The sequence below is a fragment of the Mesoplodon mirus genome (genome assembly GCF_964341445.2).
Source record: "Mesoplodon mirus genome assembly, chromosome: 7".
NCBI classification, from domain to species: Eukaryota; Metazoa; Chordata; class Mammalia; order Artiodactyla; family Ziphiidae; genus Mesoplodon; species Mesoplodon mirus.
In genome coordinates, this window is record NC_138983.1 from 34,937,875 (window position 1) to 35,082,053 (window position 144,179).

At 37.3% G+C, this 144,179-nt stretch overlaps 2 protein-coding genes and 1 pseudogene across 11 annotated transcripts in view; all 3 read right to left on the reverse strand.

Moving 5' to 3' along the window:
- Window positions 1-61,429: 61,429 nt before the first annotated feature.
- On the reverse strand, window positions 61,430-98,275 carry SLC17A6 (solute carrier family 17 member 6; the record flags this gene model as incomplete). The annotated part of the gene is made up of 12 exons (XM_082627784.1): window positions 61,430-61,765; window positions 62,488-62,615; window positions 63,302-63,412; window positions 63,833-63,965; window positions 67,090-67,239; window positions 70,976-71,118; window positions 74,336-74,422; window positions 74,959-75,046; window positions 76,144-76,258; window positions 93,518-93,636; window positions 95,229-95,481; window positions 98,190-98,275. 12 exons carry the CDS (start codon window positions 98,273-98,275, stop codon window positions 61,430-61,432), a joined length of 1,749 nt encoding a protein of 582 aa, XP_082483910.1.
- A 12,385-nt stretch (window positions 98,276-110,660) lies between these two features.
- Window positions 110,661-111,212, reverse strand: LOC309808772 (small ribosomal subunit protein uS2-like; annotated as a pseudogene). The gene has a single exon. The product of its transcript is annotated as a small ribosomal subunit protein uS2-like (transcript).
- A 20,692-nt stretch (window positions 111,213-131,904) lies between these two features.
- The window catches only part of ANO5 (anoctamin 5), a 102,099-nt gene continuing 89,824 nt past the window's right edge, over window positions 131,905-144,179 (reverse strand). For all 9 annotated transcript variants that reach the window (XM_082629103.1, XM_082629102.1, XM_082629098.1 and 6 more), the window contains 5 exons: window positions 142,733-142,863; window positions 139,482-139,687; window positions 137,661-137,839; window positions 136,187-136,292; window positions 131,905-133,476 (listed from right to left, as the gene is read on the reverse strand). In XM_082629103.1, the coding sequence (XP_082485229.1) occupies window positions 133,255-133,476; window positions 136,187-136,292; window positions 137,661-137,839; window positions 139,482-139,687; window positions 142,733-142,863 (844 nt within the window). In that variant the 3' untranslated portion in view covers window positions 131,905-133,254. The remainder of the gene's footprint in view (window positions 133,477-136,186; window positions 136,293-137,660; window positions 137,840-139,481; window positions 139,688-142,732; window positions 142,864-144,179) is intronic.

A 144,179-nucleotide genomic window follows, 5' to 3' on the forward strand; every position in this document is an offset into this window, starting at 1 on the left:
CACTTGCACAACTATTTCCACAGCTGAAAATTGGTTTGAAAGCCAATGAATGCTCTCAATGTTGGTGTTTGTCAAGGTGCAATCCTTGGCCTGTTTCTCTTTACACTGTATCCACTCTCCCTAGGAAATCATGCCTATGTCCATATTGATAATTACCTCCCTCTATTCTTACTGTTTCCAAATGTATATTCCTAGACATACCTCAAACTTAACTTCCCCATGGTATTCATATCCCTTGGATAATCCCATCCTCTTGAGGTAGACTGGTGGACTGGCCCTACTGAGTTATTTCTAGTAAACAGACCTAACTTCTGCAATTAGGCTATAAGAGGACTGTGGTTTCCACCTTGAAAGGGTTCTCCCTTGCCCTCTCTTGGATTGTTCAACATGAATTAGCCAACTGCTATATGGAAAGGCCCATGTGATGAGTGACAGAGGCCTCAAAACCCAGGTGAGTGAGCTTGAAAGAAGATACTCTGCCGTCAAACCTTCAGATGAGACCACAGGCATGGCCAGCAAAACCAGACTGTAACCTGAAAAACACTGGACTGGAGGAACCCAGCTAAGCCTCACCCAGATTCCTGACCCACAGCAAGTGTGAGATAATAAATACTTGTTGTTTTAAACTGCTACATTTCTGGGGGATTTGTTATGCAGCAATAGGTAACTAATATAGGAATCCTAACTGTTAGGCTTCACCACTCACACACTGCTCCCTGCCCCCACCAATCCAGTCCCTGCCTGCAGCCCCCTTTCTCCACCACTGCCAGAACCATTCAACCAGACAGTTTGGTTTTGATCTTTCCTATAAATTGATTTTCCTTCTACAAATTTTATTTGCACAACTATTTCCACTGCTTAAAATTGGTTTGAAAGCCAAAGAATGCTCTAATTGTTGGTGTTTGTCAAAGTTCCATCCTTGGCTTGTTTCTCTTTTCACTGTACCCGGTCTCCCTGGGAAATCATGCCTGGGTCCATATTGATAATTACCTCCCCCTATTCTTACAGTTCTAAGTGCACATTCCTAGACTTACCTCAAAATTTAACTGGTCATTGGCCATCTCCACTTGAATGTCCCACAGGCACCTGAAAGTGAAAATGACCAAAACTAAACTTGTAAACATCCTTGCAAAATATATTTCTCCTATATTTCCCACTTTAATAATTGGTGCTACGATGACCCAGATCATCCTTAATTTCTCCCTCTCATTCCTCACTGTTCTTTCAATAATCACTTAAAATCCCATAAAATCCACTTCCTTACTATGCCTTGTGTAATATGGGGATAATAATAGGAATCAATACATAAAATTACTGTAATGCTAGCATATACTGAATGCTAGCCAAACGTTTTCTATTGTTATGTATTGTGCCACTTTCAAACCCATTCATTACCTTGCAAAAGTGATATTTCTAAACCTCATGACATTGCCCTGCTTAAAGCTCTTCGATGGTCCACTTATTACCCTTTAGCACAGCATCCTACAACCTTCATAACCTGGCAAACCTCTCAAGTTTTATCTCTCTCCATTCTTCCCTACTGAACCTTAAACCCCAATCTGACTAAGCTACTTGACCTTCTTCAAGGGCCGTGTTTTCACATGCCTCTCTGTGGTTGCAAATGTTGTCCCTTCTACTGTAAATACCCTTTCTACCCTCCTGACCTGACTAACATCCACCCATCCTTTCAAAATTTGACTGATGTCATCAAATATTCCAGACAACTTCCCTAACCACCACACACATACACACACGCTAACACACCCATGCATGCAGGTGGACCCTCCCATGAAAATCCATGAGTCTCTTTGCACACCTCTATACCTAACATCTAAGGAATTGTAACTAACTGTGTACATCTCTGTCTTTCTCCACTAGACATGAGCAGTGTACTCCAGCAATGAGCAGGAACATTGTAGGCACTCAATAAATTTTTAATCAAGGAATAAATGAGGGCTCCAATCTAACATTTCTTCTTTTCTTTGAGAGAGTTATGAACTTTCTGTATTTTGTTGCTACAGTTGACTTTTTTTTTTTTTTTTTTTTTTTGCGGTACTCGGGCCTCTCACTGTTGTGGCCTCTCCCGTTGTGGAGCACAGGCTCGGGACGCGCAGGCTCAGCGGCCATGGCTCACGGGCCCAGCCGCTCTGCGGCATGTGGGATCTTCCCGACCGGGGCATGAACCCGTGTCCCCTGCATCGGCAGGCGGACTCTCAACCACTGTGCCACCAGGGAAGCCCTACAGTTGACTTTTTTAGTGCTGGCTTGTTATAGTGCGGCAACAACTAGAGGGATTCTTAGTAAAGATGAACCAAGGACATCGTTTCTGGACAATGAAGAAGCCTGGGAAGCTCCAGAGACTTTGGACCCATCTGTCCAACCTGAACCAAGTGAATGAAGTCATAACAATCTCTGCAAGCCTGCCTATTCCATAGCTTCAGGCAGACACCTGGCTAGAGTCTACTATTTTTAATTCCCCACTCCCACAAAATTCTGTAACAATTATTATAAAATTGAAAGGTTTTGAATACTTCAAGCAAAAGCTTCAAACCAGCAATGCCAGCGAGGTAGGTTTTATGTCTCATCTTTCAACAGCTATCTAAGTAGTCAGGTGCCTTAGATTGGCACACCATTAGCCAGTGTATTGATTTCCAATTGGTGGGAGGAGCAAGGTCTGTATCACTTCAGTAAATGTCAAAAAGACAAGTAAAGAGACCAAAGAGTTTCCTGTCTTTTTAGATATAATCAAGGAACTGCTAAGTCCCTGGTTCTCAAAATATGTAAGAATGAGGAAGTTACACTTTTTTTCTTCCTGTATAATTTTCTATTTTGGTTTAACCTGAAGAAGTAAAATAACTGTTAAGAAATTTCATGTACTACTGGTAGAAATGGGAGAGACTGTCTCAAGGTCTCAACAACAACAGCAAAAATGAGCATGTCTGTATTACTAATGAGACCTTTTACTAAACCCATTCATTTCATAAAGGTTCTAAGTATGTGAGACCAGAAAGGACAGTTTCTCAAACAGAACCTTTTTCTGTTGCTAGGAAAAAGAAATTAAGGGAAAAGTATACCTATAAAATTGATCAAGAGTGTAAAGAAAAAACTCTCTTTATATTTCCAGCACAGAGAAATGGAATTATTCTTTAAGAACGTATTTTCGTCACTAGAGTAAGACGACAATGATCAGAGTAAGACTGAAAGAGATCAGAGTAAGACTGTAGTGTTTACATATTGGAATATTTTTTATTTTCTTTGGCACAAGTAATTTTCCGAGAGATGTTGGCTGGAAGTTTCTATGCTGCTGCAAAAATAGGAAATAGAAGCAATAAACAAGGGACAAGAATATTTTATGTGAGAAAATACAACTCAGAAAAAGTGATGGCAAATAACAGACTGAAGTGTTGACCCCACTAAGAAAAGATGTCAGTTTCAGTTAATAACTGAGAAATGATGTGTTCTGCAAATGTGGGCCCAATAAGGTGTATACAGGGTTACACAGTGTAATTCACCTCACCCTGCACCATAAAACAACTCTAGAATTCAGAGGGAAAGGAGATAATGTTTTCAAAAGATGCTTTGCAATCTTACCTTTGAATCTATGATATATCCATCTTAGAAAACTCCTTGCAGAAGAGAGTGACTTTATCAGCACCCAGAAGATGTACTAATGAAAGCTCATCTTACCTGGGAGAAGATATTCTCAAGATACATATATGGCAAGGGCCTGATATCAAGAATGATAGAAAGAACAGTGGAGGAGTGGACAGGGGCTTTGAACAGATACATCACAAGGAAGGATGTATGAATGGACAATAGGCACATGAAGGAATTGTTCATTAGGGAATGTAAACTAACCAACAATGAGATACCATTACGCACCCACAAGAATGGCCAAAATCTACAGGACTAACTATACCAAGTGTTGGTGAGCATGTGGAGCAACTAGAATGCTCATGCATTGTGATGGGAATATAAAATGATTCAGTAACTTTGGGGAAAGGGTCTGATCGCTTCTTATAAAATTTAACGTACATTTATTCTATGACCCCTTAATTCTACCCCAAGAATCACACAACATAAATAGAAACATATTCACAAAATGCCTTGCCATAGATTGTTTATAGCAGGTTTATTCATAATTAGCCAAAACCCAGAAATATTCCAGGAGTCCATCAATAGGAAAATGAATAAACAAACCATTGTGTATTCATACAGTGGAATACTACTCAACAATATATGTGCAACAACATAGATGAATCTCAAAAATATCATGGTGAGTGAAAAAATCTATATCAATCAGGAATCTCCAAAAAAACAGAACAGAACAAGATCAATATGTATACACACACATAAAAGGGTTATAAGAACTGGCTTATACATTTGTTGGGGTGGGCAAGGACAGACTGGCAAGCTGGCAACGTATGCTGCAGTCTTGAGGCAGAATTTGTTCTTCTTCAATAAACCTCAGTTTTTGCTCCTCAGGCCTCCAACTGATTGGACAAGGCCTATGCACATTATCAAGGGAAATCTCCTTTACTGAAAGGTAATTGATTGTGGATGTTAACCACATTTCCAAAATGCCTTCAAAGCAACACGTAGATTGGTGTTTGATTACATAACTGGTACTATAGCCTAGCCAATTTGACACATAAAATTAACCATCACAGAAGCCTTACAAAAAAAGACTGTACTCCCTGATTTCATTTATATGAAATCCTAGAACAGGGAAAACTAATATAAAGAGGTATAAAATCAGAAAGGAGTTTGCCTCTTGGGGTTGGTAGTGAAGAGGCAGGAGAGAACTTTCTAGGGAGATGGTAACATTCTACATACTAACAGGGGTTTGAATAACACAAGCGTGTGCATTTGTCAACAGTCAGGGAATATAGATTTGGGATTTGTGCTTTTTATATAAGGAAACTGTATTTCAAAGGAAAAAATCTGTAAGTGAATAGTGAACTCTATTCAATAATATGTATGCTGAGTATTGAGGGAAGTTTTAAATGCTTTGAAAAGTAGGATTGATGGATGGATATTTAGAAGGGTAGATATGTTGATATATATGTGATAAGGTGAGTTTGGGAGTGTTTTTTTTTTTTTTTTTTTTGCGTTATGCGGGCCTCTCACTGTGTGGCCTCTCCCGTTGCGGAGCACAGGCTCCGGACGCGCAGGCTCAGCGGCCATGGCTCACGGGCCCAGCCACTCCACGGCACGTGGGATCTTCCCAGACCGGGGCACGAACCCATGTCCCCTGCATCGGCAGGCGGACTCTCAACCACTGCGCCACCAGGGAAGCCTGAGTTTGGGAATGTTAACGTCAGAATGAAGATGAGGTATACACAAAAGTTCACTGTAAAATGCTTTTGGCTTTACTGTATTTTTAAAAATTATCATAACAAAATGTTGGGAAAACAAATCATTCTCTCAAAATAAGTTACAGGTTTGTTTCCATCAACCAACTGCAATCAAGTGTCAGCCCGAGTGCTGTATCAAACTACTCTCACTAAGACCACCAACCTCTATGTTGCTAAATCTCGTGGCACTCTTCTAGACCTAGCATATTTTAAATTTCAGAGAAGGTGGCCCTGAACTTAAGAGCTCATTAAATACTCTTGAAAAAGGAGTATTGCCCCAACTTTAAGTACTGGCATGCTTTTCTTTACAACCACTGGTTCCTCCTCCTTTTCGTAAGCAGAAAACTATCAATATCAACCTTTTTGAATTTTCTGTGTCTTAGAACCTTGCTACTCAAAGTGTGAATCAGTAGCACTTGTGTTACCTGGGAACTTGTTAGAAATGCAGAATCTTAGGTCCCACCTCTGAATTACTCAATGAGAATCTGCATTTTAACTAGAAGATGATTCATATGTATATTAAAGAATGGGAAGCACTGGTTTCTAGCTTAGCTGTCCAAGCTCTTTATTGGTCTGAGACACCAACGTTTCCTGATTGACTGTCTATGTCTCTGGATCCTCCTTCACAGGCTTCTTTTCTTCTCTCCTCCAAGTATAAATTAGAGTTCTGTCCAGATGTTCTGATGCTCTTCTTCCCTTATCCCAGTTTTGTCCATCTGTTAGCCTAAATGCTGAAGACTCCCAAACATCTATCTCTATCCACTCCCTTGAGGTCCTGGCCTATATATCCAATCGCGTGTTGACAATTTCTCTTTGAATGTCCCAGAGACACCTCAGACTTGTATCAGAAATTAAGTTCAACTTTTCTTCTACTATACATCCTTCTCCTCCTCCCCACGCTGCATGTCTTAGTTAATGGTGCCAATATCCAAGAGGGGAGTCATGCTAGATGCACATCGCCTCCACTCTGTGCCATAACCAGGTACTGTTCTACTGTTCGCCCAGCTTTCTAAATATCTCTGAGATAGGTCCCTATCTCTCCCTTCCCATTGCCACTGATAAGCTTTTCCTTCACACTTAGGCTATTTCATAATTGATTTTCCTGCCTTTGGTAAAGCACTTCTCCATTCAACTGCTTCCAGAGTGGTTTACCTAAAACTAAACTTTCATCATGTCTCTTTTATGCTTTTAAAATCTTTCAACAATAAGCCTTACTTTCAGTATAAATTTCAAACATCTTGGGCTATATTTATACCTCACACCCTAAACAAAAGGGACAGATTTACAGTAAGTGAAATGCTTTGTCACATCCTAGTATCTCTATGCATGCTACTTCTTCTTCCTGGAAAGCAGATTTTAAGAATGGTGAAGATCATGTGATCTATAATTAAGTGACCAGGTTTCAAATCCCAGCTCTGCAGCTATACCAGTTATGTAACCTTGATTATGTTATTCAGGGTCCCTAGGACCCAGTTCACTCAGTCATGAAATGGGAGATGCAAATGGGATTTCTGTGTGTATGTGTACATATGTGTGTGAATAACATATTTAGTGAGGCATATCCTAAATATTTAATGTGGCATGGTTATCACTATATTACATGGAATTCCTGTAACTGCCTTTACTCATACTCTTCTTGGTAATCAACATGACTGTAACCTTCCCCTCAGCTTGAACTTTAGACCACCTTCTTCCTGACTTTAAGCCTTTTTTTTTCTTTTTTTTTTTTTTTAAGAGCATTCACCTTTGAAAACTTATAATTGTAAATCCTTTCTCTTCTCCTTTGAGATGTAAATCTTCTATCAGTCTCTGGCTAGTTTACAACTCAGAAGTATCTTTCTCAAGGACCTGGAAACCATCTCTTGAAAATGTAATCATCAAAGAAGACAGTGCCCTTATCTCCCAGTTCCTATGGGAGGGTAGGTGTCTAACTTTGGTGCACACCTTATTGCAAGTTGCAAAACTACATCCTGCCATCAAAACTGGGTAAGCCAATTAGCAAACACAGATGGCCTGTGACTTTTCTCTAATGTCCTGTAGTGTTTTTCCACTAAATTACCCTGGCACTTAAAAACTCGGCCACTCTTTGTTTCGGTGGAGTTGAGTTCAGCCTGAAATCTGGCCTCTATCATTGACTGTAAGAGCCTTGAATAAAGTCATCACTGCCTGTTTAACTTTGGTATAATTTTTGCTTTGTCATTGGGTAATTGTTACTCATCCTTTCAAAAGTCAGTTTAAATGTCACTTTTTTTAGGAAGACTTCCTTAATGACCTCCAGGCTACCTTCCTACACAAAGATTTGGTCATCTTTCTTCTAAACTTCTGCAACACTTGGTACACACCTCATATAAAATATGTTTTTTTTAATTTATCTGTCTCATCTCCCAGAATGGCAGTTCCTTGATATACATATATGTCTTGCATCTCTGTATTGTTCACTTCTACAGCAACTTTTAGTCCATGATGGACATCAATTAATGGTGGTTGAATGAATTAATAATCACATGGACAAAGACATCAAATCCAGATCTTGTCATAACATGATGCTGAGCAAAGCATGACCATCAAGCTACATTCTGCTTATTTAATGTCTGAAGGATCTGTGGTAATCATGAAGAACACATTATCTGTTGAGTGCAACACACACAGAATCTATGCTGAGTGAGTAAGAAGAGAATATCCCTCTTCCTCCTGGAATACATATAATTTTATGCCCTCTACTAGTTTCTAGCATTTTGGGATCTCAAATGTTTCTACACTTACTAAGTGAACATTTAATTTGAGAAACATATATATGTTAAACAATTTTTTTTAAACTTTTGAATAAGAAATAATCTTATTCCTCAGCTCAGTTGTTTAAGCTGTAAATTTGGTAAACTGAATGTTACAATACTGTGAGTTTCATGTGTGCCTTGACAATGTTTTCCTAAATAGGAAGACAATAACCTCACTCTTATGCCTCAAGGCTTGTACATACTAGAGAAAAACAGATTTCAAGGTTTATGGAGCACATCAACTTTACCACATTCTTGAGGAACACAACCTACTATTTATTGGGTGCTAATTAGGGGAAACACATTGAGCTAAGCACTTTATAAGCATCATTTTATTTAAATACCAATTCTGTGATTTACATATTCTAATTATTTTAACTGACCAAGCTCATCTTGTTGAAATCTTCCTTTGCTTACTTTTCCCCAGCCACGTGACCTTTCTAGTCCTTGAATTTCCCATCTCAGAGCTTCTGGAATTAGCTGTTTCCTCCATCTGCACTCATTTCCCTGAGAGTCTTTGTTTGGCTGATTCCTTCTCATCCTTCAGGTGTCAGCTTAAGTTTCACCTTCTCAGAGAAGCTTTTCTTGACTACCTAAGTTAAAGTTGCTGCTTACCCCTCCCAAGTCACTCTCTACTTCTTCCTCCTGATTTAACTTCTTTATAGCAGAGGTTCTCAAAATGTCCTCTGCAGTCCTGTGGGGATCTCTGAGACCCCTTTAGGGGCGTCCATGAAGAGAACAATATTTTCATAATAATACTGAGGTGTTATTTGCCTTTTTCACTGTATTGACATTTGTACTAACAGTGCAAAAGCAGTGGCAGGTACAATCCTTGATACCTTAGTATGAATCAAGTCACTGGCACCAACTGTACTAGTGGTCATTGTATTCCTCAGTGCCACGCAATCACAGGATACAAAAATAAAAAGTAAATACAAAAAACCAAAAAGTAGCTTAAGAATATCCTTGATGAAGCAGTAAAATGTATTAATTTTATGAAACCTCTACTCTTGAGTGTACACTTTTTCAATATTCTGTGTGATGAAATGGGGAGTACATATAAAATACTTTTGATGCACTCCAAAGTATGATTATCTCAAAGAAAAACACTAGTATGATTGAATTGAGAATAGATTATCTTTTTTTTTTCTCATGGAACAGCATTTCTATTCAAAAGCACAACCTAGAAACTTGGGTATTTGGCAGACATTTTCTAAAAAGTAAACAACATGAATCTGTCACTGCAAGGAAAACAACTGACAATATTTGTTGCCAGTAATAAAATTTGATTTTTCCAGAAAAAAATCAGAATTTTGAAAATTTGTACGTGCCACCATGAGCTTGAAAGCTTTCAGATACTTAAGATTTTTCTAAGAACTGTGGTAATATTAACAAATGTGATTTTTTTATGTTGCATATGTGTATAACTCAGTGAACCAATATTTTCCAAATGACCAATACATGATGTTATGAAAACATGAATGGATAAAAGAGCCATTGAAACTGTAAGACAGACCCATAGGTTATTATTGTAACAGAATATGAAAAGTTTATTGATATGATTTTGGACTCTACATTGCAATTAACATTTAAGAAGCTACCACTTGTCAAGTTTTATCACCAGCTTGCATTCTATTCTACATTGGTAATTATTGTTATTGTCTATCTCCACCCATTGATTGTTAGCCATAAGAAGAGAGTCTACATCTGTCTTATTCATTGATATCTCCTGTGCCTAAGAGAGTGCCTGGCACATACTAGGTGTTTGATAAATATTTGGTTGCATGAATAAATTCTCACTTTAAAGATGAAGAACTTTAGTCTTAAAGACATAATGTTATGTACCCAAGGTCACAGATCTACTAAGTGGCTGAGGAGGAATTCAAATTCAGTTCTGTCCAGCTTCAAAGCTCATGCTCTTAATTAAGTTACTCAACCAAATTGCCTCTCCAGTGAAGATTTGGAGGTGGTCTTGTCACATAGATACCTAGCTTTAATATCAACAAACCTTGAGCTTTTGTGAACTTTTATAGCTTCTCATGTTTGATACGAACTTATTTTAGAACTACAGGAAAACAGGGTATGTAGTCCAACTTCTCATAGACTGACCCAGGGTCACAGAGTTAGTTCTTCTGAAAAACAGCCCGGGCTTCCATCCACTCCCATTAGGGGTGGGTAGGTGTGGAACCAAGGCCATGGAAATCACAGGAAGCAGCTTTCATTTCTCCTGCCTCATCCCCAGCTCTTTCTTTTCTAAAACCCCAGATGACGAGGAAAGGCACAGAAGAAATGGGGCCTGGCATGCTAAGTTGAGGGCTTTAACTTTCTAACCACAGCAGATATCTTTCCATAGCTGACAACTAAGTCACACATCTTTCAGAGGTGTGCTTTGATAAATGACACCCAGCTACACCAAACAGACCCCACCATTCAGAGACTGGAGCCACTGAAATGGAATCGCTTTCTGGCAATTCCAGTGCTTGGCAGAAGCACAGAGCGCAAGTCTTGAGAGAACAAGACCCTTTGGAAAGGCTCTTGCCAGGTCTCTCTTGAAATTTAATTACTTTCCCTTTATAGATGACACTTAAAACAAACCAACAACAAAAAATACTTTATTGCTAAATTATTTCAAATGCTCCATGGCAGCGACCAAAGCAAATGTGACTCCAGCTGTCACTAAAGAAGATTTCATGTGTGTGTTCACAGGCAACATAGCTGGGAAGCTGGAGAATAGAATGAAAAGGGACCTTATGGGCCCCTACCCTCTGCTCTCATGATGCTCAGGGCAATACTTATCGGACACCACTTCCAGTGCTCAAGGAAATACCCTTGATCAATGTTGGCCTTAAACACTGAGTGGCTACTTAGCATGGTAAGCTCACCAGCTTCTAGCACAGAGCAGATAATCAATAAATGATCATTAAATGACTAATTTTCCATAACGCCAGTAGATATTTCACACATTCACCATGAGTATGTCTCCTCTAATCTGGAAACACTACGGGTGTACTGAAGACCAAACAAATCCTGCTGTCTGTAGCACAGAAGGTTAAATTCGTAAATCATAGCGGTTTATATACTTTTGCTGGTAAAGATGATAATATTTTACCTTTAGAGAGATCTTATATCCAGATCACAGCTGTCAGATGAAAATATTGACTCAGCCTACAGCCCTACTACAAAATATAAAATAGTAACATCTACCTCTTCTAGAGGAAATTCAACCACACTATCATTTGGGGCAGAGGTAGGGGAGGATATTAAAGGAACCAGATATTTAAATTAATTGAGTTAATAATAGAAGGTTTAAAATGATCCTAATTAATACATTTGCTAATTATTTTTCCCTAACCTGGATATTATTTGTTTTATTTCTAGATGTCAATGTATGTTATATCCAGATACAAGCACAAAATAAGTGCTTAATAAATTTTTGTCAAACTAATTTGATACAGTAGTTCTCTAAGTATGGTCTGAGGACCCCTGGAGATTGTGGTGTGCTGAAGCAGCTTCTATCATCTCATAAGCACCAACTATCACATTTTTGAGAATTTTATGAGCCAGTTATTAAATATGACAGTTATTAAAAATTAACTTATAACAACTTACAATTAAGATATAAAAATAAAGGTAATAAATGTTCAAAACCCATCACTTACTAAATATTTTACTACATTTCACTATTTCTAGGTTCTTGAGGTTATTAAATCTATTGTATTTTTATATAGAAATATGTAATTGTGTGCTACTGTGCATTTCTTCCCAACTCTGCATTATCAGCCATGTTGGGAATATTTACACCAGAAAAACTGGCAAATGCTACCAAATGGGCTTTTATTTCCTCCTTGATGAGCTGGTTATTGTAATATTTACTAGCACACCACTTCCTGAGAGTTCGCAAGACTCTTTCAGGTGGTCTACCAAGTCCTCCCTCTTAATGTGAGAGACCAGGTTTTCTACATACATGTTAACCAAAACAATGATTAAAACAGATTGAATGCAGAAACAGATATAAGACTCCAACTGTAAGCTAGATATTAAAGTAATTTTCAAGAAACGTAAAACTATGCCATTCTTCTCACTAAATTTTTTTCATAAAAAAGTGTTATTTGTGTTATGTTAAAGACAAGATAATAAGCCCAAAATGGAATTGCTTATGCTAAGCTCCACTTCACCAAGTCAAGACCTAACTACAGTTTCAGTTCTCCCAAAAATGAAATCTTAAACCAGCCAATCAGGAATCTCCTGATTAGCATTAGTTAGGTAATCTGCCTGATAAACCTCTGCCATCTCCTATAGGGAAAGTAACCTTGCAATAATCAACTTACTTTTTTTTTTTTTTTTTTTTTTTCTTTTTGCGGTATGCGGGCCTCTCACTGTTGTGGCCTCTCCCGTTGCGGAGCACAGGCTCCGGATGCGCAGGCCCAGCGGCCGTGGCTCACGGGCCCAGCCGCTCTGCGGCATATGGGATCCTCCCAGACCGGGGCACGAACCTGTGTCCCCTGCATCGGCAGGCGGACTCTCAACCACTGCGCCACCAGGGAGGCCCCAATCAACTTACTTTTTTGCCTAGTTACAACCTCCTTATTCCTGCTCACTTCCACCTATAAAATCTCTGCCTTGTATAGCTCATCAGAGATCCTTCCTATCTGCTAGACTGGATGCTGGCTGATTCATGAATCACTGATTAAAGCCAGTAAGATCTTTATAATTTGCTCAGTTGATTTTTTTGTTTTTTAATAGTTAATGTAATAATGTAATCTTTTCATTTATATACTACATGGATTCATTTATACTTAGTTTTAAATTCTGTTATGATAAATATTGACAGATATGTCAGAAAAGCAAAAGCTCTTTGGGGTCTTCAAGAACGTTTAAAAAAAAATTTTTAAGAGTGTGAAGGGGTCTCCATCAAAAGTTTGAGAATCACTGATTTAATAGTGTAGTAAATCCCATATAGTGTTTTTTGACTTAGTGTAGTCAAACCAGAAAAGCAGGTCTATATTCCTAGGTTTTTGTGACCTTGCGAAATTAATGACTGACCTTTTCAAATCTTTATTTCTCCATTTGCGAAAAGACAGTGCTAGACAAGATGATCTCAAATGAACCTTTTTTTTAGCTCTTAGATTCTGTAACTAGGAGAATTATAAACGAGCTTTGTTCCTAGTTTGAAGGCAGTGGAAATGTTTTTGCTTTGTCATCTTTTTTATATGTCTAACCCACATCATTACTGTCTTTAACAATCTTTTCCGCCTAAGCTCCTGCCCCTCAAAGGATTTAACATTAGATTACATCACTATAATTACAGAAATCAGTACTTCCAGTGTCAAAAACTCTGACCAGTCCTGGACTAAATTATATGTCATATAGCAGCCATAAAAACGCAGTGCAGACCAACAAAATGCCACGGTTTAGTGTCACTCCATCCATCAGGTGGAAAATGAAATTGCTAAAGCAGGCACTGTGACCGAATTTAATAAAGCAAACTATCACCCAGGACCTGCTTTGCATTTCCCACAGCAGCGGAGTGACATGTGATGCCCCGAGTATTTTCTCTTTTCTGTGCAAGCACCATAAATTAGTATCTGTTTGACATCCTTAAAAGTGTGTGAGTTATCCCTCTTAATTCCAGGCAAGTCTGCGGCGGCTTTGCCTTCCGAAATCGCTGCGGCAAAATGCAAATGAAGTATGTAATAAAAGGCCCTTGCCAAGTGCGCCAAGACTGCAGCCTTCACTTTCATATCACATCTGCGTCTCCTTTCCTCTCGCGCACCCGCAGCCAGAGCGAGATGTGAAATCGCATCTCAGTCTTCTGGGAATTCAATTTTCAGATCCCCTCACGACACCAAACGAACAAGCAGAAAAAGCAAGCCTGCGCGGGGGCGAAGCTGCGCGGAGATGAGAAAGGTCAAGGGAGCGCGTGGGTGAGCAGCTCTGCTGGGCGTCCGCCTCAAATCTCGGGTCAAGGGCGGATCTGGGCTCCACTGAGCCCCGGCCCGTAAGGGGCCCAGGAATCAAAGCAGCGCTAAAATGGCTGCCGGCATCACCGCTGCCGGGAAGACGGCTGCTCAATGCCAAGGGCAGGCTGCCCTCCCAAAGCGGCCCAAAGCGCCCCCGGGCCCGCGCCGCCAAGGAGCGTCCCCCTCCCAGCAGCAAGCGAGACGCGGTCAAGGTGCCCCGCATTTGGGGCGCCTCCCAAGGCCAAGGTGAGGCGACCCCCGCCTTCATTTAACTCTGCAGAAGGTCACCCCCTCACCACCCTCCTCTGCGCGACACGTGCGGCGAGGCATTGCCATGGCAACCTCCTTTTCTCCCCCTCTCTCATTATGGAACAGCTGAGACACCGAGCGTCCCTGAACTTGTTACTGCGCAAGTTAATGCAGTCCTCCGAGGGCTTAGTTTCCTAACTATTGTTCTTTGCGCAACTGATTGCTTCCTGAAGCTGGAGAAACCTACCCGTATGTTTCAGATGTTCTCCCCACCACTCCTGGGCCAAACATGTCAGTGAATCTCATCATTCTCCTCCAAGGAAGCGCAGCAGAATTACTAGAAGGAGCAGAATTCAACTTGAACCCCACTTTACTGACACTAATCTTGGAACCATTTTAACGTTTGGAGGCCTCAGTTTCAAGAGATCTAAATCATTGCTACTTATAATAAATTATATTGTATATATTATCAATTGATAATTATGGGAAAACCTCTCTCTCTCCCACCTATTATTAATGTTTGAAAGTACAATATTCTTTCTAGCTACGGCCTATCAGAATGCCCAGTGAAGTAAATTGATAAACAAGTGTTTCTTTTAATTGTAAGTAATTGAAAATAATGACCCCAGAGGACACAACTGTGTGCTCAATAATCAAAGAAATGCACATTAAAATAGCTATTTAGTAAAATGTGCTATTTAGTAAGGATTTTTTGTTTGTTTGATTTTAGTAATAGCCAGTGTTGACAAGGGGTGGCAAAACTCATATATGGCTAGTGATAGAGTAAATTGATACAATCTTCCTAGAGGCAATTTTTTCAAGAAATTATTAGACCTGTGAACAAAATATAGCTACAGATGCTCATAGAACAAATGTTTATAATGTATCTTTTTAATCCAGCTAAATGTACACAGAGGATTGGATAAAGAAATCAATACAGCGTGATATTGTGTATCTTTTAAAAATGAAATGAGAGAATACATAATTCCTTGAAAGATTTTTAAAGATTGATAGCTAAATGAAAAGTAGGTTTTAAACAGTAATTAATTTGATCTTATTTTTGTTTTACTTAAATGTATTTAACAATGAAAACGTAAACAATGCTTATCTCTGTGTGGTGTAATTACAGATGATTTTATCTTGTTCCTTACTCTTTGACAGTGACAAGCATTATTTTATATTGTTATATATAACAATAAAAAGCCCCAAAACATGTTTTGTCCAATGTTTCATAAATAAATAAATATAAACATTTATAATAATATAATTATAACCTATTTACACCTAGGTCATAATTAAATATGTTTTCCTCAAAGGAAAGTAAAGATTTTAATAGAGAAAAGAGATCTGGATCACTCTAATCATTTGTTTCTCCCCCATCAGATATCCGAGTACTTGCATTTGGTTTGGAAAGGAGATATTTCTTTAATTCTTTAGGCTCTACCAAAGGAAACAAAAATGAGTTTCCATTGAGAGCATAAAGATATTACGGAATACTCAGAAACATTTTAGCATCATACATCTTCATCAAGGATTAAGACTTTCATTTTGTTCTGTTCTCTGGCTATAGAATTGCAAATCGAAAAGCAGTTGTGGGTTTAAAGTGGAAATTCATGAGTGATGATGAGAGGTCTGGCTCCAGTGCCAGATAGTGCACAAAGTAGAATCCTTCAAAACAGCCTTCTCTGTGGTCCTTGTACCCAGGCCCCAGAACAGCAGGGAATGGCCTGTCATCCCATTCACACACGACTACTACTTGATCTTCTAGGGAAACTGCTCTCTTCTCACCCTGGGGAGAGTAAATCTGACGTTTGTTAAGTAGCTTGTGAGAAGCCCCGCAGAAGTACACTCGAGGCACCAAATTTCTAAGGAAAAACCCAGGCCTGACCAATGGTTGCAATGAAACTGGGCCCTTTTAAGGCTTGAGAACTGCTCCTCATGAATTATCCTGAAGAAAATAAATCATAGACCTGGGCAAAGATATAGCTACAAGAATGTTTATTTTCATACTGTTTTATAACGGTAAAACGTTAGAATCCACATAAATGTCCGAGAGTTAAAGAAATCACATTGTAGCTGGATGATAAAACTGTATGTTGCCATTAAGACTAAAGATAGAGAAGAATATCCAATGAAGCAGGAAAGTGCTCACAGAGCAGTGTTATGTGAAAAGAAAGGCATGTTAAATATAGAACGTACTATGAGACCACATTTTTATAAAATATTTCATATGATATGCAATATTTAATGTATTACATACATAACTGAAAATGGAAGCTCCAAAATTATGGATTGCCAGTTATTTTTATTTTAACATCTTTAATAAATCCATTAATAATAAGCCTTTCATGGTTAAGAAATTATTAATAAGGTATTATGGGAGAAAGTATGTTTTTATTAGAAGCCAGGGAAAGTATTAGAGGCTCTGATGACTTTTCAGATATGCATTTGCAGGCACCTGGAAACACTTTCAAAGCATACATTTTATTAGCTCAGCAATTAGAGGATGATACACTGCCCGGGTCACATTGCCCACCTCACATATCCATTTCTCTGGACTAGAGTTCTTGGACCCTGTCTTTCTCTCCAACCTAATTGTTAGAACAGATAAGACACCACTCAACTAAGGACATCTGTTTACAACATTGAAAAATTGAAGTCAAGCTAAAGGTTGCCTAATAAGCACATTCTATGCATTCTCAGAGTGCATGTGTTCTCTGGATTCTGGTCTGATTTTCCATAAACCTCTCATTTATAAACGGAGAACACACATATGACTCTCTAATTGGAAGTCCATAAGTTTACACCCTCAGGGTACAGGGCCAAGCATTTCAGGCTTGAAAAGTCTTTTTTGCCTGGTCCCTGACAACCAGTGGAGCACCAGATCCCGACCCTACCTTTCCCACCTCCTGAGCTCAGCCATAGTGAGACAACAGCAGCTAACACAAATTGAGTCTCATTACATCCTGGACATTGTTCTAGTTCTCCCAGCAAACCTATGGGGTAAATATTACTCTAAAAGTATTCTTCCCATTTTACTGATGAAGAAACTAACACACAAAGTGGGTAACCAATGTCATCATCCACAGTTAATAAGCATTAGCAGATAAACCCAGGGAGCTTGCCTCCAGCTCTTAACTGTTATACCACCACCCAAATAACATATATAGCTTGACAAGTAAGTCATTAGCTTCAGTGACTCTCTGCCTTAGTCTCAGTTCTTCTCACTGTGTAGAAGACCCTTCCACTTAGCCAAACTCGAACTCTTCTTTCAAAACACAGATGTAATGTATCACCTCTGAAAACTCTTCCTCAATCAGATTTAAGGGTTTTCGTCTCTGCTCCCATATGTACCTCAGTTATGGTACTAATCACACTGCTGTAAGGCATATTTATTTACCTGCTTCCACAATTAATCTTTGAGCTCTTCAAAGCCAGGAATCAATATCTGTTACTCTTTATACTGCCAGTGTCTCCCATAGTATCTGACATATAGAAAGTTCTTAATAATTCCTCTATATGAATGATTATAAAGAATACCATAGAGTTCTGCTTGCCCAAATATATGGTCTTCTATGTCCCACCATGACAACCACTGTTGCTCTGTTAGAGCAGGGGCTGTGTAGATGAACACTGTACTAGCAGCCACAAGACCAGTGCAATGTCAGCTTTACTCCTAAAATACAATCTTAGCCTTGCTGGGTTCTTAAATGTTCATTGTGGACCTATCCTTAGGGAGGGAAGGGAAAATGTTAGGAGGACTTATTAAGACATTATCAGATATTTATTTTGACAATTTTCAGCTAGTCTGTTAGGGAAAAGAGCCCCAAAAGGGTGGGACAGAGGATGACTAAGTGATAAAGAGTTTAATGTTCAGCAAGTGGCCAAAAAGGAGTTCACCGTGATGAGGCTCTGTAGTGGGCAGTCTGTAAACATTACCGGATCTTTCTCCTTTGGGAAGTTCACATTTCCCTTCCTCACAAGCTGCACCAAGACAGGCATGAAACTCATGGTCTGTTGGTGTCAGTGTTCTTGAACATGGAAAGATTATTCTTGCCGATTGCAGTGAGACCACTAGTGGGACTGCTTGAAGCAGTAGAAAGTAATATTTATGGTAAATATTTATGGTAAATATTTAAGGTAATATTTAAGGTAATATTAATATTTATGCATTAAAATTGATATATTGGACAGGAATAAAGACCCAGACATAGAGAATGGACTTGAGGATACAGGGAGGGGGAAGGGTAAGCTGGGACGAAGTGAGAGAGTGGCATGGACATATATACATGACCAAATGTAAAATAGATAGCTAGTGGGAAGCAGCTGCATAGCACAGGGAGATCAGCTAGGTGCTTTGTGGCCACCTAGAGGGGTGGGATAGGGAGGGTGGGAGGGAGACACAAGAGGGAGGGGATATGGGGATATATGTATACATATAGCTGATTCACTTTTTCATACAGCAGAAACTAACACACCATCGTAAAGCAATTATACTCCAACAAAGATGTTAAAAAAATTAATCAAAAAAATAAAATGCTTAAAAAATTGATACATAATGAAAATTTAACATGTTTCTGTTTGCATCATTACCATTTGCTTCATCTTACTGCTGTGCCTGCATTTTTATTAAGCTATCCTAAATCTCTTTTGGAACAAACCTGGGAATAAATAAATACAAAAGATGAAAATAAACACGTTTGATTCACTTTGAGGTTCTGGTTTGAACTTTGCTTTGGGCTTTTAGGTTTACTTGTGACCACATTTCTCAGAGAATGTAGTGTATCCTCACAGCTATCCTCACGGAACTCAGAAGAAATTCTTTGAAAGAATCAAAATCCCAGGAGTGAAATAAGATTAATTCCACCCCTAAATATTTCCTACATTCTGATTGTACATACTGAGGCTTGGCTACTTAGAGGCTCATTTGACCATCAAGGAAAACTCTAGCTTGTGTTAAGGGCTCTTGCATTTTTAACTAAGCGTTCTGTTTTGAAGTTTTGCAAAGTTCTCATAGATATCTAGTGACTCCTTGTGGAGTTTTCTTTCTATGTGTAACAATTCACTACAAAATTAGGAAATCATAGAATCTCAGAATTGAAGGGGCCATACAAATATTTAATGCTAACTTCCACCCAATTGGGAATCTATTTTGCAATAACTGTGAAAGAAGTTTGAAAATATCTGGTGACAAATAGGTGTCTTTTGGATTACTACCTCCTCTCTCCTTCGCTAGTGTTGAAATAGATTCATAAGCTATGTTACACAGAAGTAACCATTTCAACAGGGATCAGAATGAAAGCAAAAAAAAAAAAAAGAGAGAGAGAGAGAGAAGGGAATTTCATATTAGCAAAGTCTATGACGTCCACTGTGATTCTGTGGGGGAACTAGGTCCTCAAGATAGTTGGTTCTAGTTGGTGGTCCAGTAATAAATGTTCCAAGCACAATGAAGTTTCTCTAAAAGCCTCCACTCCAAAATCTCCCCAAATAGTCCTCTTATTCTGAAATATCATCATTATGGTATGTTTTTGATATTTTATTAATATCTAAAAATATTGGTTGAGGCATTTGTCAGTTGGGTCTCAGAACCTAGTCTTCTGTCCAGTAGCACTCTATTTGTCTTTTGTGGAACAACTTCCTGCCACATTATGTATAGGCTATGTGGGGTGGTAAAATTTGTCACCGAATTCCTACCCTTGAAGACTCAGTGCAGTCAGGTGGTTATCACAGCCAATTAGACAGTTTCTCCAGGACACTGATTTTTAGCTAAGTATTTAAGAACCCAAGAAGTCCACTTGAGGTTGTCATTGCAGCAGTGGTACCCTACCATACTCTTCCAGCTATGAAACCATCTCCACACCCTAGAGAGCTATCTTGGATCTGGGCTAGTTCCAAGCCAGTTCCATCGTTTCATGGCATTCTCAATATTTTTCTAATATGGTTTCCTTTAAAAAACAAAACAAAACAGTAAGCCAGATTCTAAAATTGATTGTGGTGAATGGTTGCACAGATCTGTGAATATACCAAAAAACATTGAATCATGCACTCTCAGTGGGTAAATTATTTTGTACATGACTTGTATTCCAATAAAGCTCTTCCCATAAAAAAGTCAGCCAGAGTTGGTTTCTACTGCTTGATACATAACAGGATGTAACTGTTATAATCTTCCTGTCAGGATGAAAATATCTAATCTGTAAAGGATTGCGCATTCTCAAGTCTCTTTAATAGTGAGTTCACCAAGAAAAAGGAATAGGGCACTAGTTTTTAATGGGGGTTGAACAAGTCTGGCAAATACAGTGCTATTCTGAGGGCAGGCAACAAGGAGGTACCACATAGGTGAGATTTTAGATGTTCAGACTGGCCCAAGGGCAGTGAATGATGGAGATGTTGGAGTCACAGGTATAGACACACGTTGTGGTAGTCTGTAAGGGGGGGGGTAAGTTTTACTGTCAGTAGTCCTAACTCCATATTTATCTGAAGTCATATACTTAGTGCCAAGTTGATTACTCCTCTTCTGCAAATCATTTATTATCCAGCCCATTATTCTAATAACAAATGTAGTATCTGAAGATAAAGAATGTACATGTAAAAAACACATAATTAACAATTAATGCACATTGCAAACCCTAAGGTAAAATCTTCCTGTGTTTTATTTTATTAACAATTCATGACAACTCTGTACTTCTACGGACAAAAATTTAGCAGTTTTTCTCAAGGTTACAGAGCCAAGAGGTAAAGGAGATGAAATTCAAACTCAGATTCATCTGATTCCAAAGGTCATGGTTTCTCTTCATGTTTCTTGTCATGCTTGCTCTCTCAGTTTTCTGAGATGAAATCTCTCAATCATAACTGAGGGCAAGAAGAACTAGGTAATTATACATATATAAATCCTGACCAATAAAATATTAATTTTCAATTAAATCAACATGGTGAGGGATATTTTGTACTTTTTCATACACACATGCACACACACAAACATACACATATACACACACCCCAAACTCACCACATTTTCTAGGAATATACATTCATTTAACCCACCCCTTGCTTTTACCTCTTGGCTTTATTTCTTCTTCCCTGCACCCCATACACTCCATACACCATGAATTATTTACATGCCATGTTTACTGAAGTTTACATATACTTTTCTCCCTACTCAAAATACTCTTCCTCAGCTGCCCCCATTTTTGCTTAATCATTTCAAGGGAAATGATTCAGTTCAACCTTCCCTTTTCTAGACTCTCATAGTGAATGAACTCAACACTCCCTACCTTCTACAGACTTCTGAAGTACCCTGTGTCCACCTCTAACACAGGAAATTTCAGTCTGTATTATGTTGGTGGTTCACTTCTTCCTGCCACTAAAGGGCAAATTACTTGAGTCTAGAAACTGCATCTATTTGTCTTTAAACTTCAGTCCCTGGCCAGTGCCTGGAATGTATTAAGTACCCAATAAATGCCTGTTGATGAATTAAACAATCAATCACTTAGCAGTCTGGAAAACTAAAACTCATTTTCTAAAGTGTAATAAAAGTTCAGTGTATGATAGGATGTTTTGGTTAAACAAATAATCTGTTTAAGAGATTATGCCATAAATGTTAGCAAAGAACTATCATATCACGAAATACATGAAAACTCCACTAAACATAATTTTCCTTGATGAAATAATTTTGGATATTTTGATGGTTGGGGACATTGTAGGTCCCCATTGGTTGTCATTGAGTAGGTATGCTTCAACATCATTTAATAAAGAGACCTGGTTAGCAGGGTGTCAAATGCTAGGAAACGTATTACACAGTGTTGTCACTGCTGTTATCCCAAGTACTGAACCAACCTGGGGGGAAACTGCTTATTTTAGAAGAAACTGTAGAGATTATATTCAGTGATTTTCTGGATATCAATCTTTTGATAATGTCACCGTGATGCACTGACTTTAACAAATGTTTCACAATATTTAGGTTAATCTAGGCAAAGATCATGATTGGAGGCAAAACCAATGATCTCCTGCTTATGTTTTCCCAATTTACTTGTTCTATTTTTATCAACCAAGTCCCAACTCTTGTTTTGAGATCCTGACTTGATATCATATTTTGGCCCCTCCCATTTTATAACATTTCAGAATCTGTCCCTGGCATTGAGGACCTCAGTAATCAGCAAGGGTTTGGGCTGCAGTCCCTCCTTAACTTCTAACATTCCCTGTTGCCTAGGGGGGGACTGTACTTCAGCTGAGAGAGTCTTTCTTTGCCTAGACCACCCCTCAGCTTCTTCCAGGGAGAGTGGAAGGATAGATGGATTAGACAGGCAAAGTTCTGACAAGTTTGTTATTCCTTTTTGCCATCATAAATATAGGATCAGTCTTTTATCACAGGAACCCAGTTGACTCTTATCCAACTTTGAATGACAGGCAATTAACAATGAACTTTGCATGGGGAACATCTGTGTTCTCAGCATTTCCTGAATTCTAATCCTTATTTTGAATATTTGTGTGTGTGCAAAAACAAGCCAGTTATCTTTTGTGTCTTAATGTCACTATCTGTAAAATTGATTATAAGAACAACTATCTCCTAAAAAAACCAAATACCTAGATTAACTTGTTTATAAAGAGTTATAACAGAATTTAAAAGGCCTCTATATACTAAAATGACAGTTCATCCCTATTTCATTTGGGGGAACACCAAGAAGTCTTGCTGGGATTTTAGTGTGTCATGTGCATATGTGTGTAATGTCGTGAAATATTTTTACAGTAAGTTAGTCACATGAACTAGACATAAGTTTTAGCAAAAATTATGACTCTATTATAGGTGTGTCATAAAGTCATGACCATGGGTGTCCTAGGTTTGGGAGAGGGAAAGGCAAGCAGCCAAAGCAAGTGTTAATTTCCGTTTCTCAGTTTTCCCACATGCTTGTTCCTCAATCATTCCTGTTTTTAAAGACAAGCTGTCGAAAGTATCAAATATCGAGAAATATATATATAGAAGAAATTTAAAAATTTGAGCCAATATTTTTCTCAGAAAATCATTGCTCACTTTGGAAGCAGAATGCTGTAGTTTAGTTCACTGAGCTCCTAATTTCCATACCAGCGTAATTTCAGAACCACTGTGCTCATATCCCAAAACCAGCCTCTAAAGCAACTGTTCTTCCTACTTTTTTCCTTTAAATGATCTGCAAGTTAAAATAAGATGGTTTTACTCAGGTGGGGATTGAGATGCTAATATTTCCAAAGAGAATAAATCCAGAGTTTAGCATAAATACATAAAAGGTACATTTCTTATTTTTAATAGTCTTTTAAATGTTGACATAGAACATTCAAACTGCACTCATTCATGGAATCGGTGCCTAATTTGAACCATATTTTCCATTGGAGAGATGATTTTATATGGAAAAGGAAATAACTCTCTTAGTCCCTCTGTGTATATTGAAAGAGAAATCTGGAGCCATTATACAGTTTATGCTTAAATTTTGATTAAAAGATACCATGGAAATCCCATGAGAGCTCAGCCCAAGGTAGAGGATTTGATTTGAGCATATTGAAAAAAGATTGGGTGCCCAAATACCAGTTTTAAGTATTTTTTCTTACCTAACTATATAATAAACCATCCACACGAATGTAAAAGCCAGCAACTTCCTGAATAGTGGCCACATCTGTTTTCCAGTCAAACTTAAATCCCCTATCTCTAAATTTAGTGAATAATTTACTTTAGAGCTGGAAGAGAATTTAGCCCAATTCCCTCATATTACAGATGAGGAAATTGAGGCACAGAGAGACTTCTCGTTAATAACATTACTAATCCCTCCTGTCTCAACCTAAGAGTAACTTCTTGGGGAAACCTCTGATTCCTGCCACCACCAAAAAGTTAGGTCCCCCTATTTTATGCTCACAAATTCCTCTGCATTTTTCTTCACAACACTTAATGTAACTTGTAATTATACAATTGCTTGTCATGATGTTTTGGTTTAGGGTCTGTTACAAGTGAAAATTCCATGCAGCTCCATAACTGCTCACTGACCATCACATGTCAGGACCATAGATCATGCCCAGTAAATGTCTAATAAATCAATGTTCAACCAACATGCAATGACATAAATATAAGTATTACTTCATTTATAAATGAGAGGTTAGACTAGAAGACCTTTAAACTAAGAAAACTTTATGAATGCTCAGTTAAGTCTGATGTTCTCAGAAAAAGTGGAGAAATAAAGAAATGGGCAAATGCATCTACTTCTCAAGACGGATGAGTTCAACTTATAGTAAACACATTCCATTCAAATAGTGGAAAGTACGTTGAGAGGTTGAGAGGGGAGGGTTGGCCCAAATATGTGTGAAGAGTTTGCCTTAGTTTCAGTCGCTAGTGAGACTTCACACTCCAGAGACCTCAGGGTGAGCTGGTGTCTGATCTGTGTAAATTACAAGTCAGATACACAGCACTCACAAGGTGGGGGTGAGAAGTCTTGTCTGATAACACTGAGGGAACAGATGTAATTGGCATTTTGATAAGAATACACATGTTCCCAGGAAGAACCATTGTGAAGCAAGCTACTGAGTAGAGATTGAAACTGAGATGCAAATAAAAGTGCAAAGATGAACTTTCATCTTTGACTTCCAGAGAAGCTTCATTTATTAAGAGCGTAAGGAAATGGAATGACTTGATTCCTGGTGTTAGCATAGGCACTGAAGTAGAGTTATGGAAGAATAGGAAAGTGAATTTGTTTTAATCCATTTTGCCTTATCCCTCTACAGGCAAGCCTGCAGGCTTCCCCTGCACAAGAGAGAAGTGTTTATTGAATTTTAGGACATAATTCTTTGGCCTGCCACCTCCTACTCTGTGACTCTCTTGTGAAGAATGAGCACCCTTTTGAATTAAGAAACAGGCCAGAGTGAGGAAAAGGTGAAAATTGGACTAACATTTTTGAACATGAGGAAGAGTCAGAAAGAAAAAATACGGATATGTGACCGAATCCTGCCTTGTACTGTGGACAATTCAGATTGGAACGAAAATATTTATGATCTTTAAGTCCAGCTGCACTTATCAACAATCAGGGAACAGTGATTAAGAAGGAATAAATGTTGGATATGTCAAGTCTATTCTGGCCTGAGCAAGTAAAGTAGTTATACAAAGATTATAACATTTACCATTCATTCCTCAGACTTTAAACTTTACTTCATAACCATGTGTTAGGACCCGAACTTGTGAACAAGCACAAAAATACAGGATATGCACCAGACTCCATTCCTCATTATCTGTTGTGCCATCCAGCCAAACTCATTGGACTTGACTATGCTAGCCATTTTGAAGGGTCTATATATCAGTTGTTTGCTAACAACAACATTTTTATTCTTTTATTCAATCATTCTTGCATTTCTTGATATATTTGTTTTCTCAAAAGGTTTTTTTGAGAACGTTTCAAATTCCAGGTAGTGTTCTAGAAACCTAGGCTAAAAGAAGGTGAAGAAGAAGAAGGAGGAGGAGGAGGAGGAAGGGAAGGAGAGGAGAAGGGGGAAGAGAAGGAGAAGAAGAAGAAGAAGGAGGAAGAAGAAGAAGAAGAAGAAGAAGAAGAAGAAGAAGAAGAAGAAGGAGAAGAAGAAGAAGTGGCAGAAGAGGAAGAAGGAGAAGAAGAAGGAGGAGGAGGAAGAGGAGGAGGAAGAGGAAGGGGAGGAGGAAGAGAAGGAGAAGGAGAGGAAGGGGAAGGGTAAGAAGAGGAAAAATTAATTAGGACCTTGCAGAGCACTTTGTTTTATTGAACACTCACTCTGTTTAGTAGTTCAATTTATGTGTCAACTTGGCTAGTCTATGGTGCCCAGTTGCTTGGCCAAACAGTAGTCTGGATGTTGCTATGAAGGTATGCTGTAGCTATAATTTAATATTTAAAATTAGTTGACTTCAAGTAAAGGAGAGTACCCTTGATTATGCAAGTGGGTCTCATCCAATTAGCTGAAGGCCCTAAGAGCAAAAACTGAGGTTCACCAGGAAAGAAGGAATTCTGCATCAGGACCATAACATGGAAGTCCTGCCTGAATTTCCTGTGTGCCAGCCAGATTTCATACTGAAGATTACAGCATCAATATTTTTTCCTGAGTTTCCAGCTTGCTGTTCTACCCTACAAATTTTGAATTTACCAGCCTCCAGTCATGTAAGCCAATTCCTTAAAACCTCTCTCTCTCTCTCCTCTATATAAGATACATTCTTATAAAGTTCCTATTTACTTAATATCTCATTTAATCTTTATAACCAGAGGAAAATTCAGATATTATGCAGCTTGCAGGTAGTCAAATTAGGAGGCCCATCTTAAGAAAAACAATACAAAATTACAAATACAAAATCAGATACTCAATTTGGAGAAAATCTGCATAAATGATGACTTGATAGTTTATCATGTGCCATGGTAAATCCACTTCTTTTTACAACAACCTATGAGAATAGTACTATTATTTTTTTGCCAACTGATATGTGAGAGAAATGAGATTTAGAAGAGTGACTTGCCCCATGTCTTGGAGCTCAGGGTGGTAAGTATACCAGATAACATTTCAAACAGGAAGTTTCTATTTTTGGTTGAAGAGAGGCAATTCTGAGAGGTCTGCACCTTCCAATTTGATGTGCTTTTTTAATTTCTAGAGCCAAAATGTACCATCACCACCCCTGACCAAACACAGAACACAGAGAAACAATGCATAATGTACACAAAGGCATGAAGCCCACATGGTGTGGGCACATTAGGGTTTATGGGCATAAAATGATAATTGAACATTAAAAAATACTGAAGCAAAATGGAGTGGTTTTAGTATTTATGGGAATGAAAACACATTTCCTTTTCTCTTTCCTTTTCATTCCCAACCAAATGTTATATGTTAAAATTAAGATACTTGGCTTTAAAACAAATGCCTATGTACCTTTGAACAAGCTTTGAACAAATCTTAATATTTTGCCATATTTGCTTCAAAATTTTTCAATAAAATATTATAAATAAAAGTTAAGCCACTATTGTATTCCCTCTGCAAGCACATTTCTCTCTACCTCAATGACTATTAGTTGAATAAATGAATAAATGAATGAATACACCTACAATATCTTCCCCCTTCCCTTCTCAACCAAGCCATAAGTGTTTCCATCCTTTGCTCATCTAAAACACCAATAAATGAACACACCCTGCAGATTTAAGTGAAGAAACTTGAGGTGGATGTTCTGATCCACCCAGAATGTCAAAGAACTTCATTGGGAAATACATTGTTATTGGAAAACCCTATTGGAAAACCTTGAATCAACTCACACTTGGTCCATTCCTTAATCTATGATCAACTTGCAGGCACTGGATACCTCTGGCTTTTAAAAATCACAATCAAATGAATCTCCCCACATCTATTTTTAGAATCATAGAATGATGTTTCTTTAATTTCTAGTGAGATCTATAGGTTTAGGTGATGACTAACACCACCAAAGTTTATGAAAAGTCAGCATCCATATGTGAAAGTCACTTTTAGCATGAAAGGTGTGATATTTTATACTCTGTTGGAAAGAAGAAGATGATATAGACATTGGTAACAAAATCACATCAAAGTTGTGTGACCTACAACATCTAAAGAACTCCCGTCTTTGAGTTCTGCTTCGGCTTTCATGTTCATGGAAGAATTCCTTGCAATTTCTGGTTCTTCTTGAACACTGGAGAGATAGAGAAATGAGCTGTTCCCTACCTCACCAGGGTTCAGAATTCTTCTGCTCAGAGAAGGGAAGTAGAATTCTGTTCTGAAGCTGAAAAGAAATTTAATTAAACTAAATCTCCATAATAGTCAATAGCTCAAACACCAAGCCAGGAAAGTTTGGTTTGGAATCCTGACTTTTCACCTTACTAGCTGTATGAAGCCTGAACAAGTGACCCCTTCACTGTAACTTAGTTTCTTCCTCTGTGCTATGAAGATAATAGTAGTAACTACCTCACTGTGTTAACAGTTAATTAGATAGTTCATCTAAAGTTTGTTGTGTTGTGCATATCACATAGTAAATGCTCACCAAAGGTATTTTATTATGAGTATTCATATAATTAGTATTTTTAAGAGCCAGGAACTTCACAGCCTCTTTAACTCCCTTCCTCTTCTGGAAACTCTTCTACCATCAAAGTCATTTCAGGAGTCACCATGTGAATATATTTTGACCTCGCTCCCTGGCCACTGTTGATGATATAGGGGTGGGCATCTGATCAGTCCTTTTCTAAGAATTTTGTAGCTAGAACTGAGAGAATTAAACTCTCTTTGTGTCACTTCTGCCAAAGATAAAAAAACTCAGAAACTGGCTTCTTGGAAGGCCATGATCATCTACTCTGAATAAAAACCTGGTGTTCAGTGGGAGGGAGGTATAACATCCACATGCAAATGGAAATAAATATGAGAAGAAATAATGTCTTAATGACATTTGAATTTCTGATTGTAGTTGGTTCTGAAATATAGCCACATCCATGCATTTCATAAGGTCTTCATGGTCTATGGAATATCCTAATAATGTTCCAATATGTTGCCCATTATACTTAAACTGGCTGAAGCTGAGTTTCTATCCCTTGCTAATAATGGCAGCATTATATATATACATTATCTCATTTACTTTTCAGTAATGCTGAGATAAATGCTATTATCCACATTTCACAGATAAGAAAACTGAGGTTCAAAGAAGATAAGCAGTTGTCCAAGGTCAAACCACTAATAAATGGTGGAACCACAGTGGGATGTGATCCCTCTGCCTCAAACCCTTTTTTATTCCTGCTTCTCCCTTCCATCCATCATTTTCTTGCCCTTTCTTTCTATACTCTTCTTTTCCTTCATCTAACGTCTCTTGGTCCTTCAGATGCCCACCTATCATTTCTTCAGGAAGCTTCCCTTAACTCCAAGGTAAATATTTCCATTCTATGATCCATAGCCTCTATGCTTTCCCTCATCATAACATGTATCACCTTGTACGTTGATTCTCTCTCTTCCTTTCTGTATGCTCCACTGTACTGTAAACTGTCTAAAGGTAGGAGAGGACTCTTTTCCATCTTTGTATCTCATATCAGGCACAAGCCCTGGAAAAAAGCATACATGTATTTTGAATTGAATGAATTAAAGATATATTTAGAAGAGGAAGAAGGGGAGATTTCCACGTCTCCAAAATCACACAACTGTGGAAACCACACATTTTCTCATACAGAAGATCAGCCCAGTAGTTAGAACCTTCTTTTCTTGGGCTGGATGCTCCTGTCTAATAAAATAATAAAAGTCATCCTTTTGCTCTTCCATCCCCTGCCCAACTCCCTGCAGCTTTGCAGTTCTGCTCTAATTGAGAAATGTGAGTGAAAATAACAAATAAAGACAATTTAAACACTCTGAGCCATCTCACGGCAGATCTACAGCTTGGAAAAATGTGTCTTGGGCTAATAATGTTCACAAAATTTCTGGCTTTAAATTCAGTCATACTGTCCTTGAAATCTTCAAGAACAGAGCTATTATTTCTCATTTTTATTTCAGAATATTAAAAATACCTGGTTTCCAAGGAAACATATGTATAAACATAGCACACATACACACGTGTGCACGCACACACACACACTGAAAGAGAGAATGTATATTTCAAATAATTACAATATTATCAAAGATTTTTCAAAATTAAATCAACCATAAAAAAGGAGAAAGAACAATATTTAAGAAGATACTCTTTTAATGAGCATGGTCTGAACCTACACTTTTCTCCTCAGAAATGTTCACAAGCAAAGGAAAAAGCATTAAAATGGATTGCTAAAATAAGTTTTCAGATATGAGGGTTTTTTTTTGTTGTTGTTGTTGTTGTGGTATTTGACTTGGCAAATCTCACTTCTCAGCTTGATAGAGAAGACAGGGAGTCTTTTTGTAAGAGACAATACTGAAATGATTTTGAATTATTAGGACTTTTGGTAAAATGTGCCTATTTTGGACAGGTGAACTGTTCTGAAGCTCTGAGTCTGTCACCATCCTCATTAAATAAAATCCTAAAAGATCAAATCTTCATGCAAGTTGAGAGCAGGAGTTTTCAAACAGCTGCTGAGCAGTGAGGTGCATACTCTGTGGCCAACAGCCGTCCAAGTTGTTCTTTGAAAGCATTGTCTCCCAAGCAAATGGAAGGAAGGTAACAAGAGCTCTGCAGCACTACAGAGGACACAGCAAACAAAGAGATGTGTAGTGTGAGTGCTTTCAGTGTGGGGTAGCTTATCTGGACCACATGAGATGCTGTCTTTCTTCTGGCAGAATGGGGGATAGGGGAATGAAAGAAGCCACAGACACACAGAGGGTCTACATAATTAAACCAAAGCTATCATAACATGGAGAATCGAGTTTTAGTGAAGAAACATATTCCTCAATCACTGTCAAAACTATTTTCCACAGGAAGTTTTTGGTTCTCAAGTCCATAAGACTTATTGTATTTAAAAACTTCCACATTAATCTTTCTTTTTACTGAAAGTTGCTATTTCTAAATTTTGGTGTGAAGGAAGAATCTGTTCAACTGTAACTCTTCATTTGCTGATTATGATAAGTAAAGGGTTAGTTGTTTTACAAATACAATTTATCATGAAAGGTGCTAACTCAAAGAGATAAATTAAATTGATGTTTGTATTTATTGCCATGAAGATGAAAAGAGTTACTTGGAAATAAGCTGCAAAACTGCTCCAATCAGAATGCAAGTGGAAATCAATAATTCATTCTCATACATCTTCCTGTACTTTGCTGGCAATTGCAGACAAAATTAATGGCAACCCTGACAGCCAAAAAGAATGACTCTACCATATTTCCCCAGGAGGGCTGCACTGTTTCAGTCTCAGTGGCATAGTCTCTACATTTTTCACACTCTTAGCTTTGGGAACTTATGAGTCAGATATTTCCTGTGGCTTAGCTTTATCTATAGTCTGGGCAATTATTATTTTTACCTAGCCAAAAATAATGTTTCCATTTGCAAGAAACAGTCATTCCTTGAGTTTAACAGAAGCAAAATTCAGTTAAACTCGAATCAGTCAAGACCATTTAGGAGCTGTAGGAAGAGGCATCAATAAATATTTCACAAGGTCTGTGGGCTATGGTAAAGGAGGGGTCATCAGGTGCATAAGCAGAGATCACTTGATTGTCAAGAACAGAAACCCATTAAAGTTAATCTAGGTAGAATAGAGTTCAGAACGAGGAAAAAATAAGCAGTCTCATGAGCACCTAAGGACAAGAAAATGTCCTAGAGTGGCTAAAATGTTGTCAGAAACTGCTCTCTTTCTTTTTCTTTTGAGTTCATGTCACAGAAACAGAGTAGACCCCCTGTTTACAATTTAGTTTTAATGTTGAGATGATAATATCACATACACACACACCAGGAGACTATGAAAAGATTTATTTTTCACATAATAATGCTATCCGGGGAGAACAGGGCAGGGTTTCAGGAAGTTCCAAAAATGGCTTGAGAAAGCAAGATGGGCAAATGCCTTTAGAGTTTATTATACTTGGGGGCGGGGCTGGAGTGAGGGTTCTCAAACTGGGCCTTGCCTGGTTTGGACTTTCTACCAGTTCCAAAGGAGGGAGCACCAGGTCTTCCTTATCAGCTTGCTTAGGTGTGGAGCAGAAGAGAAAGGAGGGGGATGCTCAAAAGCTGTCAGCAGTCAAACATTAAAAATGTGAGCCCAGTCTTTTTTTTTTTTTTTTTTTTTCTGTACGCGGGCCTCTCACTGCTGTGGCCTCTCCCGTTGCGGAGCACAGGCTCCGGACACACAGGCTCCGCGGCCATGGCTCGCGGGCCCAGCCGCTCCGCGGCATGTGGGATCTTCCGGGATCGGGGCACAAACCCGTGTCCCCTGCATCGGCAGGCGGACTCTCAACCACTGCGCCACCAGGGAAGCCCCAGCCCAGTCTTTATTATGCTCTCCCTTTCCCACTGGGCCCCAATACTCTGGGATCTCAGCTTCTCTCTGCATGTGTTCCTTTATCTTCTTTGAAGATCTACTCCTGTAAGTCTCTTGTTTTCTGTGTGTCTCTGGGGGCTGTGTTAGCGATGGAAAAACTGTGGCCATAACTCTCAGTGACCTGTTAATGTTAACATCTATCACACTGTAAATAGCTAAATCTCTGTATCTAAATTCAGGAATAAGAGAAAGAAAGGGAGACAGGAAATTAAAGAGACAGAGGTATAGAGAATGAAACCTATGTTTGGATTTCCCCTGGGCAAGGTATCAACTCTGGCCCATTCCTTTCTGTCCAATGAGGTCAAGTCATGTGGTCCAACTATGGCCACCCAAGTGCCCTGTTTCTAAAGGTCCTGTGGTTCAGGTCAATTTTAATAAAGGGAATGCTGACAAGAAGAACATATGGCATCTTGAATACACTAAGTCTACACCAAAAATTGCACTGCAAGATAAAATTGGAGGACCATTATATTCACGCTGATCACAAAAGATGGGAGAACTAAAAGAGATATGGTCGACTAAGGACATGATAATTCAGTACACAGCATGGTATGCTGTACAAATTAGGCACAGAGGTAACTGATTGATTATTGATTGAATGAGGTCAGAAATAAACAAAAGGTTGGTCATATTAGTAAAGAGAGACAGGTAGATCCATCATTCAATAAATGCTTATTGAGAACCAACCATGTTTTAAGGATTGTTCTAAGCACTAGGGATATATATCAGTAATCTAAATGGAATGTGAAGCTGTGGTCAGGAAAGGGAGATAGTTAATAAACAAATAAATAAATAATTCATAATATAATGTGATACATTACATATAGTGATAAGAATATTTTTATGAAACATAAACAACAGAGTTCTATGTGGGGGAATTGGTTGGCTCAAGTCAGTAAACTTCAAAGCCAAATGGTATAATCCAGACTGGGAACCAAACTCTGTGTTGCTCAGAATCTCCTTTTTTGTACTCTTTCTTGAGAGAGACTCTTAAAATCATTGAACCTGGGTAAATGAATTATGGTTAAATTGGAAAAAGATGGACTCATTAAAAGTACCCAGATTTCTTTGCAATTTGGGAGAACAGATTTATAACCACATTTATTTAGGACTCTAAACAAATGGGTAGGGTTGACCATCATCACATGGACCCCCCAGCAAACACACACACGATACTATTCAGAACTTCATTGCCTGCTCCATAGAAATTTTCCTTTCCTATAATTGATTCTTTACAGATTCCTCACCTGGTGAGCTGACAGTGTTAAGAGAAGACACAGAGTACTTCCATTTCTGTCTTTTTTCTACACAGAACAACTAAATAAAATACAAAACCACATTTCTCTGAAGGCAAAAGTGAGCTGCTAGGGCTCACTCTTGTTAGAATTTGAAATACTAAGATCTTGGAAAGATGTGAAGTTCATTGAGATGAGTCTAACATAATTTCTCCAGTTAAAATATGATTTGTAGTCCTTTCCAAATTCAGGCCTTCACATTAAGGCCTTCGCATTCAGGCATTCACATTATCATTCACATTTATTAAGATAAAATACAAGTGAATGTTGATGTTTGTCCTCAGGGATTTCATCATCTGGTAACATTTGTTTTCTTTCCTGAGCCCTTCATAAGCCATGATATCCAGGCCCAAGGTAATCATTTATAGGCCCTAATTTGGACTAGAGCTTCTGAGATGCCTTGGCCCCAGGGATACTGCTGAGTTTTGGGTGTACCCCACAATGTCTACCTAAAATACATCAAGTTTCAAAGAGCAAACAGATTTTTTAAATCCCTATGCTGTGTATTTATGATAATCTAAAACAGGAGACTAAAACAAGGAACACAGGATATCACAGGGCAACACTTATCTTCTGATGAAATCAGCTATTCTCCAGGGTTTCCATCTCAGTGACTGAACCCTCTATCCAACTAGTTACTTATGCCAGAAACTTGGAAGTAATCTTTGATATCTCCTCAACACTCAGCTCTATCATTACAAATCCCTGTCAGCTACACAACAAAAATATATCTAATTTTAATAGAGTCCAATTAACAATGTTTTCTTTTATGATGAGTACTTTTTGTATCCTGTTTAAGAAATACTTGCTTAATTCTCCTATATTGTTTTTCTAGAAAATTTATTGTTTAAACTTTGATATTTTCCATTCAGATAGTCAATTTGCCCATTTTGCTTACTGAAATAAAAAACAATCTTTTCTTTATTAAATTGAAAGTGGCAGGACTTCCCTGGTGATGCAGTGGTTAAGAATCTGCCTGCCAATGCAGGGGACACAGTTTCGATCCCTGATCCATGAAGATCCCACATGCCGCAGAGCAACTAAACCTGTGCACCACAACTACTGAAGCCTGCGTGCCTAGAGCCCATGTTCCGCAGCAAGAGAAGCCACTGCAATGAGAAGGATGTGCACCCCAAAGAAGAGTAGCCCCTGCTCGCCACAACTAGAGAAAGCCCACACAGCAATGAAGACCCAATGCAACCAAAAATAGATAAATAAATTTATTTTTTAAAAAAATGAGGGCTTCCCTGGTGGCGCAGTGGTTGAGAGTCCACCTGCCGATGCAGGGGACACGCGGGTTCGTGCCCCGGTCTGGGAAGATCCCACATGCCGCGGAGCAGCTGGGCCCGTGAGCCATGGCCGTTGAGCCTGCGTGTCCAGAGCCTGTGCTCCGCAGCGGGAGAGGCCACAACAGTGAGAGGCCCGCGTGCCGCAAAAAAAAAAAAAAAAAAAAAAATTGTAAGTGGCAAATTTGTAGTAAAACAGATGACTATATATGTGTGACTATGTTTCTAGGCAATATGCTCTATTCCACTGATTAATTTGTCCATTTGTATCTGACTTTTTTATGTGAGATTCATTCACATTATTGAATTTAGTAATATTTATCCTTTTTGTTGCTGTAGTATTCCACTGAATGGTTATACTATATTTTACTTATTCAGTCTACTACTTGTGAATATTTTTTTGCTTCTACTTTTAGCTATTATGAATAATACTGCTATGAATGTTCTTGTAAGTGTCTTCAGGTAGACAAAAGCACTCATTTCTGTTGGGTATATACTCTGGAGTAGAATTGCTAGGTCATATGATATCCTTGCTTACCTGTAGTAGATACTCTTAAGTGGTTTTCTAAAGTGATTGTACAGATTTATATTCAAATCATCAAAGAAATAGGTCCAGTTCCTTCACATACTCACCAGTATTTGGCATTACTAGACATTTTACTTTTAGCTGCCCTGGTGGGAAGTAGTGATATCACACTGTAGTTTAGATTTGCATTTCCCTGATGACTAATGATGACCCTGAGTTCACATCCTCTCAGGAGCATGCCAAAATCACACCTATCTGCAGAACAACTAGCGATGTAAAAGGCTGGAAGCTAGCAGAAAAGATATTCTATAAATAAAGACATAAAGATGGAACCACAACGAGACAGATAGGAGGGGCAGACTCATAATATAATCAAATTTCATACCCCCTAGGTGGGTGACCCACAAACTGGAGAATAATTATATTGCAGAGATTTTCTCACAGGAATGTGAGTTCTGAGCCAGACGTCAGGCTCCCTGGCCTGGGGTTCCGGTAACAGAAAGATGATACTGCAGAGCATTTGGCTTTGAAGGCCAGTGGGGCTTAGTTGCAGGAGTCCCACAGAACTGGGAGAAATACAGAGTTCATTCTTAAAGGGCACACACAAAAAGTCACACATACCTAGACTTACAGCAAAAGCAATAATTTGATAGGACCCTGGGCCAGACCTACCTACTGGTTTGGAGACTCTCCTGGAGAGGCGAGGGGTGGCTGTGGCTCACCCTGGGTACATAGGCATGGATGTCAGATACACTGGGGAATATTTAACCATGTGAACACAGCGGCTGACTGCCATCTTGGCTCATTAATGCCAAGACCTGGCCTCACCCAACAGCCTGTAGGCTCCAGCACTGGGACACCACAGGCCAAACAACTGAGTGTGGACACAGCCTCACCCATCTGCAGACAGGCTGCCTAATGACTAAAGAACCCACAGTTGCCTCTAGACACACACCTGGACATGGGCCAGCCCACCAGAGAACCAAGACACAGCTCCACGCAGGAGTGGGCAGGCATTAGCCCCTCCCACCAGGAAGCCTGCACAGCCTCTAGACCAGCCTCACCAACCAGGGGGCACAGACACCAGTAGCAAGTAAACTTCAATCCAGCAACACAGGCCAGACTTTACCCTAGAACCAGCTGGGCTCTGGTCCTGTCCACTAGCAGGCCAACACAATCTTTGGGACACCCTGGACCCCATACCCAATACCCAACTGTGTCAAGAACTGGTGCCCACCCACTGACAACCTGAAACAAGCTCTGGGATCTCTGGGCCCTGAAGCCAGACTCCAAGAATTAGCTCTGCCTGCAAGTAGTCTAGTACTAACCCCAGGATCTGGCTTCATCTGCTACTGGGTGGGCAATAGTCCCAGAGTCTTTGAGACCCTGACTCAGTCCACCAGTGAGCCAGCACTAGCCTTGGGGTCCCCTAGGATTCTGTAGCCACCTTGTGACTAGGCCCTGTTAAACAGCCAGCAGCATCCACACAGGGCAGGAGGACCTGGCAACCAACAAATTAGGGGCCAACCAAGCCTACCAGACCACCCACATAGTCAGCCCACCACAACAGAATGACCCATGCACCCCTCTTAGGGGGGAATCCCTAAGAGCATGTAGCTTAGGTGACAAAAGGGGAGTGCACTGCTGGGACACATAGGTTGCCTCTTATAGGGGACCACTTCTCCAAGGTTGAGAAATGTAACTAACCTACCACATACATAAAAATACAAGTAGCAAAGTGATTCAGTTATACATATACATGTATCTATTCTTTTTCAACACTTTTCTGTACATCTGAAACTAACACAACATTGTTAACCAACTATACTCCAATATCAAATAGAAAGTTAAAAAAATACAAATAGCAACTCAGACAAAATGAGGCAGCAGTCGAGTATGTTACAGATGAAAAAACAAGATAAAACCCCAGAAGAAGAACTAAGTAAAGTGGAGATGGGCCATCTACCTGAGAAAGAGTTCAGAGTAATGATCGTAAAGATGATAAAAGAACTCTCAGGAGGAAAATGGATACACAGAGTGGAAGTTAGAAGTTTTTAACAAAAAGTTAGAAAATATAAAGAACGACCAAACAGATGAAAAATACAATAACTGAAATGAAAAACACACTAGAAGGAATCAATAGTAGACTAAATGATTCAGAAAAAGATATATATATATACATATATAATCTCCACTATTTTCCAGCCACAGTGCCATTTGAACACTGCAGATGTTCTATAATAATTAATTCCTGTCCCTCCCTCCAATCCAGTAGCCACATTGATAATTTTAAAATGTCGATCTCTTACTTTACCCTGTGCTTAAAATCCTTCAATGGCTCCAATTGAATTTAGGATAACATCCAACATTTTAATTTGAAACACAGGCTTTACCTAATTTTTCACCTGGCCCATAGTAGCTCTAGAAATTCTATAGAGGAAGGGATTTCATGTAAGGTTCACAATTTGTCTTGATCTGCTTACATAAGACTTACATAGATTTGATAAAATGTCAAGAACAAGATATAGCTAATGAAGATTGTAAGGTGTGGTAGATTGAATTATTGGCTGTCATTCTTCACCTTGTCCTGTATTTGTGTCCTTTGCCATGTAACTGTGGAGTTCCTACCACAGATGTTGGAGTACCCCCTTCCCTATCTTTGGCCTCAGCTACCTGACTTGCTTTAGCCAATGAGATGTTTGCAGATGTGATGGGTTTTAAATGTGTGTGGGCAGTCAGGCTTTCCCTCTGGCACTTCTGCCAGCACCATGAGCTTGCTGTTCTCAGAAGAAGGATAAAAGACACCAGGAGCAGATCAGCCTCAGTTCATTCATAGACTCATGAGCCAGATATAAATGTTTACTTTTGTATCCCACTGAGAATATATAGTTGTTTGTTAAGCAGAATTATTGTTGTGACATTGACATGAGACCTAAACCCACCCTAACCACTCTTTTTATTGCCATTGTCTTTGCTCATCTGGCCACTTTTTTTTACATCAATAGTTCCTTAGATCTATGTTTCAACCATACTAACCTCCTTTCAGCTCATAACATTTGCAAAGTTGTATTTGACCCAAAGTCCATATAATATGCTATCTTTCTGTTTGAACTGATTAATGCTAGATATTGATAGAGCAATTAAGTTTAAATATCATTGTCATATTTTAACAATATTCATTAGAAAATAGACATAAAATAGATGAAGGAATTTTCCATTTAAACTTAATCATAACAAAGGCAGGCAATAAAAGAAACAAAGTGAAAAGAAACAATATGAAAGCACGATGGGTAGAAAACAAAAATACAGTATTAGTATTTTGTTTTTAATGCCAGAAAACTGATTCTAGTATGAATTACAATACGTGTGTGTGTGGGGGTGCATTACACACCAGTCAAGTCAGTCTCCAACACCAGATGACTGTCCTACAATTCACTCAATTCTAATACAATCTCCCTGGAGATAACATCAGATCCCATAGGTTAAGGGTTCAGTCACATAAGACTGCCTCCACCCACTTCAGATTCCAATCACAAGTCCAGGTTGTCACCTGTGCTTCTGACACATTGGCTGTGTTAAGCAGAGGTTCCCATGTCCTCCTCCTTGGGTTCAATTACTTTGCTACAGCAGCCCACAAAACTCACAAAAATTTACATACATTTACCAGTTTATTATAAAAGGGTAAGATAAAGGATACAGATAAACATCCAAACAGAAAACATGCATAGAGCAAGCCATATGGAAAGGGGTGAGGAGCTTCCATGTCCTCTCCAAGCCTGCCATTCTCCCCAAATTTTCATGTGTTCACCAACACAAAAGCTCTCTGAATCTTGTCCTTTTTTTGTGTTTTTATGGAGGTTTCATTACATAGGCATGATTGATTAAATCATTGGCAGTTGGCAATTGATTCAAACTCCAGCTTTGCCCCTTCCCCAGAAATCAGAAGTTGGAACTGAAAGTTCCAAGCCTCTATTCGTGGTTGGTTCCCATGGCCACCAGCCCCATCCTTAGGCACTTTCCAAAAGTCACTTCATAAACATAAACCCAATTGTGGTGGAAAGACATTTGTTATGAATAACAACACACCTATTTTATCTTTATGGCTCTGAATCAATTTCAGGAACTGAGGACAAGAGACCAAATATTATGGCAAAAGATGTTCCATTTACTCTTATCACTCAGGAAATTCAAAAGTGAACCAAGAACAGTGGATGAAGACCAAATAAATTTTTTTTGAATTATAAATCAGGATATCACAACCAGGAATAATAATTTTGAATGGGTTAGATTCTCACAATTAAACTCAAAGAGTCAAATCTTGTGTTAAAAACCCAGGCACATATCTAGGAAAGGCATCAAACAAAAATAAAACAAAATTTGGAAATAAAGAATAGAAAAAAATTATATAAGTCATTGTTAACAAAGAGAAAATAGAACAGGCAATATTGATAATGCAAAAATACAATTCAAAGAAGGAAATATTAAACAAGCCATTCTTTTCCAAAAGTACAATTCAACTTCTTGGTATGACTTCTATGGACTACTTCACTGTATTCCCCTGTCCTTTGGCATCTGGCTGGGTTTGGCCAAAGGAAGATCTAGGAGGATAGAGGGTGGAAAGGGAGTAAATAAGGTATTATACTCCTTCACTTCCTCTCTGCAAGGGCCAAAGTGGATTAGCCATGTCCCTCTTCCAAGGTTGTAGTTGCAGACGGGTAACACTTCTCACTGCGTCTTCTCCTACAGCTGCATCTACAGTAACTCTCTCCAGGTCAGTTAAATGCTGCTTTATTTTGCCCCTTTGAGTCTAAGGCTGATAATGCCTCCCTGCCTCCCAGAGGTTGCTAACTCAAGAGGGCTTCACCATCTTTTGGTGGTTTCCTTTAACCAAGTTCATGCTTTGTAAGAAATAAATAATAAATAATAAAATTCTGTAATAAAATTCTTTTCATTTACCTTGCTTGAGTGTGCTGCTTCCTGATGCAAACCTGGATTTGTATATAAACACATAAATATATATTTTATATATGCAGTCTTTGCTTTATTATGCTTGACAGATATTACTTTTTTTTTTTTTTTTTTTTTTTTTTTACAAATTGAAGGTTTGTGGCAACCCTGCATCAAGCAAGTATATCAGCGCCATTTTTCAACAGCATTTCCTCACTATGTGTATCTGTGCCTCATTTTGGTAATTCTTGAAATGTTTCACACCCTTCATCAGCAAAAAGATAACAACTGGCTGAAGGCTCAGGTGATGGTTAACATTTTTTAGCAATGAAGTATTATTTAATTAAGGTATGAACTTTTTTAGACACTATTTAGACACTATTCTGTAGTCTATTAAGTGTGCAATAGCATTGTTTTTTAGACAATGCTATTGTACACTTAATAGACTACAGAATAGTGTAAACATAACTTTCATATATACTGGGAAACCAGAACAATTGTGTGACTCAATTTATTGTGATATTCATTTTATTGCTATGGTTTGGAACCAAACCCACAATATATCTGAGGTGTGCATGTATACATATATTTAAAGCAATGAATAGAAGCATCTGGAAATTATTGCTTAAATAAATGCAGACGTTAATTTGACTTTCTACATTGTAAGGAATAAGCTCAAAATTTAAAACTGATTATTCAGCTGTCAAGAAATACTTTCAATTAGTAAAGAAGTCAAATAGTAAGCCTCTCTGTAGTTAGTCCTGACATTTTAAGAGATTAAGTGCTAGGTTATAAGGTACACATCATTGTGTTAATCAGAAAGACTGTTCTGAACATTAAAAATGCTCAAGTTCTTAAATATTTATATTGCCATGTGTATATTGCCATGTGTAGAATATATGATTTATAGAATTGCTGTTTTTTAAATTAAGTACTTTTCCCCAAAATTCAAAAAATAGCCATATTGTTGAATTTCATTATTTCTGACACTGTCTGCACACCTAGAATTTTACAGACGAACAGGGAAAGGAAAAGACAAGAAAACAAGAAATTCTCTGTCATATCCAGGCCAGATATGGCCCTCAGAAACATTGTGAATTAGACAAGTTCTTCTCAGTTCAGATTTAAACACCTTCCTATCACATGCCTAACATCCTGTTTTTCTCTCAAAGCCTATTCTCAATCCTTTGCTTTTCATTCATATTTCATTTACTGATAAAACTTGAAATTGAAATTCCATCTTAATTTATTTCAGTATTCTTCCCTATGTCCTTGAATCCTCTTAATACTGGCACATCAAAGACTCCCAAAGCTTAGAATCTTGTCACTTATCACTGAATCTCCAAGTCATAGCACCATTTTATACCAATAGCCCTCATTTATTGTGTACCTACTATATGCCAGGCTCTGCCCTAAATCCTTCATGCATTCTCTCCCATTTAATCTTCACAACTGCTATCATGTAGATACTCTGACTATCCCTGCTTCATAAATGAAGTTTCTGAGACACCAAAGAGGTTTTCTTCTCAAGTTACACAACTTTTAAACCGCTGAGATAGTAAAGGAGGTCTATTTAACATGAGAGACAGTGCACTTAAATTCTGTGTTGTCCTGTGATCTTAAGAAGGTGTCCAATGCACAGTTGTTTAATACATAAATTCTAATATCAATTCAATTCATCCTAATGAGAAATTTGTGGAAACTCTTAGCTAGAAAATGGTCTCTGTTCCAATAGGACCTGGATTTCTCTTATTTATTCCAGTTGTTTTTGCAAACAAAAGAGACAAAATACCTTGTAAATCAAAGGACTAATTGTGAAATTTTCTTGATCATGATTTTATAGGCAGTATCATTCAGATCAACTGGGTTTGAAAAATGGCTGAACTTTAAACTGTCTTAATCAAACCTTTCTTTTAAATATATGCTCTGCTTTAGTATTTAAAGAGCACATATTGCTGCGGTTCTTAAGCTTATCAGAAGGTCACACCAAGATAAATTACAAGTGGAAGAGGTGAGAAATGGCAAGGGAAAGGAGTGGGGATTTGTGGCAGAAGGAAATAGTAGACCCAGCGGGAAGACATTTGGATCAATGGGGGACAGTCAGGGTTGATGAATGTAAGGAGGAAAGTAATCTAATTCTTATCACTGTCCATATTTGTAGGGCTGAAAAGGGCAGGTCCAAAGCATAGTCCCTTCAAAGAAGGTTTTCTTAGTGTCTAGGGAAAGATCCTGCCAGAAGAGTCTGAATCCTTCTCTAAGTCCTATCTGTCACTTACTAGACAATGTCTTTCCTTGGGGGAATTGCATCTTACCAGGATGAGGAGCTTTGTATAAAGGCTGCAAATGCTGGTTAGCAGTAGTATTGGCATCAAGGTCTTTTCCTTCGTTTACCTGTTTTGGCTACCAAAAGGTATTTTGGGTATACCAAAAAGTATTTCTTTGTTTCTCTGAATCTCCTAGCTAATGACTTCTCTCTCAGACTCTTCAACCGCTGCTACATCAGCTCCTGAGTCCCCCCAAAGTTCTGTTTACCTAATAAGTGACATGCCTAAAATTCATGACAAAAGTCAATATAGGGCTTCCCTGGTGGCGCAGTGGTTGAGAGTCCGCCTGCCGATGCAGGGGACACGGGTTCGTGCCCCAGTCCGGGAGGATCCCACATGCCGCGGAGCGGCTGGGCCCATGAGCCATGGCCGCTGAGCCTGCACGTCCGGAGCCTGTGCTCTGCAACGGGAGAGGCCACAACAGTGAGAGGCCCACGTACCGCAAAAAAAAAAAAAAAAAAAAAAAAGTCAATATAGTCCAACAACTCCATTTATCAATGTATTATGAATATTTCCTTCACTTATCTAGGACTTGAAAGTCATAAAATCCACCTAAGAACTTTTTTTAAACAAGAAAGATAATTTTAACACAACTATATGCAATGAACTATAAATAATACACAGTGTAGATTTAATTTTAAATCATCTTCCTTCTCCACTACTGTTAGTTCTGGTTTTATCTGATTCTTTCTTGTTCTTTCTCTTCCCTGATTGACCAGGATCTTTCTCTGTGCATATACTGCATAATGGTAGTTAACTGCTAATACCCATTCTTCCTTATTTTTTTTTAATAAGAGAAATTTTAGCTGTGTATGTGGTCACCCAGATAAAGTCTACATTTTCCAGCCTCCCTTGCAGATATGTATGGCCATGTGACTAGGGTTTGGCCAATGGAATTTGTCAAGGCAATATGTTTAACTTCTGGAACATGCCTTTTCCTGCAGACTGTCCTGTGGAAGTGAAGGAGAGCCATCTGTGAACGTGCAGACAAGGCAATACCTTCAAGAGAGAAGAGCAATAGAGTGAGTGGGTCTCGGTCCTAAATACGGTCAAAGTCACCCTACCAGCCTTGGACATGACTTCTTGCTCAGAGATGAGAGCAAAGTAAACTTTCATACTGTTCAAGCCATTATGTTTGGAGTCTTATTCTTACAACAAACAAGCCTACATCCTAACAACTATATTGTGTTCTTGTCCCACACCATTTTTTTTCTTTTTTTTTTTTTTTTTTTTTTTTTTTTTTTTTTGCGGTATGCGGGCCTCTCACTGTTGTGGCTTCTCCCGCTGCAGAGCACAGGCTCTGGACGCACAGGCTCAGTGGCCATGGCTCACGGGCCCAGCCGCTCTGCGGCATGTGGGATCTTCCCGGACCGGGGCACGAACCCATGTCCCTTGCATCGCCAGGCAGACTCTCAACCACTGCGCCACCAGGGAAGCCCTCACACCATTTTTCATTGGATTGGTCATTCTATGTACCAGGATCTTTTACTATTAATCAAGCTCTTGGTTTGTAATTGCCCAAAGTTTGGGTTTTAGAGTTGCCACCAACCAAATTTAAATAAAAGTTTCTTCATTCCAATGTACCTACTGTAATCTGTTTCATATACAGGAAATAATCTTTCCTCGTTTTCATAGACATTCTGGAAGAGAAGCTTGCAGGTATGGAGGTTTCTGGAATGTGCAAATGGAGAATCTTTGGGGTGTATTTGTCTGTACCATCCCTGGTCTTTTAAACTCAATCCCTCTGCTCATGCTTTGCATTCCAGATAGCGTACAAAATCAAACCAATAAAGAGGAGTGCAAAGTTTAAATAATTTCCCTACACCCTTCTGAAAACTTTGTTTACAGTATATAACATTAGTTCATTTTCATTAAAAATCATCTTAAATTCCAGAAAAAAAAATAACTAAAAATTGCCAATAAGCCTGGCATCGTTCATAGTATTTTGTGTTAACCATTCATAGTATTTTTGGTGTATATCTTCCTGTTTTGTTTCTGTTATTTTTCAAAATAAATGTAATACCAATATAAAGTTTTCATATTTAAAAACTAACTAAACTCTATATTATGTATATTAGAGCCTGCTAACTGCTATAACAAACTCCAGTTGCAGTGCTTAATGTAACAAAGGTGTATTTCTCATGTAACTAATAGCAGCGTACAGTTCAGTTGGGACATTTACTCCATTCGGTCATTCAGAGACCCAGCTCCTTCCATCTAGTGGCTATGCCATCTTCTGGTGCTTCAGAAGTCCTACACGAAATTCTCTGGATCTGGCAGGGAGATAAGAGTTAGACTGAATGCATGGAGGATCTCATGGGATCATAGGAGATTTCAGGAGTCAGGAGTTTAAAAGTAGCATCCATGACTTCTGACTACATTCTATTCACTGAAACTCAGACATTTAGGAACACTTAAATTCAAGAGTCTGGGGAATGCAGTTTAGCTGTGTGCTGAGGAAGAAAATGTCACAGCTTTGATGAGCGTCTCTTTTATCTCTACAACATGGTATTTTTCCATGTGACTTAAATATTCTTTGAAAATGTGACTTTAAATGATTACATAGGTTTGTTTCCTGCTTATTCAGATACTCATATCCCTGGTCCTTGTATTGCTGACTGTGTATTCTAGCTTCCATTTCTGGTTTTAGAAGTACCATTAAATTTCCATGTTGTCTTTCTATCCATTTCTTGATTCTGTTCTCTCTTCTTGCTTCAGCATCTCATCACAGTGTTCATGAAGAATTTTCTACTCTCAATTTGAGCCTGCAGGAACTTAATTAGCTCCAAAGGTTGATGTTCATTTGGAGAAATGGGAAGTAGAAGGAATATCTGGAATCTATCAACCATTCACCTTTCTTTGTTTGTGAATAGCTCCCTATTTTATTTGGAGATACTATCCCCATCCACTGCTCTCACATCATGAACTTCAAATGGAACTGACTCTACCCATAAGTCCAGGGATAGAATTCAAACCCATGTCTTGTTGATTAGAACATCATATTCTCTTCTTCAAAGTAGTTATTTCAGAGAAAGGAGAGTGTGTGTAAGAAAGTCTGAAACTCAAGAGGGAAGTAGACACATTCTTAATTTTAACATTTTAACATTTTAATTATTGGATACATGATTTCAGATTTCTGAAATCTGTATGCCAATGGATTTTTAAGTTTTTTGTAAACCAACACATTCCAATTTGGATTGGGTGTCTGCCTCTTTTAATAAAGAGGTCCAACTGATAATAAATATGGAGACATGAGGAGTAGTTAAGTTCAAGGAGTTACGACTCCAAGAAAAGGAAACAAAGTGACATCTAGTAAATAACAGAACACAGTAAAAAATGAAAAAAAACATACTTTTTTGCAAGAGAAGAACATTTGTTAACATCACTGACAATTTCCATGTTGCAAAATCTAAGCATTAATTTCTGTCCTCCTTTAAATTACTCTCATCAGCATTTGACACTGTGGTAACCCCTTCCTTTTTGAATTACTCTTCTCTTCTGAATTATGCATCAACTAGAAGGCCTTGGATTGCAAGTTACTAAAGCTATAAAATCTGACTCAAAAAATAAAAGGGATTTATTGGCTTATACAAGTATAAAACATTCAGAGATAGCATAGGATAGATTCAGGTAGAGTTTGGTCCAGGCTCTGACTCCATTTATACACAGTTCTTTCACCTCTACCTTTCTCCAAGAGTCAGCTTCATCCACAGGTGTGCTTTTTATGGTTATAGATACTTCCAGACACATCTAGGATTAAGAGCTTCCTCATTTACAATCAGGAAGAAAAGTCAGCTCTTCTTTAACTATGAAAAAATTAAGATATCTGTTTCATATTGACTAGAACAGACTAGAATGGAATCCTGTAGTCAAGACAATGTCATGCACTACTTGACTTAAACCAGGGCAACAAACCCAATTAGGTACTGAGTCAAGGGGGATGAGATTATCCCAACATATTTACTTGGGACACATTTTATGGAGTAGAGTCAATCCCCCCCAAATTTCGTGGCTGCCACACCATGAAGAAGGGATGAAATTGATGATCATTAGTCAAGGTGAGTCAAATACAACTTTGGTAAGATAGTCTCTTCTTGTTCCACACGTTTCCTTCTTATTGTCCATTACTGGCTCCCCTCCCCTATCCAAGCTGTAAATATTGCACAATCCAGAGCTTGGTCCTGGACCTCCTTCTCTTTTTTATACTGTTTCCCTGGCTGATCTCACTGTCTCCAATAACTTTATTATCTATTGGTTAGTGACTCTCAGATTTATATCTCTCGCCCTGACTTCACCTTGAGCTTTAGACTCATTTATTCAACTTTTTATACAACATCTACACTTGAATGTTGAATAGGTATCTCATATTTAGGATGTCCAATATAGAATTATTCATCTCCCTACTCTAAACTTTCTTTTATCTACCATATTAACCTGAGTTAACTAATAATACCACCAACTATCCAAAGGCCAGAAATTCTAGAGGTCATTACTGACTCCTCTTTTTCCCTCACCTCAACATCTTATCCACCAGGAAATCTGTCAGCTTTCTCTTCAGCATATCTTGCAACTCTAACAGCTTCTTTTCTTTTCTATGGCTACCTTCCTAGTCCAAGCCCCATTGTCTGTCAACTAGACACTAAAGTAACCTAACTGTTCTCTTGCTTTCATCCATGCTTCCCCTACAAGTTATCCTCCACAAGGGAACCTCAGATCTTATTCTGAAATTTAAGTCAAATCATGTCATTACTCACTTAAAACTTTATAGTGAGTTTCCCATAGCACAAGAAAATACATACAAGTATTGTTTCCCCATCTACTTCTCCAGCTACATTTCATCCCATGGCCCACATTTCACTGGGCCCCAAAAGCATTGGTCAAACTCATTCCCATGATGGAAAGGGCACTTGCCCTTTCTTCTGCCTGAAGTACTCTTCCTCCAGATATTTGCATGACTGGCTGTTTCTTACTTCCAGGGCCAAGATCAAATATCATTCCCCATAGTGAACATGGCTGGCACTTACCCATTGCTATGCCAGTGCACCCATTCTCAACTGTTGGGTATATTGCTTGTTAACAACTCACAGCTGACACCTTTTACAAAGAACTGCCCTCAGTCCCCTAGCCTAAGAGGTTGTGCTCCCCTCACCAAGGGGCAGACTGAAGTCAATGACTGACTGACGCCAGCCCTCTTGATTCAAGATGGTACCAGTTGTGGCGCAGTTCATGTTCTAGAGCTCCTGGTGGGACCAGGATTATGGGACCCACAGCTGAAACCACATCCCTGATTTGCTTTCTTTTCCTACTCTCTTCTTTCCCTAGTTCCCCTTCTCCTCAGAGTATACTTTCAACAAATCACTCAGGAATCCCCATCGCAGGTTTTACTTCTAAAAACCTTAAGATTCCTCCTCAGAGGCTTTCTTGACAGCTGGATCTAAAGTAGAACTCCACCTTCCCACTATTCTTCTCTATCTCACTACCTTGCTTAATTTTTGCCCTAATACATACCATCCTGAAATTATCTTTTTAATTTATTTACCTAGAAAAATCTGTCTCCTAGACATGTAATAATCTCCATGACATACATACATATCTTTGGAACAATACCTGCCTATCGATGTGTGGCCACGTAGTCTATATTTGTTGGATAAATGGAATTCAGTCTTTAGACTTAGATAAGGAGGGAAATGCTTTCTCTCTCTGGACTTTGATCTCTCGAGCCTAGCCTCTGATGTGGGTAGATGTTTTTGAGCATAGTTACAGGTAAAGGAAAAATGTGGTCTCTGCCACAGGAAGATAGGCTAAGAGGAACGTAGGGAGGTATCCCTAGATATTGCTAGCAAATCAGGCCTGTAATGAGTGTGGGGTATCCTAAGAGATGACTGAGGAATTTCCAAGCCTCCAAAATTGTTAGCCCAGAAATCTCCAAGTGGAAACCTGCGGGCCAAATTGTCCTGGAGAAATTTTGTAAGGTAACATAGATTGTTAATTTGCCGATATGTTTGTCAACATTAAAAAAAAAAAAATTGTGAGATGTCACATGGATTTTCAGTCCCTTGGAAAAAAAAGTGGCATTGTTCCTACATGGCCACAGTCTACTGGAACTGAGGAGCTGCTGCCCCCTTTCGGCTGGGCATGAGTTTTTCCTACCATCATACCCACACTAGCCTTCTTCTTTCTTTTGCATAATATGCTTGGTACCTACTGAGTTTCTAATCCCGGTAGTGACCAGTTGAAAATCTCTCTATTGAAAACCTCGCCTATAATCCTGGATCCTTTCTTTAATAATTCTTTGTAAAATCTTCAGTTTGTCTTGATGTGTGCTGTGAATGACTATAGGGAAGATTGGAGTGGTAAAAAGGAGCTTGTAGAGCCATCTCATAGCTTGGTGCAAGGCATAGCCCGCACAAAGGAGCCTGGCTGAGGGAGCCATCTAGGGCTGAAACCCAGCTAGAATCCTGTGTGCCAGGCAATATACCCTGACATCAGTCCACCTGAACTGGAAGGAACAATGTCCCTTTCAAATCTTATCTGCCCTTTTGTAATTCATTAGTCATAGACAGGCCATATGTAGAAGATATGTTTGTGGGAGAACCATACCCCCTCAGGTCAGCATGGTGGTAGCAGGAAGAGTCCCTGATGAAACTTCCAGCAGTAGCACTGTCAGTGACCAGTGGGTGAATCAGTTCCCTGGTACCAAATACAACAGAGGTCCCGTCAGCCACTCAGATGCTTATGGCAGCCCAAGGGAAGCTCCCCCAAAAGGAAGTTGGACATTGAGACAGGAGAGAACTTCAAGTTTAACTGTTATGTGACCTCATTAGACCCCAGAAGCAGAATGACCTAGAATACTTCTAGGTTTTACTTGATTTTCAGGCAACTATTCAGTTTCATATACTCTGCATATCTCACATTGAGATATACACAATTGTTGATTCTTAAATAAACACTTACACCAAATAAATGCTCTACCTCCTGCAGTGACTGCTGTTGCCATTATATTGAATAGCTTTGCTGAATATTCTGAGTGACATTAAGCATAGTGTAAGACATGAACTGCCAAATGGAAGTAATCAGCCTCTTGAGTGATTTGAGATACCAGTCACACAGCCAAGTACACTTGTTTCATGCCCTTGTCTTCAGTGTTCATTTTATTTCTTGCCCTTTGATCTAGGACTTCTACCATCTGATCCTTGAGGGGATCGACAACATGTCTTGTCAGACGGACTCCTTGTCAGCAGAATGGCCGTGCAGTGTCTCTGTGATGTTTTTCTTGCTGTCCAGAATGCGTGTTCACTCTCCCATTTCTGGACATGTTAGTGGTAATATCAGATGGTCACATTCCTACATGTCTTAGAGAAAATGCTGGGAAACCAATGACCACAATAAGCCAAGTGTAGCAATATTTTGCAAGAGTCTTATTACCCCTAGTAAAGAGGAGTAATGGAGAGAGAGTATAAAAAATAGCTGCTTTGTTATCACTAACTGAACAAGCTCTGAAAAATGGAGAGCCTAGTAGGCTCTCTTAAGACCAGATGGAGGTTGTTATAGGTTGAATTCATATGTAGAATTCCTGACCTCCAGTACCTCAGAATGTGACCTTATTTGGAAATAGAGCCATTGCTGAGGTAACTAGTTGAGTTAAGATGAGGTCATACTGGGCTAGGGTGGGTCCCCTATCCAATGTGACCGGTACCTTTAGAAAATGAATTCCACATGAAGAGACAGACTTGCACACAGGAAGAAGAATGCCATGTGAAGATTGGAGTTATGCTGCCAATAAGCCAAGGAAACACCCAAAACTAGGAGAGAGGCCTGGAACAGCCATCATCCCATAGTGCCTTCAGGAAGAACATGGTCCTGTTGATTTCAGGAACACCTTGATTTCAGACCTCTGATCTCCAGAACAGTGAGACAATAAACTTCTGTTGTTCTGAGTCATCCAGTTTGTGGTACTTCATTACAACAGCCTGAAGAAACTTGTACAGAGGTATTCTGAGCTTCCCTCCTCTCAATTCTGTATTTATTAGGTGGGAGGCATAGTTTTTGGTAACATGGGAATATATGAAAAGAAAATAAGACATGATTCCTACTTTCAGTGAGTTCTCTGGGGCACACTAATTTAGGCACAAATAATGAGACAATGATAAATAAGGGCTACATGGAAATAAAAGTAACTTGCTGTCAGTGAGCAGAGGAAAGCATGACGTACCAGACCGATTCCCTTCCTTCTCAGTGCTCCCTTTCTCCTCATGCCACACAGGGGTCCCATGCAGTCACATGGCTTCTCTTGCCTACCCCTACCCGAGGTCTCCCTACCAAACCTACCCTTCCTAGAGAGCAGCTCTTCCCAACTACCACCCCTCTTGGGAGTTATTTCACTTGGGTCTCTCATCTAAGAATGAGTACTGTGGTGTATATGAATTAGCACTAGTCCTGGGTTTTAACCCCACATTGGACAAATCAAATACTCTCTCTGAGTCTTAAGGTTTTTTTTTTTTGGAAAAAAAACGGGGAATAATGATCCTTCTCCATTCCGCCTCAGAGCATTGGAGTGAGTATCAAATATGAGAGAATGTCTAGAGGAACTTTGAAAACATAAAACAGACCATAAAATATTCATAGTTATTAGTGGTCTAATATATTGGCATCCAGTTTATATTTCACTTTTACTGGGAGCCTCTGGGAGAGTATTACCTTCAACTAAATGGAAGAACTTGAAAACCCTGTATTTGTTTGACACCTTATAAAGAAAGATTTACAAAACATGCAAATCAAATCACCTCACTCAATTTTTACCATAGTTGGGTGAAATATGCATTGTTATTCTCATTTGCAAATGAGGATACTGAGCTCAAAGAAATGAAGTGGTTTGTTTATATATGATTAGAGGTGTTAAGTGGAGGCAAGTCCAATGCTCGTATCATTGCACTTGGCAACACCTAGTGAGGGGGATATTTTGGATCACCCAGCCCTTTCTATGTTTTTTTTTTTTTTTAAATAAATCCCAATACAGGCAACCATAATGTCCATCATTACTGATGAAAAAGTGTGATTTTGACCTTGAAAGCCCTCGTGATACATCAAGTTTTCATTTAGATTTCTAGACACATCACGAATAATTATGCTCTGTCAAGGAAAAAGGAATAAATACAACGGGGGGGAAAAAGCACAAAAAATGGTGGGGATATGGCCAAAGTTTAATGTGAATCTACCATTAAGGCTATTGTTCCCTTGGTTGAATGCATCAATTTCCTTGAGGAAAGAGATTAACCTGGGGATACTTCTGGAATAAATATGCCCCTTGACATGAGAGAGAAAACAAAGTCAAAATTGAGATACTTTTTCTTCTTCTTGTGTATAAACCTTGAGTTTTATACAGAATTTTGAAAAAGAAGAAAGTATTATCTCATAAATATTGTGCATGGTTCTATCTGTCTAGCATTGTAGAAGCCAGGGACAAGTGGATCATGCTGCCTTGGAATCATTATTCAAGGTGCGGAAAGCATGAATTGTATATTTGTTAATATATTTGCATTATCCACATCTTGCTCTGGGGTTTGAGTTGTCAGTGGGTAGATATGGAAATAAATATGCCAAGCTTTTGTCTTGATATCTGTAAATACACCATGGTCCCCAGGGTGTGCCACCCCTCACCCACCACCCCACCATGTCTTCCTTGACACTCTTGTCCAGAACCTGCTTCCAGTCTCTTCCCACTCCTGTGCAACATTCTACCAGACAGATCTTATCACTCAGGCCCCACTTAAAATTCTTCCAACTATAAGACAACATCTGGACACCTTAGCCTGGCATCTATGGCACTGCACAACTAGCTTAACCATCCTATCTATCCTCATATCTTCTCCTAAGCACACATGATAGTCCAACCACACTCACTCCTCCAGACACACTATGGTAGATGCACCTGCATGATCTGCTACTGATGGGGCCTCTGCCTCTATGCCTGTTGTCCACCTATAAGGTAGACAAATAACTATTCCACTTTCAAATTCTAGTTCTATGTCTTCTTTCTTTCTCTGTCTTCCTTTCTAGAAAGAAGAATTAATTTAATGAGGATAATATCCTTCTGCCTATGTGTATAATTTTCTGTGCATATCAAATATGACCATACATTTTTCCCTTCATTAAGTATTAGCTGAGTTCTTAATCTATGTTAGACCTTGGATATAGTATAGAGAACAAAAGATATACTTCATAGCGTTTATGGTTTAGTGGGAGAAATATATGCTAAAGTTATAAACAAACAAATGTCTAAGTGCAAATTGTGATAAATCATATTTAAGAGTATCCTGAAAACTTTAAGTGGTATACTTATGTAAGGAATAATTGTGAAACCTGTTGATATGCAGGATTCGCTGCCCAAATGATAGATTCTATATACATGAAGTTATCTTTCATTTGCTCTGAAGACATTCTATACCTATTTCTATGTATATCATTCTTCTCCTCTAAATGAAGCATTTCTCAGAGCAGAGACCATGTTTAATTCCTTCTTGTTTCCTCATAGTGCAATATATGCTTGCACATAGCTTAATAGATGTTGAATGAGGTAATGAATAGGCAAACATTGTAGCTCTTGAAAAAAATGTTTTAGCATGCTAGATTTAAGCATTAGCTGATTAACATTTCTATGTATTAGTTAAATCCCATATATACTCATTAACATTTGGGGAATGCTAACACTAAATACTAAAATACTTGCCAAGATCTTTCCACATTGGGGTCTTTGCACATAGTGCTCTGCCAGGCTAACTCCTTCTCACCTCTGAGGTCTCACATTGTATGTCACATCTCTGAAGAAATTTTCCTCAACACATTGACTAGATCAAGTCCCCTATGAAATCCTCAGAGCACCTATACTTCTATTTTATAGTACCTATCACAATTGTAATAGAATTTTTTGTTCATTATTTTTACCATCTGTCACCCCACTGTATTAAGGGTTCTATGAAGGCAGGACTCATTTAGTCATTTTCCCCACTGTATTCCTAGGACCAGCCATATAATACATTATCAATCAATATGTATTGCTTGAAAAACTAACTTAATGAAAGAGTGGTTTTTATCTCAAGAGCACTGTTGTGAATCCCAAGATATAAGTCCAAGTTACCCCCTGTCACTAACTAGTTGTATAGACTTAAGCCTGTCTTTTTTTCATTTTTCTACCTATAGCTTCCCCATCTATTGAAAGAAGGGGTTTGAGCATGTATTTCCATCCTTTCCAGTGCGAGGGCTCCATAACACATTGCATTAAACCAGTAAGAGGTGAGTGTGACCTGTTATGGAAACTTTGACTCATGTTTGTCATACAAGTATTTCAACTCACTACAGGGTATTTAGTTAATAAATGGTTTCATGAAATTCTCAAATCTCAAGTCAGAATGAAAGCATCATCTCAGTAAGAAGCCCACTAGGATGAAAGGAGCCTCCAGTAGTGTCCATCCTGTTAGCTATTGAGATGGGTGGCTAATTTTTTTAAAAAGTCAATAAGAATGTAAGCAGAAAATATTTAGTCTTCTATTCAGCAGAATTCTGAGAACAATTATACTTCATCAAGTTAACTTGAGGAAATCAGCTATTTGTCAGCAAGAATAATGTCAGAAAATTTCAGAGCTTCAGAGCTGGGAGGATGTTCAAAAACCACTCAGGATAACCAATCCCTTTATTCTCCAGATGAGAAAGCCCAAGACCAGGGAGCCAACATGACTTGTCTTGGATTATATAAAGGGGCAGTGGCAGGTCTAGGGTATGAACCCCAATAATTTTGTTTTATCTGTGATCCCACTGCAACTGGAATTGAAAGAGTTAATGTCCCTTTAGACTAATGGCAATATTCTAATTTCCACCCTGAATTCATAGTGATAGACATGTCCCTCACCCGCCAACACTCCTTTTTTTTAATCTTTGAGAAGCAGTCCAATAGACTATGATGAGATCTGTCAAGAACCATGGCTTTCATCTGTGACATTTATTCTCATGCACACTTTTGTTGGCTTTGTACAGAAGATGTTCATTTGGATTCATAAATCTGTTCATGAACACATATATTTCTACCTTTACCTTGACTTTATAAAATAAAAAAATTCTCCCAAAACTGTTGCATTAAGTTCTGTGGCTTCAGAAAACTGTCAAATGCTCTTGAACATCATGACAATATGTCCATTGGCAGCCCAGAGATTAAAAAAAAAAAAAAAAACTGGAGAAAGATAAGACTTGTGTTCTCTGGGAAATATATCTTATTGGGTTTGCTTGTTTTTACACTTTAAAATATAGAAAAGTACCATGAAAAATATAATAAAAAGCCATATGTGAATTCCGAGAATAAACGAATATTGATATTTTCTCATATTTGCTTCAGACCTTCTTTGAAATTAAAAGATGACAATTCTGAAATTTATTTTATGCTTTTCCCAGGTCCATTCTCTTCCTTCCTCTCCAGATGCAACCGCTATGAATACTTTTGTGTGTATCCTTCCAATCTATGTTTTTATCCTTTCATTATGCAGTATATACTTTCTCAAATTTGTATAAGTATATATTATATTTTACATAAGTTGCATCCAACAGTGTTTAATGTTCTGCACTTGTGTCACATAACTGATAACATACAAATACAAAAAACTAATTTAGAGAACAAATCTGAATAATTTAGTTATGGTAAAAATAAAAATTTCTCTAAAGATAGTTTCCAAAATGGTCCATTTTGATGAATCTGACAAAGTTATACTGGAAGAGTTAATGTCTAGTGTTTACTTAGTATAATGTGGAAGGGGAAAGGGAAAGGACATTTGTTAAACACTACATGCAGCTTGCTGTGCTAACAAGCTCTTTGTTATTTGATTTAGTTGCAAAACCAGCTACTAATGAGGTGTTAGATTGTCATTTTACAAATTAAAAAATTGAGCGTCAGTGGAGTTAAGTAACTTCCCAAAGTCACACAACTATTTAGAGGCAGTGTATGGTAGTGATGAAGAGTACAGGGTCTGGAACCAGATGGCTTGTGTTCACTTTCTAAATTTACTCCATTAGTTGTATGACCTCGGATTAGTTACTTAACTTCTCTGTGCCAAAGTTCCCTCATTTATAAATGCGGTTGATAGTAATATCTACCATCAAGTGTTATTGTGAACATTATGTGAATTAATACAAATAAAATGCTGAGAATAGTATCTGGCATTTCATAAGCTATAAGTAATTCCTATTATCATAATTTTTATACTTGATCCTTCATTCACATCCTCCTTCAAAATAAAATCAAAGGTAAATAACACCTAAACAAACCAACAAACTGTAAAAGATGAAAACTAAATGAAAATGAGAAAGGGAGATAAAAGCAGCAGTTGAGCCAAAAAGAGTGTCTCTAAGCTCCTTGAGAAGCAGACAAAGGAGCCATGGTGGATCCCAGGTCCTTTCCTATCTAATCGTTGACAGTGCTCTAATGCATCAGGAAAAGCATTCCTCAAACTCTTAGATCTTTATCTAATGCATATTAAGTAAAGTAATAAAACATGTTCTCAAATGTGATTTAACAAAACTGGAGGGGTTTCTTCATTTTGTTTGCTCTTGGTGAAAGCCAAGGGTTTCATTTCATAAAAGCTACTGAATTTGGACGAGACAGGGTAAGAGTCCAGATTATGCAGCTTTCAGGTGCCTGCTGCATTCAGGGGAAAGCTTGGAGAAGCTTGAGCATTTGAAGGGACTGTATAGCATAGACCGATAACCTTCACAAACAAAGTGCTTTTGACAGCTGCTGAATGAAAATTGAGGTTTGAGGTCTTGCATGAGATGAAGATGGAGAGAAAAGAAAAACCCACTAATTACATCACTAGAGTAGAATTAAATGTCAATAGCCCCTATTTGAGGTTAAAACTTAGGGAGGCAGCATGTAGATAAAGGGGAAAAAAATGAAAAGAGAAAATATATAGGTCCTTAAAAAACCAGGGGAGGAGCACAAACAGAAAGAAATTTAGAAAAGAAAAAAATGTACTTAGAAGTTCAGTCCATCCCTCTCCCCTCCTGCAGAGAGTCAGGCACTGGAGATGGTTGATACTGATCCCCACCCCAGCCCAACCCCACAGCCTAGGCTCCTTGCAGCACAGGCATCTCTGAGGCTGAGAAAAGTTTCCTCACCTGAAACTTTTTAAAAAATGCTGTAGGGAGCACATTGAATGCAATCCACTTTAGGTCTTTGGGGGATTAAGAAAAATCCTTTCTCAGGAAAGTTAGCAAGTTTCTGGTGTCTAGGCAGGAGCTTTGTCTCTCCGTCACATCTGTGTGGCCTGACTGGGCAGCTGGGGGTGTCGCCAACATCTCAAGAAGGGGACTGGACTTTAGGGTCCAAGAGAACAGGGGCAGTTTTCTCCCCCCGTATCCCCCCCCGATTGCACAGTGTAGTTGTTTAGTAGATATTTATTGAGTGAATACTAGTAAATGAATCCCAGAAAAGCCAATTGACAGTAGTACTCTCTGTAGACAAACACAGGAATGATAAACTACAAATAGTAACTTAAATATCCATCATGGTTATAGAAGTTAAAAGTATATGTATATGTGACGTCAGGTTTCCCCAAAACACCATGCAAGCAGAAAGATAAAGGGAAAAGGGTGCAAAAATGAAATGTTCATAACTAAGGTATTGCATAAATAGATTAAATATAGCCTATGTTATGTAATATAATATTAGACTATAGAGCTCCAGTAATCAAATAGGAAAATATGCATGCCACACTGTTAAATGAAAAAAGTAGTTGGCAACAGTAGATCAAGTATGACTTCAAATTTATAAATCACAATGTATATGAGAGTTTTCTGTGTATTTTTCATAGAAAATAACCTAAAAATGTAAACAGTGTTTTGTTTTGTTTTTTGCGGTACGTGGGCCTCTCACTGTTGTGGCCTCTCCCGCTGTGGAGCGAGCACAGGCTGCGGACGCGCAGGCTCAGCGGCCATGGCTCATGGACCCAGCCGCTCCATGGCATGTGGGATCTTCCCGGACCGGGTCACGAACCCGTGTCCCCTGCATCGGCAGGCGGACTCTCAACCACTGCACCACCAGGGAAGCCCCTGGATAGTAAGATTTTTTGATTACCCTTATTTTCACTGTTCTTAGTACTGTTCTTTCCTTAATGAAGATCCCCTCCCCCATCCTACATTTATAATCAGAAGATTAATAAAGTGATTTAAAAGTAAAAAATAAATTACTCTCTTGCAGTAGCCAGATAGCCTGTATTCTTGTTCTAAATCCTGCCTGTGGAATCTTTAGGAAGTGAACTATACTGCTTAGACCGTTCCCTTACTTGGAGAATAGAAATACTAATATTGATATGGGGTCTTTCAATTTTACAAGGCAGATGTGTGGATGGAATGAAGGAATGCATGGGAAAGCATTTTGTAAATTGTGAAATACTAGATGCATACAACAGTATAGATGGGAATGGGCATTGGGATGAGGGGGAAAATGAAAGGGAAAGTGACTTTGCATGATTGAGATCAGAGTAAATGAGTGTGGCCAGTGGTAAAATTTAGAGACATCATTAGAACTGTTTTCTTATAGGAACTATAAACTTTTGTATTATGGAACTGGAAAAATTACAGTGTATTAGATTAAGATATTTTCATTCCTGCCCTCAAGTTATGCAGAGATGGCTTGTGGGCCTCCTTAAAAATTAGGCTAGGCCTCTGGCTGTTGTTTCTTTATGCAGAGGATTACGGGAAGAGAAAATATATTCCCTCACCTCCCACTCTGAGGTTATGTGAGTGGTGGATATGGGGTAGTGGTTGAACCAATAAATATTCTTATTTAATTCCTTAAGTAAAAACCAGTTTAAAAAAATCAAAGTAAAAGCAAAAGCACAGCTAATTATAACAACTTCTTTCCAAATCCATAATATCCTCTGTGTCCTCTTGATCGAGTCAGTTTCCCTTATTGACCTTCAGTGTTCTCATTTGTTAAATAAGGAGTGTCAGCTAAATCATCCTATAAGTCCCGTTAAGTAATAAGTACTATGAATCTCAGTTACCAATGTTATATAATGATGGTCTTCCCTTTCTACGTATCTGTAAAATTGGAAATCAGGGCAAATGATCATTTTTCCAGTGACATAGACATTCCATTGGCTTCCCTGAGAAATCTTGCTCACTATTTGCTGGTTTGGCTGACACGTTATACTAAAATATCATGACTCAATTTTACCTTGGGAAAGTTATTGAAACTTTGTGAGCTTCAATTCCTTCATTTGTAACCTGGGAACAAAAAGAGTACCTACTTTGGAGGGTCCTTGTGGTGTTCCATAAGATACTCCACACAAAATGGTTAGGGCAGTTCCCGCACAAGGTATATGTACAGTCAAAATTAGGTAGTGTCGGGGCTTCCCTGGTGGCACAGTGGTTGAGAATCTGCCTGCCAATGCAGGGGACATGGGCTCGAGCTCTGGTCTGGGAAGATCCCACACGCCGCGGAGCAACTAGGCCTGTGAGCCACAATTACTGAGCCTGCGCGTCTGGAGGCTGTGCTCTGCAACAAGAGAGGCCGCGACGGTGAGAGGTCCGTGCACCGCAATGAAGAGTGGCCTCCACTTGCCGCAACTAGAGAAAGCCCTCGCACAGGAACGAAGACCCAACACAACCATAAATAAATAAATAAATAAATGGGTAGTATCATTGACCTGACAAGTGTTGAGTTTTTTCCCAATTTTCTTAAAGCTTAGCACAAGTTGTGAGAAGACAGGCATTGAAAGATAGAGTTTGACTCAGAGACCTCCTATTTCTTGATGTAAAACTCTCTTTGTGGAACCACATCCCACACAATCTAAAGAATGCCATGTTCTTCCATTAAACCTCAAGTGGCTGAAAAGGCTGATGTTCTTGAGCCTGCATTTGATTTTGTTGGGACGTACACAAGCTAAACTATTACAAAGCCAAGCTACAACAACATAAAATAAACGCAAATTAATGTACTGTTTTTTTGCAAAAGGATAAATAGAGCATTTTATTAACACTTTTCTTTGCAGCAACAAAATTATAGTCCACATCTTTTCATTCAACACAACAGAAGCGATGATCACATTACATCACTTTGAGACGCAAAGCAAAAGATATTTTTATTATCTTAAGGTCAAGAATGGTTTGCATTTTTAAAACAAACTTTATGTTTTATATTTGCATTAGCAGGGCCTCCAGTCACTAGCACAATACAATGAACAGATCAAATATCCAGAATAGACAATTAAACACACCAAGAGTATTTTAAGTTGAATTGGGAAATGCATCATTGTCATTTTAGAACATTATAAAGAGGTCTGATATTAACTTTTTAAAGGAAAAAAATCATTCCAACCACCCAAACAGCTACCACAAGCAAAATGAAGATAATATACAGACAGGAAATTTTATTCATTGCACTTATTGCTCAGTACACAAATGTTGCAATTCCTGTTGAGTTATATTAAGAAATGACAAGCAATATGCCTCTGCCCCATCTAAAATTCCATGACTCTATGAAAGTAGAAATTACAGTCCCCTAACCCAACATTAGGTGTATGCTATTTTTGTTTTTTTGTGAAGATTGTTTATTATATATCTGTGTATGGATATGTATAAGATATACAGATATATAGATAGATATAATTTTAATATAATTTATTGTCCTATATATTTAAGACAAATATTTTAATGGGAATTTAAGTAATAAAATTGTCTACTTTATAATATCTCTATTAAGTTTATCTTTTCATATTATATATAGCTCTGTGGCACAAGTTTTATATATATTTAATTACTAAGGAAGAAGGATATCTATATCATTTCTATTTCTTTTGTTGTTAATATTGCATTTTAAGGGCTATATCTCCATAGTAAATTTCTTATCAGATTCTTTATGGTGTATGCATCTTTTTTTTTCTAATGCAAGTTACAACCAGTACAAAGTTGTAATAAAAAATACATTGGAGTTTATTTATTTTTAATATTTTTTTGCAAAAAAGTTAAGTGATATGCTACATGAAAAGTCAGATTTTATTGAAGTGTGAAGTGTTTTATACTGTTAAGTAAATGAATGGAAGAACATGAAGCATACCCCTCACTTTACAAGTTCCTTTTCACAGATATAAATGTTTGTGCCAAAGCATTTCATATAAAACACTGGAAGATATTCCTCTTGAGAATCAACAAAATATTCTACATTATGTAATAACAATAATTATTTAGTACACCTTGCTAGTTGCTAGCCCACAACATTCTTCTCTGCATGACAAATATCTCAACTCCATGATTTAACTCAGTAAATGTTGCCAACATCTAATGCAGCCAACATGACAACTTCACTTTTTTTAGCAGGATTTCTGCATGATATCTTGCCATACAGTGTAACAAATACATAAGTGCATTTTGCATGATCAAGTAGCTTTGGCTTCCTAACCTCTGTAGGATGGGATATGCCAACTGTTTTAGTTGTGCTTTATTAAATGGTGATGAGTTTTAGCTCATATGAATCCAATGAGTAACTACTTGCTTCTACAGTTTTGACCAGGCAACCTTTAAATCACAAATGCAAGAATGGATAACTTGAATGGAAATGATGGAGTTTCACAACTTCTATAGATTGCACTTGGTGGTAACTTCATGAGTTTGTTTTGATTTCATTTTTAGAGCAAGACTTGCCTGGCTGATATGTTTACATGTTTACACCACGTTTTTAAAAAAATTTTTGTGCAATCACAATTAATTTAATCACAAACACTAAAAATAAATCCAGCAATTAGCTTTGTTATGAATAATCACCTCGGTCCTTATAAGTGTATGAGTCTTGTACGTCTTCTTGTACAAATTCCTCTTTCTTTTCCCAACCATTAGGCCAACCTCCATTGGCTTGTGTTGTGGCACCGTAAGACTTGGTGGTACCATAATTTATATAATTTTGAGTAATGTCCCCTGTTTCTTCATCAAGCTCATCTTCGTGGATAAATCCACATTTTTCTTCACTTGTTTCCTCAGGGTCTGCCCAGGGTTGCTTCTCTCCTGAGGCGAATATTGCATAAAATATAACTCCACCATAGTGGACCAGGGCAGCGATCAGGAAGACATACTGCCACTCTTCACGTGACTGCAGTGACAAAAAGTGGCACTGTGAGAACAAACTCCCCATGTTTGAAAAGCCTAACATCTCTGAATGTTCCACCATCAAGCTTTTCATAAAATGCTATCTTCAGGGGAAACACCTGTTCTGATCACACAAATCAAATAATGTGATAGAAATGTTCTATAATACTATGACTTTCATTCAAAAATTAAAAAATAAATTTTAATCTAAAGTTCTGAAATAGAACTCCAAATATATCTAAGGTCTGCTAATTTTTAAAATATTCATAACCTATCTTTTAATTTCCATTGAGTTACTTATTTTTTCTCCTACTTCTTTTATTTCCTTTTGGTAAACCATAATCTAGAAGCTCTACCTATAAAGACAAATAGCTGATAACAATATTCTTCCATCAATTACTGCAGAGAAGTCTGAATTGATGTTTACAAATAAAGCTCAGAAGACTTCCACTTGTTTATACTAATGAGCTAGGTTGTTGTTGTTTTGCCTCACCAGGGATATCAGAAATATTAAAAGGTGTTGAAAAGCATAACACTTATTGGTTGAGGAAGAGGGTTCCCTCAGAGCTCTTAGAGAGAAATTCTCTTCTGAACCTCAGTTATCTCCCCTACTCAGAGGTGTGGTGACTGGATCACAAAGAGAATGCCAAAGAGAATATTTTAATGCTTTTCCCCAACCATGAGAGAGATATTCTACAAATGAACATCGCTTTTGCTATATCTTACCTTATTTTTTGTCATTGCACCAACAATAATAGGGCAAACCATTCCTGACAGTGTGCCAACACCATTTGAAATGCCCATTAAGATACTGGCATATCTTGGAGCAATATCCAAGTGGTTAACATTGAAGCCTGAAATACACACAGAAGATGTGACTCAGAGAATCCCAAACTTCTAAGAAGTGGGTGACTATAAAATATCCTCTACCACATTCACCACCTTCCTTAAAAGATACCAGGTTCATAGCATGTGCTTAATAACTACTTTTTGATAATTTAGCTCAGGGATATAATGAGAATGAAAGGAGGTATGATTTGTTATCCAATACTTAATATGTGATAGTCACTCCACAGAGAGGAGGAGATATTCACTTAAAAAAAAGAGTAAGGGGGCTTCCCTGGTGGTGCAGTGGTTGAGAGTCCGCCTGCTGATGCAGGGGACAGGGGTTCGTGCCCCAGTCTGGGAAGATCCCACATGCCGCGGAGTGGCTGGGCCTGTTAGCCATGGCTGCTGAGCCTGTGCATCAGGAGCCTGTGCTCCTCAACGGGAGAGGCCACAACAGTGAGAGGTCCGCGTACCGCAAAAAAAAAAAAAAAAAAAAAAAAAAGGGTAAGCAGGGGAAAAATGAGTAGTGAGTCGTAACATATCCAAATAATAATTTCTAAATGTTTTATCATTTTTATTTTCTAGTGGAAATATGTTGAGTAAACCTTCTCAACATTCAAAATGTTAAAGGGGAAAGTAGAATGTATAGACTTTTTATCACTAACAAAAGTCAAAGTGTTACAAGTACATATTTTTTTTAAAAGTATCTTACCAGAGATAGCAAATCCACTGAATCCCACTGCAAGTACCAAGAACGAGATTGCTACCCCTCTAGTATGAGAATAACCAACAACCAGAAGCAGCGTTGCTTCCATGCCAAAACCTTCAGAAACAGACACATGAAAATATTTCAGAAATTTATGTAAATTCTTCTGATGAGTCAAAACTGTTAAAAATGATCACACATCAGTACTTGACTTAGCAAACCACTTCAGGGAGTCTATATTAAAAAATAATAATAACAGGAATAATTTATGCACAGAGGTTACTGAAGCCTTCTTTGTGTTTTAATAAAAACATCAAAAACAACCGTAAGTTTCAATGGTGGGAAAGGTAAAGTTAGTCATGCAATTATTTAAAACTAGGAGTTATGAAAATTTGAAGATGGGAGAATGATTATGAATGAACAGTGAGGGTGCAAATTTAACAGCATATTTGATATGCATGGAAAAAGTTGACTCACTCATGTCAGTTGGAACTTCGTGAAATAAAAACATGTTCTTAACATCACTTAAGTACTTACCACCACAATTCATGATCTTTCTTACTGTAGTAGTTGAAAGAATTTGCTTGCTTCTTAGAAAATCTGCAATCTGTCCTCCAATAGGCACAATAATTGTCATTACTAAGTGTGGCACAGCAGATAGCATGCCAACCTGATGAAAAACAGAAAGGGGAGAAATATACGTGACCATAAGTAATATGGGCAATTTAATAGTCTCATAAGCTCTTTGTGGACAAGGAAGAAAAGAAATACTGTCTCTAAATGACCACTTACCTACTTAGTCCCAGAATAAGCAAAAACTTCCACAGAATAAATGAGAAAAGCTAAGCAAATTTACTCTGATCCCTTTTTATCTTCTAGAAGATAATACTTTTTTTCTGAGTCAGTAAATTTTGAGTTTATGAGTAAACTATCCTGAATTTTATCACAGAGTGATTCATATTTATATATCCATTTTATAGTCTTAAATATGTTTGCAAAAAATCATCATTATCAAGAGAGTGGGAGAGAAAGAGACAGAGTCAGAGAGAAGAGAAATACATTAAACAAACCTTGAAGAGCCTATTTTAAAATTCATTTTAATTTATAATAAGGCTAAAACCCTAATTCCATTTTAAATATACATCTCTTATGAGTTTTATATTTCATTTCTAAAGATTAAGAGCCCAGAAAAGTGCAGATCAATTCTCAATTTTAGGCATTTCCTTGTCAAATACCAATACTTGGTCACATTGTCATAGAGCGGTATATAGTTTCTGTACTAATTTCATACTAAATGGCCCAATCTAAAGCCTAACCTGCCAGCATCAATTCAACACACATGTTTTGATCAATAATTATGTGTAAGACATTGTCCTCTGGACATCATGGGGGCAGAAATTATGAACAAAATACATGTTAATTGTATATTATCACATATATGGACTTAGTAAATTTTGCATATATAAAGATACAAGGAAGATTTTTACTAAGTATACTTTGAATTGCAATTCCTGGAAAATGGTAAGTATTAGATAAATGTTTATTATTTGTATAAACATGCCCTTCCGAACTAGATTACTGAAGGTTTGAGAAAAGATTACATTTTATAATGCTGTATACTGTGGTATCACAACCATGGACTTGGTATGGTTAGTGATTAATTGAGGTAGTAAAAGACTCTAAAATACCTTAAATATCCAAGTGCTTTAATTCTATCTTTCACTCCAGATGGAAAAATTTTAATATTATTATTCTCAGTGCATTGACAAAGAAACTCTGACTTAGGAGTGTTATGACATTCTCAAGGGGTTGAGAAGTTTTATATATGAGTATAGGCTGAGACTCTGTGTGTGTGTGTATGAAAAAGCCATTGCACTTGTGGTTTTGTCTACAGGATACTCAATTTAACTAAGGTTGGTTAGAACCATTCACCATGCAAATATTTTAGTTCACTTAAATTTTGTTGCACTTCTGAAAGATGGTCTTAATACCATTATTTATAGGTAAGAAAACTGAGGATGACAATTATTCAAGAGCAGGCCCAAGACTATGTTATGTATCAGCAGTCTCTTGCAGAGCTTGGATTTGGGACCAAGTCAGCCTGGCTCCAAAGCCCATGCTTTATTTCCTCAATCACCTCCTTTTCACATTTTTCAGGTTAAGTCAGTATTTTTTTTTAACCAGTATAATTAAAATCTTCAGGCCAATCTGTGTGTGTAGAATTTATCCAAAATTTTAGTTAAAAATATAGTAAGTGAATCAGAACAACATATCTGATTATATTTAGTTTTTGCAAGAGATCGTTGCTTTTACTCAGGCATTTTCAATTAATTGGAGCTACAAGGCCAGAATGACCACACAGTTTCATTAACATCAGTTGGCTCCTTCACTCTCCCCCACGAGACCTGACTTTATTAATAGCCTCTCAGTGTCATATTTGTCCTAGATTGTGAAAATGGACTCACACCTCCAGCAGCCTTTGTTGAGAGGTATAACACCTCTCAGAGCTCCCAAAGGCTACCCTGCAATATTTGATCAGCTCCAGAGAGAGGAGCCCTGTCTAAAGCAGTCATTCTTCTCAAGAATGGAGGAAACAGTTTCCTTAGAAACAGGGATTACAAAAGAGCTCTTAGAATAGAGACTCCTAAATTCAGGTTTTCTTCAGTTCCAGGCCTTAGATAGTCTTTCAAGTAGAGACATAATATGAATAGCGAGCCCAGCTGGACTTACGTAATGACATGAAGAGAAATAACGAGTCCATGGCCTGTATAGACAAATGGATTCAGCAAAGGGCTTGGCACAAGGATGGCATTGAACAAATACTTGTGAAATGCTTAAATGAATTACGGTTTACCTGAATTTGAATGGCATAGTAAAGGGAATTGAAACATAAATCAAAGGATATGGGCTTACACTTGATTCTGTCACTTATTGTTAGCTTGGCCTTAAGCAATTTAAATACCTTCCCTAGTCTCTGTTTCTCCGTCATTTCCATAGAAATGACGAAAGTTATCCAGCTGGTAGACCAAACAAGGTTGTTCATGAGTATGAAAGGACCTTGTAAATTTCATATAAAGTAGTATTTTTATGTTCATTTTATCCTTCTAAAAATCTCAAAGTGATTATATTTTCATAGCGACAAATAAATGTCTGTAGCATTGAGAATGCTGTGCTATAATTGGAAATGTATTATTTTTGTCTACACCACCAAGCTGTGAACTCTTGAGGAAAGGAACCACGTTTTTATTTCTGAATCTAACACATAAATCTTCACATATCATGTTCCACAAATGCTTGCTAAATGATTAAACTGGATAAATAACATACAAGAATGTTTTCAGATATTTTTGCTATCCTCAAATCTTTTAGCCAGACAGATTTCTGAGAGCATTGAAGAAGAGTTAGATTGATAATGATATAAATAAAATTCTATTTTAATAAAATAATTTTTGTTCACTGTTGTATTGTCTTTGACCTGAAACTTAAAGGGAATTATGTTTATTTACAGGGAAAAGGCTATATTGCTGCCCACCTCAACCAGGATGTAAGCTCTATGAGGGCAGAGACTAGGTCTGTTTTGTCTGTTCCCAGCAACAAAGAGCCGTTTCTATCAGGCACTTGATTGCAGAAGGCACTCAAACACCTTACTTAGTCTTTGTTTATTAGAAGTTATTTGTTGAACAAATAAATGAATAACTCATGAAATTTAGAAGGTAAAATCTTGGCAAAGGAACTTAATAGTCACTTAAGTACAAAAATAATGCTTTAGTTAAAGAAGGATAATTTTTACATACCTTGCTGATTTCAAATCCAAAGACTTCCTCAAAATATGCTGGTTGACTAATAAGCAATAAATAAAAAGTCCAACTTCTGCAGAAGTTTGCAACAATTATTGCATAGACTGGCATAGATGTAAAAAATTTCCTCCATGGAGTCCTGAATTTCTGAAATCCCAAAAAGAGAGCCATTCTGACCATTATAAATATTTTCTAACTTAAATGGGAATAATAGATACTTCGCATTTTTAGGATATGTATGTTGGGGCATGAGTAGGAGGTAGGCAGGTGGTAGTGAATCATTAATTGCAACAGTCCAGTCAACCTTAGCTGCATGAATAATTGTTGAAAGAAGAAAAAAAAGGATATCAGTATCTCCTTCTGATTAAATTGATTTAGTTTTAGAAATATACAAGATACAAGATTCTATATTTATAGAAAAGTAATTCCAAAAACTTAGATCCTAGTTTCCAAGATCTTTGTTTTGTTTTGGCAGTGATAGATCAGGTCTCAGCTAAAACTCACTGCCGAATCAGTGACCTTGTTGGTATCTGACATATCTTATTTAAAATGTTGAAAATTCAATGTATCAATAGTTAGGAGGAGAAAAATAAGAAGAATTAAGAGTGCAATAGTCTAGACCCTATCAAAAGTCAATGATAACATTACCTAACTACAAATTCTCTTGACAGCCAGTGCATATCAGTATAAACTCTGTGACACTGGAGTGCAAGATTCGGTATAATTCACATGGTATACACCTGGGTTAAAGCATGTGACCACCCAGCACACCATGGGTACATCATAACTAGTTATTTATGATATTCAAGACATTCAAAATTAACTTAAATATGATTGGCTTTGCTTATGACACTCAAAAAATTACACCTAGTATACTTAAAGATCCTGTGTATGCCCAAATATAAAACAAGTATCTACCCCAAGACTAATATTTTTAGACCTTAACATATCTCTCATAGTTCCAAACACTTTCTCAATTCTTTATTTTGAACACTGAAATACTGTTTGGTGAAGAAACAATAGCCTACTATAACTGTGTTTAATGCTAGCTTTGGATTATTAACCTGACCAAATCAGTAAAAGAGGTGGCATACATATTTTACACAGATTTAGTAATTATTCCTGGTTATAGAACCTCATGATTGCTAGTATTAATTGTGAATCTAATGAAACTTCTTACAGATCACTTTAAAGAAATAGAGTAGGAAGATATATTGTGGTGATCACAAGGAACAAATCAAAACACAAAAACCTGTCCTAATAATAAACAGTGAGTATTGTGGCTTTAGATAAAAGTTCTAGTGACACCATCATAGATGGATTCAAAAAGTGCAGAGTTAAAAGAATTTTTTCTGATGTGTTCCAGAAAAGTGGTGCCAGATGAATCTACTTATTTCAAAGATGGCCAAATGCAGGAATGTCTATTATAGCATTATAGTTGAATAAGTAATAACTTCAGAACATTATAAGAAGAAAATATTTTTTTCCTGCTGAGAAGGTGTTTTTAATTCATACCAGGATCATCTCTATTAAGTACTTTTTCTTCAGGCTGCAAAACATTTCAACAAATATAAGAGAAAAATGTCTAATCATATATCTTTAAAAATTGTTGGTAGCTGTAGGAGGGCTTATGGTATTCTGATAACATTCTATTTACTGAACTGGCTGTTTGCTTCACAGGTGTGTTTAGTTTATAAAAAATCAGCAAGCTAGTTGCTTATGATTTGTGCACTTTTCTGTATGTATTTATATTTAATTATCTTGTAAAGAAAAAATAGAGATTTAAAAGACATTAGAGTCAACTGCAATATGTGATCCTTAATTGGATCCAGACTCAAAACAAATGGCTACAAAAGACATGAATATTGACTAGGTATTAGGATTTGAATCGGGTATCAGAAACTTGAAAATGATCTAGTTATTAGATAATGTTAGAGAATTATTTTCAGTTGTGTTAGGTATGATGATAGTACTTAGACTGTGAAGGAGAATATTCTTATTTTTCTAGAGATGCATGTATTTTTGGGTAAAGAGTTATGATGCCTCATTTACTTTAAAATCGTTCAGCAAAAAGAAAAGTGAAATAAATAAGGCAAGATGTTAAAAACTTGTTTCTATACAGTGGATATATGGATGTTCCTGTTACTTATTCTTTCAATTATTATTGAACTTGATCACAATAAAAAGCTCAAAATAACTAAAGTACAAGTCCTATTCCCACTTGATCTCATTTTTAAATTTACTTCAGGAAAGTAAAAAACATCAGTAAGAAGTAAAATATTGTGTCTAGAAACACAGTAAGGTCTAGAAAATGGGGAGTTTGAGCTTATCTATACTGTTTTATCGATCTACCAATTATTCCTTTTTGGGTAATTTCCAGAAATTTGTTTTCAATTAGACTAAATTTCTTATTGTTTTAAAAAATTTATGCCTGACCTGGACACACAACCTCTTGAGAACTGGTAAATAAAAGAAGTATATTTGATCACTGAAGATATGGGCCAATCAGACTATTTTTGACTAGAAATTGAAGCGAAGTACTGAACTCACCATAGATTAGTCTATGTTTAGATTCCATTCAGAGCAACTGGAGCTGGTGGGCACCAGAGCTTACTGCCAACATCCATACCACCCCGCACATCACCACTTGCTTCTTGAGCAGCTACCATTAGAAAGAAATGACCAGTCTCTTTACAGAAGGAAACAGGAAGGGCACGTTCTAATGCCACTCTATTTAGCTAATGGAGCAATTATAATGTAAGATTTTTTTTTTAAGTACTGGTTTAACTTCTGAATGATATCCAATATGGCATTTTTCTTATTCATTATAGGCCAAGATACCCTCAGCAACAATGGGTGACAGACCTTTTTTTTTTTTACCTAGGATGAGATGTCAAAGACAGGCCTTCCCTAATAAATGAAGTACAGAATCAGAGCTGAAATAAAATACAGTTGAAATTGGAGAGAAGATTTTAAAAGAAAGAGAAGCATAATGCATGAGGGGCACTAGTTCCTCAGCCAATGTAACTTCCTCAGCCAGAGTAACTTCCAGCAATTAGCATAAAGAAATTGAGTTACTGATTAGGTGTTGAATTACTGAACCTGTCTAAATACATTACTTTTGCTTAACAGTTTTCTTTTCTTTTCTTTTTTGTAGCATCAGATGGCTATTCATGAATTACTATTTATGATGTATTAATATGTGTGCTAAAATATTTACTTATTGATATACAACTGCATTTCTCTCTACATCAGCAAATCCTCCCCAAGAAACTAAATCATAATCAGAAAAAGGCTTCACAACATTATCTTTATAATACTTGATCTTCATATAGTAGTCCTAAAAAATTGGTAACATTTTATCAATAAAAATGTTATATTATATTAAGAATACTTTTCAGGTTAGCTACCTATGGTTGGCATGCTAATGCTTACTAATGTTAGTGTTTACTAAATCTCATAGAAATACACATGTATAAAACTTAGATTTAGAATATTCAATGAACAAAACTAGCCCTTTTCATGACTGTGTTAGGTGATTTGATATTTCCTATAATCTAAATTTAACAAATATTCGTTGAATTTGTTTCAATTATGAGCTATGTTGAACTGTTTTTAAAAACTTGCTGAGGTTTAAAGTCATAGCTATAATTCAGTTGAAATTTGAAGATGCATAAGAAAAGATAAAGAAAAGAAAAGAAATCATAGATGGAGGAAGTAGCAATCATTTCTAAGTCAGGGAATATGCATGGAGTAAAGAAAACAATCATGATTGATACCAAATTAGTTTTGTTGAATAGGGACTCATAAAATAATCTTGTTGGTCGAAGGGAGGTGAGATGGAGAACAAGAATAGGAATATACACCATAATAAAGTTCTTACTTCCATTGCACCTAAAAGATTTGCACTCTCTCCAATGCTTTCTTCTATGTACCTACGTTCTTCATCTGTAATAGTAGGATGCTTTGCAGGACTCTCATAAGACACCAAAAGCCAAAACATGTACCAGATCATTCCAAAGCTTCCTGAAAGCAAAATTTCAAAAGGAAAAGCCATCATAAATACTTCCATTTAACAGTCATTTACTGGAATAAAACTACAATAATCTTGTGATATTCCATAGAATATGAATTCAAGCTTATGTTTCTCCAAATGAATCTAGTCATCTCTGCTTGTCTTTTGCCACCAGACTTCAAGCATCCTGAAGATTGGTCCTGTAGTTTTATTCCTTTGTCACTATTAAATAATGTGGATACACAGGAAATTCACAATAAACAATTATTGAATGGTGTAGTTTGGAGCATGTTCATACATCCAACAAAGATTTACTGAGAAGCTATTCTTCCAGGCACTCTGCTGAGTGAGAGAAATATGATAAACAAGACAAAAGTCCTGTCCTCAAAAAATTTCTCTAGGAGTGAATCCTTTTATTTTTGTCTGTTTTTAATATGTGCCAGTGGTCTGCATTTCCAGGGAAAAGAAATGCTTGTTTCCCTCTCCTGTTAGCACTTCCAGATCTAGTAAACAGACTATTAAATAAAATCTAGAAGAATATTTTAGCCTGAATAACTATTATACATGAAAAATGGGCTTCTGTAATTAATGTGATAACATTCTGCAGTGTATGTGACTGTATACCACAGCACATACTATCGCCTATTGATCATTGTTTGGGCAGATGAAACTTATGAATTCCGATATAATAAATATACTACTGCAAGTTCTTTTTCATCCCTTTATATAGCACTCTCACCATTAAAATATGCCCTTATTGTACAATATAAATCTGAAGCATTAATAATAGAATATTTTCACATAATTTATTCTGGTTTCCCAGCAACTGACCATTTCATTTCTGCCTCATGCTGTTCTATTTTCCCCCTGGGTAACAATATAAATGTCCCTGATCTCTATAATACTGTTTTGGGTTTTTTTTTACTATTCAATCTCCAAGTGTTCCTGAATACCATAACTTCTGATGTGTTGTGCCCTTTTAATTACTGAACATGACAGCAAACACTATTTGGAATCAGATGGTGTATGAAAATTTGGTTTAGTGTAGCAGTTATGGAGTATGGTTCTTCCCAGATGAGATTCCTGGCTGTGTCATTCATTAGCTACATCTTCTAATCAGTAACTAAATCCCTGAAAATCTCCGCTATGAAATAATTCCTTTTTTTAATAAGATTGTTGCAAACAGAAGTTAAAGGAGGTAATACACAAGGCAGCTAGCACAGAGGATGGCACAAAATAAGCACTCAATAAATGAGAACTCTTGTAATTTAGTAATAATTATCATTTCCACTGACTGAATACATCTAAAATGCCAGACACTCAGCTAATTGTTATATATGCATTATCTTTTTTTAACTTAAGCTTCCATATGGGTCTTATCTCATTAATTTTTAAAATATGAATATTGAATGTGTAGCTCAAAGACCAAATTTTTGTTACACACAGCAAGTAAACAAGTACTATTATATGACATTTTCAGATTAATATTTAAACTTTGTAGCATTCAATGATAAATACTGAGATATAACTTAAAATAATGAGGTTGGTTTTCATGAGTCCTTTGTGGAAATTAATATTCTTACTTTAAAGTCACAGCACATCTTCAATTAAGTAATGGACTAAGGCACAAATCAGATAATTTAATGGATGACAATACCAATTTGTAATATATACCCTATAAGTAAGTGCTTTAAACCTCTTTGAATTATGGGCTTTTAAAAAAGTCAAACAAAAGGTATGGATTAAAATCTGATAAAAAGATTTCCCTAGGGCTTCCCTGGTGGCGCAGTGGTTGAGAGTCCGCTTGCCGATGCAGGGGACGCGGGTTCGAGCCCCGGTCCGGGAGGATCCCACATGCTGCGAAGTGGCTGGGTCCGTGAGCCATGGCTGCTGAGCCTGCGTGTCCGGAGCCTGTGCTCCGCAATGGGAGAGGCCACAGCAGTGAGAGGCCCGCGTGCCGCAAAAAAAAAAAAAAAAAAAAAAAAAAAAGATTTCCCTAGAACACAAAAATATGTACAAGTACATGTATGGCTTACCATTTAGGGCATTCATTAATCCAAAATCCAACCATGGCTTTTTTTTTTTTAACATCTTTATTGGAGTATAATTGCTTTACAATGTTGTGTTAGTTTCTGCTGTATAACAAAGTGAATCAGCTATATGTGTACATATATCCCCATACCCACTCCCTCTTGAGTCTCCCTCCCACCCTTCCTATCCCACCCCTCTAGGTGATCACAAAGCACCGAGCTGATGTCCCTGTGCTATGCAGTTGTTTCCCAAAGTGAGAGAGTAGCACTGACACATATACATTACCAAATGTAAAATAGATAGCTAGTGGGAACCAACCATGGCTTTTGAACCAGGATAAGAGACCCTACCATAAAGTACATTTAATAACATTCTGCAAATACAAGAACTTGCTTTGATGAGAGCATTTCAAAATTATAATGGATCATAGCAAATTTGGAAGCAGCCAGGTCCTGTTCTGCTCGCCATGACTTCATTAATCTTTCAGATTCTCCTGCCCATGTTCAAAAATGGTATTAATCAGTGACAATATCAGTTGGAATCCAGATCTCTTATATTTCTTCTTTCTTTTTTATTAAAAAAGCTTCTCTTAGAGAGAGACTAGAGAGATACTTTCAAGTAGTAAGCTTCCAGATTCTGGTTAGAAAGTGAACAGAAAGGGAGTTTGGACTTTGGGTTTCATGTCATTTTTTTTTTCCACTTAATCTTCTTTAATTCTGGGGAAATGTGGACTAAAATGTGCTGCCGCTGCAGCTGACTGCTAATATTTCATCACAAAATTGAATTTTTGCATTAGCACTAATATCACCTTTCAGCTTTCTACCCCTATTGAGTCTTGAGGAAGAAGGATTAGGGAAATGACCAAAAAAGCAGTAGCAAAAAAAGAGAAGTGGGTATATCCCAGCTTCTTCCTCTTAATCAGCTTTGAATCAAGAGCTAATTTAATTATTTCATAATCAAGGACAACACATACCTTACAAAGTTTCCATCAGCAATGTTGTTGCTTTTAAAAACAAAAAATAACAGTGTAGAGAAAATCACAGAGATAAAACATTTTCCTTGATCTTCTCAGAATAAAAGGAAAGGAATCTTAATGAAAAAATAATAATTAGCAAACACAGTATTGTCACAGATCTATCTTACTGTTTTAGTTTACGCACATTTCTTTTAACTCTATTGTATAGAAATGCAACATACCATAGACATAGAATACTGAAGACCAGCCAGTATACTGTACAAGAATGCCAGCTAAAGGCATTGCAATCACAGCTCCAGCATAGGAACCTAAAGTAGAAGAGAAAATGGGAGGAAGGTAAGTGAAATCAATAAAATTCTTGACTTCATTTTATGTTCCTTGGTTGGATCACACAAACACACCCTTGCACACTTGGGTGCGTGTGCACTCACACCTATGCACATCCAAACACATACATATGTCTATGTACTTAGCCTTAGGAGTAAAAGACTACGCAAGTGAATATTACCTACATACCCAAGTCAGATAAATAAAAACAATACAATACTATAATTTAAAAAAAACACATTTAAAAGACTATAATAAAAATTATTCATGAATATATTTGAAAACCAGATGAAATGAACAAACTACTATAAAATACAAAATGTAAGAAGGAATAGAGGATTTGAGGAGACCAATAATAATCACAGAAATTGAAATGGTGGGTCAAAAACCTTTCCTCATGTATACAGACAGACACACCACAAATGGTTTTACAGGTGAGCTTTACCAACTTCCAACTCTTATCAAAGTTGTTGCTAAGCTTTTACCTGCCATAACTATATCTGCACATAATACTCACCACAAAAAGAGGTGGTTGCCAGTCTACTCCTCTCTAGAGGAGGGGCCCATTTGCTCCATATCCCATGACATGCTGGGTAGGTGACGCCCTATGATGGGAGAAGATATCCATCACCATTTAGGATGCAGGATCATTGGAAAATAAGTACCTTCACTTCTCTGATGCAATGCTGTTTCCTTAGAATGGGTGCAAGGTCTTAGGGAAAGCTGCCACTCATGGGCCTTTCTTTGCTCATTCCATGAAATTCCATTTTAAAAACTTTCAACCCAGACCAGGTAAGACATGGCCTCTTTTTTAGTCACCTGTTCAAATTCTTCCCACCCTTCAAGACTTCCTGCTACCTCAAGTTTCTTCTGATTAAGGCCAAAGAAAAGATCCTTTATTACTCAGTTCATCTGCAATTCTGAACAGTTTGAGTAATTTGAGAGACATTTTTGTGAGGCGTTAAACTCAGTTATTCCTAAGTATAAGGAATCCCTACAGAGGATGGTGATGCTTAGATCCTTGAAGGTCATACTTCCTGAAATTAGTGTCTAGAACTTAAAACCTTTAAAATATTCTTTTTCTGTTATCTTGATCCTATCATTTCTTCTTTCTTTATGGAGAGACAGGAAATTGTTTTCAGTGCCTTAACACTTTATCTGGATTGTCTACTCCCACCATACTCCATGGAAAGAGAAGGGGCAACAGGTATGCCATTCTCAAGTTTTTAAATGATGTTCTTTCAAAGGCTACAGGCTGATGGAGCAAAAGTCAATCATTAGAGTTAGATGCCAAAAGTATACATTCAATGAAATGTTTTAGTGAAAACTCAGATCGTGATTTAAAGCCAACAGGGACTTGTTATAAAACTCTCCAAAGGTATTAATCCAAGGTTATCACCAGCAGAGGATGGACTCAAAATTTTTATCACAGCACATTAACAAAAGTGCCTGTTTTTTTTTTAAGTCAAATAGTCATTAGACATTTCTTTAGCACCACTAAATTCTAGAGAAGTGGGGGTAGGCAGTCACAGTTGTAGTTTGTCATCATTTAAAGACAACTGATTTCTAATTTTCCAATTTTTTTAACACTCTGTAGATACAACCTAATAAAATATATTTATTTGTAGATCAAAACACAGATAATCTTCTGATTCTTACTAGCATGCCAACCTTAAAGTGATGTCATCCTGTAGTTGCATACCTCAACAAGTCCCTGCAGTATCCTAACAAAGATGACACACCCATAATGCACTCTGGCTGCTGATGGGATTAGCATATTCAGGGTAGAGGTTAGAAGTATGGCAGCTCCAAAAACCCTGAAAAATAAAAGGAGTTAATAGATCTACATTTCTCAGATCAAGTTAATTGCAAGCAATTTTAAGGTAGACTGTTTTTTTCTAAAAGAATAAGAATGTTCTGGGGCTTCCCTGGTGGTGCAGTGGTTGAGAGTCTGCCTGCTAATGCAGGGGACACGGGTTCGAGCACTGGTCTGGGAAGATCCCACATGCCACGGAGCAACTGGGCCCGTGAGCCACAACTGCTGAACCTGCGCGTCTGGAGCCTGTGCTCCGCAGCAAGAGAGGCCGAAATGGTGAGAGGCCTGCGCACCGTGATGAGGAGTGGCCCCCACTCGTCGCAACTAGAGAAAGCCCTCGCACAGAAACGAAGACCCAACACAGCCAAAAATAAATAAATAAATAAATTTATAAAAATAAAAAAATAAAAAAAATAAAAGAATAAGAATATTCTGAACTTGATTGGTTAGCCACTGCAAATAGATACTTGGACTACCTTGAATTGCTACATCATTTGAAGCACAAGAAATAAAAGAAGGACCTAATAAATCTGGTTATACTTAATTTTATTCACTTTCTTCACAGATCTAATTATAAATTGCAAATAGATACTTAATCATTGTATATGTTTTTGGTCTATATATCAGTCTACAATGTAAGGCACTTAAGGGCAAGAGCTTGTTTTTCAGATACACTTTTGTAACTCTAATGCATAGCACAGTGCCTGATACGTAGTAGATGCTCACTGAAGAGTTGTTGAAGAAATAATAAATGCCTAAATGGAATTGTAACTCATGTGATACCATGAAGTATGGTAAATATGATTCCATTCATAAAATTTTATGAAACAAATCTCATGATCAGCTCCCTCAGGACAGGTTTATAATAGAAATCATGATCAATTAATATATCTATCTCAGGTTTGTCTGTCTTTTTGTGTAGATGGGTAGGTGGTGGGATTCTGTCTGAGGCACACCTGTCCTTGCATAGATCTAAACAACAATTCAAAATTGCTAACACTTTTATCCATCTGCAAGTAAAAATTCCATTCCATCATCAACCAAAAAATCTCCCATAATGCTAATACTAAGCAAGAAAAACATCCCCTTAACTGGGTAAATTTAGAAATATTTTCTGGCAAAGAAATTTGGGGACACGTTTTATCTAATGAGCTAACCTGTGTGTTCTGTGCAAGTTTTTTCAAGTCAAACTTTGAGCCTTGGATTCAGTCAAGATTTGTTGCCTCATAGAAACTCTTATTTTTACAAGGCCACATTGAAATGTAACTGTTAAAGATGTAAGTTTCTGAAAGGGGTCTTGATCATTATTAATCTGCTCCTGAAATTTGAGAAATGGCTTTATGAAGGGCTGAAGTGGATCAGCTCTTTTTCTATGAATCACTGACTGGGCCAAATACATTTATTTACTTGATGTAGCCTAATATCCACCTGTCCTCAATGGCTTCTCCTCAGAGGTAACTAGTCACTCAGGAGGTGAATATTCTGTTCCATTCTTCCTCTGTGCTGTTTGTTGAATAGGTATCTTTGAGTCTGAGTCAAAGAATAACTTATTTCCTAAACGTTTAGCACAAAATAGAAACTTTCTATTCCTAGAAATGATTATTCCTATTAAAATGCCACACATGCAGTGATATTAAACTTCTGCCAAATATGGATTTATTTTTCAGAAAATAAATGCAAAAATCCCATAACCTGTCTTTATAAAATAAAAATCCAAAATTGTTATTTAAATTGATTTAAAATGTATTTTCATGCTTGATTACTTTCAAGTTGAAGGAATTTTCACCTCTTTTAAGACTGAAATCCACATGTTCTTGTGTGCAAACCCCAGAACACTTTGGAGGTTTCCTTTAGGGCTGAGAGGAACTAGATAGAAGGAAATGTATGTGGCAAGTTTCCGGGACCTAGTGGTAAATGGTACCTGATCCCAAAGCCTAATGAGGAAAACATATTTTTCCCCTGTTCTGGGAGTTTGAATGTTGAACATGTGCAACAGAGAGGATGAAGGCAGAAAGTGCAAATGACACAGGAGTTTTGGGCATATGGGTAGGCTGTCTTGATACTGAAAAACTAGTGTTGAGAGTATCTTTCTGTAGATCCATCCCATTTTGCTTATTATGCTTGATAATAATGAGACTGGGGCTGCTTAAGACATCAAGGATAAAGAGAACCAGAGCTACAGGGTGTTAAAGGATTTTCAAAATTGTCTATATGAGTTATGCATCCACCCCATTCAGCCCTTTGGAAGAATTCCTTCAAACTGTCATCTATGAACCAGCTGCATTAGAATTCCCTGGAGTGCTATTAAAAATGCAGATTTCTCACTCCAGACTTTCCAAACCAGAATGTGCTAGGAGTGAAGCCTGGAAATCTGTTCTAATAAGTAGTCCAGGTGATCATTTTGCATGCTAAGTTTTACAAAAAAAATAAAAACAACAAAAAAGAACATTGTACTTTTTTTCTTTAAGCATGTCTTATAAATCTTTGTTTTGCTCACATCTTTCACCCTATTGCTTGTTAATTTGAATTAGCTTTCAAGCAGGTTTGGCTGTATTATTATTATTTTTATTTATTTATTTATTTTATTTTTTTGCGGTACGCAGACCTCTCACTGCTCTGGCCTCTCTCGCTGCGGAGCACAGGCTCTGGATGCGCAGGCCCAGCGGCCATGGCTCACGGGCCCAGCCGCTCCACAGCATGTAGGATCTTCCTGGACCGGGGCACGAACCCGCGTCCCCTGCATCAGCAGGCAGACTCTCAACCACTGCACCACCAGGGAAGCCCTAAGAACATAGTACTTTTTAAAATCCAGGTTTATCTAACATGTGTGTTCTTTTATAATACTGTACTTATTTTGAAAGAATGATGCATGATGTTTATTTTCTATGAATATAGCTTTTAATCATCAGTTTCTTTCTCCTTATTTGAAAGAGTTTAAAATACTGCTATCTCTAGATAAACTAGAGAGAGATGAATTTTATCCATTCTTTAGCTCAAGGTTTCTCAACCTCCACACGTTGATATTTTAGGATGGTTAATTCTTTGTCATGGGATGTAGTCCTGTGCTTGTATCATGTTAAGAGCACCCCTGACCTTTATGCACTATATGCCAGTAGCACATGCCTCCAAGTTGTGACAACCAAAAATGTCTCCAGCAATTGCAAAATATCCCCTGGGGGATAAAATCACTTGCTAGTAGAGCTGAATCAATTATGAACTATTTGTTACTCAACTCAGAGCTAAGTTTAATAAGTGCTTATTTTACTTGCTAGACATGATGCTAACACTTCACATGCCATAAAACTCACAACCATCTAACAACCTAATGACATGGGCATTATTAATATACCCATCTTATAGATGAAGAAACTAAACCTGAGATAAGTGAAATCACTTGCCCAAGTTGTTAACCAGCTCTAGGTAGAGGAGCCTTGTTTCAAATCTAGTTTGTCTGATTCCAAAGTCAGTGGGTTTTGCCACTGGGATTTATATCTATTTATGCACATAATATGTAGTCCGTAATGTGTTTCAGTATTCTAACCGTAAATTTAAATAATCATCTTCACAAAGCTACTTGAAATCACACTATTATTCCTGAGATAAAATGTCAACAGATCACTTTATATGTTTATTTTCCACTCTTACCCTGAATATAGTGTTTCCAATTATGTAATCTGTGACATTTCTAAATGCTTCCTATTTTTAACTTTCTTAATCTGTTTAACAATCCATTTTTATTATTAGTGGCCATTGCATCATAAAAATGGATTGACTGGGCTTCCCTGGTGGCGCAGTGGTTGAGAATCTGCCTGTCAATGCAGGGGATACGGGTTTGAGCCCTGGTCTGGGAAGAGCCGTGGAGCAACTAGGCCTATGAGCCACAACTACTGAGCCTGCGCATCTGGAGCCCGTGCTCCACAACGAGAGGCCACGATAGTGAGAGGCCCGCACACAACGATGAAGAGTGGCCCCTGCTCGCCATAACTAGAGAAAGCGCTCGTACAGAAACAAAGACCCAACACAGCCAAACATAAATAAATAAATAAAATTTAAAAAATGGATTGACTTTTTTCTAACTATTTAAGAATACAATCCATCGAACTTTTCAGAACTTAGTCTTCTTTTCTCATTTCATGAAAATGATATCCAAATCCACAGCCAAGTTATTAAAATTATGGTTATCAAAATTCTTGGCCAATATGGGAAGACTTTACACTTTTTCTTGATGTACTACATACAGCCAAAACTGAAGCAGCCACTTCATTCAACACTCATTTATGCATTCACACTCCAAACCTCTGTGAGACTATATTTAAGGTACTGTGTTGAGGAGAAGGGAGCACTTACTATACTTTCTCCACCTACATTAATTCACTTAATCCTCACAACAACTCTCTGAGTTACACTTTCTTTTCATTTTATAAATCAGAGAATAGAGACAGACTGTGCAAGAAAAAAGCAAGCAATAGAGCTGATATTTGAATCCAGAACTCTCAGATACGGAAATCTGTAAATCTGCGCTCTTTCATCTACATGATGCAACTAGGCAGCTAGAAAAAGGCAAGGATGTCCTTGGTGTAATAGAAGAGAAAAAGAAAGACAAGTAGCCAAGAGACAACATATGCCAAAGGGCAAAACAAGAGTACAAATGGAAAGCAAAGGAGAGAAAAGTCCATTCCAGCTGGGGTGACCAGGAAAGAAGTCCATCAGGAGGAAACTTTAAAGTTGGGCTTTGGAAGATTAATCTAAAAAAGAATGAAGAAATTCCAAAGAGGAAATGGATCAGCAAAGTTTTGAAACATAGAAGAGATTACATTACATATCAAAAACTAGGGCAGTATTGAAAATGGCTGGACACAGTAATACACGTGAGTAGAAGTAAGAACATCAGGAGTGAGAGGATGAACAGGGAAGTCGTGAAGAGGGTTTGAGGAAATGTAGATAGGATAAGGAAGGCAAGAGAAGAGACCATAAGTCCATGACATCTTGGAGATGATGGAGTTTAGGGTGATCATAGAGGGAAATCAATTATGCCCCTAAAGTCAAGTAAATATGAAGCTTACTGAAATTGAGAAGAGAGGAAACTATGAAGTCAGGGAGACAGAAGGTGACCAGCATGCATGTAAGTTCAAGTAAGATGAAGGCTTCCAGGGGAGTAAAGGGGCCAAGGTCAGTAAAGTTGGTAAAGAAAAAAAAGATGACATAAATAGTATACAGAAATTTTTGTAAAACTTTAGCTTTATTGCTTAATAACTATGTGACTGGAAAGTTACTTAATCTCTCTAGGCTTCTGATTCTTTGTCTATAAAAAGGGCAGTGTTGTGTAATGGTCTAGAGCATGGTTACTAGGCCAGACATCTGGGATTCAAAGCCCATTTCTGTTACTTATTAGTTGAGTGATCTTGAACAGTTTATTTTACTATCTATGCTTCATTCCTCATTTACAAAACATGGATATTTATAGAACCTACGAGTTATGACAAATTAAGCACCCAGAAGAATGTCTGGCATATCCTAAGCATTTAAGAGGTATTAGTTGTTCAATGATTATATTAATCTATTATATTTCATAGGATTGCTGTGAGGCTAAATGAAATAATATACCTAAAAGGCTTAGTCTGGTGCCTGGCACATAAAAATAAATCCATAAATGTGAGTCAGTCAAGTAGAAATAATCATAGCCAATGGTGTTATGCTAGTGTGTACCAGACACTATTCTAAATTCTCATTTTAAACTAAAAACTATATTAGAGGGCCACCACTACTATTCCTATTTCACAGATAAAATAACCAAGTCCCAGTGAGTTAAGTAAGTTGCTAAGGTCACATAGACATTAAGTGGGGAACTATGACTTATAATGACTCAGTCTGGTTGTAGATCCTAGGTATTTAACCACTAAGCTCTATTGTACTTTAATAGGGGCAGAACTAATACTAGCACTAATAGTGCCAGCAGCAACAGATAAAATAACAAAAACTATGAAAGACCAAAACATTGAAAGATGGATTGTCAAAGCAGTGGGGAGTGAGAGCAGAATTCTACTCTGTCCTTCCTATGGTTTGTTTGTTTGTTTATTTATTTATTATTGTTGTCTTACAACATTATATTAGTTTCAGGTGTACAACATAGTGATTCGATATTTTTATAGATTAAACGCCATACAAAGTTATTATAAAATAATGCCTATAGTCTCTGTGCTGTACTTACATCCTTGTAACTTATTTAATTTATACCGAGTAGTTGGCTTTGAAGTAAGTAGTTAAATGGAGAGGCTTATTTCAGGAGGGTTGTCTTTTTATGAACAAAATCTAAGCTTCACAAAAGAAGTGGAAGAAATAGTAAAACTGAGTATGGAAAAGAAGTTCTAGGATATAACATAGTTCAGCACTACGATTTCCAGAGTTCCTCATGTATCATCAGCACCTTAGGAAGCTTGTTCAAACATGGAGTGCTGGGTGCCAGAGCTTCTGATTCCCTAGGTTTGCACGGTGCCTAAGAATCTGCATTTCTAACAAGTTCCCTGGTGATGCTGATGTCGCTCTTCCCGATATTAGAATCATTGATTTAGCAGTACTATGCTAGATATTCCCTCAGCCATCACAGAAGAGACAGATCTGGGGCAAGGGACAGGCCCAGAGAGAACAGAGCTTGTCACAGCTGAAGTAAGAGCCTTACCTTTTATTATAGAGGGGAGCAGCATGGGTGGAATGGAAACACCCGCTGAAAAGGACAATGTCCTTTATAAAATACAAATCATAATTAGATCATTTGATCAAGACCCAAAGTGAAGTTCTTTGACCTGGTTTTGATTGTCTTCATTAACCAAATTGACCGAGCAGCTGCCATATTTTTCTTGGGGACATATAAACAGCATGACATAACATTAGTTAAGAATACACGTTCTATGGTTACACTGTATGAATTCAATTTCCAATTCTAATTTCTTACTATGTCTGACCTTGTGTAAGTTGTTAATACTTGAATTCTCTAAACCTTACCTTCTCCATTTGTAAAATGGAGATAATATGTCTTCATAATTCAAGGGATTATCATGAAGATTAAATAAATCAATTATGAAAGGAGACAGTATCTGGTTAACAGCAAGTAGTTTATAATATCAGTTATCATGATATAGAAATTCCCTAACATTCAACAGAGTTTTCAGAGAAGTTTTATTCTCTGTCTTTTTCTTCCAGAATGTTTTTGCCCTAATTAATAATGCTATTTCTGTGACCATGGATTCAAAGTCATTCTGTGTTATCCTGAAATTCTAGAAGTTTAAAGTGCATGAATTCTAGCTACCATTCTGAGGGCATATAGAGTTATTAAAATGCGTCAGCCTCTCAATCTGTGCCTCAATAGTCTACCTAAAATACCTGACAGGAAAAAAACAAACAAAAATTGACAGCCTTCTTCAGATCAATTTTACTTGTCTTGGAATCCCCACAGACTTGCCCCCCAATACCTACCCACCATACACGCACGCATGCCTTTCTTTTCCAGCTAATTGCCTCTCTAAGATATTCCTGAAGCACTGTAGATCATTTTTATAAGACTTAACCCAAGATATCATGTGTTCCTCCATCCCCCACATTATTTGTGTCTCTTGGCGGACACAGTCTAGGTCTTTCATTTCTTCAAACTCCTTGATGGTAGCAGAATACTTTGCATGTGGCATGCTCTTAAGAAATGATCACCAGTTACTTTTTTATAAAGATTTTAAATAGAGGGAAATGAAATCTTCCCTTCCTGAGATATATGTATGTGATAACAGGTCTTTTTTTCTTTGAACTTTCTTTATCCCAATAGCCTTAAAATCAATTGGCCATTTATTTGTTTTTGAGTTTTTAATGGGGACAAACTGCTGTTCTGGGTATCCTAACAATTCTAGGAAGCTGAGTTACTCTCATAGAATAACTGTAGGATGGTAGCTATGGACTATAGAAGTACTATGGACTTTAGAGTACTCCTGTGGATAAATCCTCACTTGAAATAGTTGCTGAGTTCAAGTACATGACTTATCTTCCAGACAACATTGTGGAATCTCCTGAAACCAACTGCCACTACACTTTCTGTTCAGCACAACATCCTCATTAGATTTTGAAACCACTGTCTTTGAAACTCTGCTTTCAAAATTAAACTAGGTGGTAATGCTTCAGAGGTGATATATTGTCCTCTTAAAGAATCTCTCCATTTATCAATATTTAACATAGTTGTGTAGGTTGTATTATGCTTGATAGTCATCATTTTTGTTTGGCTTGATGTTACAAAAACAAACAAATATAAGCATTGAATATATTTTTGATATCTCAACAAAATGAAATAGATTACATACTAAGAAACATTTAATATTCATGTGAGTTTTATTTTCCCTAGCACCAGTCTCTGACACGCAATTGCATTTCACGGCAATATTGCCCTGAAAATACTACCCAGCATTACCTGTTTTTCAAGTTTATCAAAAGACTTGTCTAAAAATCAAAACCGTGCAAATAAATAAATATTTTAAATTATTCCACAGCTGTGCTGCTCTTTCCTATGGACCTAGCCCAGCACTAAGTAATATAGTAATATTTTAAAAGAGATTATAAAATAGATTTTTTAAAGAACATACACACAAATCTATTCAATAGGAAAAATATATTTAGTAAAGAAGCACATCATTTGAAATCAGACATACTGGGGTTCATATGCCAGATCTCCCTCTTACCAGGTAGTGATCTTTGGGAAAATAACTGCTATTCTGTGTTCAGTTCTCTCAACAGTAAAACAAGTATAATAATGTCTGCCTTATAGAGTTGCTCTAAGGAACAATGATGATATGTATAAAAAGTTTAGTGATACATATATTTATTATTCTATTTAATTCTAATTGCATCTACCTCCTGAAATGGAAAACTAAGGCAATTATGAAGACAATTTATATTTCATATCCTCTCTCTTCCCACCCCAAATACAAATGTACTGTTTAGGGTGAGGTAGAAATTTTATACCTGAATGATCTACTTCACATTGATTGAAAAGCTCTTCTGATATTCACTCACCCCTTTCCACTTCACATAATTAGAGTGTCTCTTCTGTGTTTCCATGCAATGAGGCTGGCTTTCTATTTTCCCCCATTTTAATCTAAAAGCTAGATTTCTGGACTCTTTTTAACCATGGATTAGGAGAAGGCTGTCCTCTACTCCATTATATAAATTAAACAGTCATGCTATTGCTTGACTTCCGGAGGCTCAAAGAGAAAATTTGTGCTGTTTTTCAGATTCATTTTTACAACATTTTTGTCTTTTGAAATTCCATTGTGGATTTTTTTCAGGTGCATTTTTCAATGCCTCGCCATAGGTTAAATGTTAAACTTTAAAACATATCAGATAATAATGTAGTTTATCTGAGAATGTTTTAATTAATTGGTGATTATAGAATAGACATTTAAGACTCTATTCAATATAATTAACCAATTACACATTTGTAAAATTAATCGAATTTCTGATTTATAGCCTGGGTTTTCCATTTGTTTTGTTTTTTGCTTTATAATCCATTTCAGTTAAGAAACTCATATAAGGTCTGATCACTGCTTCTTCCAAATAAAGGTGAATAATGTGAAGACAAATAAAGAAATATTATATTTTACATTAAAAAACTTTTTAGAAATAAATTCCCCCCAATAAATATTTTTCCATTTTTAAATAAATTTTTGATTTTCTGGCTTGTAAATCTAGGTTATCTATAATATCAGGCAGTATTTATATCAGTATATGTAATATCAGGCAGTATATTTATATCAGTGTATTTATATTTATGTTAGTACCATATGTAAAAATAAACCATCACTGAAAATTCTAGCAAATTACACTAATTTTTTAGCAATAAATGAAACTAATATATTGCTTTTGCTGAACAAATAGTCAAACTATCTAATTAGTAATTAGATAAATATTGCTGAACTTGAAGTTCCAAATAATAAGATGAATCTCAACTAAAATGATATTTTATTCTGTTTAAAGCCCTTCTCCTTATAATTGGCAGCTAAAGTGCTACTTTAAAAACCCACTCCTGGTGCGAACATAAGTAAGTAACTGGGTTGAGAAAGAAAAGCAAAGAAATGTGCAAACTAAATATGAAAAATCTTAACTTTTCTGTGCCTGAAGAACAGGATTAGAAACTGATGGGTGCTCTAAATGTCTCAAAGAACATCATTACAATTTCTGTGAAACGAAATAAGAGCCATTTGCTTATTAAGATTGATTTTCAAAACGATAAACCACTTGAAAGCTACTTAAAATTGTTGTTTTCCTCATGATTTCTCTTGCAGCAAATGACATACTAAGATGAATTCAATTTGCTTATTTTCAAGTTAAAACCTCATTTTACTTGTTTCTCTTCTGCTTGTTATACACACACGTACACTCCAGTGTTCTTAAAGTGATTATATGTAAGATAACATAATCATTTCACACTGTAAGACAAAAAAGGGAAAAGTGTGTGTGTGTGTGTGTGTGTGTGTGAGAGAGAGAGAGAGAGAGAGAGAGAGAGAGAGAGAGAGAGAGAGAGAGAAGACAGAGGGAGAGGAGGTTCTATATTACCAAACAGATTGCCAGAATTGAGAGGCATATAGTATCCCTGAACAGAAATGTTTGGAAAAGCAAATGCAGTTGCTGAGAACCGGCATCACGCCCTGCTTGATGATTAACATTCATTGTGATCCAGAGTGAGTTAGCTGTGAAATTCCCAGTCATCTTCTTTTTCTATGACCCATAGCCACAAACAACCTCACATATCAAGCCCACCCAAAAAGGATTTGCCCAGAAGATGTGACAGGAACACTGGTGACTTGTCATTTCTACAGATGATATCTATTTTCCCAGAATCAATCCATCAGTTTCCATTTGGGTACGGGCTTGTCACTTAACAGGGATCTAGTGTTCCTCACCCCAGGTGTGGCACTAATCCTCTTCTAGAGGGTCTGCAGGAATAGACTGATTCAGGCTGTTTAATGGATTTAATCTAATCAAATCAGGACTCCGGTGCCTCCCTTTGTCACATCTGATGCCCCCATTCCCAAATTAAAAAAGGAATACACAAGCACAAGCCAGCCCTCTGGGTCCCTTGGTACCTCATTATGTTGTAAAAATGACTTCATCACTCATGACAGGGAAATTAGACAGCCCCAACAGTGGCATATGGCAGCGGGAGAATCACTCTACCAGCTGCCCACCTGACTCTCTCCTCCCTCAAAATCACGTCCCTCCCCCCAGGGGCTGCTTCTGCACTGCAGTAGTAGGCTGTGGCAGCCACAGGGGAAGCCAGACCTAGTAAGGGTGGGAGGAGAGGAGAATGGAAGGAGAGAGAAGTGTGTGTCAGCAAACCACGTGCAAGCCCTTAGGGACCCCTCCTCCCAGCTACATCTATTCATCTCCTGGAAAGGGTATTTTCTTTTGTCAGAAGAAAAGAAGGCCTCTTCTGCATTGCCCCAGATACCTAACCTATAGAGCCCACAATGGGAAGATGGCTAGATGTTTGATAGGCAGCTGGATGAGTGAAATAGAGATAGTCACCTCTGGCCCTAAAAGACTGGAGGATTATAAACCAATTCCATCATAGCAGGATGGTGGTCTCTTGCAGCAGGCTTTATGCTCATAATCTGAATTATTTTCTCACCAAAAGGAATTTGCAAATATTTCTCACTGGAAGTGTTAAGAAACCCCTGTTTGCAATCCATGTTACAATGGATAAGTAAGTGTAGAGGAAAAAAGATGATAGAAGAGAGAGAGAGTGAGAGGGAGGGAGGGAGGGGGAGAGAGAGAGAGAGAGAGAGAGAGAGAGAGAGGGAGAGGGAGAGGGTGTTTGGTGATGAGACTTAAGAATCTATTTCCAATGCTTATTACAATACATAAAGCACATCTTCATTACTTTATTTCTGTGAAAGAAAAATGACAGAATAAGACCAGTAAAATTATTTCTTTCTGGACTTAAAATATGAAAATGTGTTTAAAATATCTTTGTTCATCTTCCTAAAGATTATTCTCACATTTTCATAATCAGGCAAGCCGGATATTTACCTAAAGTATATCAAATTCCACTTACATAAATGCAAATGCACATTAGTAAACAGTTCTATAATCCACGTATTAAAATTTGTTCATTTTTAAGTATAAATCTTCTCTTTTTTATATCAGTAGTACAAATTGAGCTGTATCAATCAAAATTGCAAGGAAGAATCTAGAAACTCAAACTCCCAAAGGGCTGCATCAGGAGAAAAAGTTCCAAATACCATGTTTTTTCCTCCAGAAAAATCACACTATTGGTCTAAGTCATTATCAAGTTTGGATTTGCCTTTTGCAGGGAAAAGAACAGAAGCACTCATGTTATGGCCAAATCATTTGGGAGCCAGTACACACACAAAAATACAGTATGTTTCTCCTGCCACAAAAATCTAAGAATCCCTTGGGCCTACTAAAGCCTTCTCTCTCTAATTCGTGGATTTCTCTCCTGGATTTGGGACATGATAGACTGCAGGCACTCATTCAGAGAGCAGAGGGCTCAGCTTGCTATTGAAAGTGAACTTTGCGATAAAGCACATAATATGAGGCAGGGATGATAAATTTCAACGTAGAGAGAGCCTGTGGTCATGTATTACTGGACACCTGAGTTTTAGTCACAATCTCTTTGTGACTTTGAGCAAGTCACCGCCGCTTCCCTGATTCTCTATTTCCTTTCCTGATGGATAAAGTGAGAGGATTGGATTAGATGAGCCCTGTCCAGGTCTAATATGGGTTCTTTCTGTTATAGGGAGTTCACTATATGCTTCAGAAGTTACATGTGATGCTCAATCTCTTATCTGAATAAAGAACTGTTTTCTCTTTAACAAAAGTCAAGTTAGAAACTCAAGAAATACTTGAAAAGGTAAAATGTTGTACTTGGAACTGAACCCTCTTTGAATAAAGGATAGGGGTGGGGGAAATAATCTTTAATTTTCATCAGAGAAGCCTAACCTCAAACTTAAATGGATTTCTCTAAGCACATTTATAATGCCTGGTCAGAATTCAAAGATTGCATGCACTGAAATACGAGCACTCTCTACACTCTTGGCTATAAGTAATTTTTTAAGACAGCCCTTTACAAGCCTTCAAATGAGACTTATGACATTTTCAGTGAACAATAATTTTAATTGTGAATAGTGTGTATGGGAAAATAATTTTAAAGGCAGAAATCTGACATGTGAAAAGAGGTATTTTTGTCACAATAGAAATAATCTTTTAGTATTACTAATACAGCAAATTTAAACACAAGTGATATTGAGTGATCATAAGAGGTTTTTTCTTTCAATTTTTTCTGAATTAAGATGTGATTGAAAATAAATGATAACAGCCAACAATTATGAATGCCAAGCATATCTAAGAACTTTACACATATTCTCTTATTTAGCTGTCATGACACTCATATCAGGTAGATAGTTTCATTAGCTCCCTTTTACAGAAATGCAAACTGAGGCTCAGAGATGTTAAATAATGTTTTATGTCAATCAGTTATTAAGTAATACATTCAGGGGTCTGAACCTATGCCATTTGGCTTTAGGTCCTGTATCTTAACCACTATGTAATATTGCCTTTTTTAAAAGGTGCAAAACACTTTGTTGTGATGTTTATTTCATTTATTCCACAAGTATCTATCATGGGTCAGGGTCTCTTTGAGGTGCTAGGGATAGAGCAGTGTAAATAACAAGGACAAAACTGCTTGCACTCATGGAGCTTACATTTTATTGTAGGAAGGCAGTTATTTCTTAGTTATAGATCAGAAAGAACAATAGTGGTATGATAGCTGGCAATAGTGCTACATAAAACATTAAAGCAGAGTTGGGAAATCAGGAGGACAGGAGCAGAACAGGGAAATTTTTAAAATAGGGCCTAAATAATATTGCCACCTAGACAGAGGCAAGAATAGTCTTTTGAATACAATATCATCCATTAAAAATATAGTGTTGACCAAACTTCCTTTGGTAAATCTGAACCTCTTTGGTTATGCCTGTGTAAAAATTTTGTTGTTTCTCCCACTAAATACTTGACCAGGTTCCTCATCACTCTCTAAATGCAAGATAAAGATAGCTTTTTTTAGCAATTTCACATTCATAAATTTTTGAGTTACTGTAAGCCCTATGCTCTTTATTGTTTAAAGACAAAATTAATTTGCCTCCAATACCTTCTTATCACTGTATTAAATATGTTCTCATCTTAAATATTACAGATTTTGTGAGGAATCTTCCTTTGATTCCCCACTCTAAAGCTCTCCATGGATTTGACTAAATTCTCTGACCCAGGATGTACAATAGCCCTTTAAGGAAAGGCAAAAGAAAAAAATGATGCAAGAGGTCTCCCTGAGACCCAGTTTCCTTTCTCCACTGCTCTCCCACCTTCTCTTCTCATTGAGCAGGAAAGCAAGCATACTTAGAATAGGACACGAAAAAGAACCAAGAATCTGTATTCTGACCAAGAGTAGGGCTGCTTTTGCTTAATCCATGAAATGGAGAAGCCAAATCATCACCATTTGTTTTTCATTGAGAAATCTGCCAGGAGGTGTAACCAGAAGCCCTTCTCTCTGGAGGAACCGTCTCCACACACTTCAGTTCCTCTGCTCTAGTTCCACCTACAATGCTGAAGGTAAACACTTTCCAAAATGAGCTTCTTTTACACCTAGAGGGAAAGGACTCTGTCCCCAGTATCCCACCCAAGGGAAATCTTGTTCTATTATTAAATGATCTGTAGGGAAGGGAGAATGGGTATACAATGCCTGTAGATGGAAAACTGGTCTTGCTGTGTTGTTTTTACTGTTTTTGAAAAAGGAAATATACATCTTTCAAGCAAATTCTAAAAATCTTTAAAATTTTATGTTAAAAAGTCTTCCAAAATTCTATGTAGCATGTATAGGACTAATTGGACATTCACCAACTTGTCAATAAAGGTGTCTCTGGGTGATTAAGTTATCTATGATGTTTTATTATTCTGTCTTTTTAATATATTTTTATTTGATATATAACACTTTTATAATCAGAAAAGGGAATGTTATACATTTTAAACCTGTTTTCACAGGAGGTTGTATATTTCTCACTGTATGTTTTGTAATATTATTTTCAAAATAAAGCAAGTATGTAAAAATCTTAAAATGTGATAAGGAAGTGAATCTATACTCTTCTAGCTGTTCACAAGATTTTACAATAAATTTTGACTTTATTTTCTCAGCCTTGGAGAATACAAAGCATTGTGTATGAAAATATTGTTTATCTCCCCTAAATATCCACTTAAAGGTAAGGTGATTTTGGATTCAAATAATAATTCTAAAATTCAGAAAATTTTTCCCTTGAGGAAAATCTACCAAATAAATTAGAACCTGAGTCAACATCAGTCTTTTCTTTACTAAACATGACACAAATGCTAGCAATGAGCTTGAATTTTTTTTTTTTTAACTAAGAAAACCTGTTTACTGACTTCCCAGTGTTAGAAAGAGGGAACGCTGGAGCATCCCTGGTGTTTTTTCCTGGCAGGAAAATGCTAGCATTTTAAGATTTGGCAAGCTGAAGGTTTTGACTCTGAAAAAAAACTTAAAGGCACAGCCATTGTATTTTTATTTCACATTTTATTGAGTTTCCTTTCTTCTTTTTTGGTGATTTGTTGGATGTTTTCCCACTGAAGTGAAAATATTTTACACATGTATGTTTGGAGTATCTTTCTGGGAAGTTTGTTTTGCTATAGAAAATATTTTTAGGAAAAAAAGAGATTCAAGACACTGCATTTTGGATATAAAAGTCAAAACTCTAACATGTTCATTACCAGTAATATTTAAGGGAATATTCCTTTATATTTTTCTGCCTTATACCAATTTTTAAAATTTATCCCATCCATAAAATTGGGTTTTCTACACAGTTAATAATTTTCAGTTTAAACTGATTCATTTTTTAAAAGAATATTTTTTCTCCTGTTGGGTCTGAGTATTAATCATAATCATGTCAAGGTAAAGACGATATTCAAAAGGCACTATTCCTAATCTATTGTGCTCTCCTCTCGACATTTTGAAGGCCAGTCCAAAAATCCTCACCCTAGGGGCATTAAGCCTAAAATAAATTTCCAAGAATCTCTCCCTAGGCCTTGGAGATGACTGAGAAATCTTGTGCAGGAAAACACCTCTGGTGAATGGATTGTATGTGACAAAAGCCAGGGAAGGGGCCTTGGAGATTTCACTGAGGGATAGGGAGAGACCAGTTTAGGAAAGCAGAGAGGAGATCAAGACTAGAGAGGTGCCCAGTTCTAGATTACTTCCCATGAAAACTTGACCTTTTGCGGGGAGGGAGAGGGGTGAAGTCATAGGTACAGGGTCTGAAAGAAGGCCCAAAGTCTTTATTTGGGGTCTCTATGTAGCAATATCTGAAAGGGCGGAGTGCATCTGTTCTTTCTCAGCTTAACACTTAGATTCAAGAAGCATTTAGTTTTATTTATCAAAATACACACAATGAAGCAAATGAAGTTGACTCTCACAGTCGGCGTGCCAGGCTGTGCTCCTTGACACCCCCATCCCATCAGTCCTTTCGCCTCGTATTTCGGGGTACCTCTGCAGGTGGCGCTGGGGGCACTGCTGAGGGCTGGCGCTAGGACCTCGGCTGCAGCCATCATCGCGGCCAGGCTGGAGGCCTCTGGCAGCAGCTGAGCGCCTTCCCCACCCCCGCCCCTACTCAGCAGAGCTCATTAACAGGTGGAGTCGCACCCTGGGCGCCTGAAATCCCGCCTGGCTCCATAGAAACAAATCCTGCAGACCCAGAGCACCATCTGGGCGGGCTGTTTTTTGCGCCCTACGGGGAGGTCAGCATCACACGGAGCACGGGCACCCGAAGGACGTGCACACCAGAGCGCAGTGACGCCCCCCATCCCTTTGCGAGGCCGGCGGCACCGTCTCTGCTCCCCGGCTCCCCGCCTGGCCTCGGCTCCTACCAGGCACGGAGGCACGTCGACCATTTCTCGAGAAGTAGGTTACGCCAGGGCAGGGAGGCGGCGGCGACAAAGTGCGCCCGCCCCGGAAAACCCAAATCCTTTGGGGCGCCTTATTCTGGAAGGAGGCACAGTGTTCCAGCCCCGTGAGTGGGTTCCAGGGTCCTAGGAGACCTCGCCCAGGAGTTCCCCAACCCTGCGGGGCCGTCGCCCCTGCCCGCGGCCTCTGCTGCCCCTCGGAGGGTATAAGTCCCACCTCCCCGAGCCCCCGCCGGGCCCGATGCTTTACCTGTTGGCGGCCAGCCGAGAAGCGATGTAGCCGCCCGGAATCTGGGTGATAATGTAGCCCCAAAAGAAAGAACCGTGGATCATCCCCACGGTTTCCGGGTCCCAGTTGAATTTGGCTTTCTAGGGGAATAGGAAAACAAAACAAAACAAAAAACAGGTGGAGGGAGAGAGTAGAGTCAGTGCTTCGGCTGAAAATTCACGTTCAGTAATTCTCGATCGAACTGCCCTCACCGCCCGGGGTACTCTCAGCATTCTGAGCATGGGGGTGGCTTAATTTTCGTTTCCTAACAAAATTGAATCTGTATCTTCTTACGGAGAAGAAATGCCTCTTTTAACTGAAAAACCGTGCTCGTTTGAAATGGATTGTGATTAAAAGCGAAGTTGGGCGCCCTGGCTCTTTGCTCCCCGACGACTGCCTGGAAGGTCGGATCGCCTCTGCGAGCGAGGAGTCCTCAGGGCTTGAGTTTGGGAAATGAGGACTCCCCACGAAGGGATTCTGTTCGCTGGCTGGGGAAAGAGACACCTGACGCGGATCCACTTAGCCGACGCCGACCACGCAGTAGTGGAATCGCTTGGAGAATGGAACCCAGCTAGAGAAATTCTGGGGAAGGAAGGTGGGGAGCTTGGGATGGAAGGTGCTGAAGTCGGAGGACCTAGTAGGAAGGATGGTCCCAGCACAGTGGGGGTGGGCATAGGCCAGAAAGATTTGGAAAAGCCCGGGGAAACTGGGGGACTCAGTGGAGGGGAAGGGGTTGCTCAGGGGTGGTCAGAAGAGCGGGAGAGGGTGTGTCTGAAGGTCGGGGCCTAACTCCGCCCTCACCAGCCTGGTCCGCTGCATAAGGTGAACCTAACAGTAAACTGGGGAGAGCTCTCTGCGCAGGAAAGATGAAAGAGCCCTTATCCGGCCTGGGGAACTGGGGACCCTTATTTTTCCCCTCTCTGAATAAAATTTTGAAACCAAACGCACTTTGCAGTGTTTCCCGGAATACCCAGGGCCCATCAGCGCTCACAGCTTCCCATCCACAGCCCGTCCCAAATTTTTCATCCCAACCCCCAACCCTTGCTCTGCTTGGCTTACGTTAGCACAGATCTCTAAACAGGAAGTCAGGACCCACGGGTTTCTGTGACCTTGACGTTGACCCTCCTCTCCCTAAGCGTCACCCAACGCACATCCTAAGATTACGTACGGGACTGGCTTCCCCGTGACCCCGAGACTGCCCTGCGCTGCTTCGGCTCCTCTCCGTCAGGTGGGACGCTCCTAAAGACCCCTCGGCTAAAACTGCCGATATGTGTGCACAGTTGTTTGATTTGTTTTTCGGTTTCGTTTCATGTTGGTTATGGAGAATGTTGGTGAGAATTGGAAGCCGGGGGAAATTAGAACTAATCTGCTGCTCTATTCTTCCGAGTAAAAGAAAATTGTTCGATTTAGATTTAGCAGACAGTATTAAGGACCAATTCCTTGTATAAAGTCACTCTCCTCAAAAACCTAGTGAGCCAGATGCTTTATTTTACACTTTGCAGGGGAGAAGAGGAAGGCCCAGAGAACAGAAGCGACTTGCTCCAGCATGAAAAGGGCTCGATTATACTGTCGCGTTCCAATCTAGAAGGGCAGTGCTCGAGGGGCCGGACAAGCCTTCCTCATTCAGTGGGGTTAGTGGGGCTCAAAACAGGTGAAGTGGCTTTGCGAAACCACAGGGCCAGCTGTTGCCCACCTCCTTGATGACCTTGCCCCCGCGGTGGATGGTGCTGTTGTTGACCATGTCCACGATAGCCACGCCCAGGTTGCAGCGGATGCCGAAGGAGATGCAGAAGCCCAGGCCGCTCATGATGGCGATGATATAGCGACGTGGCAGACCGAAGCACCTGCAGTCGCACAGCGGCGCCTTCTTCTCAGGCACCTCCAGGGGCTTCCCATCCTCCGTCAGCTCGATGGTCTCCCCGGTCTCCTGCTTCTTCTCCAGCACCCTGTGCGGCACACCGTGGGGAGGCAAGGACGCCGCGGGTTAGGGACCCCCGACGCCAGCCCGTTACCAGTTCCCAGGACCGGTCAGGACTCGGGGGATGGGCCCTGACCTGCTTCCCCTCCCTCAGGGGTTAGCGTGCTGGGGCGCCACCAGGCTTCAGGACCTCCCGGGCTCTCCAGCCTTCTTCCAGGCTCCCTCCCCGCGGCAACATCTCTTCAACTTTAATATCTTCTGTCCTATGGCAACCAGTGCCCATTCCCTCGGGATCCACCCCACAGCGCCTTGATTCACGTACACCGCCTGAGCCTAACTTTCTTGCGGGGTCTGCAGTTTGTAAGGGTGACCCGAAAGGCGCCTTCTCAGCGCCTGTGTAGACACCTCCCGCGCGCTGTGCTCTGCCCAGGCAACAGCCGCTTTCATCCAGCCACCCAGCCTCCTGAGGGCTGCTCCGTGGTGGGCGGGCCCAGGCACAGTTCTGCACCCACGCTACCCCTTCCTTCCCAGCCAAGTTGAAGCTTTCCGGGTTAAGGACACCGGGATCCCCCCCACTCCCCGCCAGCTAAGCCCGGGAACCCCCTGGCACCAAGGCCTGTCCCGTCCGGTGCCCTGGCGGAGAAGGTCTGTGAACACTCTTTCAGTGTCACGCACTCTCCTTCTCCTTCCTCCAGCCCCTAGGATGCCAGTTCAACATTTACTCTCCTGTTACACAGCTTACTCTTTTATCCCTTGTTACTTGAGTTTGAAACAAAGGCCTCCACAATATATGGCCGACACCTAAGATTCCTACTGCCAGAACATGAATAATTAATTATTCACAATTTTGTGTCACTACTATCTCAGTTACAAACACCGAAAAATGTCATGGACCCATCTCCAAAGACGTAAAATGAGACTCCCAGATTATACCAACGCGCCCCCAAATCAACTCTGGTAAGATGTTCCACATCAAGGTAGAAGATCTCACATTTATGTTTCGTTTTGTGTTTTTTAACTTGCATAGTATTTCCTAAGATTTCACCCCACTTATTCAGTTGCTTTTAGGCTTTCGTCCTTGGGGGGAGGGGAAAGGGGAAAGCAGAGTGATAGAATGGTTTTACTAAAAGCTGATAGTGTTGTTGTGGTCCACAATATATCAGCGAAATTTCTGTTAAAAAGAAGAGGAATGTGGAGGGTAACACACCGTGGACCCTTGAGATGGATATTTAAACAAAGAACCTCTCTGTTTACGATTTGCAGATGTTTTCCAATCCACCATATATCTTTTTCCTATGTGTGCCCTTTAAATGATTATATCCACACAGAATTGTTTTCATACCCACAGGTAAAGCGAATGAAAATTTTAGATCAATTTCAAGAATGAATAGCTTGGGAGATGGCTGTCAAGCAATTTGAGGCTACCAGAAAAAAATGTCAAACTTCCAAATTCTACAGAATACCAACTGGGGAAACATGATAAATGTATTTGCGGCTATGTTAATACTTATTCCTAAAGCCCAATTCCAATGTTAGCGTACACGGCAATTTATTCTAAGAGAGAAAAATTCAACTAATGTGAATTTTTTTCACATTGGCTTCATATGCTCATATATGCAAAGTTAAACTCTGCACCTGAACTCCCCACCTGATGGCAGTTGAGCTGGGAAAGAACAGTTCTTTCCAGGGCAGCTGCGGGACTGCAGGGCCTTTGCAGTATCTACTGCCGCATAGGTGCATGATGGTGCCTACAAGAAGCCCACCAGAACCAGAGAGATTTGGAAAATTGGGAGGTGCCTTGGTCATTTTCTTTACATATCCTATACATTTCCAAAGGCTTCAATTTCCCAAATGCAAAAATTAGCGCTCTCTTAGAATCATTTATCCTTTTGTTTCTGCCCTTTCTTCTTGATTTTCACATTATTAAGAAAATGTGTATTCAGTTAATATTCTTGAAAAAATTTAAAGTTGTAAAATTTATAGAATAATTAGTATAGTGACTACAGGGAGGATTAAAATTTTTAATCATTTCTAGTACTTCCAAAGTCATTTTGCTGGTTATTATTATGGCTTTTCTTAAAAGCACTGTGACATTTCCCATGCAAGAAATAGACTTCTAGGAGAGGTCAAATAATTAAAAATGCATCTACATTGTTTCAGATTTAAAGAGAGGAACTGTTTCAGCTATCAATTATTGATATATTTTGATTCTTCTTCCTTCAGTACAGAAGGAAGATTCCACTGGGGGATTCTCTACTCAAGTGGTTTTAAAGCTGAGACCCAGCTTTCTTTACACCACTACTCTTTGGAATTTTATTGATTAATTTTTTAGGCGGTTGTGTTTTTTATTCATTTTTCTGCATTAAAGGAATTTAATTTTTGGTGTCACTATAAGCAACAAAAGAAAGGCTCTTTGAACAGGTGTAGGTCATTTCTTAATTGTAAAGAGGATAAATCCTCGGTAGGCAAGGATAAGAATCTGCAGGTACCAAAACAAAAATCACACACACACACACACACACACACACACACACACACAAGACAGGTTAATTTAGTGCAACATTCCTGAATTAATAAGTAGGTTTCCAGAGCAGCCCCGCTTCAGCAATGAGCAACAAAAAAGATTTTCCGAACATATTACAATCTCTCTAAGCAACCAGGATTTAAGGAAATAGCTCTGCAGATTTTTTTTTTTCATGCAGAGCCCCAGGCAAACATAGGTTTGCTTTTCCTTACCTGTAGATCTGGCCGAGGGATTTTCCAGCAAAATTCTTTAGTCCCTCTTTTCCTGGGGTCAAAATCCTTTGTTTTACCGATTCCATTCTTGCAAAGCGTGGTGTCGGCTCTTGTCAGATTTAAATAGAAATCGCTAGGAAAGGGGAGAGTTGCGCATACTGTCTTAATCGCTTACGGTAGTTGTAGGTTTTTCTTCTCAGCAGAACGGTATCGGTGTGCCTCTTGCAAGAGTGCGAGTGAGAGATGGGAGGGAGAGTGAGAACGAGAATACAACAGAATTGCTGCATGCAACCCACGGGTTTCCTAATAGGAGAGTTGGTAGACACAATCAGAAAGTCTCATTGGAAGGGGAGGATCCGGTGGCAAAGGGCGCACGCAGTGCCATGGTATTTGGGCGGGTGCAGATGAGTCCTTGTCCTGGAAGTCAATCCACTGGAAAACAATGTAAATTCCCGGTTTTGAAAGCCTTGTTGCTGTCAAATCTTCTGCCTTTTAAACGTGGGCGGAAATACCACAGAACCCTTGTGTAAGGACAAAGTCAAAAGAATAGTACTTTTAAAAATGGTGCCTTTGCGGTAAGGAGCAGAGCAATTCCAAAACTCGTGGGAGCATCTTAGGTCTCAAGTGAGCGATACTGCTATAGTTTTTCCTCCTTGCCCACGATCTCCTCCCATCACGCCGGCGCAAACTCCGCTCTGCGGTAGAGTCGAATTAAGATGGAGAAAGCTTGCTGCTCTGAGGACGTGAGTAAATAACAGATACACTGTTCTGATTTGGGCAGCGTCAGGGAAGATTTTGTTTTCAGCACCGCTGACAGAGCCCGTCTGGGCGCTTCGCGGGAAAATGGTTCAGCACCACGGACAGAGTAAGTTTCAGGAAAAGGGGAGGTTTCTTTTGGCTGGCCAGGTTGCCAACTTTCTAGGGGAGCTGGGAGGATGGCCCTGACCAAGGACTATACTGGGCATCTTCAGGAATGGATGCTATGGAAACCAAGTGAGAAGATGTCATCATCGCCAGGGTTTGCAGGGAGCATGGTGCATTTAGCTCTGCAAAAGAGAAAGACTTTATTAAAAATTGACAAGTTACTTCTAGTTTCCTATGTTTTGCCCAGCACGCTGATGCCATCTCTGACAGTGCTGCAGGGAAGGAAGATTACAGCACATTTTACTTATGTTTGTGTTATTTGGGGCACCGGGGCTCCCTTGAATATAAAATATATGTATACAAAGTGCATAATTATATTGTTCCTGTGTTTTGTTTTAACCCAATAGGTAAGAAAAAAAGGAAGGAAGAAAGGAAGAAAGAGAAGGAGGAAGCAAGAAAGAGGGATAGAGGGAAGGAGGGAGGCGGGGGAGGGAATAGAGAAATAATAAAAAAAAGAATAGTTTTCCTGTGTTCTTGGTTAAATAAAAGACAAGCAGTTTAATATATATTCCTTGGAATTGTATGCTTCTTCACTTAACTAATTTTCAGCACGCTACTGAAACACCAATATACTGATGAAATTTGTGGCTATACCTTGTGTTTGTTAACAAATTATCACTGATGATATTTTCAAGATTTATTTAAAATTACTTATAATCTTTTAAAATGTAATTTTTATTTTGAACCATCTTCTCCTAAAGCAGAACTACAGAGAGAAATTCATATAAGATATTTGCTTTCACATATATAGGAATAGCATCAATGAATCTATTTCATTAAGCAAAGCAAGAAAACAATGCCAGCTTAATGTTAATTATTAATGCATTTGACATGAATCATGAACCTCTTAGATGAAATCCAGGCAAATAGTTACAAAACAGATTGTCCTTGAAACACATTCGCAAAGTCAAAATCCTTGGATTTCCTTTAAGCCAACAGGGGGAGTAGATTTTTCTTAGGGATTCTGTTACCATATCTCAGAAGTATGGATCTAAATACAGGATCATGTAAGAATATTACCCAAATAGACCAAATAATACAATGAATATGCATACACTGAATGGATAGCTGAAAAAATTTTCAAAAGTAGCTAAAACTACCATTATTAAATTTAATATTTATCAAATTATATTTTACTATGAATTATAATAAAGAAAAGGATACTGGCAGCATCTTTCTCTTATTTTGTTGTGCATTAAAATATATATTTCTTATTACAATACTGAACAAGATTTTTCTAAAACTCTGGAATGCCTCAAAATAGTATCTACCCCCAAAGGTGATCAACTGTAAAAAGGGGAAAAAGAAAACTCATTAAAATACCTTCTTCCAAACAAAAGATTCAAGCTAGTCAGGACTTGACTCATCAAGTGTTTTTCAAAATATCTAAGTTTTTCAAATCTTTAGTGACCAAATTCATTAAATTAAATTTAATTCATTTAGGGATATCCATTATTTTGAAATTCCAGAAAGTTATATAAAAAATAGAAGTCAAACAACTATCTGTGAAGCTACGATGGTGACATAAAAATGATTTTTCCAAGCATTCCTGCCTAAGTTTCACCCGAAATGATTAGAGATCTAAACCACTGACAAACTTGATTGCTAAGTCATGTGTGTGTGTGTGTGTGTGTGTGTGTATATATATATATATATATATATATTCATATATACACATATATATGAATGATACAAATCCAACAGAAAAGCATTGTTTGTAAAGTAAAATAATTACATTCACCTCATTGAAATCAATGTCATTTGGCTCTCTCTTCCATTCTCTTGATAAAAGTGTGTGTTTAAATCAGAATTACTGCTAATATTAATTTATTCATACTAAAAATATTTATTTAGTGCTAAAAATTTCACTAGGTTCTGAGGCTGTTCCCTGAAAGATCTCACAAGCTGCATGGGAAATAGACACATAAATACAATGACAGATACTTCTGGGTGAAATTGGACAAGTTAAGTAACCCAGCTTGGGAGTATAAAGTGTACAGAAAAGATTTCAGGAGGTGATATTTCCTTGTCTGTCTTAAGACTTGTGGAGAAACTTAGTCCTGTAAAAATGATGACAGCCCAGGAAATTGGGTGGGGAATGATGGTGGCACTTGGGGAGATCCCAGCCAGAGGAGACATCTTGAGCAAAGTCATAAACAAGGGGAAAATGTTGTATGTGAAAAATTATAAGAATTGTTACTAGGCTACAATTTAGGCTATTCTTAACAGCTACACCCAATATAAGAGACATACATTTAGATATTACTTACTTATCCAACATATTTTCTTCATGCATGGTCCCCAAATCCAAACACTGAATATGTACTTTTGTGACCTTCCTTTCACCAGATTTATCTTTATGCAAGGAAATATTAGTAGTTGTACATATGGCATTAATTTAGGGACATTGTAAAAGTCTTCCATTCTCTGGACACCTTCCCTTACTGTTAATATTTTCCATCCAATTTTAGCCTTAAGTTACATTATTAGGCAATTCTTTCTCTGGTAGAATTGTCCCCTTTATCTAAGCACTCTTAGCAATAAAAGGAGAAGGTTTCACTGACTATAACTAACGTGTGTAGTGTTATAATTTATGAATGACTTTCATTTACATTATCTCATTTATTCTTTGAAATGATTCTTCAAAATAACTAATTTCATTCCCAGTTTGTTTTTTTTTTATTCCCAGTTCATTGAGGAGGGAAATGAGATTTAATGAATTGCCTGAAGTCATGCAACCAGTGATGAAGAAGCAGCATGGGTTAGAGTAGTTTTTCACCATTTAAGATTTTGTTAAAATACAGATTCTGATTCAATAGCTCTACAGTGGAGCCCAAGATTCAGCAATTCTAACAAGTTCAGGGCTGCACCCGTAGATCACGATTTGAATATCAATGGTGTAGAGTATGAAATGTGAAATCAGCCGACCTGCGTTTGGGTTCTGGTTCTGCTGATTAGCATCCCTGCAACTTTGAATCAATTACTTAACTTTAATAAACTTTAGTTTCCTTATTTGTACAAATGAAGTCTTGTAGTAAGTGATCTCCATCATCCCTTCCACTTATAAAAGTCTATGACTTTTTCATTAATTTATTCATTGATGTAGAACAATATATTCTTCATTTCTTCCACCCTAAGATTTTTTTATTGTATTTGAACTAAACAGCTAATAATGAACTGAAAAAAAATGCCAATGATATAGAGAAATATGTTCCTTTCTGAAAGTTCTATTTTCTTACATATTTAAAGAAGTAAATTTATTGTTTGTGTTTTACTGAGTATTTTTAAGTTTTATAAGCAATTGTTTAAATAATTGTCATCATAGTATTCTTTGAAATTTACATACGTTATTACCCAATAGCAATGTTACGTTTGTATTTGTTTATATCTTTGTGGTAGGAAATACTTTTGAGAGATCATTTAAATGTCTTGCAAATGTTGCCCTCTGGTGGAAGGATATGTTATTATTTGAGAAGCAATTGTCTTTATGTAATTAAAACTGTTTTTCTTTCTTTCTTCCTTCCGTCCTTCCTTCCTTCCTTCCTTCCCCCTTCTTTCCCTCCTTCCTTCTTTCTCTCCTTCTCTCCTTCTCCTCCTCCTTTTTCTTCCTCTTCCTCTTCCTCTTCCTCCTCTTCTTCTTTTCTTCTCTTCCTCTCCCTCCTCCTTCTCCTTCTTTTTTGGCACTTGTTAAATTAAAATATACACCTAAAAATATGAAGCATCCTCTGTGGGCAATATGTTTGCAATTACCTGACCAAATACTAAATGTCCTTAGAAATAACTTGGTTGTCTTGGAGTCCCTCAGTTAATGAAAGAGTCATTATAAAGAAACTTCACTCTGTTAAGATTTAGAAATGACATGGTAATCATGGGGTAAAAGTGGGTTAATGTTTTCAGTCCCAGTAGAATAAATTGTGATAATTTTATAAGTATTTTGAAATAGTTATATAAGTTTGATAAGTTTCCTTTCTCATCACCAAGTATGCATATATATATATATATATATATATATATATATATATATATACACTTAAAGGCATTATAATTAAGGCTATTTATAAATCACTGGTAAGGTGTTTTTAAGGCAAATTTATTTCAAAAAATATTTATCAGCAAATATTCACTCAACAGATATTTACACTCACTGTGGGTTAGGTTCTCTCTAAGGTGTAGTAAACCAGTTGATTCAGCACAGTTTTATAGCTTTTCATAACAGTTGTACAGTGTGCACGTTCCTAAAGAGAAAATTGCTTTGGAAAGGTTTTTTATAGTATGGCTTTATTTGACTTTGAATACTTAAATCAATGTTCATTCTAATTACACCCTTCTTTCGGGTTGAGGCTATACAAACAAGCTCTAGGATTCATCTGTGACTTTTTTCTTACCAAGGGTTTTTAAGTAGACAGATTTTAGTTCAGCTTTATTTGACTTTGCAGTGTTATCTTCAGAGACATTTCCAAGAAATTATGATTATACAATTTCTTGAGAAACAGAGATAGAAGAAATAATTTAGTTTGTCTTACCCACATCTGTGTACATAACTCAGTACTTTGCACTGCTATATTTAATGGCCTAATATAAATTATCTTTAGATTTACCTGTGATCTGTCTGATTTAAAATTTGGAAGTAGGGAGTTCTAAATAAACTGTAATCTTAAGTATATACATTTAACTACCAAAATACATGTATATAGTCATATATGTAATGTGTCCTTTTTGTGTGCATCTTACTCTTTATAATTTACCATTAGAAAGATGTATACATTTTATTCCGTTTCTTTCTTTGTGTACCCAAGGGGAAAAAATTCTCATTCACTTACACAACATTGTGCCTTAGAAAAACCCAAGTGTTAAAGTGAATGAAGACCAACTATTGCTCTTCTAATGCCAGAAAAGTATTCCTAATTTTGAATCCCACACTATATACATACAGCAATGAAATAAATTACAAAAGGACTTTGAAAGTATTAGCCTCTTTAAACTCTCAAAAAATTTTTTTCTTAAAGTAAAAGCTGTGATTGTATAAGAGAATACTGGGAAAAAATTAATAGAAAAAAGATGCAACTTGTAAAGAGAATTAAAGAAATACATATTTCAACATGAAGGAGTCTAAAACAGAGATGACCCTGAATTAAGGTATTTTACAGACTAATAAATAGATTAAATGGCAAGTTCTTTGGGTTTGATGAAATATTACCTAATTGAAATCTCTCTCTCTCTCTCTCTCTCTCTCTCTCTCTCTCTCTCTCTCTCTCTCTCTGAGTTCTATAGGGATGCTATTTTGCTTTCATCATCCTGGGTGACTGATTCCCTTGGGTACCATTATGCTTATCATTCCAGATTATGGAATATGGTATTCCTTGGAAGAAAGCATATAACATTATTGAAATCACCCACTTGGCTGCAAACACCTAGAGATTGTCTGTTTAACTTCTTCACACTGTTTTCTAAGTCATGCTGTGAGAGGCAGAAGGTAAAAATATTTCATTTCTAGAATTTTTAAACTTACCCTTTCCAGAGTAAATATCTGAATACAGTTTGATAATAGGATAGAATATTTAAAATACAGAATATTTAACTGCTATAAGCATACTCTAATCATAATTTTGGAGAAGGAACAACAAAAATGTAATGAAATGCAAAGGCAGCTATAAATGTTTTCTAACTGCTGTCCTCTAGTGATCAAGCAGAAAATTTTCTTTGACCTAAAAACGCTAACCTACAGCTGGTTGATTTTAATTATTTGAAAGTCAGCAGGAAAACATGCTTGAAATAATATTTATATTATATGTATGGCTTTTTCCCTAATACAAAGAATAAAAGGGCACTGATAAATCAGGATTGAATAACTGTGCAATTTACACAATTTTTTGTGCCTGTTGGTGGGATTATAATAACAGTAAATACACCATTATACCGTGGTGAGAACCACAGTGGGTAGGTTTTATTGTATAAAATGGAGAGGCTGTGGTCATTCACTGAGACTCTGGATACAGAGTGCCAATACCTTTGGTCATTCATTGTGGAGAAGCAGAGTCAGAGCTCTTATCAAACCATACCTGAAACCTGCCCTCTAACTAGACTGATCTTCCAAATTTTTGAGTCAATGAACCCCATTTAATTAATACTTAAGCCAATTGGAGTTGGAGTTTCCATTACTTACGACTCAGAGTATTTTGATTTATCACCTTAAAAGTATTTTATGAATGGATAAATGGATGAATGGAAAAAGGATGGATAGACAAATCCAAGGTTTAGAATATAAATTAAAAGTATTGGAAAGGGGGAAGGGTCATGTAAGAATAATTATAGAACAAAATATTAGAAAGGCAGAACGGGATAAGACAAAAGATAGCCTTAAATTTCAAGTTAATTCAATTAAATGTTTATTAACATTGCTAAGTCATACTTACATGATTTTACTGGATACCAGGGAAGAAGAAATAAATAAGACACATATCTTGTTCTTAGAGACTTCAGATTTTAATTAAGAAATTCAGAATTTTTTCTTATGGATAATTGGGAAAAAATTAATCATGAGCAAAGAAATGATTTTATCAAGCACAGTATGTTCTTAGAAGTTTATCAGGCAGCGTTATGATAAACTGTGTGGAGAGAAGATGAAGGTAAAGGGGTCTCAATTCAGAAACTAACTACTGTAACAGTCTATGTGTGAGCCAATAAAATATTTTAAAAAAATAGTCTCCTTTCCCCTATGATCATCAGACTTTTAACTCATTCAGGAATTGGGGAAAAATTATCCACAGACACGTAGATTGTACAAAAGAGCCATCATTAGAACACTTGTTTAAATCAGTTTGAAAATTATGGACTCAAATGACATTGGGAGATTGCTTCTGTGAGATAACCTAATTTCTAATAAGTATATTTTATTTCTGCCTAGCCCACTCTCCTGTTTCATCACTGGCATGACCCCAGACATTAAAAGAGAAAAATTAGCACATTTATTTAGTGAGTGGAGAAAAGGAAAACGTCAATGGCAAATGGCATCAATCAACAGCCCTAACTCTTCTACCCTTGGGCCCTTCACCATCTAAAAATTCCTCCTCGGGACAGATGCAGCTAACAATGGATCTGAGGTGACTGACTCCTTTTAGAGTGAGATGACTCAGGAGCAAATGAACCCCCCCATTCTTTAGCCACTTGTATTATCCTTCTAGGGATAGTCCTCAAGGTTGAAATGAGTCTTGAAACAATATCAGGACGTGCAAATTGGGTGCAAATCAACCCCGATATTTGCATGGAGCTCAGCTTTCTTATAGTGCTTCCTATCCCAGTGGCTATAAGATCAGAAGAGGGGGGCTTCTCTGGTGGCGCACTGGTTGAGAGTCCACCTGCTGATGCAGGGGACACGGGTTCGTGCCCCGGTCAGGAGGATCCCGCATGCCGCGGAGCGGCTAGGCCCGTGAGCCATGGCCGCTGAGCCTGTGCTATGCAACGGGAGAGGCCACAACAGTGAGAGGCCCGCGTACCGCAAAAAAAAAAAAAAAAAAAAAAAAAGATCAGAAGAGGGTAGATGGGGAGAGGAGAACAATTTTCAAGAGTTCATGACTTCATATTCTAGGGAGGCAAAATGTTGGTAATAACAGAAATTAAAGCACTTTTCTACCATAGCAAGTAAGACAATACAAACATATCTCTAATGCATTATACATTTTACATTTAGTTTAACTTTTATTTTATCAAAGTGATATATGAAACTAGATTTAGAAGTCAAACTTTTTTTTTTAACAGCAGCAGTCCTTTGACTCATTTAACCTACTGAAAATTCTTGCTACTAAGAGGTACCACTTTTGTGGAGAAGATTAAATGAGTGTGTGTGTGTGTGTGTGTGCGTGTGTGTTAAAGGATAAGGGAGTTCCTGGCATAGAATAAGTAAGTACTATATGTGTCAGCTATTATAATCATTACACTGATGTTGGCTGCTGTTCAATTTTTGATATCTATTGACATCCTCTTTTGAAAGATGAGGAATTAATTTTAATTCTGCTTTACACTTCTCTTTCTCTCTCTCTCTCTCTCTCTCTCTCTCTCTCACACACACACACACACACACACACACACTTGCTATCCCCCATTCTCTCACTAATTTTATTTAAATAAAAATGTAATGTTAATATACCAATCAAAATAATAATGACAAGCAACTCTCACAGGATCACACAGTTTAGTGGCAGAGTTAGAATTCCACCTCAAGCCATCCACCTCTCCCTGCTCACAGCCAAACCATAGGGCTACCTTGCTTTCATTTCCTTTCTTATATACCATTTTCTTTTCCCTAGAGTTCATAACTGTATCTTGCTATGTGTTGATGTTGTTTTATTATGTTTCTATATTCCTGTCATTAATCCATCTCAAAACATACCAAGAGAACTAATTTATCTTGATATAATCAAACTCATCAGGTAATCTATTAGTTTCTTTTTTTCCCCTGGATACATTTTTCCTGGAGCTTTCTGCCCTTCAGTCTACACTAGATTCTTTCTAGTTCTGTCATATAGATGCCAACCTGGAGTCCTCAGTCACCATCATTCTGGGGGGCTTTCCATCTCTCTCCTGTGTCACCTTCTTGCTTTCTGGATCCTATATCCTTTCTGGATTATATACTCCCACAGTTTCCTGAACCAGGAGCCTGTTTATGTATATAAACAGGGGCCTGCTATTTATTTATTTATAACAAGTCTTGTTACTTGAAACCCTGCAAGTGTGAAAAATGATTTTTTTCTACCTTCACACTTGATTGATAGTTTTGCTTCTATGAATCCTAAGTATTGATACAATATTTTTTGATGGCATTATCTCATTGTTTTCCATCTTCTAATGTTGCTATTGGGAAGACTAATACTATTCTGATTCCTGAAGCATTGTGTATGTTGTTGTTTTTTTTAATCCTTCTCTGGAACCATTATGGTACCCTATCTCTAGTGTTCTGAAAATTTAATAAGGGACTTTTTTGTTGTCTTTGTGCTTGTGACTAAGAGGCAGAGCCTTGTATGTCCTTCAAATCAAGAAACATTCTTATTTAATCTTCCTGATAATTTCCCTTCCTCCTGTCTACAGGAGTTCTCCAAGCTTTTTCCTGAAGAAGATTAAACATCTGGTAACCAGCATTCTAGGAGATGAACTGAGAAAGGAGCTGGGGATAGAGTCTTACTATTCAGTATGAAAACTTTCATTTTTCCTCCTGACTTCAGTAAGGCATCTTATCTCACCCCAGACCTCAGCTACACCTCTGTCCTTGAGGTCTGGGAGTATATGATCACCCTGCAGAGTTACATTTCAATATTCTTCCATGATAGGTGAGATCCATTTGCTTGTCTGCTGGTCTGTGTAGGCTGGGGTGGGTCTAACTCCTCTTCATATACAATTGTGGCAAATCATCATTTTTCAAGCCTCAGTCAACCATCCTATTTTCAGAGTTACCTGGTCATTTCAATTCCCAAGCTTTTCCACAGTTCATGCATGAATTAGATGAGTTCCTTTTGGCTTCCACTGAAAGGCATTTAGAAATCACCCTTCCCACTCTCTAGGTCACTTTTCATTTGTCTATCAGGTTTCCATTGTCTAAAAGCTGGGTAACATCTTCTAAATATTGTTGCCTGGTGTCCCACTCTCTTTTTTCTTGGGGGTTTATAGCTTTTTAAAAAAATTTTCACCATAATTTTAGTGAAACGTTTGGAGAAAATGAACACAAACTATATGTTCAATTATCCAAATTTAACTGGAAATCAGTGTCCATTTTATATTTAAAACAAAACTCAGCTGACAACTTATGTCCACACAGAAGCCTGCATTTGAATGTTTTTAGCAGCTTTATTCATAATTATCAAAACTTAGAAGTAATCAAGATGTCCTTCAGTAGGTGAATGAATAAACTGTGGAATATTATTTACATACAATGGAATATTATTTAGCGCTAAAAAAACATGAGCTATCAAGCCATGAAAAGACATGGAGGAATATTAAATGAATATTACTAAGTGAAAGAAGTCAGTCTGAAAAGGCTACATACTGTGTGATTCCAATTATGTGAAATTATATGACATTCTGGAAAAGGCAAAATTATGAGACAGTAAAAACACCAATGGTTGCCATGGGTTATGGGGTAGGGGTGGGCTTGTGGGGGAGGGATGAATAACTGAAGCACAGAGGATTTTTAGGACAGTGAAAATATATCATGCTGTTGGATACATATAAATATACATTTGTCCAAACCTATAGAATACATAAGACCAAGAATGAACCCTAAAGTAAACCACAGACTTTGGGTGATTATGATGTGCCAATGTAGGTTCATCAATTGTAACAAATGCACCACTCTGGCGGGGGATGTGGATGATGGAGGAGGCTGTGCATGTGTGGAGCCAGGGGGTACATGGGAAATCTATATAATTCTCCTCAATTTTGCTGTTAACCTTAAACTTCTCTTACAAAAAGCCTTAATTTTTTAAAAAAAGAAATCCCTACCTTTACTGTGTAAAACTCGAAAGAGGGCCCATGTTTCTCTTTTTTAGGCATAGATAAAATACAACATTCATCACAGAAAAAATTCTAATGTCTGAGCCTACACCAGTTTTAAATTTCCTCATTGAGATCAGAGTTAGATGATCTCACGCAGAATGTTAAAGTATCTCCTCTCTAATGAAGCCTACTTCTCCATCTCCATCTTAATGGTTCTCATTCTTGCTCTATACACACCAAGAGCACAGGCCAAGTGTGAGGGCCTTTTCACTGGCTCACTATCATACTATCCTTTAAAACTTTTTCTTTGTTCTAGATCTTAATACTACCTAAAAATATCTTTTCTCCTGCTTATCTGTTTTAGTTTCCTGTTGCTGTGGTAACAAATGAACACAAGCTTAGTGGCTTAAAACAACACAAATATATTTTCTTTGAGTTCTGTAGGTTAGAAGTTGGACACAGTTCTCATGAAGCTAAAATCAAGATGCCAGCGGGACTGCATTCTTCTAGATGCTCTAGGGGAGAATCTGGTCCTAGTTTTTCGTTGTTGTATGTTTATTTTAAAGAAACTGATGTTTATTTTCAGTCAATCGTATTCCATTTTTCTGTGGAGGAGCCCGTGGAAGAAAGCTTAAGACCACTTAGTGGTCATTCCTCCTACCAATTCAGTGTCCTGACCAGTGGGAGCTGCAGACCAATCCCCAGTGGCAGGCTGAGCCCTGCAGTCTTCCCTAGGGAACTGGTGAATAGGCACAGAGGACACCTGTGCCTTCAGATGCAGGGCCTGTAACCTCAGATGGAGTGGCAGTAAATTCAGGGGCTAGAGTGTTATAAACACGCTTATAAACAGAGTGTTTCTTTTTTAGTGTACTACACATTCCAACAAATTGGAGCACTCTTGCTAACAAAAGCCCCATTCTCTGTTTTTCTGCCTTTATGTTCGCTGTTACTCTCACCCTGAAATTCCTCCTGGGTCACATCCTTTCCAGCAGCAGCCTACACTTCCTTTTCAATCTCTTCAGGATTCTGTACAAGTAGAGATAAGGCATGACCTCTCATGGGTGCTCACGTGGTACCACACATGCAAAGAGCTTCCTGGGCCAGTGTCCACCACGTCCAACCCACTGTTGTTGCAGAGGATGGCATGTCCACATAGTGCAAAGGAGAATCTGTTACACAGAGCCATGGCAGACAGGTTAGCATAAGACAGATCTATACGAGGCTAGTGGTCAGCCCTGGGGTCAATAACCACCAGAAGACGTGGTTCCTGGAAGGCTCCTTGGATCTGATTAGTGAAGGTTCCAGAAGCAAAGTGGCCAGCAATAAAAATGGCTCTGGTAGCAGCAGCAAACTTCAGCCCAGCCCTGTGGCTAGTGTTCCTGGAGGATACGACACTGGTATCAGCCAGATTCTCAATGGCAACAATGGTACAAGCCATCAGAAAAAGCTTCTCCCAGGTCCTCTTCAGATTTATGATGTAGATGTCATCCCCTATTTCCTTTGTAGGTGTATATTTATTTGGAAGTCAACACTGGTGCCACCTAAGTACATTCCTGATGCAATAAATTTGAGGATATCCTCCTCCTTCATTTGCAGGATAGCAAGGGCTCCAGACATTGTGAGAGTTTTCCTTTAAGTTATGATGTAAAACCAGGACATTTTCATATGAATCCCTGCTTGCATAGCACAGAAAGGCTCAACAGGTTTTGTTTTGTTTTGTTTTGACATCTTTATTGGACTATAATTGCTTTACAATGGTGTGTTAGTTCCTGCTGTATAACAAAGTGAATCAGCTATACATATACATATATCCCCATATCTCTTCCCTCTTGCGTCTTCCTCCCTCCCACCCTCCCTATCCCACCCCTCTAGGTGGACACAGAGCACCGAGAAGGTGGGGTTTGGACTACGATTTGTTTTTCCGAGGAATGTGAATGGCTTTTGCCCCTCTCTCTTATGACATTTGGCTCCTAAATGGATCTTTGGTTACCAGTCTGTGCCAGTCTCCAGTCTGTTTTTCACACTCCGGTGGGATTCATCTCCCTGAAGCAACAATCGGATCATTCTACTTGCTTTAGCACAATCTTTCTGAACTTCAATCTCTTCAAAGAATAATTTCCCAGTTCCTCCTGACAATTGCTCAAGGGTCAACAACTGGTCTGAATCTACCATTCCAAATCAGTTTCCCATGTTTCTTTTTTAGTGTACTACACATTTCAACAAATTGGAGCACTCTATCGCTAACAAAAGCCCCATTCTCTGTTTTTCTACCTTTAGGCTCACTGTTACTCTCACCCATAACATCCTTTTTCCTTGCCTTTCGTTCATCAAGGCCCAACATTATTCATCATTCAAGATCCAGATCAAACGTATTCTCTTTAATTGAGTTCCTTCCTTTATCATCTCACTGGAAATTGAGATCCAGCCCTGACATTGGCAGAAATGTACAACCTTGAAGAAGGTAATTAAACTTCATCATGCTTCAGTTTCTGTATCTGTTAAATGTAATAAGTTATATCTACCTTTTGCATATTAAATTAGTGTGTGTAAGCCATCACTCACAGTTCCTGTCATATAAGTATTTAATACATGACAGTGATTATTATTATTAATCTATACTTTTATATGACACCTATCAGTTTCTGCCTTGCAGTCTTTGAAGATGGATCCCATATTTGCATCATGTGCATTTTTCATAACTCTTGTCAAAATATCTGACAAACAGTATAAACAATGAATAAGGTTGAATAACTAAATAAATCCTCCTAAACTTTATTACTAGGCTCCCCTGTGGCAAAGTGTACTGTATTATTTCCCTAGGGCTGCCATAACAGGTTACCACGTACTGGGTGGCTTAAAGTAACAGAAACTGACTCTCTCATAGTGGAGGCTAGCAGTCCAAACTCAAGGTGTCAGCAGGATTGGTTCCTTCTGTGAGGGGGAAATTGTCCCATATCTCTCCTAATTTCTAGTGTTTGGTGGCAATTTTTATAGTTCCTTAGTGTGTAGATGTGTCCCTCAAATCTTTGCCTGTATCTTTACATTGCTTTCTTCTCTGTTTCTCCGTGTCCTCTCTTACTACAAAAAAAAATCAGTCATTGGATTTAGGGCTCACCCCAATCCGGAATGATTTCATTTCAAGGCCCAAATAAGGTCACCTTCCAAAGTTTGGGTAGACGAGTTTTGTGGAAACACTGTTCAACACACGACAAGTATGTACAAGGGTCCTTCCCATTTACAACAAATTGTAATCAAGAACATAAATTCTAGCCTGACTGCTTAAGTCCAGGCCCTGTCCCACCCTTACTGGATTGTGGCTTTGGTTACATTACTTAGCTATACCCAGTTTCAGTTTCTGCATAAGTGAAATAAGGATAAATAATAATATCTACCTTAAAGAGTTTCTATGTAGATTAAAAGAGATAAGCCTTATAAAGGACTTAGTATAGCCCGGTTGTTATTAATCAGTCAATAAGTCTTGGTTTCTTCTTTTATTTATTTATTTATTTATATTGGGTAGGTCTGTCCACCCGGAAAGCTCACTAGTCCTCCCACTTTTTACTTGACTAACTCCTTCTAAATATTTGTGTCTCGGCTTAAGTGTCATTTCTTCAGGGAGGCATTCTCTGATATCTCAATAGAATCTAATAGTCCTCAATCCCTTTTCTCATTCCTCATCACAATTGTGTAATGGCTGGTTAATGATTATGATCAAATAGTAATTGAATACACCTTAGCTAATTAACCTTTAGTATCTGACTCCCCGTGGAGAACTCTCTTTAGATTGATACGACTCAGATTACCTGGTATTGAATCCTGGCTCCTTCCCTCTTCCTCCTTGGGTGAATTCCTTAATCTGCTCAAGTCTCAGTTTCCTCATATGAAATGGCTGTAATAACATTATTTACATCAAGCAATTGTACAAATCAAATGAGATCCTGTATGTAAAACATACAGCTCACAGTGCCTGGTACATCCAAGTGCTTAAAAATGGTTATTTAGTATTGATATTTTTTTCAGTTTCTGGCATCTAGTTGAGGAAGTGAATGAATTAATACTGAATGAATGAGCCAGGTTATTGTCCAAATCTAGGAATACAACCTGTGCAGCAGAATAGTGTGGCAATTTAATATGCTCCTATGACCTTGCCCTCATTAGAGATTTTCTCTAACCAAAGGAGCTAGAAAGCCCAAGGGAAGAGGTGCCTAACACCTCTGACCCAAATAATTTCCTCTATTATAACTTTTACAATCCCATTAAAACCAGAATTTAAAACATAAAAGGTCCATAGAATCCAATTTGTTTCTAGCCCTAGGGTGGTCTCTTAGAGATGGACAAAGACTTCTGGGAGGGCAGTGAAAAAGATCAGCTAAGGCAAGTCTGGGTCCTTAACAGGTGAAGTGTGTCTGGAGGCAACAATGCTTTAGTGTGAGGAGGGATAGAAAGTCTTCAGGACTTTGCAGCTTTTAATGTGCTTCTCTACAGTCTAGGGGAAAAAAACAATGTTATATGGACATTAAGAAAAGCAATTTCAATATTTAAAAGAAAATTACTCACTACCCTAAGAGTAAATTGGTGTTCTGGAATAAATATGCCCATTGGAAAGCAAGCAATATTTATTTCTGCATTGTTTACACAGCAGAAGAGAAAATTTAGTGGCATAGTTTTGCAACCAGAATGAACTGGTTTGAAACTCTGGTGCAAGTGTCACTTTCTTTTGAAAATGAGTCATGAACCACACAGGTTTTAAATTTACTTTGGGGTGGGGGGAGCTGGCAGTTTGATTGCTGAAGTCATTTATATTTCCTTAAATAGAGGACACTGAAACAGTGACTTTTTTTTTGGTTGAGACATAATTTTAGAAATTAAAGATTATTTAGTTCAAAGATCTTAATTCACAAATGATAAAACTGAGAAGCAGAGAGATTAGGTGACTTGACTAGGGTCACACAGCAATTTGGTATTTTGGATTCAGAATTCAAAACTAAATCCTGATTCAAAACTAGATTCAAACTGATACCTGATGCCACAGGTTATCAGATCTCTTTCCCCCATGCTTGGCTCACCTACTAGAGGCAGCTGTTCCATTGAAGGATAAGATGCAGCATCATGCAAGTCCTGGACTAGAAGGGCATTGAAGATTTATTTCCTCTGCTCACTGAATTTCAAGTCCACAGTTCTATTATCCTCCACAGGAAAGAGTGCAACCTTGGATTTTGTTTATATGGTGACCCAGGAAAGATGGATTCTCTCTATCTTTTAGTAACAAACTGTGCTTAATAACTGGGAAGGATATGTGAATATAGATAAAAATGGTTTCATTTATAAACATACACTATATATTTTTAAATTATTTTTTATTTTTAAAGGAGGCCCCTGACTTCCTTTGCTCCATCTCCCTTCTTGATCCTCCCTCAAAAGAGACTTGATTCCCCAGATGAAATGTAAAACATCAGTTAGTCCACACATACTAATGGGCCGAGTGACTAGGTTAAAGCATCAAGCACCTCTTTTTGTTGTCCCTTTTATACCTCTTTCATTAATGCAACTGAGGGAGGATATTAAGGTTTGGCCCCCTTGTCTCTTCTGTTTTTCTTTCTTCATGTGCTTGTACAAAAGTTGGTACAATTCCAATAACTAGATTGAGAGGAGTGGATAATTTCTCACTTAGTTCACAAGCTCCAGCTGCACGTTCCATCTCAGAGGTCTGCAGGGGTGTACTCATCATAAAACTTATAAGAATAATAAAACACAATAAAACTTATCATAAAGGAGTCTTTTGGTTCCTCTTTGGAATCCTTACATATAAACTCCCCTTAGTGAACACACAGAAGAGGAAAATCATGATTGTTAAGGCAAAATTAGGCATTTTTGGATCATTCCATATATTTCCATCAAAATTCAACTCATTCATCTGCTCAAAAAATATTTAATAAACATATGCTATGTATCAGACTATTTCAGATTCTGGGGATAAAGGGATGAACAAGACAATTTTCCATCCTAACGGAGTTTTGATTCTAGTTCGAAAGATAAAAACACATCGATATGCCATCCTACTTTCTAAAAGCATTACATATCATTGACTGTTTATCACACTCCAGACATTGTTTGAAATGTTTCATAAATTGTATTTCATTTCATCCTTATTGCAACCCTGTGAGGTAGGTATGTGATGTGATATGATACAATATAATATTTCATAGCAGAATAATGCAATATATTGCAGATAGAAAAGTAAAAATACCCAAGGTCCCATCGTTCTGAAGTGTTTGAGGTAGAATCTAAACTCAGATTCACCTGAACAAAGATACTTATTTGCACCTATGTTTTTCATCCCTTTATTTACCAGTATTATTAATCAATCATAGTGTTTTGGGTGCTATGCTAATGACTAGAAATATAAAAAGGAATAAGACTGTCTTTACCATCAAGAAACATCCAGCTGGTAGAGGAAAGAGACATAAAAATAAACTCCTGCAATGATGAGTTATGGGAACTGAGGCAGAGGACTGTAGAAGAGGCAGTGGGAAACCGAGGAGATAAATATCTGTCCCATCTAGACACTGATGTAAGCTTCAGGAGGAGATGGTGTTTGAGCTGCATCCATCACTGTGTAGAATTCCCTTTCCCTTCTTGGTGCCATTGCATGGAATGAGGCGGCTATGTTTTTACAGTGGTAGAAACAAGGTGCAGAGAGGCAAATCTCCAATGTTCTAGGTCAAATTTTGCTGCTAATTCACAGAGTGTGAGACATGATATTCCCTTTTTTCATATATGTAGTGGAGTTAGTGATACCTTACCCACCCCTGTAATGGAGTTGCTTGTAAGTTTTAAATAGGATAAGAAGTGAGTGATGACTTTGTAAAAGATAATGCATGATTAAAAATGTGAAGGAGCATGTTTGTTAAGATTAATAATGATGGTCAAACCATTTCCTCACCTTTTAACCTTCTCTTTTGTAGGCAAACCATTTAAAGTCCATAATCTATACAAACACTTGGTTTCAGCCCTTCGTACTCAGCTTACTTCTGAGTCTATGCCACCCCTCTTCCACTTTTTGTCATCAGTATATGGAGACTGACTTTACTCCTATAGGATCTTTTTATTCTGTTTCTGTGTGCTGTGTTGTTTATATTTTTTCATTACTTCTTCCTTTCTTTTATTTTACTTTGAGCAAACTATGGATGTATTTGTTTGATTCTCCCTTTTTAAATCTAACAACAGCTTTTAAAAATGTTCTTTCTCATTCTAAAATTTCGAACAGTAAAACAAGAAAAAAATGTTAATTTCATCTAAAATCCTACCACTCACATATAACTTTTCTTTACATTTTAGAAAATGTGTCTGCATTTTGGTAATTCTCAAGCTTTAATGTGCAACAGAATTTCCGAGGAAGCTTGGTAATAATGCAGACTCCCTCAGGCTTTAGCTCCCAGGAATTGTGACTTAGTCTATCCAGGGCGGGTCGAGGATTCTAAATTTAGAATGTCAGATTTTTTAAAATCTGAGGCAATTCTGATGCTGATGATCTACAGACCATATCCTGAAGAGAAATACAGAAAACAACAGCAAGAAAATTACTGCTGCAGACAGCACTTGCTGTCCATATAGGAAAAGGTATACACATTCACATGTATCCTTGTGGCAGACATGGCTGGTTGACTCCTCCAGGGCCATTTCCAACTCATGTCTCTGTTCTCTATTGTGATCTTCTCCTAGAGGGCTTTCCCTACAGTCTCCCCTGGAGCTACAGTTGGCCATGTGACCCAGTTTTGGCCAATGAGGGCTTCTGGGAAATTTTATCTGTTTTTTTATAGAACAGAAAGGCACAAGGAGCAAACTGATTGCCACTGCCCCCTCACCTTTTTTTTTTTTGTGGTATGCGGGCCTCTCACTGTTGTGGCCTCTCCCGTTGTAGAGCACAGGCTCCGGACGCGCAGGCCCAGCAGCCATGGCTCACGGGCCCAGCCACTCTGCGGCATGTGGGATCTTCCCAGACTGGGGCACGAACCCGTGTCCTCTGCATCGTCAGGCGGACTCTTAACCACTGTGCCACCAGGGAAGCCCAGCCCCCTCACCTTTTGAAGTAGACATTTATCATATTTGTGACAGCTCATTATCTTTTGAATTGCCTGATACAGAAGTTAGCGTTTCGTAACTGGACAGGCAATCAATTTAAGCCCAGTCTATTAGACACTCTCATGAGAAGGACCTGAAAGTGAGCACTGTTAAGGAGCAGGATCTGTGTGGAGTTTCCACTTGCTATCTTGGATGGTAGATGGCTGAGGTATCTGGATTTTGGTATCATCAGTGGCAGAGGTGACTGTTTCCTAACAGTGGTGAGGTAGGGTGACGTATTCATCCTAGTTTGGCCAGGGCTTTCACAGTTTGCCACTGAAAGTCTTGTGTCCGCAGGAACTTGCTCAGTACCAGGTAAACCTGGACAGTTGGTTACCCTATGACTAGGGTAACATTCTTGATGCAGGTTTAGTCATAAACTCAAGTTTCAGTAAAGCCAAGTTCCTGGAACTTAGTGCTAAGCAATGGCAATGGCTGAAGTTTCTGGTGTGTTTTGTAAATGGATTTAGAGATTTTCTCCTCAAAGCCAAACTGAGGATCTTTTCCCCACCCTTCCAGTGATTTCATGAGCTGCTGAATATACTGCAAATTACTTTTAAACTAGGGAGAGTGAATTTGTTGTTTTCAACTCAGGTTCCTGACTAATACACCCTTTTCCTGCTTCAAATACCATGATGACATCTACAGATATAGTAGCCATCTTGTAATATAAAATGATGAAAAGGAGGATTAGAAACAACAGTTACGGATGACAGAGTGGAAAAAAGAAAGAACTGTATTCTTGCTGGTATAATTAAAACAGTGAGAAAGTCCTGCAACTGCCTATAAGACGTCCTGTACCTAAGATAATAAATATCTGGTTTTAAGTCATTGTGCCCCAGTTAAATAGCTATCTTAACTGATACGGGCTCATGTTAAGCATGCTATTATGTAACCTGCTTTTTTCCTCACTCACTCAACAGTATGTGAATTCATATTTCTCTACCAATAATATAGACAGCATCTATGATGATGGTAAAGCCCAAATTTCCTTGAATGTTCTAATCCTCATTTCCCACCAAACTTTATTCATCTCTATTTTGAGCTGTTTTATAATTTTTATACTGCTTTCTCATATAAACTGCTTGGTAAAACTTTAATAAAATATGACAGTACAAATATTAAGTTATCTTTGAATGTACTGACCACCAAAAGATACAAGATATTTTTTAAATGGTTTAAAAAAACTTGCAATATAAAAAGCTGGTGAATAATTTCTGCTGCAGAACAGATTTCTGCAGAACTAAGGAATGACTTTATGCCTTTTTTCCTCCTTCAAAACTTTATTTCCTAACTCTGCAGAATTGGTCCTAGGAGAGGCAGCTTAGAACATCTTAAATATCTTCCAAATAAGGAAAGAGATGGTTTTCAGTTGTGAAAAGTTCCACTGGATTACTCTGATCAAATGATTAAAAGAGGAGGAGAAGGAAAGGGAAGGGAAGAAAAGGAAAGTAAGGGAATAAAGAGAGAGTGAAAGAAAGAATAAAGGAACAAAAATAATGAAGGATGTAAGAAAGAAAATAGTAATACAAATTGGAGTTCCAGTATGAAAAGCAAGTGGTTATGAACACATATTATCTGACTTGTTTATAAGCTAACCCCCCGTTCATCATCTTATTTAAAACTTTCAGTTTACCCCTTGTAATTCTTTTCTCCCTTCAATATGTTAGTGATTCCATAAGATGCAAGGCGACCTCTATCTTCCCAGAAAGAGCATTTTGCCAAGACAAGAAGCTGTCAGCAAGCACGGTGCTTCCACCCCACATTTCCCTTTATCCTAGACTCTTCCCAGCTGCAATGAATGCCACAGACAATGCAGACATCTGTTCCCACATATTAAACCCTGCTCTCTCAGGGTCCACAATCCATCAGAGACCCACCAAAGGGACTTGCTGTTGACATACTGGAGTTGTGTCTCTTGGTATCGGAAATATAAACCACCATTTACCATAACCCCTTGTTTGTGTCTTTACTTCCCCTCAACTTGCTTTTGCTAGCATCCTCCCTCTTGCTTTTATGCTATTTGTGAGAATAAAAAGTAATCATTTCTGACCCAGTATATCAACCTATATAATTGGTCTGTTCATATTTTCTATTTCTTCCTGGTTCAGTCTTGGGAGACTGTACCTTTGTAAGTATTTGTCCATTTCTTCTAGGTTTTCCATTTTATTGGCATATAGTTGTTCAGAGTAGTTAGTCTCTTATGATCCTTTGTATTTCTGTGGTGTTGGCTGTAACTTTTCATTTTTCATTTCTGATTTTATTAACCTGGACCCTCTCCATTTTTTTCTTGATGAGTCTGGCTAAAGGTTTATCAATTTTGTTTATCTTTTCAAAGAACCAGCTTTTAGTTTCATTAATCTTTTCTTTCTTTCCCCTTCCTCCCTCCCTTCCTTCCTTCCTTCCTTCCTTCCTCCCTCTCTCTTTCTCTCTCTCTCTCTTTCTTTCTTTCTTTCTTTCTTTAATCACTATTTCATTTATTTCTGCTCTGATCTCTAGGATTTCTTTCCTTCTATTAACTTTGGGTTTTGCTTGTTCTTTCTCTGGTTCCTTTAGGTGTAAGGTTAGGTTGTTTATTTGAGATTTTTCTTGTTTCCTGAGCAATCTTTCATACTCTTAAACTTCCAGTCTGGATTCTTAGGACATATGAGTTGGCTATTCCTTCTTTAGAGTTTATTAAAGAAAAATAATCAATATCCTTTAACTATAATTATTAATCATAGCTAGTAATATTTCTATGTTGTTCTCTTTCTAAGAATATATTATTTTATGTTTCTTAAATACTCTTTGTTTTACACAGTTTTTGAGGACTCTCAGTGAGACTGAACTCTAGTTTCCCATAATGGTAACCACTGATAAACACATGCTTTATTCTCTGTCTCACTTTCTCACTCCTTGGAATCACATCCTAAATATAGTACTTCACCCAAATCCTTATTTCAGTCTCTGCAATAAGCAGGGGGGACACTGAAAGCAGGGAGTAATTGCCCCCATTCCAGGTGGGGTCCCTAGGAGGAAGCTAGGAAGTTATACCGAGGACTTCACATTAATATGGATCAGTCCAGCATAACAACAAGTAGATGGGTCTGATCAGAAGGAACATCTCATCTTCCTCAAGGCTTCCTCATTTTTTGTGTATAGGGGGTCCTAAGCTGAGAACCTGTGACATTGCCACTAAGTGCACTTGGAAGACTCAGGGCCCTATCTAGCAGAGGCTGAAAGCAGCAGGCCACTGGGCCAGGGGCAAGGTGGGGACATGGCATAAACCTAGGGGCTTTTAGCTAGCAAAACCTGGAAGAGAATAGAGCTGGCAAGTGGAAGATAGTTGCTGTTCTCAAGGAGTATTATCCAAGACACTACTGCAGATTTACATGCCATAGGATGTCACTAGAAAATACTACATGTTCAATTGCCATAGGATGCCAGCAGGGCTCCCAGTGACCTGACCTACAAGGGTTATTTTGCCAAAGAACAGCAGAGAGCAGCACACACACCAAAATCAGCATGAGACCAGAGACCTTTCTCCCGTGCCACATTTCCTTCCACTAATAAACTGGAACACCATCTTTACAGTAGAAACAAGACAGAAGACAGGCTCTCTGAGAAAGTGAGCATTTTTATCCATGAATTACTGAGACCCACCTAAAAGTACTGTTTATGTCTTTGGATCCAACAAAGTTGGAAACCTAGTAATGGATAAAAATTATATTTCTCCCTGCCTACCAGCAGGTGGCGATCAAGATAGTCATTACAGAAAAAAAATATAGCATAATATTTTTGTTGCTTATCCCAGTTTCTAGTGTGAGTTAAATTGTGAGCTTAACTGTACACAAATGAGATGACAGTTTTGTAAAATCTCCATATTGATTTTAGTGAATGGATTGTGTTGTATCCCATAACGTTAACTTATTTAATCATTTCTTTACTAATTACTTTTAGGTTATTTCCAATATTTGTTTGTTACAGACATTGCCACAATGAATAGAATATACTTGAGCTATCGACTTTCTACATACATTTTTCTATATGTAGTTCACAAATTTGTATCTCTGTAACAGCTATTCTTAGAGTGAAATTGCTGGTCAGACAGTTTGTAGCTTGTTGTTTTTAACTGTTTACTGTGAAAAATGTCAGGCATATACAAAAGTAGAAAGAATAGCTCTTAAAAACACATATGTTCCCATTACTGAATTTCAACAAATGTTAGCACCTGGAAATCTTGTTTTGTTTATATCTCCTCCAATTTAAACTCCCCTCCCCAATCTAGAATTTTTTCGAGGGATATAATCATCATGTCACTGCACCCGCAAATATTTAGAATACATCTCTAAAATATATGTACTCTCAAAATTATAGCAATAACGCCATTATCATACCTAAACATTGAAAATGATTCCATCATCCATTTTGAGTCGAAAACATTGCTCAAATTTGCTCAAACTTCCCTCATATTCTCCTGCTGCTACTGTTGCTATTCCTGCCCACCTTCTCTCCTCCTCCTGTGAAGAATAGCAGTCATTTGTCAGATATGTCTTTTGCAAATCTTTGCTCCCAGTCTGTGGCTTGTCTTTTTCAATCTCTTGACAGTGTCTTTCATGAGCAGGAAGTTCTAATTTTAATGAAGTTCAGCTTATCAATTATATCTTTCATGAATTGCTCCTTTGGTGTTGTATCTAAAAAGTCATCACCAAACCCGAGGTCATCTGGATTTTCTATATTATCTTCTAAAAGTTTTATAGTTTTGTGTTTTACATTTTGGTCTGCAACCCATTTTGAGTTAATTTTTGTGAAGGTTGTAAGGTCTGTGTATAGTTTTTGTTTCTTTTTTTTTTTTTTTGCATGTGGTTGTCCAGTTGTCTTAGCATCATTTATTGAAAAGACTATCTTTGTTGCATTGTATTGTACTTGTTCCTTTGTCGAAGATTAATTGTCTATATTTTTGTAGGTAGTTCTAGTTCTGGACCCTCTATTCTGTTCCATTGATCTATTTGTTATTTTGCCAATACCATACTGTCTTGATTATTATGGTTTTAGAGCAAGTCTTGAAGGAGTGTAGTGTCAGTCCTTTAAGTTTTTTCTTCTTCAATATTGTGTTGACTATTCTGGATTTTTTCCTTTCCATATAATTTTTAAAAATCAGTTTGTTCATATGCACAAAATATCTTGTTGGAATTAAAAACATTTATTGATATATAATTAATGGGATTTTGATTGGAATTGCATTGAATCTATAAATCAAATTAGGAAGAAATGAAATCTTGACAATATTGAGTCTGCCTATCCAGGAATATGGAATCTCTCTGTGTATTAAGTTCTTTGATTTCATCAGTTTTGTAGTTTTCCTCATATAGATAGGTATATGGTTTGCTAGATTTATACCTAAGTATTTCAGTTTGGGGGTGCTAATGTAAATGATATTTTGTTTTTAATTTTGATTTTCATTTGTTCATTCCTGTTGTGTATATAGGAAAGTGACTGACTTTTGTACAGTAACCTTGTATCCTGCAACCTAGCTATAATTGCTTATTAGTTCCAGATGGTTTCTTTCCCCATTCTGTCATATTTTCTACATAGGTGATCATGTCATGTATGAACAAAGATAGTTTTATTTCTTCCTTCCCAATCTATATACATTTTAGTTTCTTTTTTGTCTTATTGCATTTGTTAGTACTTCCAGTAAGATGTTGAAAAGCAGTGGTGAGAGGGGAAATCTTCACCTTGTTCCTGCTCTTAGTGTAAAAGTTTCAAGTTTCTCATCATTAAGTATGATTTTAGCTGTAGAATTTTTGTAGATGTTCTTTATCAAATTGGGAAAACTCTCCTCTGTTCCTAGTTTATTGAAAATTTTTATCATAAACGAGGGTTGGATTTTGTAAAATGCTTTTTCTGCATCTACTGATATGATTGTGTGATATTTTCTCTTCTTTAGCTTGTTGATATGATGCATTACGTTAATTGATTTATGAAGGTTGAACCAGCCTAGCATACCTGAAGTAAACTCACCTGGTCGTGGTGTGTAATTGTTTTTACACATTGTTGGATTTGATTTGCTAATATTTTCTTGAGGATTTCTGCATCTATGTACATGAAGGATATTGCCTGAATACTAATTCCCCAGCATGCTAATGAAGTAGAGAACTTTTTCATGTTTCATGTGTTCATTGGCTATTTGGAGATCTTTTTTGAAGTGTGTGTTCAAGCCTCTTGACCATTTTTACAACATGCTGTCTTTCTCATAAATTTGTGGCAGCTTTCAAAAATATTGTGATTATGGCTTTGTCAAAAATATATATTGTAAGTATCTTCTATTACATGGTTATAAGTTCAATGCTTTTTTTATTGATGTATAAGTTACATAGAGTACAGTGAATAAGTAAGTGTACAGCTTGATGAAGTTACACTTATGTATACATCTGTGTAACCACACTCAAATGAAAATATAAAACATTCTCAGCACCTCAAGGATCTCCTTCATGTGTTCTCCCAAATGATAATTCCCCCCAAAAGTAACCATAATTCTGATTTTTACATCATAGGTTAGTTTTTTTCCTCTTTTTAAAGTCTATAAATATCAAAAACATGTAGACATGTAAAAATACTTTTTCATTGACCTTCTTTTATTTTCTGTGAAATTTATCCTTGAGTAGTCCATTTTCATTACTATGATTATTCTTTTTAATTACTATGACAAAATTATTATACTGTAGTTGGATTTTTAGATTGTGTCTAGTTTGGAGTATTATAAATAAAGCTGCTATGAACATTCTTTACATGTCTTTTGGTGGAAATAACTATTTAAGAATTGCTCCATCATAGGGTGAACTAATATTTAGATTTAGTAGCTCATACCAAACAATTTTCAGTCATAGTAAAAAATTTCAGTCTCATTAGCAATGTATGAGAATTCCACCTGCTCCTGCCCTTTCCAACACTCGGTATTATCAGTCCTTTCATATTTATCCTTCTAGTGGGGGGTGTACTGGTCTAATCGGCATTTCTGTTATAACTAATGATGCTGTTTACCTTTCCATATTTTATTGGCAACTTGGATAACCTCTTCTGTGAAATGTCTGGTTAGTCTTTTGCCCACCTGTAAAATTGGGCTGTCAGTCTTTTTTATTTTACTTATACAGAACTTCTTTGTAAATTCTGAAGCTCTTTATTTTGGAAATATCTTATCTGTGGCATATATTTTCACACTTAATGTACTTTTGTTGAATATAATTTCTTAATTTTAAAGAAGTTAAATTTATCTGTTATTTCTTTAGTGGTTATTGTTTTGCCTATCCCAAGTCATGAAGACACTCTCCTGATTTTGTGATTTCTCTTAATCATTTCTTGCTAGGTGTTTATCAATTTTGTTGTTTTTTTGAAAGAATCAACTTTTGTCTTTGTTAATTTTCTCTATTGTATGCTTGCTTTCTATTTCATTGATTTCTAATAATATTTTTATTATTTGTTCTTTTCTCCGTTCTTGGGGCTTATTTTGCTAATTTTCTCCCGATATATTTGAGACAGAAGCTTAACTGATTTTCATAATTTATTCCAAAAAAATATAGCATTGAGATCTCTATATATTACTCCTAAAACAGTGATTTAGCTGCTTCCCACACATTTTGAAATATCAACATTCATTTTCATTTAAAAATATTATATAATATTCACTGAGATTTCTTCTCTGATCCATATGGCATTGACAACTGTGTTGTTTCATTTTTGAACATTTGGAGGCTTTTGTAATATCTTTGCTGAAGTCTAGTTTAATTCACTATGGTCAGAGAACATACACTAAATGATTTCAGCCCTTTGAAATTAATTGTGTACACTTTATGGCTCAGGGTATGTTCCATTTTGGTTCATGTGCACTTGAAAAGTGTGTGTTTTGCCATTGTTGGATGTAATTTTATCTGTCAGTTGTCACACTGATTGCATTGTTTCAATCTTCTATATCCTTATTGCATTTTTTTTTGCTTTAGTCTATCAGTTATTAAGAACATGTAAACATTTCCAAATAAAATTGTAGATTTACTATCCTTTTTAGTTCTATCAACATTTTAAAATATATTTTCCTAAGTGTTATTAGATAACACATATTTAGAAGTTATGTATGCTTTTTGAATTACCATTTTTTACATCTTTATTGGAGTATAATTGCTTGACAATGTTTAGTTTCTGCTGTATAACAAAGTGAATCGGCTATATACATATATCCTCATATACCCTACTGCTTTTCCTCCCTCCCACCCTCCCTATCCCACCCCTCTAGTTGGTCACAAAGCACCGAGCTGATATCCCTGTGCTATGCAGCTGCTTCCCACTAGCTATTTTACATTTGGTAGTGTATATATGTCAATGCCACTCTCTCACTTCGTCCCAGCTTCCCCTCCCCGCCCCCCCACACCGTGTCCTCAAGTCAATTCTCTACATCTGCATCTTTAGTCCTCTCCTGCCCCTATGTTCATAAGAACCATTTTTTAATTCCATATATATGTGTTAGCATATGGTATTTGTTTTTCTCTTTCTGATTTACTCCACTCTGTATGACTCCACTCTGACTCCACTCCACTCTATGACTCTAGGTCCATCCACCTCTTTACAAATAATTCAATTGTTTCTTTTTATGGCTGAGTAATATTCCATTGTATACAGGTGCCACATCTTCTTTATCCATTCATCTGTCGGTGGACATTTAGGTTGCTTCCATGTCCTGGCTATTGTAAACAGTGCTGCAATGAACATTGGGGGGCATGACTCTTTTTGTATTATCATTTTCTCAGGATATATGCCCAGTAGTGGGATTGCTGGGTCATATATGGTAGTTCTATTTTTAGTTTTTTAAGGAACCTCCATACTGTTCTCCATAGTGGCTGTATCAATTTACATTCCCACCAACAGTGCAAGAGGGTTCCCTTTTCTCCACACCCTCTCCAGCATTTGTTGTTTGTAGATTTTCTGATGATGGCCATTCTGATGGGTGTGAGGTGATACCTCATTGTGGTTTTGATTTACATTTCTCTAATGATTAGTGATGTTGAGCATCCTGTCATGTGTTTGCTGGCAATCTGTATATTTTCTTTGGAGAAATGTCTATTTAGGTCTTCCACCCATTTTTGGATTAAATTACCATTTTCTCATTGTAAAATATATCAATCTCTAATATTACATCTTGCCTCACAATCTTCTTTTTCTGATATATGTATAAATCTGTTTTATTTCATTTCATTTACTTTAGTGTTTCCCTGGCATATCTTTTGTCCATTCTGTTACTTTCAACCTTTCTGTGTCCTTATGTGGAATGTTTCAAAAGAAAGCTCTGGGACTTTACCAGGGCTACTTATTCTTGGCAGAACCTTAACTTAACTATTTTTCCTAAGCCCTAAGTCTGTTAAATGTTCAGCTTAACTTCTCTTCTTTTAAGCTATTATTTTTGCTTTTGGAATCTCCAATTTCCTCAAGAGGAAATAATCACCATAAACGCTTTAACTCCCTCAGGCTGTTTTTTCTTTTCTAGATACTGGTTCTGTAAGGCAAGACCCCCTTTGCCTTGAAATTTTCTGAAGTTTTCAATTAATTTTTTAAACATTTTACCCAGCTTTTCTAGCTGTTCTCAGGGTTCAGTGGTCTGAATAAAACCCAGAATTTTATTATGGAAGTGTAATTTCTTGTTGCTGATTAAAAACAGGATGAGTCTAACATGTTCCCATTAAGAATAATGTTTTCTGTATGTTTTTCATTAATTTTTCCTCTTAAATTGATTTTTCTTCCTTTTCCTTTTCTTAAAAAAATTTATATTGCTATTCTCTTCTTTTGATGCTTACTGTTTTTCTCTTTGTTCTTTTTAAGTAGCCTAATTAAAAGCTATACTTTTTCCCTGAAAACCACCCACAAGAAGTATTTAGTGCACCCATAAAATTTCAGCTACACGGATACCGTGTAACTGAAATTATTTTCTAAATTCCATTTTATGATCTATGAGTTATTTCAAAATGTGTAATACAATTTTCCTAGTTATCTTTTTATTGTTGTTTTCTAGTTTCATTTTTATTGTGAACAGAGAAAATTATCTGATCAATTTTTTCCACTGAAATTGCTGGGGTTTTTGGTTTGTTTGTTTTTAATGGCCTGGTATTTGGTCAGGTTTTGCAAATGTTTAGAATTTGCATGAAAAGAAATTCCTATTCTTCAGTTATTGAGTACAACATTTCATGAAGGTAAATTAAGGTTATTTTTTAATCACATTGTTCAAATGACCAATAGTTTATTTTAATTTATTTATTTTTATTTTAATTTTTTTTTGTCCACATGGTAGTTTGTACTCTGTCAACTTGGTGAAGCTGCATTTACCACAAGTCTTTTCCTTATATGGCGTCAGGTTAGCGTTACAAAAGAGGCAGACAGAAGGGAAGCCACAGCTATTTCTTTCTGAGTGTCTTTGAAGCCAGTTATGGGGAGGGACACACAGAAGGGTGTCCAGTGGGCTCTACTTGTCCATACTCTCTTCCACTCCACATCCAGATCTTTCTGGCCAGGGGTGGCCCTGAGCCCCCGAGTGAAGCTTGGCTGAAAGCTCAGAGCAGTAGCTACACAGGAGCCACAGTTTTCCACAGACTCCTTCCTGAGCTTTCCTCCCTAGTCTCACTTCAGCACCTGGATGTTTGTGCACACTCCAGTGTGTCCACACATGGTGGTGTTTCAGGAGAGCTAAATGGTACCTTTCTTCTGGCCCTCCAAAATCTCCCTCCCAGACCATTACTTCCCAGTTCCTTCCACAATTTCAAAAGGCCTATCTCTATAACAAATCCTCTATTCTACAATATTCACAGTACTTTTGCTGTCCTGATTATATCCTGTCTGAGAATCTATTTGCATTTTTAAAACTTACAATGTGATGCATTTAATTTCTCACCAGTATGCAGTTTTATTTTCCTGAATATATTGGTAAAATATATTTAAAATAAAAATATATTGGTAAATATATTTAAAATAAAATATATTTAATCTTATCTCCCTTCTTTTAAAAAGTATTTTCTATAGTTATTTTATGTAATTATTTTCTTAACTACACAGGCTTAGGGCTCTGAGGGTGTAAGATTTCAATTACTTCTACACACTGCGGGATTAGAACAGTTTGACAAATTTGGAAATCCTGAGTCTACATATTTCTCTGATAGGTTGGAATGATAAATAAATGTTTGAGAGTTATTACAAAAAAATACTTCTGGCTAGGGAATTTGGCATTTTTATGAAATTCTCATCAGTCTTATATCCCATACCCCAAAGTAACCCTGAAGATTTTTAAAAGCTCCTCTCCCAGAGACTCTGTTCCTAGGGATATGGGATAGGACCAAGGGATATGCATATCTCACAAGCGGCCCAGACAATTCCAAGGAAGCTGGTTGTGGATTTCTTTTGGGGAAAGGTGGACCTAGAAAAAAATTTGGAAAATATCTCAACACATTATTTTTCTCCTTGGGCCTTTCTGTTCATTTTAATCACCTTTCAAAGTAGAAAAGATAAAAAGGCAAAACAACAAAAAATTACCACCTTCTCCATTTTTTCTGGACCATCTAGACTCCTTCTTCAAGGAATGTGCATCTCTAAATGTGACAAACATGTAATTTTGTGAATTAAGCATGTTATATGTAATGCATTTTAATATTTCTAGACAACAAAAAGTGACCTCAAAACCTCTTAGAGCACTCAAATTCAGAAAAAGCATATCAATATTTTATTGTAAGAATAAGTTGAGCTCATGTCAAAATGTAGTTTAAAATTAAGTATTAATTTATTCATTGTGCATATTTGAATCTCTTGAGATTTATAAAATTTATGTATATGTAACTTAAGAGATACTTTTCCTGTGTACCTGCATACCACCCTTCTTGCAAAAAAAAAATGGAAGAAAGAAAGAAAGAGAAGAAAAGAAAGCACTTGTTTTCTTGGTTAACACCATGGCACATAATCTTTCATAGGAAAGACACAGCTAGTCGAACAGTTTTAGGAGAGGGAAGCAGGTATCTAACACACATTGAACCACGCTTTAATATTCTCCTGAGTTTTTACATAATCCTGGAATAACTGACATACTTAAATTATTACACATAAAGTAGTGGAGTAAAATACCGTCTAGAAAAAAAAATAACATTACAGTAATAGGGATTCATGTGAGCAGACACCTAAGCCTGGCCAATGGTACTTCTTGCAATGCTATTTTCCTTAATAACATTCTTTGATAACATAATAACTGGTACTGATTGAAAACAAAAGAGAATATATTGTTTTTTCACAACAATATATTCACCTTTTGCATCAGCAGCACAAATTCCTCAGCCTCAACTGTTGTAATCAACAGAGACCCAGGGCTACACATGGCAGCTGACACTACAAAGTCACTTTGAAATCAAAGTTTTACTTTTGACATATAATAGTGTTCAACTTGAAATTTCTTTGGCTTTTCTCTCACCCTCATTAGATGGTTTAGGAAAGAGACATTCTTCTTAGCATCCACAGCTGCACAATGCACCTCACAACACCTCTCTCCCCATAGGAGCACACACAGGTTCATAAGGATGGAAATCTTATCTCCTTCCTCTGTCCCTCCTCTTCTTTATCTTCTTCTTTCCTTTTTCTTTTCCTTGATAATTTGCTTGATGGCTTAGTTAAAAGAAGACTGTTAAAGTCAAGAGGAATCACGAGAGGCAGCAAAAATAAGATAGCATTCCATTTAATTAAGACACCACCCTCTTCTTGATGGGTTCCTCTAAAAGAGATGTTTTGAAGTGGATTCTGCTTCTTTTGTGCAAAGAAAAACTGATGAAGGTGAAAATTTGAGATGACATTTGAAAAGAGTTTTTTTTTTTTGGATTTTGTACTTCATATTATTTCAAATAAAGTCTCAAATGATTTCTGGAACATTTCTGAAAAAAAAAACTATGGATTTGATTGAATTATAAAAACATCTGCCATGCTGATAAATACCAACTTACATCTGGTAGTCAGGTGCTCAACTCAGCCCTCTTACAATAACTAATGGGTTTAACTAGACAAGACAAAATCTATCTGAAGAGATTTGGCTTTCGGATTTTGTTCATCAAGCTTTTAGGAAAGTGAGAGATACTTGTATTTCCTTTTAAGATGTGAGAAACTTCTTGGCAGAAAATTGAAATGTGAATATAAAGTATTTGTCAACATTTTAAAAGGAAAATATCTACCTATCATAGGAACTATTTACTTATCTTAAAAACTATTTCTTCCCTTGTTAGTTTCTCCATACATCCTAGAAACCCGACACTTGAATTGTTTTGTTTTAAGATTGCAGTGTACAGATAACCATGTGAATTAAACTTGTCTTTATTTATCTTACAGTCTAGCTCTATAAACACTGTTAAGCCATAAAAGTTAAACCTTATATCTGAGAAACCGATTTCCATGCTCTTCCTTATTTTTATTAGCTCCCAGGAAGGAAGGAGTATGAGCTGTACAACATCATAGTAACAGAGTTTGCTTTGACAAGCAAAAATACTGCATCTGTGGCTAATTTCATAGTAACACTAACTGGTTCTCTCAAGAAAATAATCTCCTCCACATGTGAAATCACTCTTCAATAATGAGATCATTTCAAATTATGCAAAAGTGTTCATAAACTCTACCCAGCGGGGCTTCCCTGGTGGCGCAGTGGTTAAGAGTTCGCCTGCCGATGCAGGGGACACAGGTTCGTGCCCCGGTCCGGGAGGATCCCACATGCCGCAGAGCAGCTGGGCCCGTGAGCCATGGCTGCTGGGCCTGCGCGTCCGGAGCCTGTGCTTTGCAACGGGAGAGGCTGCAGCAGTGAGAGGCCCGCGTACCACAAAAAAAAAAAAAAAAAAAAAAAAAAAAAAAAAAAAAAATCTACCCAGTGGATGATAAATTACTGCCAATACTGGGTAACTGTCTCATGGTTTTATAAATTCATAATCCTCAGTTCTAAATGCTTAATATTGATCATTAATTAATACTACCTGCCATACACTTAATACTGTCAATTCTATAAAATCGTATTAGGATCAAATAATGAAACACTACTTTTTAAAAAATCTTGTAATAAAGTTTCTTCTTTTTTGTGCAATTAAAAAACACTATTCTTTTGAAAATGAAGTGTAATTTGAAACTAGAGATTCAAATGTTATAAAATTAAACTACATCTCTCTATAGTGTTTAAAATATATATTAAGTATTTTTTAAGGGAAAGAAGAAAAAGAATTGGGGTACATGTGCCATAGGCTTAAGTATGAGAGAAATAATTCAACGAATATATTTTTTTTACTTAGCTATCAAATCCATCACCTCATTCTTACTTGGTTGATCCACATTTGGTGTTAAACTCTGTGATTGATGTTAAACTAACAATTTCTCTAAAAGAAGCTCACACCTGAGATGTTACATCACATCTAATCAACAGTACAACCACATCTTGTGGGGCAAAGGCATAGGAGCAAGGCACTGAGCATTGTACAGCAGTGCATCATTAGAAAAAACTGTAAACTCATTAGAAGACTTGAGACTGCTTTAAACAAGATAGAATTTCATAAACAACTTGCACCTAACTTATACAAATAGTTAATGCTCAAACAGGCTTCATGATGCAAAATAGGTGTTGTGGAAGAAAAATTATTTTTAAAAATAATTCAATGATGTTTTAGATTGAAGTCAATAAATTAATTGATATACACTATCTTGCATTTATTAACTACTAAGAAGACACACTCACTTCTCTATATCTTTCATTTACTTAAAGACCTGAAACAATCTAATACCTTCTTAATGCTGTTTCCCAGATAAGACAATCCAGTCTTAAAACTACTGTTTCTGAAATGTTATATTTAAAGAAATTAGTTGTTAGTCTTTTGCTGAAACCCAAATGTTCAGTCTCTTGAAAAATCAATTTTGTATTTACCTGGAAGGACTATCTGGAATTCTGATGGAAGTTTACCTTATTCAGGATGATTTTGGGAACAAACCCCTGCCATGATATTTACCCAATATTTTTAATATGTAAGTTTTCTTATCTCATCTGGTATTGGTTTTTCATCTGCATAGTCTAAAATGGCAGGATACATATATGGCTCAGTAGACCTCTTCACTTCTTTCCTTTTTGTCCCAATACTTTTCTTGATGGGACAGAGATATAACACAACACAACAGAATGAAGACCATGAAAATGTGCAGCTGCACTGGAAGGTGATGGGACAGCTCAAGTGCAGTGTTTAATTCTAAACTGCAACATCCCATGATCTTCCAATATTCTGATTTCACACGTCCATTTAACAATCATTTATAGAACCCCAGAAAACAATATCTGGGGAGGGCCCAGCCAATGAAGCAGACAAGTGGTATTCTTCCAGCCTCCACTAAGTTGGCCTCTATATGAGTGTACAAAAACTTTGAGTTAAGCAAAAAAGAAGAAAGGGTAAAATTGACACACGGCTTCTGGTTTCTGGCCCCAAACCCAGGGAAAACCGTGAAGTCAGACAGGTAACCAGCTGCTTACTTGTTATGTTGATTAGGTTGCTGATTTAGCCAGATGTACTTTGTTTTCCTGAATAATGAGATGCTTGGCAAAATCACTAGAATTCATTCTCAAGTTCTCTTTTAGTTTGTTAAGCTCAAAGTCATGGAGAATCTTGACAGTCATTAACTTTTCTCGCTTGATTCTTTCCACAACATCTTTTGGAACATCAGGGATCATCCACGCCAACAAAAATTTGATTAGAAACACAACATGCTAGAGGAAACAAAAGAAAATCAGACACACTGCTAGAGTTGTCAAATGTTCAGATGTTCGTACAAATTGTTTCATTCGTTCAACAAACTGCTCGATACAGTAGCTAGAAGGAAAAGCAAAGAGATATAGTCCCTGTCCTGGAACTTTCCTACAAAGACCAACATTAAGCAAACAAATATATACTAAAATATGTGATTACAGAGATTCCAGTTGAACGTGGTTATTGAATATACTCTTCACCTATGCTTCCTCCTGAAAACCTAATAAAATATTTATAAAGAAATTTAAAAATTGTATTGTTCACAAAGACACAAAAAAGGGAGGAAACAGTGATAACAGACTCGAGAGAGTGAAGAAAGCTGGCACTTAAATTTGCAGTTGTTGATACAGTGATGGTAGAAATCAAGACAAAAGCCAATTTTGTTTCAGAAAAGGTCAGAAAAGTTCAGAAAAGAAGGTACTAAGGGCTTTGAAGGTGGAGTGTGGATGGAGTTAAAAATAAGAGGCTTATTTAAAAATTTGTATAAGGGACAGATGAATTTTCAGAGCCTCTCTCTCCACCATGTTCAGGAACTACTTCTCTCCAACCCCTCCCTGGCAGCAACTGAGTACCTTATTTTCTGCAGAAATTATATTTTCTGCAGAAATTAAGACAGAGAGCTGTGAACTCACAGGTAGCAGAGATGGTGAAAGATGGAGGTGTGGCACCATACTGAAAACAGCGCAACTCAATGCAATTCAGCATTCTGAACCATGAGATCTCTAGTCCCTCCTGCCTTTCTTGGCTCTCAACACAGTCATGAAATAGCTCAACAAACAGGAGGTTGGAGGATTTTCTCTCTGGGAAAAATAACTAATCAGAGAAGTTAGAATTATAGATACCAAAATGTTGTAGGTCTCGAATGAAAAGGCCCCTTTATCACTCTACAGTGAAGCCCACCCAAGCGACGTTCTTCCTGTATGCACACAAAGCTTATAATCGGCTTTCATTGCTTCACTGTTAAATATGAGCAGATTGCCAAGAACAACCAAATACATAAGAAAGTCTCTAACATGAAAGGGTAAGGCTGAAGCACACAAATAGGAACTAAGAGGATACCTAGATAATGATGAGAGCAAGAGAATAGTAGAATAAAAAGACAAAGATATGAATCTGACTATTTATAGGAGAGAAAATAAGTGATAAATATAATAGAATTTCAAAACAGTTGTAACATCTGAATAACAGAAGTCCCAGAAAGATAGAACAGAGAAAAGAAGGAAATTATCAAAGAAATAGTACAAGCAAATTTTCTCAACTTAAAGGGTAATTACATTTGCAGGTCAAAGGGGCTTAGTGAGTGTCCAGAACAATTAATATTTATAGTCCAACATCACATAACTGTCTTGTGAAGTTTCATAAAAGAAGGACTAGTGAGAGAATCCTCAAAGCTTATTGATACATAAAAAAGTCATAAAGAATGGGAAATTAGAATGGTATTGTACTTCATAGCAACACTAGAAGCTGACAGAAAATAGAGCAATGTCTTGGAAAATTTCAGGAATACCTAAAAAAAGTTGGTTCAAAAATTTTCAGGTAAAATGACTTTTAATCAAATTCTATACCAATTAATTATCTATGCGGAAAAAGAAGAAATTTTAATATTCAAGTTCTCAAAAATTGTCCATTATTTTCCTCAGAAAATTAATGAAAGATGTGCTTTATCAACATAAGCTAGTAATTCAAGAATGGGAGAAAAATAGATTGAAGAAAATATAGCATTCAGTATAAGAGAAGTCCCAGAATGATGGTGAGTCGGAGCCTGGGATGACAAAAAAAAAAAAAAACAGGAACAAAAATTCCAAAGAATTCCTTTTGTAATTTACCAGGCTGAAAGGTGATCTAAACCGCTGATGGAAAATGTGGGAATGAAAGTGATAAATTCATAAGGAACGGAGAGGGGTGAGGATTTAAATTACTTACATGTGTAACCTTGATAAAAATAAAACAAATTAAAAACTGATAGGAATTTGTGTTTTCTTGCATTAGACTTATCTAGTCTATTATTGGCCTTTACTGTCGAGTGAAAAAATGCCTAACATTTATTTATCTCCCCCTTATTGGCCTTCATGTTTTATGATTTGTAGCACTCAATTTGTAACTTAGTCAAATACCCCTTCTGTATTGGTTCTTTTGTATTGCATGTCTTATATTCATAATTACCCTAGATATTACACAAGGTAGGAAACATAATATAGTGGACAGGGTAGAGGCTTGGCAGTGAGACATCTGGCATTGAAACCCAGCTCTAATATTAGCCAATTATCTATCTTTAAACCAACTAACTAATTTTGCTGACTGTTGGATTCATTTGTCAAGGGTGAATAATAAAGCCGAACTTACAAAGTTATTATTATAGCCTCTGGAACCACTATTTATTAATAATAGGTATTCAGTAAAATAAGTGGGTCCTCTGCCCTCTGACTGACCTCAAAGAAAGAGGTCTTATTTTTTCTTTTCTGTTACCTTGGTATCTGCAACAAGAGTAAGTGAGTAATAGGCAATCCACTGTACTTAAAATATTCCTAACTTACTTTTTATGACAACAAGTACTTCCTTCAAAATAGTCTATTGAGATAATGCTAATTTTCTGCAGAACAAATACGCTTAGAAATATATGCCTAAAGGGAGAAAAGACACTAACTGTCATGAAAGTTAATAAAGGCTCACCTCCATAATTATGATGAAGGTCATCTTAGCAGCAAGGACGTGCCAGTACTGCATACTATGGAAATATTTCTCCTCATGATCAGGAGGATTTCTGTAATCTCTGTACCTGAAAAAAATGGAAGTAAATGCAAAATATAAGCTATAACTTCAAACAAAGAGACCTAGTATAAATTCATATTATTTCTTGTAAGAGACCCTTTCAGTTGACAACAAAAGTCAAGTCAAAGGAAAATAATTGTTATTATGAAACACTTATCTTTCCTATACAGATAAAAAGAATAGCCATGTTACTTTTGTATAGTATATATGTAGCAGGAGACACAAGTGAAACTGCTCTCCTGTCCTTCAGAGACAAATTTCTCTAGAGAGTTATAGCAAAATTTGCTCTTTCCATTCCATTCCCTCTCTTCCTACTCCTTAACACACTTAGTTCTATCATCACTCCACTGACACCAACTGTCTCCTATCATTAAACTGAAGGAACATTTTAATCCAGATCTTATTTGTCCTGTGAAGAACAGAACTTGACATTGTTGACCATTCCTATTTTCTTGAAACTCTATTTTCTCGGCTTAAATGACACTGCATTGTTTTCATTTTCCCTATTATCCTTCTGGGGCTTTCTTGGTGTTCAATTTGTGAGTTCATTTTTTTCTGCAAGTGTCTAGATATTAATGTTCAAAGATTTAGTTCAGGTAGGAAGTGATGACATCAAGAAATCTGACAGTTGCCCATGTTATGATCCCTCTCTATATAAATATAGAATATGACAATGCTTTTGTCTACCTGTATTGCAACATTTTGCTGTTTTTTTTTGTTGTTGTTGGAATCCCAGATGAAGCAGTTGGTTTAAGGTTTAAGTTTAAAAGACTTGATGTACCATATATATATATATATATATATATATATATATATATATATACACACACACATACATAAATAAATATATATAATTTTTAAATCCTAGAGTAAAAATATCCTCACAGTATGTGAGACACTGAGTGTGAAAGCAGCAGGTTTACAAATCCAAGTTCACACTCCCTACATGAAGAAACCTTTTAAATGGGATGGCTGGTGAACTAATCATATTGTTATTTCTCTCTTCCTTACTCTGCCTCTTTTTGAGGACACATAGTTAAATTCAAATAGGTTAAATGCATGTAAAATATGACCATGCTGTATGATTATAGATATTATAACTTGGGACCAAGGAGGTATTTGTTGAAGAAAATTTTTCCAATAAACTTAGAAAATAAGAAACAATTCAAAATTGACATTATCTTTACCCATAATATTATCTTACTTTTGGGCACACTACTTTTTCAAATCAGAACCATACAATGTGTGAATTCTAGAATTCATGCACTTTATCCAGGATTTTTACTGCCCCAAGTAAATTTTTTTTTGTAAGCCATGAAGGAAATGGAGAACTTAAGAAATACATTTAAAAAGCAAAATGAAAAAAAGAGAAAACCTGCAAGTGGTGAAGTCTCGTTTTTCCGAAGGTACAGTGTGGTTTGGAAAATCGGCTATCAGGAATATTGACAGGCTGTTATTGACATACCCTTTCATAGGCTGAATGGCATTTTTTGAGTAGGCATAGTAGTAAACTAAACGGGGAATCATGTCCGATGTAAATGCAACAATAAAAGCCTAAAGGACAAAACAAGAGGGAGATCGTGAGCTAACAATGCAGTTTTACAAATGTCTGATTTGTATATCTTTCAGGTCCATATGCCTTATGGATGCAAAATGATTAAAATGCTATTATTAATCAAGTTAATATATGAGTCTTTGACCTAGAAGGACCTAGAACATAAAATAGCTCATTTACAGTGTATAATCAGTATTCCAAGATTTCATAGCTAGAAAGTGCTACATTGAAAATTTAACCTAAATGTATCTGTCTCCAAAAACACCATGCCTGTGTCTATTTCCTTCCATCATGGCTTGCTATTTCTTACATTTCTTAACCAAATTTACTGGCCTGGACGTGTGTGTGCGTGTGTGTGTGTGTGTGTGTGTGTGTGTAGGGAATGGAGAATGAAGAAATAGAAGACCGTACGGATATATTTCCCACAGTTCAGTGCAATTAATTTCAGTATTTGATGCCACAGGAATGGTATTTTCCCATCCTTTCCTAAGCTCTGGAATACTATAAATGTCATGTTTCCTTTAGGTAAGATAAGTCAATTTAAAACCATTTGGCTCTGCCATCTACATTTTTAGTGGTAGATTTTTAAAATCTTTTAATATTGCTTCTATAGTTACTGGTCCATTTCATGTTTTATTATCACTTACTGAATATATTTTAGCAGTTTTATTTCTAAAAAAGTCACAATTTCAAATAGATTTTAAAAATTATTAGAATAAACGCATACATAACATTCTTATAATTTTCTCACTTGTACCCTGTAATTCTTTTTTTGTTTGAGATTTTCAGTTTTGTTTATCTTTTCAATGAACCAACTCGACTTATTTAGCAATTATATTGCTTTTTGTTTGTTTTCTAATTTATTTCTGTTTATATCTTCATTAATTCTTTATTACTACTTTTTACTGATTAGTTTTACATTTTTTCTTAGTTTCGTAAGTTACATGTTCAGCTCATGGTTTCCTTCTTCTTTTTCAATAATAAAAGCATTTATTGGTATATCATTTTTATAAATATGGTCCTGGCTGATTCCTAAAATCAGCTAGGAAAATTTTGATAGGTTTTCATTTTAATTAAGCTTTCCTTATAACTTCAATTTTATTTCATCTTTGTACAATAAGCTTCCTTGGAAGCGTGAATGTAAGTGGTTAAATTTTCTTTTTTGGCTATCTTATTATTAACTTCATTTTTTATACCATTATTGTAGATGAATATTCATTGTAAAATTTCTGCTTTCGGGAATTCAGTTTTATTATCATTTTTAATAAGTGCTCCATAAAAATGACAGGTAAATGTTGTGTATTCTGTTTGTAGTACACAACTTTATGTATAATCAAGCTTTAATTCTATTATTAAATCCTTTATACCATTACTTATTTTCTGTCTACTTTGTCACATGCTATGAAACTATATCATGGTATTTTAATAAGCATGTTTTTACAATTTTCCTTGTATATCTAAGAGTTTGCATGTCATAGAGTTGACTATGTTGTTTAGCACATAAAAGTTTAGGGATGTTTTACCTTTATGGACCATGATGAAATCAATGTAAATAAAGATTGAGTTAAACATCATTCACATCTCCCCATCCTCAAGAAAAGAAAAAAAGTACAGTTATTCCACTGAAATAGCTCTACTTACATTAGTTGCAACAGAAAGGACAGCCATTCCATAAAGAATATCTTGCCAAACACCTATGCTATGAGCCTTAGCAGCTACAGGTCTCCTGTACTGAGTAGTAAGCTTCCAGGCATCCACTCGAATCTCTATTATATTATTCAAGAGAGCAAGAAGAGGAGCCAAAGGAAAAGAGGCCACAAATAATGTAACAAATCCAAACTGGATAACTGCAGGGATAAAAGAAAAATTCACAAACTCATTATTGTGGAGGGGAAAACGGGGAACACTCTAACTCCTGCTACTTCCCTCATTTTGGAGGGATCTACATCAGCAAAACACTCCAGGCCTCTTTCCAGCTGTCCACGTCCTCTTCCCTATAGGAAGCACAGTGACTTATTTGTTGAGCTGGTCATGCACAGCTCAGCTCCAACCCTGCTGTTTCTTTTGAGACCTGCTTGTCTGAAGAAAGCATTTATTCTTGTTAGATAAGATATTATTATTATTCATAAAACGCAGTCTTTTACTATGGTCTATGTTTAGGTCTATGCTACTCCAGCATTTACATGGGTATTGGCACATCAGTGGGGTAATCAAGTTTTCTATTTTGCTAATCTATGTACTTTTTTTTTTTTTTTTTTTGCGGTATGCGGGCCTCTCACTGTTGTGGCCTCTCCTGTTGTGGAGCATAGGCTCCGGAAGTGCAGGCTTAGCGGTCATGGCTCACGGGCCCAGCCGCTCTGCAGCATGTGGGATCCTCCTGGACCGGGGCATGAACCCATGTCCCCTGCATCGGCAGACGAACTCTCAACCACTGTGCCACCAGGGAAGCCCCTAATCTATGTACTTTTTAAGATCAGGGATAATGACTGACTCATTTGTATGTTTGGGGTATATAAAAACACTCAACTGTAGGCCTTATGAACGAATGCATTATTTAAGATTTGAAGATGTTAACAGAGGAAAAGGTAGAACAAACAAGATATCTGACACCAAATTCGGAAATGAATCATATAAAGCATCAGAAATATATGTGGTCAAAGGAAATATAAATATCCTGGAATGAGGTATTTGTTAAGGTCCTGATCCTCTGTACTAACTTGACATCTTTCTAAATAAGTTTTACTCTCTTTCCTCACTGAAGCTTAACACCTGTGTAAGCTGGCTTCTCTCTCTCTCTCTTTTTCTTCTTTTGTTTCCATCAGTGGGGTGAAAGAATCCATGAAGCTGGCAAACTGGGCCTCCCACAAGAGTGAAGAAAAAATAATAAGGATACAAAAAATGGCTTTCCATTGAAGGAAAAAAGAAAAAAAAAGGATCTTCCACTAGTCCTCTATTTTTAGTTAGATCTTGAGTGTTTCTGGATTTCAGCTCTTCTCATAAGATTTCTCATTAGAATCAGTCTTGTCATCTACTAAACCAAGGGAACAAACTGCCTACTTCCTGACTTATCTACTGAACCAAGAAATAGAAAGTTAAGACAAAGTATTATGTAGAAACAGCTTGAATTTCTAGGTTCAAATCCCAGATCTTTACCTATAATCTCTGTGACCCATGGCAAATTACTTAATCTATCCAAGTCTCAGTACCCTCTAAGATAAAATGACTATTTCTGTAGAATGTTTCAAGATTAGAGATAATGTATGTAAAATATCCAGAATAAATTAACTCTTAGTGGTGTCTCAGTAAATGGTAGTTAATCTTGTTATGAAACCCTGATTTCATCTTTTAATTTCAGTTATAATCTCTGAAACATTTATGTACAAATTCACTTGAAACATAAGCAATTAATTAAAAATTACAGCCTTATCACTCCATAAAGCAAGGACTACCTAATTTTATAACTGGAGACTTCTTCCTATTTGTCCTGATGTACCTATTTTAATCCAGGTATCATATGTATGTGTTACAGTGGAGAATCGTTAACAAATTCAGGTCATCTCCATTATTCTACCATGACTTTTATGGGCCATGAAAATAAGTTGGGAAAACAGTCCTCTTTAATTCCACCAAAGAAGCAGAGAAGGACATTTGAGAGGAAACACCCTGGATAGACTCCACAAGCAGTCCCCATTATTATCTCTCCTAAAATTTCATCTCAAGGTCTCTTCTCTTTTCAATCCTTAGAATATTTTATGCATTTCTTGCATTCAATTTGGGTTTCCCTTGCATAACTGCTTTTTGCCTTCTTCTTTTCAGCTTGAAACAAGGGACATACACTAAATGTATGTCAGACTCTGTAAATGTTCTTCAACGTATTCTTTCTATGAGCAGTCATGAGGCAAATGAAAGGAGAAAGCTACTTAAATGAATTTGAGACAGGTATTAAAAACTGATCCTTACTGATAACAGAATTCCAGAGATTAGCCTTACAAAATGCAAGTCTTCATAGTTAACAAAAAGAGACTCAGAAAATATATGGCAACATTCCCTTTCTCCTGTGGACATGGAAGGAGAGACAGTGTTCTGCCTTATAAAACTAAGCCAAGGGGAATTCCCTGGTGGCCCAGTGGTTAGGACTCTGCCACAAAACAAAACAAAACAAAAACCTAAGCCAAATAATCTAGTTGGACATGGTATTAAATTAAGATCTTTCTCAAGAATTGATATTGGAGATTTGTATGAATGTTTGTAACTGGCACTCATTTCTCCTGTTTTAGGTTAAAACAAATCTGCCCTTGTTAAGTGTTATTTGAAGGGGGGGAAGGTTTCCATTTCCCCCTCCCCCCCAGCCCCTGGCAACCTCCATTCTATCTCTGCTTCTATGTGTTTGACTATTTTAAGTACTTCATGTGAGTAGGAGTGGAATCACACAGTTGACTGGCTTATTTGGTTTAGCATAGTGTCCTCAAGGTTCATCCATGTTGTCACGTAGAGCAGGATTTGGTTTTTGTTAAGGCTGAATAAAATAAAAATCCATTGTATGTATATGTATACCACACTTTTTATCCAGTCATCTGTCAATAAATATTTTGATTGTTTCTACAAAAAATAGTGATCCTTATTTTATTTGGTTCAACAGTATTAACATTAAATTGATAGGCAAAATATCTCTGAGATTGGTGTTTTGAAATTAATTTCATTCTGCATTCTATTCGGTGGGAAATAGAAATATTGAACCAATCTTTTCCATACCCATCCATCTATCTTTTCATCCACTAGCCAATGATTTACTGAACACCTACTAAGTGCAAGGTAGGAAGAAATATTAAGAGCTGAAAAATACTTATTTTACTCAGCCTATTCCATGTTTCAAGGCAGTGGTTGAAAATTACCTGTTTCCAAGTACTCATAGAATAGCCCAAGAGAACCAAAAGTTTCAAGGTCATGGTCCTGCTCCCATCGACTGTATAGCTTTTCAGAGTTTGTTCGAGCTTTTCGGCGTCTCCACCAATTCAGAGCCAAGCTGTTGGAAGTGACAAAAGTAAATACATGAAATAGGGTTTAAAAGAAAGGGGTCAGAGAATCAGTCTTAGATCAAAAAAATGACGGTGAGGGAGGGTAAGTAAGTTTAGATCACAGAACATGTAGAGGTAAGACTACAGCTAAAGTCCAAGTCAGAACCTTGTGTTCTGTTCACAGTACTTGATGAGGCAAAAGATCTTTACTTGGGTGATTGAGAAAGTAAGACAACCCTGACCCTCTGCAGGGAAATGTATTTACTCAGAGACAGTTCTATTAAAGAGCACATGGAGGAGAGGATCACTACAGGATGGTTTTTATCTATTTAATTCACTAAACTTTATGTTGTCATGATACTCAGAAGGCCACTTGGGGAAATGAGAAGTGGGTTACAATAGAAAATATATGACTAGGGAATGAAGAGGTTATCTAACACATGAAAATAAATGCAATAATCCTAAATAAAATATTACCTAACTAAATTCTATACTATATAAAATATATCATGATAATATTGGATTACTTAAGGAACAAAAAGATTATTTTTATCAGAAACACAATCAATGTAAGAGACCATATTAACAAATTTAAGGAGAAAAATATAAAATCATGTTGATTGATGAAGAAAAATGCATTTGATATATTTCAATCACCTACTAAAACCTATTTATGACTGAAAAGTAGGAAAAGAAGAAAATTACCTCAATCTGACCAAAAGCATCTACCAAAATCCTGGGGTTAACATCACTCTTAATAGGAAAAAGTTAGAAGCATTCCCTTTACAATCAAGAACAAAATAAGGGTGTGTATGATCACATTCAAGACTTTATTGGAGATCTTAGCCAGCACAATAAAATGAAAAAGAAAAAGGCAAAAGAATTGGAAATAGAGGAGACATCTATGATTACTAACAGTAATGTGAATGGATTATCTGCATAGCAAACCCAAATGAAGTTAGACAAAAATTATTAGAAATAATAATAGAGTTTATCAATATATTGCATTCCTATATACCCACAAAACAGGGTAGAAAATATAATTTTTAGAAAGATACCATTTACAATAACAATTAAAAAGAAAAGTACTTAGAAATGGATTTGACCAAAGATTTATAAGACCTGTATGCCGACATTTAAATATTCATTTGAAGTCATTAAAGTCCAAACTAAATGTTCATGAATAAAAAGACCTGGCATAATAAAATGTCAGTTGTTTTATTGAAACAACTGGAATGTAATTTCAGTCAAAAAACCAAAATACTTTCCCATGTGAAATCTGACAAGATGTTTCTAAAATTTACACAGAAAGACAAAAGACAAA